At 43.8% G+C, this 144,179-nt stretch overlaps 1 protein-coding gene across 1 annotated transcript; it reads left to right on the forward strand.

The window, feature by feature from the left end:
* Positions 1-38,990: 38,990 nt before the first annotated feature.
* On the forward strand, positions 38,991-100,559 carry LOC144774053 (olfactory receptor 56A1-like). The gene is made up of 5 exons (XM_078659085.1): positions 38,991-39,125; positions 55,266-55,690; positions 80,911-81,119; positions 81,434-81,500; positions 99,569-100,559. Exons 1-5 carry the CDS (start codon positions 38,991-38,993, stop codon positions 100,557-100,559), a joined length of 1,827 nt encoding a protein of 608 aa, XP_078515211.1.
* The last annotated feature ends 43,620 nt before the right edge of the window (positions 100,560-144,179 follow it).

Below are 144,179 nucleotides of genomic sequence, written 5' to 3' on the forward strand. Positions count from 1 at the left end.
TGGGTGCACACCTGCATTCCTGGCTGCTGAGTAGACCCTCAGCACCTTTTGCAGCTCCTCCTCTATATCAAGGAATTTAAAAGAAAAATTGAAATCCCTGCAGAATTATCTGAGCAGGGTCACCGTGGGTATCTAACTTCTGCTTCTCAAAGTTCAATACTACAGATACAGCTGTCAGCTTCCAGGCTGGACATGACTGTTGCAAAAATTCAAAAAGATTCCAAATAGAAAGAAAAAAAAGTATATTGATACTTAAGGGTCTAAGATATGGAAGTACTATACACCACTCACAGTATGCAATGCACAAATGCAAAAATAAGTCCTATCATCCCGCTGATCACCAATGTTTGAAATGTAGCTTCTGGTTTGCAGAGATATGCACCCTGTCCAAGCAAAAACCACAATTCTAGTCAGGCTCACCCTCTGGGAGCTTGGCACAGAGTAGTCAGGCTAAACTAAGAGGCAATGCGTAAAGTGTTTGTGCACACCCACTGTAACACAGTGAAAACATCACAAAAATAGCCAAAATTAATCTGAGTAAAACAAGACCAAAGTGACAAAATCCAACATGCACAAGTAAAGATATGATGTTTGCAATATTAACTCAAGAATGCAGTGCTTAATAGTCAATAGCTCCACCTGGGTTATCGGTCGAGCTTGACTGTAACAAATCTAAAAGTTCAGTCTGACTGTGAAAGAGCAAGGGTCAAATAAAGGAGTCACTCAGACCTGCTGACAGTACCTTGGATGCATCAGAGCACGGGCACGATGTGCTGATCAAATTAGGGTCCAGGAAGGACCTGGCTTGGCAGTTTGGGCTGGACTGTTCCCTTAAGGAACAGGGTAAAGACTGATTTGCATATGACTGGGTCCAAACTGGGGAGTTGTGGTGAGCAAAAGAATGATGGATTAAACTCAGATCCTTGTGACTGGGGGTGAATGTTTGCATTGTCCAGCATTCCGTCCATCAATTGTTTCTTTTGCAAGTGTCTTCCTAAGTGGGAAGGGTATGTCGAGAGGTGGGTCCCATGCTCACTACACCACTGGATTCAAGATAGCCTGGCTGATGAAGGGTGATGCCCTGAAACCGGTCCCAGGATGTTGTTTACTGTCCAGGGAGGACCTGGCTGAGCAGTTTGAGCTGGACTGTTCACATAAGAAACAGGGTCAAGACTGATTTGCATATGGCTGGATCCAAACTGGGTTGGTGTGGGGAGCATAAGAATGATGGATTAAACCTCGATCCTTATGACTGGGGGTGAATGTTTGCAAGGTCCAGCATTCTGTCCATCAATTGTTTCTTTTGCGTATGTTGCTCTAAGGAGGAAGGGTATGCCTAGACATGGGTCCTGTGCTCACTACACCACTGGATTCAAGATAGCCTGGCTGACTAAGGGTGAAGCCAGCAAACCGATCCCAGGATGCTTGTTTCCGGGCCTTTGGAGGACCTGGCTTGGCAGCTCGGGTTGGTCGTTCCCATAAGGAACAGGGTCAAGACTGATTTGCATATAGCTGTGTCCAAACTGGGGTGGTGTGGTGAGCAAAACAATGATGGATTAAACCTAGATCCTTGTGACCGGGGGGTGAATGTTTGCATTGTCTAGCATTCTGTTCATCAATTGTTTCTTTTGCAGAGTCTTAAAGCTAGCATAAACGAAGTTCAGGATACAGCCAAAACTGAAGGTCAGAAGGCAGAAAGTGAGGGGAAAACATGCCAAAAGATGCCAGATCTCACTAAGATCTATTGATAAACTTAGAAGCATTTTTATCAAACTATCATCCAGCACTGAGTAGCAGCCAAAAATGATATGCTTAGTTGTGTGACAGTGAGGTGTGGAAATAAAATTGACAATTGTGCCCCATCATTTCCCTGTTTCTGCCTGACAGCCATTTTTCTCAGACAAACACCCATTTTGTGTGTGACATGCTCTCAGCAACTTGTCTGAAAACTGTCCTTCACATCCCCATTGAATCTTGCACAACCCCCTGCTCCTTGTGGTCGAGCCAATTCCAAGAAGCCTGCCTGTGTGCCTTCCCCCAGTTGTGCCAGAGACTCAGCCACATCTTGTCCATTGTTGGTAACTCAGCCTGTCACACCAACTGCCCTGTGACCACCCCCAACTGAAAGAGGAAGCACAAGGTTGTACACTGTGAACACACACATTTCTGTGGTTCTGCCAATTCTGGGAACCAGCAGATAGTTCCTGTTCTTAACTGTAAGACACCCTGCACCTGGTATCTTAGTTCATTGACCACCCTTTCCTGTGCGTCAGCCAATTCCCAGAACCAGCAGATAGTTCCTGTTTTAAGAATTAGTTACTGCAAGCCAGAGAGCAGATGGTCTCTGTTTTACACAAGATAGTTCCTCTTTTTGACTCTTGTGGTTCAGCCAATTCCCAGAACCAGCAAGATAGCTCTCTGTTTTACACAAGATAGTTCCTCTTTTTGACATGAAGCACGAGCACAAACCCCAAATGAGGAAGCCTCCCCCTTCCAACTGTCAGACTATTTCACATCGCAAGTCCCCTCACGAAGCCTAAGACACGCCCCCATTTCTTCACAATCTGCTCCTCTTGCTGATCTTTGTTCCTCTATCTGCCATGACCTGTTTGTTCCTCTATTTTGCCTCGTGACCAAGACTGTATAAATGTCCTGCTGTTGAAAATAAAGACACCCACTTCAAGAGAGGGACCTGAGAGATTGCTCCTGTGCCCGCTTGGTGCTGGGAGCGCTCCCCTTAACTCGAGTTATTGGTCTTCTCCTCCTTCATTTGAGCACCACGGACTCCTCGCTTTGCATTGACAAGAAATTATGATTTATTAAGCATAGAAATTCAGAAATGAGGTAATAAGTAAATTTAATTTACCACATTAATTGGCGCCCGGAACAGGGACATTCCCTTTCCCCCACGCGCCGGCGATATTGGACCCGGTACTGTCCCCTCCTGACCGTTGACGGACTTCAAAAGTGCACAACGCGGGGATTTCCCGCTAACTCCCTCGAGGCGAAGAGGGGGACCGACTGCGGCCCAGCATCCACACGAGGCGGTGAGGAAATAGCGGAACGTCCTGAACCAAAGCCCAACCTGCGAAGCAGACGAGTCCGAGGTTCTACAAATCCCACCTTGAAACTGCGCGCCGCGTTTTTCCAAAATCTTCAAGAGGCCTTCCAGTTATTTTTCGGTGAGTACTGCTGAAAAGTATAAAGACGAACCCACAGCTTTTGTGGGGGCGGTAAAGATACGCGTTTTGTTGGTTTCTCACCTATCTTTGGTGAGGACTACTAAAACTAGTATAAAAGACGGACTCACTACCTTGTGGGCACGGTAAAGATACATGTTTTTGTGGGTTTCTCACTTATTTTGTGAGGACTACTAAACTAGTATAAAAGACGGACTCACCTCTTTCGTGGGTACGGTAAAGATATTTGTTCTGTTTGTGTTTTTCTCACTTCTAAAATCTTTGAAAGTCTTGCCATCATGCCTATTTTCTCGAAAATACGTAAGATGGCAACCAAAAGGAGTATTCTTGAGAAGGAAATTCCCCTTCCTCCTCTGGATACTCCAGGACACTTCATGTATGCAAAACATGGTGTCTGTGCACTTATTTATTGTGATTTATGGGTGGATTATACTAAAGACCTAGAACACAGATATAGATGGCCTGAAAATGGTACTTTTGACATGGAATGTATTATAAAATTAGAGGAACAGTTATGGAAGAAAAAGAGAGTCTGCCAGTCACAGAGTAACTCAGTAGAGTTATGGAGAAAAGAAGCCCATAGGAGGCAACAGAAGGAATTGCATAAAGTTGAAAAGGGTAAGAGAATGTCAGAGCAGGCCAAGAAAGAACAGTTACAAGAAATAGGGAAAGAAGTAGTTAGTGAAAGGAATAAAAAGGAACAATCAGCCATTTCTACTGGTTGTTATCCTGTATTGCCATCTGCACCTGAAAACATTAACATCTCATCACACTCAATGACACTCATTTTAAACATGATCCAAGACTCGAAGATTTTCTGTCTGACTGCGCTGATAACATGTTCCTCCACAATAATTCAGTTTTTCTCAACACATTTATAGATTTTAGACAGAAATACCAGAAAAAGACTGAATATAAATCTTTCAATAATACGTGTGGATCAACTAATAGACTCCCTCAAACACGCCAGTTCCCCATGAGAGAGGTCCACCCCAGAGCTGACACAAATGGAGCGCTACAACGCGTCTTTATTTATGTACCCTTGACAAAACTTGAGTTACTAAGGATGAAAGAGATGGTTCCCTCCCACTCAAAGGATCCTGCTGGATTCTTTAAGGAATTAGGAGATGTATTAATGATGGGAACATATACTCTTTCTGATATCACAGCAATTCTGAAATTATTGTTGCCATCAGGTATATATGACAAACTAAGAGAAAAGGATTGGGAAGTAGCAGGTAAACACATTAGATGGACTGAACTTCAGAATGACGAAAATACTAGAGTAGCAGGTCAAGGTATAGGAGACAGACTAAAAGCACTTCCTGGCACTATTTTAAAGGTGCTACCACAGTTACTAACAGTGAAAAAGGAGGACTGGGATGCCATTTCCTCCTGCAAACAGAAACATGGTGAAGACATAGGAGATTATTACACCAGACTTGAAAAATGTTTTGCGGTAAATAGCGGCCTTACGCCGACAAGTGAAGCTTACCCGCATCTGTTTGTTTCCAAATTAGTAGATAACGCCTTGCCAGCCATTAAGGACAGAGTACTAAAAGTAGAAAGTACCTGGCAAGCACATACACCTCCACAGGTGTTACAAATGCTACAATATCACCAGAATCGCATTAGGGATGAAGAAGAAAATGATAAGAAACGCATGAAAGACACAAAGATGAAAGCATTAGTAGCCCAAACTGCACCCCAGCGTCAACAGACACCAAGTAGCCAGACAAATATAAAAAGCACTTGTAATTATTGCAAGAAGATGGGACACTTCGTTAAAGATTGCCCAGTCTTAAAGCACAATTTGGCTACTGGTAAGACCCAGCCACGCCCATATCAGCCAAAACAGAATGGTTCCCTAGACAGTTCAACACCTTCAGTTCCACTGACAACACAAATGGCCCAAATGAATATTATAGACAGCGCCTACACTGAATATTACCCAGATTTCTCATGATGTTGCCCAGAGAGAGAAGATGACAAACTGCCCCTAATCCCCATTCCAGTAGATCAGACAGGTCCATTTATAGAGGTCCGACTTCTTGGGGAGGATAGGAAATTTCTACTAGACACTGGGGCCAGTAAAACAACAATAAGCCATCAAGAGGTCCCAGAGGCTCCTCTCTCGGGTTCAAAAAGTATTTCTCTGGATTTCTCGGGACAACCTGTGACAAATGCCACGTCAAAACCACTGCCCTTGCAGGTTGGTCCCCTCACGACAACTACAGATCTTATATTGACAAAATCATGTCCAGAAAACTTGCTTGGTATAAAAACATTGAAAGAATTAGGAGCTGTCATTGTTTGCTCACCTACAGATGTCAGACTATTTCTGCGAGATTTCAAGGGCCACTACACAAGTAGAGAATTAGATGAGCGTTTGAAAGATTTGCCACACACCCTGTGGGCCACTGATTCCACCACAGTAGGATGTATGGAAATAACACCTCACAAGGTTACACTGAAAGAGGGAGCCCAACTACCACGCATAAGGCAATACAAAATTCCACCTCAGGCTGAACAAGCATTAATGTTGATTATTCAGGACCTAATACAGTCAGGTGTGATTAAGGAAACGACTTCTAACATTTGCAATTCCCCTGTTTTACCAGTCCATAAAAAGTGGAACCAGGAACACCACCTGTCTACAGACTAGTGGTGGATTTGAGAGAGCTAAATAAATGTGTCATTCCACAACACCCTGTGGTTCCAGACATCTCCACCCTACTCACAGCCATAGATGCGGAAGCAACGCATTTTTCAGTCATTGACTTGAAAAACGCATTCTTTAGCATACCTATTCACCCAGACAGTCAATACCTTTTTGGCTTCTCCTTACAAAGACGAAGTTTCCAATTCACAAGAGCTCCTCAAGGTTTCACAGAGAGTCCAAGCGTATATAGCCAAGCATTAAAAAGACAACTAGATACTGTTCAAATGCCCACGGATACAGCCATACTACAATATGTGGATGATATCCTCATTACGGCCAGATCTGACGCAGCATGTGCTGAAGCATCACTACTAGTACTAGAATTCCTAGCTGCAAATGGCCATAAAGTTTCCCCTGGTAAGCTCCAATTTTGTTTACAGCAAGTGGCATACTTAGGGCACTTGCTGTCAAAGGAGGGTAGGCAGCTTACACAGGAACACATCCAGCTCATACTACAAATACCACAACCAACAACACAGAAACAAGTTCGAGCCTTTGTTGGTCTCACCTCATATTGTAGACAGTGGATCCCACAATTTGCACTCATTTCCAAACCATTAGTGCAGCTGACAACACTCAAAGCTGGCGCTACTCCACAATTACCCTGGACAGATGAACACACGCAAGCCTTTCAGTCTCTTAAAAAAGCTATGTGTCAAGCCCCAGTGCTGGCAACACCTAATTACACCAAAGATTTTACATTATTTGTAACAGAAAACTCAGGTACAGCACTATCAGTTCTGACACAACTTCAAGCAGACAAACATAAACCATGTGGTTATTTTTCAAGCACATTAGATCCAGTAGCACAAGCATTGCGTGCATGTCTAAAATCAGTAGCAGCTACTGCACAAGCTATTAGACAAAGCGATTCTATTGTATTGGGACATCATCTGATAGTTCAGGTCCCACACGCTGTAGAACTTCTGTTAAACAGAACACAAACACAGCATCTGACAATAGCCAGACTCACCGGATATGAGATGACACTTTTTCAGCCACACATTGAGATTAGACGCTGCAACATTTTAAACCCAGCAACACTGTTGCCACTGACCGCTCCTACTGAAGAAATTCACGATTGTATTGACATAATTGATTTAGTGACCACACCAAGACCAGATTTACAAGATACTCCCCTTGCTAAGGCAGAAATGACACTCTTTGTTGATGGTTCATGTATGAGACTCCCCACAGGCGAATTAGCAGCAGCCTATGCCGTCACAAATGGTACAGACACTTTAGAAGCACACAAGATAGAGATACTGTCGGCACAGGCAGCAGAACTCATAGCCCTAACACGAGCATGTCACTTAGCAAAAGGAAAGTCAGTTAACATCTACACAGATTCACAATATGCCTTTGGAGTTGTACACAACTTCGGTACATTGTGGAGAGAGAGAGGATTTCTCACATCACATGGGTCCAGAATACAGCATGCTACACTCATCACTGCCCTCTTAGAGGCCAGTCAGTTACCAGAGAAAATCGCAGTGCTAAAATGTAAAGCGCACACAAAAGGAACAGATGAAATATCAAAAGGAAATGATTCTGCAGACAGTGCAGCCAAGTTAGCAGCAAACACAGAATTAAGTATACCACACCGCCAATATACAATACGAGACCCCTTTTCTGACATCCAAGATGTCCAAAGTCACGCCACACCACAGGAACTGCTAGAATGGAAGGAAAAAGGAGGGGTCCTTACAGATCAAGGCTGGATGACACCTGAAAGAGCAGTATGGTTTCTACCGGATGCCATGGTACAGGTTATGGTAAACACCATACATGGACCAGCGCATCTGGGAGAAAAAGTAATGTTAGACAGCATACAGAATATATGGCACAACAAACATTTGAGAACTGCAGCCAAACAAAAAGTTAAAACGTGCATGATTTGTAATCAGTTCAACCCAGGAAAAGGCACAAAGGTGGAACAGGGAGGATTCCAACCCCCTGACCATCCATTTGAAGTTCTCCAGATGGACTATATCCAGATGGAGAGATGTAGAGGTCACAAGTACGTACTAGTTGTAGTGTGTGCTCTGACCAGATGGACAGAAGACTATCCCGTCCCAGATTACACTGCAACGACAACTGCTAAACAATTAGTTAGAGAGTTTTTCCCGAGGTATGGGTTGCCCCGTGTCATCTACTCAGATAACGGCCAACCTTTTTTCCTCTGAACTCATGAAGCAAGTGTCTCTTCTGTTAGGGTACACTTGGAAATTTCACTGTGTAAGACATCCTCAGGCAGCAGGTCTAGTAGAAAGATACAACCAAACTTTGAAGACAAAATTGGCCAAGATATGCACTGACAAAGGCGTGGACTGGATGGTAGCCTTACCGGTTGCCCTCTTCTACATGCGTATGGTAGCCCATTCCAGAACTGGCTTATCTCCATATGTAGTGGTCTTTGGCAGACCACCAAATATGTGGGGTACGCCAAGGCCTAAAAGAATAACTGATGTTGACAGTACTATGCTGACTGACTACCTGGCTTCCTTGATGTCTGCACTCCAATCTTGTCGTTCTCAGGTTGCTGCCACCTTCCCTGACAAAACCAACCTGGAAGAACACGCCATCCGAGCCGGGGACTGGGTCCTCGTGAGGAACTTCGACCGGACCAGCCCCCTCCAGCCCAGGTGGAAGAAGCCAAGACTTGTACTACTAACAAGTCCAGTGACCCGGTGGCAGTGGGTCGTCTGGTCACACTTGGAGAGTCCATTGCTTCCCCCTGCTTCCCGCCACGCTGACTACGAGCGCTGGCGACTTCTTAGTGAAAATTGGAAATCTGTATTTTAATCTGCACTGTTATTAATCGTTTTCAAACTTATGCAGGTTCTCACCTTATTTTGTTTGCAGGGGTGAGTCGCTGATTGGGGCTGATTGCACTCTCGGGGGCTCCCAGTGGTAACGGGCGCCATTTTGGCTTGGGCAGTAATTTCCAGCATCGACCTGCCACTCCCCCGCAGCTCCGCCCCTATTTAGGAGCGCGTTTTCTGTTCTCTCCGTGTTTGTCCAGTGACCCGGTGGCAGTGGGTCGTCTGGTCACACTTGGAGAGTCCATTGCTTCCCCCTGCTTCCCGCCACGCTGACTACGAGCGCTGGCGACTTCTTAGTGAAAATTGGAAATCTGTATTTTAATCTGCACTGTTATTAATCGTTTTCAAACTTATGCAGGTTCTCACCTTATTTTGTTTGCAGGGGTGAGTCGCTGATTGGGGCTGATTGCACTCTCGGGGGCTCCCAGTGGTAACGGGCGCCATTTTGGCTTGGGCAGTAATTTCCAGCATCGACCTGCCACTCCCCCGCAGCTCCGCCCCTATTTAAATGGACACTAGGAGGCAGCGCAGCGGACGAGCGCAGCGGGCGCGACGGAGTCGTGCCAGAGTCCTGCCTGTCTGCGCCCGTCCGCGGCCGGCCGTGCCCAGGGGCCAGGTCTGCTGCTACTCTTATTACCTACTCCCCCGCTATACTGAGGCGCTTACACGCCTCCGCCAGCCCGCTCCCTCCCGATACCTGGACCCACATCACATCCCTTGGTCTTGCCAGTACCTCATCTCCCTGCCTCGGGTCCACACCAGTACCTGCGGCCCCTGCTCCCCTTGAGTCACCGGTACAGGTCCTCTATCTGAATACCCCATCTATGGTTAAGCACCAAGCTGACATCTTGCACTTACTTGTTACCGAGAGTCCTGATGTCCTATTGTTATCTGAGACCTGGCTCACTGAGGACTCACTTCCCGACATCCTAGCTTCACTCCCCCCAGACTACTTCCTGTTAAACACTAATCGCTCAGGAGGTCGGGTAGGGGGAGGGGTGGCGGCGGTCATACGCAAGGACTTGAAGATCATCACCTCTGCGATTATGACCCTGCCGGAAGTAGACACTCTGGTCCTCAGCCTCGGGACGGAGGCAGGGGCAGTCACCCTCGTGGTACTCTATCGCCCGCCCCACCCTATGCCGTCGTTCCCCTCAGCCTTCATTGACCAACTTACCAACATCACTACCTCCTCTCCCCGCACTGTCATCATTGGTGATTTTAATTACTGGTTCCAGCATGAGGATGCCGGCCCGCATGCTCTCGAACTGTTCGAGGGTCTTTCGAGCTTGGATTTCACCCAACTGGTCAGGTCTGCCACCCATGAGGGCGGCCATATCCTTGACCACATTTGGATCCATGGGGTCAAGTCCTCTCCCCCGTTAATTACACCCTGTGTGTGGTCAGATCACTCTATGATCGACACCACCATATCGGTGGCCGGCCAGATTAGGGCCCCCCTGCGGGTGGGCGGAATGGCTCGTAAGTGGAAGGCTGTGGACCCTCCCAAACTTGTGGCCCACCTATCTCACACTCACCCTGTGCTGCCCGACGACAACAATGTCGATAAGCTCTGCGGGTCGGTAGCCGACTGGCTCACGACAGCCAGCGACATCTTTGCCCCCTTAATCAAGTTTCCCCAATCCAGGCACAGTAACTCCCACAAATGGTTTACTCCTCACCTCAAATCTCTCCACTTGGAACTCCGTCAACTTGAGCGCAAGTGGAGGAGAAATTATCACCCCTTAAGTAGAGACGCCTATGTGGCTGCCCGGAACAGGTATAAACTTGCCATCCGCACCGCAAAAAAAACCTATGCATCTGGAAAAATTTTATCGGCCCGTGTCAGTCTAAAGAAATTTTTAAAATTCTTAATGAATTTACCTCAGACTCCAGGACGCTCCCCACCCAGGTTGCCACACAGGAAGCATGTAATGCCCTCAGCACCTATTTTTTAGAAAAAATTGTATTGATTAAGGACACCATCCCACCTACCCTTCCTGGCGCTGGTTCTGTTTCCCCCCCTCACAACCTCGCTTCTTTTACACAATTCCCTTCTTTAGACTCCACTTCTTTGGCAACTCTTGCCACCCGCGTTAAGTCCGGATCTCCTGACGACTGTTGTCCCCCGTCCATCCTCCGGGCTATCTGCCACTCTCTACCCGACTGCATCCTCCCTCTGCTGAATTCTTCTCTCTCTTCTGGTACGGTACCTGGCCCCTTCAAGGAAGCCGTTCTAGTGCCTCTCTTGAAGAAGCCAGGGGCGGATCCCGCCGTCCCAGCAAATTACCGTCCCATCTCTCTCTTACCCTTCTTTTCTAAAATCCTGGAGGCCCACGTTACCACCTGTCTCTCACAGTTCATCGAGAGTTCCAACTTCCTCGTGGCCAATCAGGCTGGCTTCAGGCCCGGCCACTCGACTGAGACTGTGATCTTGGCGGTGCTGGATGCCTTGAGAGACGGAGTGGACAAGGGTATCCCCCAGGCCCTGGTACTATTAGATCTGTCCGCCGCCTTCGACACGGTGGACCATAACATTCTTCTCCACCGTGTCGAGCAGGCTGGCATCCAGGGCCTGGCGCTGGCCTGGGTCAAGTCTTTCTTGACCGGCAGGTCTCAGACCCTTAGCCTTGGCACTTTCAGGGCCCCCAGGGAGTGCTCGCCCTGTGGGGTCCCCCAGGGTTCTTCGCTTTCCCCTCTCCTTTTCAATCTCTATCTTCGCCCCCTTCTTTTCTCTTTGAGGCAGTGGGACGTTACCGTGTTTAACTACGCGGACGACCTGCAACTCATCTTTCCTCTCAACTCCCCTTCTGCTATCCCCAATTTCCAGGAAGTTATGTCCCACATTCTCCAGTGGATGGGCCACAATCAGCTGAAGTTGAACCCCGGGAAGACGGAGCTCCTCCTTCCCGGTAGGAGCGCCACTTCCTGGGGGCCACAATTCTGGCCGGCGGAACTTGGTCCCTCTCCCACCCCTGTGGCCACGGTGAAGAGCTTAGGGGTCACCATTGACTCCGGCCTATCCCTTGGGCCACAGGTGGGGACGGTGGTCTCGTCCTGCATCTACCAGCTACGCAGGATCAGGAAAGTGGCATCTCTTTTCACCCCTGACGCCCTCCTACAGGTCATCATGGCCCTGGTCCTCTCCCGCTTAGATTTCTCTAATGCAATCTACCACGGTCTGCCTAAAACATCGGTGGCGAGACTGCAAGTGGTGCAAAATCAAGCGGCGAGACTGGCCCTGGGGATCCCGAAGTGGCAATCTGCCAGGCCCCTTCTTGTCAAACTCCATTGGCTCCCCGTTACCGCCAGGTCTGCCTTCAAGATCGGCTGTCTTGTTTTTAAATCGCGATCCGGGCTTTGTCCCGCGTTTGTGAAATCCCTGATTATACCTTATTGCCCGTCCCGGAATCTGAGATCCTCCCACCTTCATCTTCTCACTGTCCCTTCTTATAAACTCTGTAGATCTGGAGGCCGGAGATTTGCTTACCTGGCCCCCAAGCTTTGGAATTCTTTTCCCCCTACTCTTAAAGTTGCTAATTCTTTGATTCTTTTTCGTAAACTTCTGAAATCCTGGCTCTTCCCCAATCTGTTTAGTCTTTCTGTACTCTCCATGTCCCCCCAGCGCCAGGAAACCCATGGTGTCAGTGCGCTCTATAAGCACCCCTTACAATACAATACAATACAACAACACGGACAGCAGTGAAGGTCGAGGGCAGGAAGGGCTGGCTCCACGCAAGCCACTGCCGGAAACATTTTGGACAAAAAGACACTGTTGCTGATGGCCCTGCCAATCCCACTGACACTGTGACTGAACAATCTTTATTGCCTTTGGAACTAACCCCACAACAGGATTACAAATCAAAGTTAAGGTCTGCCATTCGGACTCTGGCTAATTAAGTCCATTGGGCGGCGGTCCAGTGGTGAAGCAGTTGGAGCATGGGAATGGATTTTAACACCTTGACTATGTGGGAGAAAGAAAAAATGAACTCTAGAAAAAGACATAATGGTCCTATTATATGTTTGACAGTATTATTTTTCCTCATGGCAGTTATGACGTGTCTTGGTTGGATTCTCCACACTGTTTTTCCTCCAACACAACACACCTCTCATACACCCAACAGCACTCAGGAACACACCTATCACGACCTACCCCCTCATGAACAAGCCCATAGACTAGCCTTGCGAAACAATACCTTCATACAGATGCTACACCACACTCAGCAGGCCAGTAATAGCACCAATTGTTGGATATGTGGCCGCATCCCACCTCATCAGAAAAAGGGAGGGATGCCTCTTTTTCCTTTCCCATTCTCTTATAATGGAACTTGTGAAGCCTGGTTTGCCCTAATAACAGCTGACGATACTACCCCCACCTCCTGCCCTGACAGAAATAATTCATGCAAGAATGGGTGGCCTTGGGGGGATTTAAACAAGGTACTCAATACTGCCTGTTACCCTAATAAGGAGGGAGATCCTCAGGCGACCGGTACAGTCCTAGAAAGTGAAGAATACAAGCAAGGGAACATGACCATGTCCTACAAGATGTTAAATACCAAATCTAAAAAGAATGCTGGTCCCCCTTCCATCTCGGTCTCACCAGTAAAAGGACACCTGTGCATCCAGAAAAATGGCTCTGTTCCATTAGGACACAGTGACTGTCATACCACTATAAGTTTTGAAGACAGAGGAAAGTCCTCATTCCTAGCATCTCGCCATACTTATTTTGTCTGTGGCCAAACGGCCTATGTGCAGCTGCCCTTGAACTGGGGGGGAACTTGCTATATAGCATTCCTGTTACCCCCTGTCTTTGTGGCCCCATCCACTTACCACCGAGACCTCCTAGTGCCCCATGTCAGACATAAAAGAACGATCGATACCTCCTTGGTTGACCAAACAGAAACCTCATGGGAACAGTATACAGATTTTAACAAAGGGTTCTTCTTCTTTGTTGGCCCTGTACAGAACAGCAAGCTTATACGCAGGTTGACAAGGACCTTAAAGGCTGTTGTAAACCAGACGGTGTCTGCCCTTGGGAGCTTAACCCAGGAGCAGTCTGCCATACGATTGGTTACTCTCCAAAATCGCCTTGTCCTTGACATCATCTTGGCTGACAGAGGTGGAGCCTGTAAAATTATAGGCTCTAGCTGCTGTATATTTATTCCTTATAATTCCCCATCTGTATACACGGCCATAACAAAATTACACAAGATAGCCGTAAGTTTACATCAAGAACCTGGCACTTGGACGTGGTCTGACTGGTTCTGGAAGATAATATCGTCCTGGAGATGGCAACTGCTGTCATCAGCAGGTATAATATTCCTGATAATAACTGGATGCTGCCTTTGCATCCAATGTGGCCCTGCCCTGTGCGGTCTATGCGCTGCAAACTGCATTCTAAACCTCTTGTCCAGCAGAGAGAAAGGGAAAGAATTATGCTACAAGAATGTATAGATGATCTCATGCAAATTGAGATATAATGTAGGTACACTCTGGGGCAAGGAGGGAATGTGGAAATAAAATTGACAATTGTGCCCCATCATTTCCCTGTTTCTGCATGACAGCCATTTTTCTCAGACAAACACCCATTTTGTGTGTAACATGCTCTCAGCAACTTGTCTGAAAACTGTCCTTCACATCCCCATTGAATCTTGCACAACCCCCTGCTCCTTATGGTCGAGCCAATTCCAAGAAGCCTGCCTGTGTGCCTTCCCCCAGTTGTGCCAGAGACTCAGCCACATCCTGTCCATTGTTGGTAACTCAGCCTGTCACACCAACTGCCCTGTGACCACCCCCAACTGAAAGAGGAAGCACAAGGTTGTACACTGTGAACACACACATTTCTGTGGTTCTGCCAATTCTGGGAACCAGCAGCAGATAGTTCCTGTTCTTAACTTTAAGACACCCTGCACCTGGCATCTTAGTTCATTGACTACCCTTTCCTGTGCTTCAGCCAATTCCCAGAACCAGCGGATAGTTCCTGTTTTAAGAATTAGTTACTGCAAGCCAGAGAGCAGATGGTCTCTGTTTTACACAAGATAGTTCCTCTTTTTGACTCTTGTGGTTCAGCCAATTCCCAGAACCAGCAAGATAGCTCTCTGTTTTACACAAGATAGTTCCTCTTTTTGACATGAAGCACGAGCACAAACCCCAAATGAGGAAGCCTCCCCCTTCCAACTGTCAGACTATTTCACATCGCAAGTCCCCTCACGAAACCTAAGACACGCCCCCATTTCTTCACAATCTGCTCCTCTTGCTGATCTTTGTTCCTCTATCTGCCATGACCTGTTTGTTCCTCTATTTTGCCTCGTGACCAAGACTGCATAAATGTCCTGCTGTTGAAAATAAAGACACTCACTTCAAGAGAGGGACTTGAGAGATTGCTCCTGTGCCCGCTTGGTGCTGGAAGCGCTCCCCTTAACTCGAGTTATTGGTCTCCTCCTCCTTCATTTGAGCACCACGGACTCCTCGCTTTGCATTGACAAGAAATTATGATTTATTAAGCATAGAAATTCAGAAATGAGGTAATAAGTACACCATATACCTACAAAGATATGGCACTCTACTCCCTTCTCCATAGCTCTTGTGCAGAATTTTGCTTCTGTATGCCACATACAGACGTTTATTCCATTGCGAAAGGGTGTGTGTGAGAGTCTATCATAGGCTTTTTACAGGAAGCGTTCCCTTCTAAAGCAAAAGCAAAATACCCCCTTTCTCACATTTTTAGTAAATAGGATTTTGCATAAAAAAAGGTGGGTGATTGCATGAGAATGCCCATGAAACACTGCTCTTATGCTAAGTACCTTACTTTTAGTCAATTAACTAATAAATAAACAGTTTGTGCTGGTTTGCGTCACTTTTACAATGCGAACCCAGCACAAAATATAAGTAAATCACCACCTAAGAGTCTTCTTAAACAAGTACAGCAAAGGAACTGTGAAACAAAACATGGACCTATTACAAAGGCTTGCTTATCACAGAAGATTTGTGACAGTACTTTCCATCATATATGGATGCTGTCTATGCACCACACTAAAATAGGAAATCTTGTAAGAAGATTGTACTTTGTAAAATATCCAGCTCTCAGAAACTGGATGATATGTAATTAAGAGGTACTCATTCAGAAGTTAGACCTGGTCTAGATGATATTCAGATTATATATTTCAGGCCCGAAGGGAGTGAGATGGTTGTGGAGAACAAAACACTGACATTTCTAAAGCTAGCACAGTATTAAAGAATTTCAAAAAGGACAACTGCAGAAATTCAAGACAACATATGTTGTAGACAAATCACAAGTAAAAAAAGAATTATATTTGTGAAAAAATAGAAGAGACTAATCTAGTACAGTGGTTTAAACTCGGTCTTTACTTGATAGCTAAGGATCAATTTGATTTGTGCCTGTCAGAGTTTCTGCAAATATTGTATTGACTAACTCGAAATCTATGATAGTATTGTCATACACACAGTACATTGCTTCCAAGTAATTGTTAGGATGGAGACCATGAAGTACCTCCTTCTGAACTGCTCCAAGGTCTGAAAGGTAAACTTGTGTAGTCGCCTCTGAATATTAAAGAGAATACTGACACTATGGGGGAAGATCGAGAGGAAGAAGCAGTAGTGTTTCTAGTAAAAGGAGTACCTGCTAAATAAAAATAGATTGGCAGGAACTTGTAAGCATTGCTAGAGGTACAAGAGCTTTGCAACACCTTAAAATGAAACATTTGTAGAGGAACATGTTACCTGTCTTAGAATAGGAAGTTCCACCTCATCTCCTTCTGCTCAGTTTGAAAAATGTGACCTATAGAAAGTAGAGGAAACACATGAACACGATAGCATTCATCCGCTATACCCAAGAGGCGTGATTGGTGATCCTTTAGAAATGTACCAAATGGAGCACAAAAAAGGAAAACTGGTAAATCTGTGTGAAAAAACCTTAAAAGCACAATGTTTCTGACAGGAGAAGGTGGTCATTATGATAAACACCCAGTACAGATTTCTGCTTCAGAATACAGATCCAGTAGATTTATATTCTGAAGATTTGCGCTTTAGGCAAAACATACCATACATTTTCCATATTTTGCTTGAAAGTGATTTGTCTGTGCTATCTTACGCTGTGGGCCGACCACGATGTAGCGCGGGCCTGCTACAGGGAGCAGGCTTGGCTCTCTGAGCAAGAGTACCTTAGTCCGGGTTGTGTCGATGTTGAGGATCCTGTCAACAATGAGAATGTGGATCGTAGACAAGGCAATGCGCTTGTGTCAATCAGTGCTGTGACTATGAGATGTCCTGGTCACGGAGCAGTGGCAATGCATAAGTTCAGATGAGTGGGTTGCTGTAATGTAAAGTTTCAGTGTCATCGTCAAAGCTGTTGTCAAAGGGAATGCGGAGACCCTACTGTGAGAAGAGCAGTGGTGGTTCCGAAGGAGAGGCAACATCTCCAATTCAACTAAAAGCAGCAGTGCATCAGTCTGATCCACACAAAAGGGGAAATGCGCTGGTTCTGATCTGCCCAGTAGTGGCGATGAGTTGGTGGTGACCCATGCATTGGTGGGAAAGCACCGGTCTGGTTCTCTGCAGCGGTGACAATGTGTCGGTTCTGTTAGATAGGGCACCTTAGGCCCACTTCCAGGGTCCAGGACTGTGGATAGAACCACTTGGCATGGCAGACTAATATATGGCACAATCCAGGATCAGAAGCAGGATATTATGAGACATAAGTTCAGGAGGCCAACCAACTAGCCCATAGAGTCACTCTGGATTCTTAGGACAAGTGATGAAGGTCCAGTCCTTATCACACAGGCATGGAGGGCAGCAGGTCAGCAAAGCAAGAAAGCAGTTCTTCCAGAGCAAGAGTCCAGCAGAGTGGCAGTACTTCAGCCGCAAAGCAGTGTTTCTTCTTGGCAGTGTATGCATAGGTCTAGGCCAGAATAAGTGTACTGAAGTGGTAGTGTCTGAGCAACAGTTCTTATATCCAGTGGTGCCTTTAAAGTGGAGGAGCCTTTAAAGAAGGGTCTTTGAATTGCTCAGAGGTCCTCCCTTACTGCCTTGGCTCCAGTAAATCGCTACGGGAGTATGCAGCCTTTTGTGTGTGGATAGGACACAGCCTATTCAAGTGTAACTGTGAGGCTGTGCCCATAGAAATCCTCCCTCCTATTCTGTCAGGATGGCCTATCAAGTCATATCGAAGCTCCCATTTTGCAAGGCCGTCTATAGGGAAAACACAAAGGCCAGCTGTCACCCAACCCAGCCATAAAATCAGAGATAGGCTGCAGGCACACAGGGCTGAGAGCAGGAAAAAGGCAACTTTCTAAAAGTGGATTTTCAAAATTGAAACAATAAATCTGACTTTGTCATAAAGAGGATTTATCATTACAATTCCATAGCTACTAAACATGTTAGATTTACCTCCTCTCAATTAGCAATTACACCTTATTAAACATAATAAGGAATCTCTAATGTTATCGTATGAGTGGGGATAGGGCTCACAGTAGTGAAAAACAAATTCACAATGTTTTCACTACCAGGACATGTAAAAACATAAAAGCACATATGCTATCTTTTAATTACCTAGTACTCTGCCCCATGAGCTACCTAGAACCTACCGTGAGGGTAACATATGTAATACAAGTGGAGTTTAGGGCTTGGCAAGGGATTTTAAATACCAGGTCGACATGGCAGTTTAACACTGCATTCAGGCTGGTTCTGGCAGGCCTGGGACACGTTTTGGAATGCTACCTAGATGGGTGGCACAACAAGTGCTGCAGGCCCATGGGTAGAATTAAAATTACAAGCTCTACAAAGAACATACAAGTAAATTAAATATGAAATTAGGTATAATGCAATCAAACCATGCTTAGGAGTGTGAGCACAAGCACTTTAGCACTTGTTAGCAGTGGTAAAAAGCACAGAGTCCTAAGGGCAATAAAAACAAATTCAGCAAAAAAATGGGAGACGGAAGGGAAAATGTTTGGGAGTGACCCTGCAGAAAGGACCATTTTCCAAACCAAGCAAAAGAGTTATTTTCGAGGGAAGAAAACTACCAGCATGAACTACATGAGAACCGCAAAACAAGAGTTAAAGTCTGTGGTTGCAGGTGATGCGCACCAACACAACATTATGAGGACAGGCACTTATTTTTACTCATCAGACATTGACGCAGAGCAAGAGTGGGGAAAATTACACATGGGCCTAAGAGTGATAAAGGGGGTAATCAGGTAAACAAAGAACTTGCAGGAGTGATAAAAGAGCAGGGATTGGCTGGTGGTGGATGAAAGAGGCCTGTGATGCACTCAAGACAATTCATTCATGGTATTTTGCATGCCAACATTCAACAGCGCTGGCACAGAGCATCCGAGCAATACATTGGGTCCGGCACTTTATTTTACAAATTAAACATTGGAGGACATTTTCCATAAGTGTAGAATCTGTGCCAAAAGGCTAATCTCTAGTTTTCCCTAAATGTCTTCACATGCATTTGATAGCATATGACAGCTCAGTCTGTAATAATGTGGAGGTGCTTTGAAATAGAAAGATTCACTGCCCCTGGACAGGGTTATGGAATATCAGGCAATTTAACAATTCTTTGAACCCTTTGGACTTTATTCCCTAATTGGTAGAAACTTATTACCAGCTAATAATTATAGCCTTAGTAGAGGTAATTGATTAAACATAAGCTTTCAGATCGATTCTTGAAAGACGAATTAAAGAATTACTATTGCCTTTATGCTGACCATTCATTAGCAAAGTAGCAAAGATCCCCTGTGGACGGTGTTGTAATAAGTGAAGTTTTTTCTGCCCATCACAACTTCCAGTCCCTGGTGTGAAATGCTCCCTCTTCTGCTAATTAGCTCTGCTCTGCATGTGATAAAAAGGCAGCGAGATTTTCAGTCCCTGCTGAAAATGTATCGATTTGGAGCTGATGAGCCGCAAGAAGCAACCTGGGTGGCGTCCAGACTCAGAGGCTGCAGGGTAAGAAGTTGGAACCTTGCCAAGCTCCCAGTCATCAGGTGTGGTCCTTAAAGCTCAGAGCTCTATTTATTGTCCCTGCTGCTTTTTGCGTTTAAAGCCAGCGGCAAATGCACTATATTTTGTCATGGGTATGCTTTATAGTTTGTTGAAAATCTAATAAGGTAACAAGGGCAAATGTTGTTGCGAAACTGGAATGTGCTAATATGTGTATCACTGCCCTTTAAATTGGGAATTAATTGAATAAATAAAAATAGGTAAACACTGTTAATTCTGTATCACCCTCCTCTAAAGTTAATAAAAACATGTTTGTTCACTGAGGAAAAATAGTTTCGAGTTCACAGTTCCATATCCTTTAATCATTCTCCAGGCTCGGAAGCTGGCGGGTGCCAGCACTTTACATTGGCTCTGCCACACTAGTTAGCGGCTGCCCAGCTCGCTGTAGACAATGCCAATGGACCGTGCGTGTATGGACCTCACCCAGACGATGCCTGCTTCTGCAGAACGCTCGACACTTCTCCTGTGTCTTGTAAATAATACAAACTATGACGTACCGGAAGTGATGTTCCCTTTCTTGGAAGGCTGAAAGGCTCAGTGTCAGATCCCCGACGATCAATAATCACTCTGGACACGATGGGGTATGTGAACAGATTCTTCTTTATTACAATTGCTTCTCAGTCTGCCATCACACATCTGTCCTCGTCCTCATCCTGCAGCCTAATGCCCCTTTCCTGTCCACCCACAGGAAGTGGTGTCCGGTGACCTGGTCACCGCCCTGTGACCCACAGGGTCCTAATGTCCGGCATCTCTGCCCTGGTCATCACACTCAGGTAATCCTGCACTATTCACACAGGCGAGCTCCGCCCCTCACGCAGGCTCAGCAGTGAGTTCCAAACTCACTGAGCTGTGGTAATGTGAGGGAGTTAATTCCTGTCATTAATTTAGGCTTAACATATTCTGAAATCCTGAACTGGTCTAAGCAGATGAAGTGTTTACAGACAGAGTGGGAATGGCCTCAAAAGCAGTAATCAGTATATTACTGCGGGTATTGCAAGGATCCACTCCCAAAGCCGTGCCGATATGCCATACCCAGCCTCCAGAAATAATGGGACAATAGATGAACAACGAGGTGTCATTGAAAAGGTCCGCAGTCTAGATAATCTGCAGCAGCCGTCATGGCGCAGAGAGAGAGCAGGCTCGCTGTGCATCTTTTAAGCGTCTGAAGTATCCTGAGCGACAGTACACTGACTGACTGTCTTCCACTAACGCTGTGCTTCTCAAGCTTGGCAAAGTCAGTAGGCCTGGCTTATCACTGCAAGCGTCCACTCGCTGATGGACGGAGGCTTCCTTCCATGCACTCGACCAATCATCCCTGCATGCAGTCACTCACTATTCATGCACCTAGCGGGTCTCCATGGGCCATCCACTCACACACCTTCCTGTCCTGTCACTGCCACACATGCTAATGCATTGATCCATGGAAACGCACTTTTAGTTGCAGGTGGACCTATTGGCTTTGCCAACGTTTTTGATCTGGGGATATACTTCTGTTTTGTGTAAAGGGAAACCCTACTTTAGGAGGTGAGTCGGGAGTGCTCCCGTCATCTCTGCGCTGTGGCTGACAGCGAGGGGCCCCTCTGTGTCCCAGAGGAGGAAGCTGGCAAAGTGAGTAGAAGTTCACATGGCACCTGGCATTCCTGGGCTCCTCTGAGCAGGGGGTCGTCTGGTGTCAGCAGGAAGCTGGGTAAGAGGGTGCAACAAGCAGACCAGGAGTCAAGATAGTTAAAAGGCAGGGAACACTTTGAGGCTTTGGAATGAGTGCCAGGCAGACTCATGGCCCTCAGACAGGAAGATCTATTGTGCATTTGAATCCAAGGCTGTCAGAAACTTTGTAACCTTCTACCTGGACAAGTAACAGAAAGCTGCAGTGACTTCTCCATGAACTTGTCATAATCTTAACATTCGAACAATATTGAGCAGTGAAAAGCCATTTTGAGTTGATATCACAAAAGTAATGTTGTCAATACGTAGATAACATTTATTGACAGTTTCCACCACAGGTGCACAAATGGTTCTACAACTTGATAAACAGCCCAGGGAACAGTTGTAGCTTATTAGACTGACAGGGGAGTCGGGTTTTCTCACTGGTCATCCTCTCATATTCAAGAATTGTCTCTACTGTGTGGCAAAATACTTGCCCAAAAGAAATTCACAAATCAGTAATTGATCAAGCTCAAAGCAGAATAGCAATAAAACTCAAACTTATGAACAGCAGCTCCAATTGATATAATCGTAGACTGACTTACCCAAAAAACTGAACTATCTGAAAAAGTGTGATGGGTATTCATCTTGAGCTTCTTAGGAAAGTGGAATAGAAGAAAAGCTAATGCAAAGAGGAGGGCATCCTGTTTTGCAAAAAAACAAAACGTATATAACAGATAAACACAACATTCAAAAGTAAATATGGCAGTGGCAGAGGAGAGGCACAGGGAGGGGCACTCCAGTCCACAACCACACCTGCAAAAGCACAAGTGAGAATTCACAAACTTCACACCCACCTTTATTTTAGTAGTACTAATGGCAAACAAGGATACAATCTACTCTAATACAGACTTGATGAAAGGCACACACACATGTACACTCACTTGAACTACAATGAAATCACACTTAAAACAATGGAGGCAGTAATAACACCACTGGCCTGATTACGAGATTGGAGGTGCAGGAGTGGGACTGCCATACCACCTCCCCGCTCCCACACTGGCAAACTTGTGTGCACACCACCCACCAGATTATTAGTCACGGTCAGGGGTTTATGTGGCATTTTAACGGTGGTGCCTATGAAATAGGCACCGCAATGGGAACGTCAAAGGTAGCACCTACACGGAATGGACTGGTGCAGTCCATGCTATGCAGGGACTGGGGCACATGCACACAGGGGGGGCATAATATGTGGCACCCTGCATGCACCCATGGCCCGGAGGCAAAAGGAATCCTGGTAGGACCCGCTTTGTTTCATCTCCACCATGGTTTTCATGGAGGAGGAACCGTGGCAGAGTGGAAACTCGTAATATGCTTGGCGGGACTGCGGCAGTCTTGGCAAGCATATTGCGACCCCTCGGATCCCCTGGCTGTTGCTGCTGTGCAATGGCGTTCCAACTTTCCAACTTGTAATGGGTGGTTTCTCCTGTTTTATCCACAGCAGTAAGTTGGCGATGCTGGTTTAAAAAAAACTTCAATATTACTCAATGTCATGACACACATGTGCCTCTATTTATAATGAATATACTATTTACAACCTGTCATTGGTGAATCACTGTGCCCCTCTTTTTACTTTCATGTATAGTTTTTCTGCATATAATAAATCTTATTATGTTGTCTTCTCATATTACCTATAAGATGCTAAGACAAGTTTTCTTTACATAGCCACCACCATAATGTGTCTCTTCAAACACTGTCTTGTGATAATATATATATTTTTTATTGTTTGTGGGGTCCCTGGTCTTCTCAAAATCACCACAGCTGGGGGTCAATTGTCTACGTCTGCCAAGCCCCAAGCTTTCTTTGACTTTTGATCCCAGTTAAAAGGCCCACTCTGTCATCTCTGCCATTAGACAGGGCCATAGATGACTGCTTATTTAGAGCAGATGGTTGTATTCCTTTGAGGCTCTCCTAACTGGAAGTTTTCCTGCCCTGGCCTCCCATGCAGGTTTACGGCCTATATCAGACAACTAGGAGGAATATGCACGAGGAAATGGCGCGCAATTTTAAAAATACAGGGATGTTCCGTAATCACAAAAATATGGCGCACCCTGTGTTTTCCCTAGTGTTGGCACAAAAGATAGCTTCCTAGCGCCAACACAGACACCATGAACCATAGTGCATGGGTGTCTGTGTTGCAGGGAATTATTTTTTTATGAGCAGGAAGGGACACAGGAATGATTGTTTATGTGCAGGAAGGGACACCTTCTTGCACGTAAACAATCTTTAGAGGTGATTTGCTCTTCCTATATGTACTGCAGAATGCAGCACACATAGAAATTGCAAAAATGAGGAGAAATAAAAGTATTTCTCCTCATTGCACTTTTGCATGGCTTTAGTTTTTGGCGCTGCCTCAGATCTACACATCCTTGTAAATATGGAGCAGCATCAAAAGGAATGGGTGTTGTGGTGAAAAGCACACAGCAACACCCTAGGCACGCCACTTTCATGCAGAAAACTGTGTGAAAAGGGTTCATATTTATAAAGCAACTTTAAGTTGTGCAAAGCGGCTAGTATGGTGCCCAAATTTCTCCCCCGGAACATCCCAGTGGCGCCAGTTCCTTGTAAATATGCCATAAAGCAAATATACAGAAGAGGTTGTGGCATATTCCTACCAAACCTGACCTTACAGTGGGAAGAGTAATTAAACATTTATAAGGTGCACAAAAAACTAAAGTTCAACACCTCCCAACTTTCAATGGAAAACATTTCCAATATAAATCAGTTAATGTGGTTCAGCACTCTTTTTTTGGGGAATACCATATTATTTCTTACTCATAGTCACTCAACACAGAACTCATTATATGCACAATTTCAAAAAATGATATTCTTCAATAAGTGAATTTTTAATAAAATTCTTTATTCTTTTTCAAATTCTTCCTCTTGTAGGATTAAGAGCCACAGTAGGCAACGCAATTAGTCCTGAGGGACAAAAAGCTCCCTGGGCCTTCGGAATGCTTGATTTTTATGTCGGCGTTCCAGCTAGACTCTAGTGAGTCTATCATGGACCCAACTGCTTAAACATACACATAGTTATAAACGTCAATTTCTTAAAAAATACTCAACAGATTTACACCAAATCACAAAAAGCACACTCTTTGGACCTAGATCTATCTGTGTGCCAAATTTGGTGAGATTCCTTTCAAAGGATTTGGGAGTACCGCTTCTTGAAATTCTATGGAAAATACATGGGGACTTTGTGTTGTGAGATCCTCTCGATTTTCTCAGCCCCGTTTAACGGATCCTCCTGGAACTATCCATTCACAAACTTGGCAGAAAAGAAGACCTTTTTGTAAAGTTTTGCGTAGATTTCTCAAACAATGCCAGAATTATTAGCAACACAAAAGCACATTTCCTATGGAAAGGCTGACCTAACTTTGAGGGGCAAATGCCAGAGAGCTGGAAGCACGCAAACATTCTCCCGCTCTTAAAGAAGCCTGCGGCTGACCCTTTGATAGCCAGTAATTATAGGCCAATATCATTACTGCCCTTTTTTTCAAAAGTTATGGAGAAATATGTAAATACAGTCACCACGGATTATGTGGAGGCTAATCATTTACTTCACCCGTGTCAGTCAGGCTTCAGAGCCAACTTTAGTACCGAAACATCTTTACTAGAGATCTCTGAAACTATTAAAGCAACTCTTGACAAAGGTGGCAACGCGGTGTTTGTACTGCTTGTCCTCTCCACGGCTTTTGATACCGTGCCCTATGACCGACTCGTGCGAAGACTCCAGGAGTGTGGCATAGGTGTCACGCTACTTCAATGGTACGCCTCTATTTTAAGTGGCCGGCAACAGACAATTTGGTCCCCTCCCTTTGCGGCGCCCATCCCCCCATGAAAGTAGGGGTTCCTCAGGGCTCGACTTTGAGCCCAACACTTTTCAACGTGTAAATGGCCCCCCTGGCACTCTTAGCTGAGGAATATGGTGCAAAGATAGTGTCCTATGCTGATGACACGCAACTGCTGTTCACCTGTGAGAAAGGCTCAGATTTTAATGGCAGTGAAATCAACTCGTGTCTGTCGAAGGTTTTCTCTTGGTTTAGATGTAACCAAAATGTAACTCTGATAAGTCGAAGATCATTTTCTTCGGCCCTAATCCCAGCGATGCTTGGCATAAGTGGTGGCCACAGGATATGTCCCCCCCCTGTAACTTCAATAGAGACCATGAAGAATCTAGGGGTAAAGTGGGCGCTGATCTGAAAGCTCAGATCCAAACGGTGGCTGGCACCTGGTTTGGACTGCTGAAATTGCTTAAGAATATTCTGCCCCTGCTGCCAGTTTCACATAGGAAGACGGTAGTCCAGGCCCAGCTTGCATCCAGGCTGAACTATGTCAATGCCCTTTACCTGGGTCTCCCTGAATACCTGCTAGACCGCTTGCAGGTGGTGCAGAATGCGGTGGCCAGAGCTATTCTCATGGTAGGTCCCAGGGTCCAAATGACCCCCCACTTGATACCCCTGTATTGGCTGCCGGTCCGGAAGAGGATCCACTTTAAAGCCCTAGTTTTGGCTTTAAAGGCCTTCCACAATTCAGGGACCCCCTACCTTAGAAAATGGATGCAGTTTTATGTCCCACAAAGTTCCTTGAGGTCCTCAGATCAGTTCCTGTTGACCATACCTAAGTTTGCCCGCTCTCGTATGGCTAGTCGTTCCTTCCAAGTGATGGCATTGCGTCTTTGAAACAGCCTCCCACTCTCTCTTAGACAGGTGCAGGACCTTCTTGTCTTTAGGAAGAAACTGAAGACATGGCTTTTCCATAAATAGCTCTTGGCCTACTGACTCTCATGTACTCTGCCTATCTTGTGGTCCTTTCAGCACAGGGACAATCCGCGGAGTAGCCGTGCACTTTACATTATAAGTACCTAATCACAATCACAATCACAACTACCCAGTTGCATCCACCACTAAATATACTTGCCTTGTGTGCAAAAGAATAATTGATGTGAGTGGTAAAGGTATATACATGGTAAGGGCATGCATGGTAAAGGTATATGTGTGGTAAAGACTGATAGGTAAAGGTATTTACCCCTTGATTTAGTGTCAGCATATTCACTCTTTGTGTATAACTTATGAAGCAAAGTCATTTTTTGTAGGGAACAGTGTTCTTTGCAAGGTGTACCCTACAAAGAGGATTCAGTAAATGTGCAGACAACATTTTTCATTTGGGATAGTTGGGGCCTTATTTATGAAGGCCTTGCGCCGCCGGTGCGTCACTTTTTCCCATTTTAAAAGTGGCGCATCGGCGGCGCAAGGCCTTCATAAATAAGGCCCTTAGTGTGCTGTGTACAGGTATTTGCCTTTTCTGCAGGGTCAACTTACGCCTTTTGCTGAACCCTATATTTTTGCTGAAGTAGAACTCTCTGCAAGTTACGTCTGCTAACCAGTGAGAAAGTGCCTGTGCTTCCCCTTTCAAAGTTGTGAAATTAACATATCTTTAATTGGCATATATAAGTTACGTATAAGCCCATAGTATACAGTAAAATACATCTGGGCCTGCAAGTTAAAAAATTAAATGTCACTAGTGTACTGCCGCACCCATTGCACCACCCACTACAGTGATGGTGCAAACATGACTGCAGTACTATTATTTGTAGCCTGCCTGTTGCATTTTTAACTGCAAATTCACCTGTCAAAATATCCCCATTTGACATGTCAAGACTATCTATTTAAAAATGTATAAGTCACGCATATGTAGGTCTTATTGCCAATAAGATAGACAGCATGGTATTTAGAAAAGGACATTGAGGAATTTAATATTAACATGACCTTACAGGGAAAAAAATGAAAATGCTATTTTCACAGTAGCAATGCGGGCTGTTCTATAGGAAAACACTGGTTTGCATTGTTACCTTTCTTTATGCCAATTTTGGTTAGGAAACAGATAGAAAATTAATTAAACAACATTTCCTTACAGTTATTAAAAATCCCAATCAATGGTGAAGTCAGATTTCTGATAAATATTAAGGAAAAGTACTTTTAGAAAGTTATCTTTTCCTAGTCTAAAGCCAATGGAGGCCCATTTGCATTTGCGTTTGCTGTTCGGTCACCCAGTAGTTAGGACTTGAATATGTGTGAATGGGTGTGAAGTGCCTCCAAGAATCATCCAAAAATAGGCAGACCTGAATGAGCAGAGATTACCTTAAATTGCACCTAGGTTCCACTCCACTGTGACAACTGTCTATCCTGGGCACATTGTACTTCTCGGTTCTATTCCTACTTCAAACTTAAAAAATACATACCTCCGGTTCCCTTTATTGGATCTTTGTTATTCAGGTGTTCTTTTGTATTTTCTTTCTAATTTGACTTTATTTTTCTCATTCAGTTTGAGATTTTTGTTAGGGTAGCATAATCATACAGAATTCCCCAAGAATTCTGTGTGATTATGCTTGAGTTACGTGAGAAGAGTAATTCTGTGTTTAGAGCTATTTCTAAGTGCAAAAATGCTCCACAAGGATGCATTGTGCACTAAAAAAAAGCTCTAAATGCAAACAGAGCACAAATAGCAAGCACGTGCAGCCACTCACATTTGCTAAATTTGCTTTTGGAGCAGGCTTTGTCCAAGTTTTTACCGGCATTAAGCGCATGTTTCTTAGAACAAAATGTACCCTTGAATCTAAAATAGATGCTAAAATTCATTTAGCATTAAAAAACAGTGCTAAATGTAGCAGAACATGAATAGCAAGTAGCCTCTGGTGTTCGCTAAATGAACTCTCGATGTAGGTTTTCCCCCAAATTATTCAATGAGGATTAATCACATAATTATCTGTAATTCTCCATCAAAGAGTAACACATAATTACCAAAATTACTCAAATTACTCCCATGTAATCAAAATTCTGCACAAGCCTAATTTTTTTTTGTTGCATCTCAACCATATTGGTATTGATACTGTGCACGCTGCCCTATGTTAAGCCCATCTACTTTCTGTTGAGGTCAGGTTAATTTGATGCACTGGAGGTTTCATCACGATAAGGGTTATCATTTTTGCCAGGATTGGATAGTCATCCACCCCAATTACATCTAGAAACTACTTTCATTTTGATAATCTTAGTTTTTTTTCAAACAGGGAGAAATGTAGGTTGAACCAAACTAGATGGGCAGTGGACAACATTTTCACTAGTAGAGTTAAATTGTCCATCATGTTTTCCAAACCCCTATTGATCAGTAGACTTATGTCGGTCACACATGAGGCTCTCCGGTGGAATGCTGTGGACGACCAGACTACTGATGAATGATGCAGTTGTGTCTTTCATCAGTTGCAGGTTTTCACATTCTTCTCAGTATACTTTATAACCAGAAAATCAAAAAAACTGTGACATCTCCAAAACAAATGTAGGGTTAGGCATATGTGAAGAGGGTTACCAGTATGTTATATACATATAGAAGGATTTTCTCTTCCATCTCTGCAGTAATTATGCTCCATGTTTCCCAGATTGTCAGAAAATATATGGCATGGGGTTCTAGCACCAGGAGAAATCGTAACAGGGTAACCCTGTCTTGAGTTCCTGGGAGTTCCACAATTTAATCCCACTCGAGGCTCACTATATAGCCACTTCACTTGTTATATACATCTCTTCCCAGCCTTTTGTTCCCCAAAATGTTAAATGGGTTTTTGTACTCCACCCGGTCAAAGGTCTTCTCTAGATCAAGAGTTGTGGGCAATTTCTTGTTATGGTTGCCTAACACCTGGCAAAGGACATCCAACAAGGTCCTTAGATATGTATCAGAGGATGGATTTGAGACCAAACCCACTTGTGAGGGCTTTTTGGAAATAGTAGATTGCTACTTTCATTCTGTTTGCCAGGAATTGTTACTAACATCCTCTTATCTATATGCAGCAGGGAGATGAAACTTTAGCTGGTGTCTTTGCACAGTTTTTGGATTAGGGAGATTTTAACTGTGTTGAATTCAGAAGGGAAGTCCTGATGCTCCCATTCTCCCTTCAACACTCTGCATAGCTAGGGGACCATTTCTGATTTATTAGATTTGTAAAATTTGATAAGAAGGCAATTTGTAGGTACCCTCCTGGAAACCATTTCATCAGAAGACTTTCCTATTGACTCTTCTATGAAGTTAACTTCCAACAACTGTCTCTGCTTTGACAAGAGTTTCCTAATGGGAATGCTATTTCGTCTTCTGATAAATCTGAATTGGTCTACATTGTATTGAGTGCTGTAAAAAGATGGGAATGCAGCAGTAATTGCTATTGGGTTTGTCATTGTCTGGCCTTATTCAAAAACATTTTCTGATGTCACATACTTGGCTTCAGTATGTCTTAATTGTAGCATTATATGATCATTTCAGCATTTTCTCCCTATTTGTATTGTTTCAGTTTTATCCTCTGTAGAGTGATTTCTACTTTGGGGGGGAAGAGAGCATTAATATAATATTTTACCTGTAGTCGCAGTTTTAATATGGGTCACTGAGGGGTTTCGTTGTTGACAAGAATAATGGGTCTTCTTATACTTGTCATTGTTGGGCTGCTTTAACCATTTTGTTGGCTACCTGTTCACTCCTCAAGCATGCCGTCCTGTCTGCCATAATGTCATGGATGAGGCATTCATACCCTCATTGTTATAAACGTTTCGTATTTTCTTTTTCAAGTTTTAATCTTGTAGTCTTGCACATCAGTTCTCAACAGCCACAGCCAACACATGTTTCGTCGCATAAGGGGTGTAGTCCCGTGACTTCATCAAGGCTAGATCTTCCAAATAAATTCTCTTTGATATGTGGTGATAATTCCTAACCACGATGGGTTTCTGGTCTGAGCAGCATGTCAAAACGTGTAACTAATTCAATGTAAAAGTTTCCTTTGAAAAGTAGTATCCAGGTTCCTCCTTTCACATCTTCCAATTCCTCATGCCGCTCGTGCCGACTACCGAATACGGCGTCAAGCTTGTCGTGGGACTAAACCCCTTATGCGACGAAACATGTGTTGGCTGTGGCTGTTGAGAACTGATGTGCAAGACTACAAGAATAAAACTTGAAATAAAAAAAGACGAAACGTTTATAATTTATATTGTGTGATAAAATATCAATGGTTTGTTCTTAGCTAAAATAGGGAAAACATTTTGAACGTTGACGTGTGCTGGGGAGGTAATTATATGTATTACAGAGCTTAGGCTTGGATCTGTGGAGTTTGGTGGTTTTCCATACCCCGCAGCACCGTCAAATAGACAGAACCCAGATTCAATTGTGTGAATCTACCCAGAGGCGCCTTACACCAATAATCAATACCACGCTTCGGAGCACATACCCTCATTGTTTTTTGGAAACATTGACACATGCCAACAAGGAACATAAATGCTCCTTGTTGGTGTTCATTCTCTAACATGAAGTATATATATCTAAAGAACAAGGTAGAATGAAAAGAATGTCTGTATTAATGTGCAGGCAGGCCATGGAATAATCAGAACACTGCTAGGTACAAATAACGCATTTGCAAATATGCACAGCAGCCCTACTCAAATCAGAAAGTAGACTACTTCAGGGTAACTGTGTAGTCCTAGCCTACAGATTGTAGCATTGCATCCTCCATGGATACAAACAGCAATCACAGCAATCAGCTATCTCATCCTAAGGTAAGTGATCATCCCAATAAGTCTAAAAATGGCTCTAAACCCAGGTTTCAGTCACTGTTCAGTGCAGTTTTGTTTTCCACCCTGTATGAACCCTGGACATCATGCTGAGGAAGTTCTACTTGTCCCTGACCATGGAATAAATAGAACCTACCACAATATTGAAGTTTTCTATTTTAATTCTAAAGAAAATAGAGTCTTCATCAGGTTCTGACTAGGCTCTCAATATTGTCACCGGAAGGGATTTTTAAATCAAGACCACCACCGTACCCTTTCTATAGGCAGCAGGTGAGTAGGGATCATGGTGTGTGTTGCAGAATCTGATAGTATGGTCCACTTTACTGACACTGTCCCTCCTAAATTTGGGACTCTCCTCTGAGGATAGAAGCATTTCTTGGATCAGGGATATGTCTTGTTTTCTGTTCCATAGGACAATAATTTATTTTCTATTTTTCTGTAATGAGTCAGGCTATTTACATTTATGGAGAAGATTGAACAGCTCTTACCTCACATGGCTGCAGGATCAAATGTGGTAGGAGTTGGTGGATTTAGATTGAAAGGGGGTGTAATCATCAGGAATGCCAGCTCCAAATAGCAAAATGTGTTAGTTGATGTGTCAGTGCCTGATATGGGCAGATATATGACCAATATTAGTCCAAGTGTATATAGTAAGTAAGTAAGTGGCACTGTGGTAATGGCAATGAGGCATCCAATCTCAAAAGGAAAAAACAGTAAGTGAGGGTGATGTGCCGTAATGCTTGTGCCTGGGTCAGCAGGAGTGATAACGTTTTGTATGTTGGAGGTAACTATGAATGCTAGAGAGAGAAGCTCTGCTGTGGGTAGGCTAAGTGGAGAGTAGGAATAATCAAGAGAGAGGCAAACAACTACTCCAAATGGCCAATAAACGGAAATACTCTCATGCAGTGAATGCTTTGTTAGCCAAGGCAGCAAACCCATCTGTGTTAAAGTAGTACGGATCAGTACAGAGAAGGAAGTTTTCTTGACCCATTGATGAAGTATGGTGATAATTTATTTCATGTTGCAGGACATGTAATATATTTTATCAGTGCTAGTGCTGGCCCTCCGAACCAGGGTCCATCTTGTGTAAGAAGGCTTTGTGGTCAATACAAGTGGGTGGATTTCCCACCTGTATTACCGCCCTCAATCATCAGTATGGGAAAGAGAGATCATTACACAAATTCCTGTACAATTTTCTATCAGTCTAATACAACTCATCTGCTAGCCACTAGCCTCAAATATATACATTTTTTAACTCCTTCAGAAGAATCGCAGAACAAGTTCATTTTACAATATACTAATGGTATTCTTTGCTCCCCTTAACATTGGAGACAGTCATAGAAATGTTAAGGTGTATGAGTCTTTGAGAGGGGCTATGGGTACTTGATGATCTTTATCCCATTCTCTTTTCTCCTCACGCCAGCTATGTGTGTCAGGGTGGTTGATGTGTGACGTGACCGGTGTAGGTGAGGTGAGGTGAGGTGAGGTGGGTGGTCTAAATCCATCACTGAGGTGTAGAGGGAGTCTAACAAATTTTCCAAGGACCATCATCATCATTAACTTAAAATTATCTGGGCTTCCTATCAGTCTTAATCAAGGTGCTCACCAGCTCAAGTTGTTCGAATGGAATGTCCCACTTTCTCAAGCATACTTGGAGAGAGAGAAATGTTGATTTTAATTGGAAAGTTTTGTGAGGTCAATATTTTGCACTCGCTAGGGGAAAAGGGAGTATGTGCCAGATGTATGACCTTTTTTTGCAGTCACAAATGGGGAATCATCCCGTTTGCTACCACAAAATTGGTCTGCCACATGTACAAACCCTTTTTTGTGAGTCAGTAACCTATTATTGACTCGCAAAATAGGGTTTGCGTTTGGAAGGGCCATGCCAAGGGCATCCTAAGGCATTGGTTCCATTTTCCTTTAGGGAAAATGGGGTACATATTTAAAAAAAAAAGCCTGCTTTGTTTAAAAAGCAGTCACACACATGGTGGTCTGCTGAACCCAGCAGGCAGGCCACCGGGGAGTGCTAGCCACTCCCAACTGGTTCGCAAATTACACCTGCCCCATGAATATAAATGAGGCATACAATTTGCGACCCCATTAGGAATTGCAAACAGTGTCTAAGACAAGTTGTAAATTACGTTTAGTGAGCCGCAAAAACAACACAATTTGCGACTCGCAAATTGTAACGGTCGTAGATTTTGTCTTATGTTTCTTTGCCAATAACACATCTTAGCAGGTTTACTGATGGTGCAAAACAATATGCTGTATTTTGTATTGTCTTGGTCCATCCCTTAAATTCCAGCTCCCTCGTTATCCTTGAAACCTTTTTGAACTTCACGGATGGACATTTTAGCGCAGTCATTCTGTGTAAGTAGTGAGTGAGCAGGGTAACCATGCCATCTGCCTCCATTTTTCCTCTTCTTATCTTCCAAAATCAGAGAATTTCTGATACAGATTTCTGTGGTCTTGTTCCAGTTTAGAGATTCCACTACATTCTGTTATATCTTTGCTAGTTTGTCTTCAGTCTAGTTGGGAATTAAATGCAACTGTATTGTCCTTATTAGAAATTACATCCATGCTTTTATTAGCATGGTATCCTCTACAGAACCATCAGAGGGCTTGATGGGTGTAATTTCTCTCATAATATTTTCCAGCATCACTTCTGACACCTTGGAAACAAGTGAATCTTTTTTCTGCTCATGCATTTTACCCACCCCTTCTTCAGACAAAAAGTAGATGCTTAGTTGTTCTTGGGCAACGCATGCAAGGAGTAGGCTTGTGCACAGTCAGAGCCACTACTAAAAGGTGGGCCACAACCAGCACTTAACTCTCTAAAGGCAGACACTTTGCTGTTTACATTTGATTCAACAGTAAATCCAGGCCTGTCGTGTATGTATCATTATCCGTTAAACAGCCCAACATACCTGGGCAGATGTCAGAGGCAAAGCAAGTATAATAGCACTAACAGGAAATGTCACCTGTCCTGGTATAGCTGTTTGTTTTTTCATCACTTGTTAACAAGAAGTAGTGTCTAAGTATATGTTGAACAGTTGAAAGGCATGGTAATAGATGCACAGCCCCAAAGGTGCATCCTGAATATCCAGTTTTAGTGAGGATAAAGAGGTGTAGCATCCAGCGTGCCTTATGTGCATCCATTGACTGCTGTAATGCCTGTGACCTCCACACTTTCCTCTTTCTGGATGTCATATTCCCATCGAGAGGTGCTTTCTTAACAGCCCTATCTTGAAACTGGATTTACTGGTGCAAATGATTGCCCTGCCTTGAGACCTTTTTCAGGTGCTTACAGTTAGCCACCTAAGCTTGTTCTCAAGGTATGAGGGCCTTCACAGCCCCAATGTCGCAGACCGTGGTGCAATCTTTTTCTGGCTCCCCCAATGCTTGCATAGTATGCACTTCTAAGGGAAGAAAGTGGCCACCACTCCGAAGACCATTTGGAGGCACTATTTTCAGCGAGAGACGTGTCACATCTCTTGATCTCATCAACAAACTTGTAAAGATGCAGTAAAAGACACAGTGAGGTAAGATTGTCACTCCTGCTTGTCTCAAGGATTCGTTTGAGTCCTGTGGTACTTCCCTGCACAGTTCCTAATCTTAAGACTGCATCAGCATGTTGAATAGCTTTTTGTCTCCCTGTTTGTCTTTTTTTGCACATAGAACTAGTGGGGACCAGCCTTGGGGAATCAGAGCCTGACTTCAGATTACTTTTCTTACTGACTGTGGCAGTACCTGGGTGATTCAGACTGTAGTTAGATGGGATTTTCACAGTGGCCTTTCCTTGAAAGCTTCCTTAATATATGATTATCTAATTACGCAGACATGTTATAGAGAGTAGGAGTTAAATGTATTGATAAATGTGTTTAAATTGGAAGAGAGATCTCACAAAATCAACCTCAGATTTGGTAGCGTTATCAAAGCCACATAAACATCTCAATGATAATAAATATAGTCACTATGGCCAGGGAGGTTTAAAAGGAGACCTATTGTAAGGAATATAGCTCCGAATATTCTGATCTGAGGTAACTCGCAATTATTGCATTTTTGGATGGCTTTTGGTGTTCCTGAGTCTAAACAATGTAAAATTGGAATCTGAAAGCCCTTAGATTTAGGAAAGAATAAATGTCTCCTTTCAGAATTGCTGGAAAGTAGATTATTAGTAGTGATAAGTAGTGACTTACCACTCCTAAGAGGGACACAAACATATTAAATGGACAGTCAAGGTCTCATCAGATTATGCCCCGGATCAGCCCTTGGTAGAGTGCAACAAGCAGGCAGCCATAACATAGGATACTGGTTTGTAAAGCTTTTAGAAAATCAATACATTAAATAAGTAAGATACAACACACAATAGAAATCCAACTCCAATTTACAAAAACAGGTTATATTTTTATGAACAAATAGACAGCAAAATGACAAAAATCCAATTTAGTAATTGTTAAAGAATAAGCACTTTCTAGTGCTTAAAAAACAATACTTCCAAATTGGGACATCTGGTTGCGCTTGCTCAGGATAAAGTCAACGTTTGAGGTCAATCGGGATGGATCCCTGATCGAATACAGTAAGCAGGTGACATACATCAACATTTTTCCCATGCACTTAGTTGTTTTTCCGAAGTTTTTTCCACTTGACGTCAAGCAGGGCTCCTATTCAAACTAGATTCACATCAATATAATTTGCTTGATTTTCTGCATGGCCCTGGTGAACTCCTAGAAGTCTTATGCCCCAAAGCTTTCTGTAGGGAGAACCTGAAGTCCAGGCCGGGTCATGGTTAAAGATTGCCAGCTTGACTCTTAATGTCAATTTGGTCACCTTATGGAGCATTTTTCCGAAAAGTTCCCAAACTTCTGAATTTTCTTCCAGAAGGTTTACTTGAAGGTTCAAATTATCCACAACACCAATCCAGTATGGCTAGATTTTCTGGGAATGTCCTTGGGATGTTGGGACTACAATGACACCTATCCAAATCCTTAAAAGTCCGCTGGACGCACCAGGATGGGAATGTTTTGGTGGAGATCATGCAGGTGGGCTCGGTTAACCTGTAGCTTGCAGGCAGTCCACTCCCTAATCCTTCTTGAAGCCAGGTAAAGTCGTTAGGGCTGTAGTTCCATAATGTGCAGCAGGTTCAGTCCTTCAGGGTGTGGAATTTTGGGGTGCAGATCAGGCTTTCAGCAGGGAAGTCTTTCTTCTCCTTGTAGTTTCAGGCAGCAAATCTGAGTTGCTTGGCAACTCTTCCATATTCATGCAGTGTATCTGGCCATCAAGCGGTGGGCATCCCTGACCAATGGGAAGCAGGGTGCCATCCAGGTGCATGACCACGTCCTCCAAATTGTGGCATATACTTGAACCAGAAAGCACCATTCTTCCAAAATCCAAAATTGGAAAAGCCTCTCCTTAGAGGTTAGATAAGGCTAAGCCAACCCACTGGCGTAGCTAAGGTTACCTAACACACCCTTCCAGTCTTCTCTCTAATATAATTACAGGGGCTCCTGTATAACTGGGGTGGCAAAATGTGGAGGTGAGCCCGTGCTGGCCTAAATTGTCATTCTGTGTTTGAAGACCACGTTGGCCACTCCACCCCGCATGCTGCCTGTAGATTCTTGACTGCAGTTCTCCTCCCATGGGAAATCCTTTGTCTCTCTAGCAGGCATCTTCACACCTCATTAAGATATCTTGGGTCAGCCTGACAGAGGATAGCAAATCCTGATCTGTTTCTGCCTATGAAGCTCGCAGACACACACAACACTAGCGCCGGGACACCTTTTAGGTAGCTGTGCACTTTACAAATATATATTTTATTGTATTGTATGGAGAGCGCAGCTGGCAGGCTGGGTTTTGTCTTACAGAAAAGAAAGCTTAAGAACTTATTTTCTGTGATAGTTATCATAAATCAGTTGACAATTGTGCACAGCTCATGTGGTAGACATTTTCCATTTTGTTTTTGGGTGCAGACAAGTGCATTTAGTTGGACTACCTAAAACAAAATGGCCACTGTGGTCTGAAATGAATAATGGTTGATGATTCCTCCATCATTAATTTCGAAATAAGTTATTCGATACTTTAATGCCCATAAAATGATTGCAGTTCAGGAACTGAAATCAAAAACATTAAACATTTCTATACATTGGACCCACTTAAAAAGACACCAAATCTGTGTTTTCTGCTTTGTAAATCTTATGTTTATTGAATTTGCTCACTAAATGGCAACTCCTGTAGCAATAGGAGTAAATTACAGGGCAGCAGTTATACAACATCTCCAGTTCCTTGATAAGGGAGATGTATTAATATTTGTGGTCAATGCACATGCTATATACAACTCATATTTGTAACTCCTAGGTTTGATTCTGTAGATGCCGCTAAAGGGCATTTTCACACATGTACACATGCAGTTGAACCCTCAGAACGTAGGTCAAATCTGTACTTCGAAATTCCTTTGACCTATGAAGAACACCAAACTTGGTTTGGTGGTCACTTATTCCACAGATCTCAGAATGTCAGACTAAGTCCTCTCAGTAATGAATGAGCCAACTGGCCCAGGATTGGCAGGGTACCCATCTCTGCCTAATCCACAGAAATTACAGTATGCAGTGTTTATAATATTATTAAATCAAATAGCATTTCTGTATAGACAACTCAAACAGTATGTACTGCAAAATATAGAAAGCAGAGCAGTTCCCGTTGTACCTGCACCATAGGGCCATGTTGCCAAACAGCTATTCATCCCACAGACTGTAAATGTTGTCAAGGGCAAAGTGCCAGTGAAACAAGATGAAATTGCCTTCTGGATTGCTTGCAAGTCCATTTATTTAGAAGGGTTCTATACTCATACAACACTCCAAGACAAGCCCAGAATCCTAACTATGGGTCTTCCCCTTCGAATTGTGCAACCTGTAGAGGAGTGCAACTACTATGGAGGTTAGCATGTATTTAGACTGCTATGCACAGAACTCCCTCATTAGTCATTCTTCCAGATATATTAAGACAATTACAAAATGAACAAAAAGGTCTGACTTTAGTCATGAAATTAATGATGAATTTTGAAACAGTTTCTTTAATTATTCTGAGTAACTTCTGCAGAGAAGCAGCAGCTCTGGTATTTCCCAACACTTGCAGCAATTCCTGTATAATAACTTGAATGAGAGTTAAAAGCAATTATTTCTGGAACATACACATCTGTGGACCTTAAAACTCCAGGATCATGAGCCATCAAACCAGATCTCAGAACAAAAGGTAAAAATGAGGGTTCAAGTAAAGAAAAAACGAAATCTAAAATGAATAAAGAGCAAAGGATGAAACAGAGAACAGAGTCTGAATCTCCATCAATATGGTATGGGTGGTTACAATTTGAGGGAACATGATAAAATTAAAAAGCTGACTCAGTATCATTATTCTGATAGTTCTTCCCATTTTTCGAGGACTTTGATAGTAGAAGGGCTCAAATGAGTGAACAGTTTGAGCAATGCAGAATAGAAGAATATAGCAAGCAGAATAGAAGATCAGGACATGATGCTCAATTTAGTTTTAAAAAGGAAGAAAACATTTCCAACACCTAGACGCAGTTAACAAAGAAGAAAGCAGCTAGACTATCTAGGAAACATGATGAAAAATTGGATTGTTGATTGACTGAGGTGTGAGTTCTGGTCAAGCAACAGTCAATGTCTGATGCAGGGTGAACCACAAAAAGTCACTAAATTAACCTGTGCCTAAATCTGGGTAGCTTGGCACAAACAGAAGTCAAGGCTTAAATTATAGGCAATGCGTAAAGTATTTGCAGAACACAAACAGTAATGAAGTGAAAACACAACAGGGAAACATCCTACCCCAATTTAGATAAATAGGTAAATTGTAATACATTTTTGACACCAAAATGACAAACATTCAATCAGTAGTGCTGGAGCTATGAATGATTGAAGACTTTAGTGAGAATAGCTCTGAAGACCAGCAAAAGAACAACTATGAACGTCTGGTCAAGCTGTTCCCAGTAAAGTCACAAGTTCAGGCTGATGGCGAAGGAGAGCAAATTAGCTCCAGTATCCAGGTTAGCTTATAAAACACGCAAAGGCACATGCAAAATTATATATGCAGCAATTTTAGTAGTAATAATATAGTCTTCGAAAGATGATTTTTCTTAAATCTTGCTCTATGTGAGGGCTTTATTGCATTCCCAAGAGATCTTCAAAATAGCCAACACACGTTTAGTTGTAATCATGACTTTCAAGGGGCAGAATATCACAGTTTCCAATGTAAGGACAGCAATGTATTCAAGTATTACAAACCACATGGGTAAACTGGTGGATTGCGCTACTTGAATAAATTGCTGCCTTTACATTGGAAAATTGTGATATAGAGGCCTGACAAAGTCGGGATGAAGACAAAATGTGTGATAGCTATTGTGAAGAACCCTTGGTAATGCAATGTAGTCTTTGCAAAGAGCCAGATTGAAGAACAACTATCTTTCAAAGACTATATTATTAGGACTAAAATTGCTGCATATATAATTTTTGCTAGTGCCTTTGGGGGTTTTATAAGCTATTATGGAACCTTGAGAGGGGCTCCAATTTGCAAATATTGGGTGAATGTTCCTTCCTTGCATGTACAGCATTTAGTTAGCATATGCCTCATAGAATCTTTGGTACTACTCATGTGAGCACCTGGTGTACCTCTTTTGCACCCCCTTTTTTCAGCAGCACAGTTTCCAGGTTAGGCCTGCTAAATGTTTACCTTCTCTAATCAATGCCAAGTGTCCCATTTGCAGTAGAAAAGTAGCAGGGAGAGCATCATGGGAGGCTGCCTTTGTAGAGTGAAGAGCAGACCAGTTGTCACAGACAGGCATTGCTAGAGCGTTGTGTTGGCGTGTAAAGCAAGTGATCAATGCTGTAGCATGAAGGGTCTGGCTGACAGAGCTTCACATTGAATTGTGGTGTGAGCAGTGACGTTTTAGTGTTAACTGGTCCATTTGTAGTCGCAAAGAGCACAAAAGCTTATATACAGCTCTCTAAGCCACACCAAGGATCCAAGACCTGGTAACTCTTGACAGTCAGAAACTCACTTCAGCTGAGCACAGGTGCTGGTGCTTGATGTTTGTGAGTTGTGATGTCCTCGATGTCAGATTAGGAGGCGAGAAGACTAGCTCTTAGTGTCTCTCTGATAGCCTTGGGATTAAGATGAAGTTGCAGGTCCAGTTCTCCTTCTGCAGCCAAGAGAGCTGCAGGTTAGAAAGGAAGCAGTTCATCAAGGCAGCATAAGGTTCAGAAGTCCAGAAGAGTTTCAGTCCTTTTAGCAGCACAGTGATCCTGCCTCTTGGCAGAGTATCCACAGGTCCAGAAGTGTGCTGAAGTGTTGGTGTCTGAGATCCCCTTTTTAAACCCATATGCCTTGGTTCTGGAAGGTGGGAGAAGTTCCAGACAGTAGGTTTGAAGTGCATTGAACTTCCTGCCTTACCTGGCTCCCATCTGGCCAGGTAAAGCAGAGCAGAGCACAGGCTATTCAGTTGCAAGTGGGGCTGTGCTGAGCTTCACACTCCCCTATCCTGCCAGCAAATGGTCCATTCAGCACATATAATCCCTCTACTGTGTGACTGTCTGGGAGGAATTCAAATTGTCTGTCAGATACACCCACTTATGTGACCCAAGCCAGACTACAGGCACAAAGGGCTAAGTGCAGACAAATGTTAACTTTCTAAAAAGACAAACACACCATAGACAATTTTCTTTAACAAATTACAATAGTCAAGACATCATGAAATTGCAATTTTCATGAATTCAATACAAAAAACATTAACCATTTGCACCTTAGACATACACATACAACTAATAAACATATAGTTATCCAATTTTGTAGACCAAACATATTTTATCAACAGGGATATATATATATATATTTTTTTTTTCAATCTTTTGTTTATTGGTTTTAATTACAGCCATACATACATGATTGGACGACATGTGCAAGATAATAAACATATTAACTGAGCAGACATTGATTTTCATTGCACCTCAGACAGTACTCTCCCGTTCTGCATGTCTATGCATCTCCATTTCAACAGTAGGCGAAACACATGGATCCCCTCTATATTTATTCCATTGTGACCACTTCCTATCCATTTCTTGGGTCATCCCCTAGCCTTAAAAACCTCAGTTTCTGCCAGCATGCATCTATCCATTTCTTTTACCCATATGGTAACGAGCAGTGGAATCGCTCTGCCCAACCTTTCGCCAGCTCCGTTTCACCAATGTGTACCCCAGTGTTGTGAATTGCTGTTCGACTTCCGTGAGGTCAGTTGCCTCCCATGTGTTCAACAGACTTAGTTGTGGCTTCAATACTGTTTCCTTTCTCAAGCCCCCCTGCATGTGTTCTGAGGCTTCCTCCCATAGGGCACATATCTTTGGGCAGCTCCACAGCGTATGATAAAATGTGGCCTGTTGTCCGAATCCCCTCAGACAAAGATCATCAGGTCTTAATCCTATTTTCACCATCACTTTCCCTGTGATGTATGATCAGTGGAGTATCTTAAGCTGTATCAGCTTGAATCTAAGAGGGATGGCCGCTTCTCGAAGGTACATAAGAGCCGTTTGCCAATCCTCGTCGACCATTGGACCTAAGTCGTCCTGCCACCGCTCTCTGAGCAACGGGGATATTTTTTGAGTGTCTGGACAATGTATTATTCAAGGACAAATTTCCTCAAATACTGTAATTGAAATTTATACAAATTCCTCCGTATCTCGAAATGCCAACGCATTTCAGGACCTAGCTGCTGGTACTGAGCCTCTTATGAGGGCTTCATATAAATGTTCAGGATATTCTAAAAAACAAATAAATAAATGATGCAAAAACAGCATCAACCCACCAAGCCGTTTTACCATATATAATACTGACTATGCATGTTGTCTACCTGATTTCCAACATAGAGCAGCCGCTCTAGGCTTTATTTTCAGAATTAGGTTTTAAATATTCAGGAGCGCCATGCTGCCTGTGCCCATGTGTAATTCTGAAAAAATTTCGAAAACAACCAAGGAATAGTCACATTAGCTCTATTTATAAATATTCAACAAGGTAGCAAAAACTGGTTTAAGAATGTACCTTCTGCTATCCTTGAGGTAGGCCTCACAGGAGTGATCAATTAATGTAGGAATTTCTCACTACCAGGATGTGTAACACTTAAAAATACATGCCCACATTTTTTGTTACATAGCACCCTGCCCAAAGGGCTACTTAGGGCCTAGTTGTTAACCTTCACTCACATGAAATCCAAGTTGTTCAACTTGAGAGATGAGACGCTAATTCTCTTCCGCCCCTAAAAACCTATACTAGCCCAACTGGATGTACAAGAATAGATTCCCTGGGGAAGGGGGGAAAAATGGGACAAAATAATAAACAAAAAAGAAACACTCCTCTGGTTACGGCAAACGTTGATTAGACGTCACTCCTTTCTAACTTAAAAACCTTCAGCAAGTCTTACTTCTGGGAGTTGACAAATACATCTAAAACATAAGCTAATATGTTATCACACTTCTCTTATAAAAACCATGTCTTGTCTTTTTCTCTATATGTTTATAACATTAGTTAAGAAGATACCTTTGTATAAAACGTGATTCTGATTCACCATAAGGAGTTTTTATGACAAAATGTTATTATCCTTATCAAAGTAAAAACAAAAGAGACACAGGGCGAATCCTCATTACTCAGTATGCGGATGGGCTATGTTCTTAGTACAAACCTCAACACTAGTTTAGGGTGAGTTGTATGTAATAAAAGGAAAGTTTAAAGCCAGGCAAGAGAGATTTAATGTCAAGTTGACATGGCAGTTTAAAACAGCATTCAGGCTGCTATGGCAGGCCTGGGGCATGTTTTAAATTGCTACTTAAGTGGTCGACACAATAAGTGCTGCCGGCTCACATGTACCATTTAATTTACAGGCCCTAGGTATATCGTTTTAACTCTATAAGGGTCCTCAAAGTAAATTAAATATGACAAATGGGTAGAAGCCAACTTAGCCATGCTTTAGGGGAGTGAGCACAGCACTTTAGCATAGGGGTAAAGTGTGCAGAGTCCTAAGTCCAACAAAATCAAGTTAAAAAAAATGGAATAGAGGCAAAAGGTTTGGGGGAAACCACCCTAAGACTGACAGGTCTAACAAACATGCTGTGCACACTATTGGAAACTTCTGTGGAATGGGCCATGGGCCACAGCACTTCTGGACAGTGATGAAGAAGTAGCTATACTTCACCAGCTTCACTAAGGGCCATATGAATAATGTAGTGGCGGAGTGAGGAGTTAGCGTTTCTGGCTTAACGCCTCTCTGTGCCACTTCTGAAATACAAGGCTGTACCATATTTACAAGAATGTAGTACAGCCTTCCATTTCCTCCTGCGACGCTGCTAAGTTTAGCAACTTAGTGCCAACGCAGGTACCCTTGCACCATAGTGCAAGGGTGTCTGCATGCAGGGGAGGATTGTTTATTTGTAGGAAGGTGCCGCTTCCTGCATATAAAAAAACATAAAATGCCATTCTATCAGTTTCATGTGTGCTGTTTCATGCAGCACACATGAAAGTAACAAAATTGAATTTTTTTAAAAGATTGTTTATTTACAAGAAGGGACACCTTTCTGTACATAAACAAGCCATGGCAATTTGCTTTTTCCTTCAGTGCTGCACAAGGCAGCACATTTGGAAAAAGCAAAAACAAGGATAAATAATGTATTGATCCTTGTTTTGCCAACTTAACAACAGCATTTTCCTGGTATTAATTTTGGCACTGCCTCCTATGTGTGCTACCCTTGTACATAGAGGGCAACCCACTGCCCACCCATTTCATGCTAACATAGAGGACCTTATTTACACTTTAAATGGCTTAAAGCTGCCTTGTATATAAGGTGCAGCCCCCATCGCCACCACACGTTGGTAACTGTGACATCTGTCCCTAAGAGTTTCTGGTGGTGAATCCAGTTCCAGAATACCTACAGGTTGCAACCCTAGATAGATGTTTAATTCCTCCAGACAGGGTTTATGATGTAAAAATACAGTATAAGGTGGCATATGATCCTTATGGCATCATAGTTGCAGAAGACAAACTGCGTCCAGACTTAATGAGGGATGCACCTTGAGGTGAGGAAGTAACAAAAGTAGTATTTTCCTCTTCAGTTCCTAAACAAATCTGGGAAATATATGCAAGGGAGTGGGCTCTGAAACAGGCTCCACCCTTCTTCAGAAATAAAGTAGGGTGGTATAAAAAGTCTATTTCACATCTAACTCCTTTACAGAGTGAACCCCAAATAAAGGCTCAATATCCACTGAATCCAGACAAAAGGCATGATAAAAAATATTTTAGTGACGTCACAATATCAGTGTATTATAGTGCCTTGTAGTTCATCAATGAATACCCCGCTCTTCCCAGTTTCAAAACCTGACAGATCCTATGATAAAGTGTTAGATTATAGGAATTAATGCACATATACACACCTATGTTGTACAAAATGTTCAAAGTACAGGATAATAATAACCTGGTGTGGGAAAAATATAACATAACTCTGGGCCATGGGCAGTTCACTCTCCTCAGGGCAATTTCTATTCTTAGATGAGACCTAAATTTTGATGCAAGGTGGGCATATGGCTGTGCAATAATAACTTCAAATTGTAGGTTTACCACCCCTTCCCTGGTTACCCCAAGAATATAGTTAAGGGAAGTGTACATATCATGTGGTAGGCACCCAACATGCACATCAGCAGTAAAAGGTGGGGTGACAGATACCGAAATCAAAAAGGTGATTGGACAGATACTGTTGATTATACTATTTGGGTGGTATACACAAGAAGGTGGCTATCGCACATATAACTGTATAGATATGTTTATCAAATGGTATAAAGCAAAGAATAATTGTAAAGCTATGCATCTAAAGGACTGAAAATCGATGAAGAATAACATATATATTGTCTACTTCAGTGTTCAGTCCCTGATGATGTTGAGCTTCTTTTTAATAGTTTGCAAGGGACTGCATGTGTTTGAATGATTGTGTTTGACAATTGTATCTTTTAGGGAGGGAGGGGTTGGCATGTATTAGTTTGTAAATGATGTACCACTGTATATTTGTTATTTTATGATATAATGGCAAAGTATGTAAATGTCTGTATTCAAAGAATAGATTCACATTGGATGTGAAAAATGTGACTGTGATTGGATAAATATATATTTCTTTGAGGTTTTTATTGTGTTCTTTTGGCTCTGCATTAGTGGCTGGATTGGTTATCTTTTTTTACTCATAGAACATGAAAGAAATAAGTACTTGGCTGGTTTCTTCTGTAGTGTGCCTGGTTCTCCTGTCCCACACTTCATATCATTGGTTTCAGGGGCCCTTTGCTGTCCTACTTATAATCAGGGATACTGTGTTTGCTCGGGCAATATGAATGTATTACTCACATTTCTCTCAGAAAGAAAATGGATTAATAGAGAGTGCCAATGGTATTATTAAACAAGCCTTAACCGCTCGGATGTTAAGTACAGCGCTGAATTTACTACATAATCTAAAAGGGGTCCAGAGAAATTTATATAATTTTCCTAGAAGAATATTAGATGGCCATACCCTATAGTAAGAAACCAAAATGTTTTTATTTTATATTTCTGTGTTATTCTATCCCCCTAAAAAGGCAAAGTAGAATTAGTGAAAAACTCCAGAAAAACGGCAAACCTTGCCCTTATATAAACACTAAAATACCAATACTGGTTGGCATTTATTAAAAAAAATTCTATAGGTTACAACCATGTATTTTTTAATTTCACTCACAGTTTGAAGCACATATTAGTTGTAGCACTGTTGCACATACCATCAACCCGCTCCGCTGTAATTCAGGCGTTGTAGCACGCTGGGGAGGCATTCGGCCACCCCAGCGGGGACCCTATGATGAAGCATTTCACCAACTAGTGGTGAGTGAGGGTCCTTTTATAAGAGAAAGTTTCCTTTCTCTTTTTGTGTTCATATAAGGGCAAGGTTCGCCCTTTTACTGGAGTTTTTCACTAATTCTACTTTGCCTTTTTAGGGGGATAGGATAACACAGAAATATAAAATAAAATTTTTAGGGTTTCTTACTTTTTCACCTAGTCACTCTTCAGTTGTTTCAAAAATTTATGATAGGGGTACAGGAATGACTTTCCATACCCTTACTCTCTAGTTGATTTTTTGCATACCCTATAGTACTCAAAATATCTATGTGTATACCTGATACTGGGAAGGGAGCATAAGAACAGATGTTTAGCCTGGGTCACCAGTTAACTGTTTAGTAGAGCATCCAGGAGGTCAGAGATACGCTGTCTCATTTGAAGCATTCTGATCCGGCAGTCAGGAAAGAAAATGTCTTTAAAGCTGCTGATGGGTGCATACCCAAAGTAGGTGATCTAGTTCAATAACAGATCTCCAATAAACAAGTATTTGAGACCACTCATTTCAGTTTTCTGGGGATAGAAAGTACACAAACTGTCATTTTGCTTCCCTTTCCTGTTTAAAAAAAAAACTGAAATGTGTCTATTAATAACATTATATAGCATTATGTGGCCGATTTGTTGAGCAGACCACCTGTGAGACAAAGAATCCTTCACAGTAGAGACTAACAACCTTTTCCCAATCTAGAGCATCTATCTCTGAAAGATTCCAATGATTTTGATAGCTTGAGTCACAATCCTGGGACAATCAAGTCCACTGTATATTCAGCTTTACACCAAGTACCAGATTCTATGGAGGAACTTGAGTGCATTTTGGCAATTTAAATAGTCCCAACTACCGCTGTGGTTTAATATGAACCCCAACTGAACAAATACTGATGAAAATGATGCTATGTTATTTTCTTTTTGTTTTTCTATTTTGTGAAGAGCTAACTCTGATGGCCCAATAAACTTCTGTTCATATTTCCCTCTTATATGCCTGTTCCCTTGTATTCAGGTCCTACTGTAATTACCCATTAAACCGTTGTACTATTTTCATCAATATACATAATTTTGGCAAGTATGCTTCAATTATTATATGTTTGCATCAATCAATCAGGGGTTTATAAAGCAGACTACTCACCGTGAGGGTCCCAAGGTGCTGAGGGGGTACAGGTCCGGATCAGTGGAAGAGCCAGGTCTTGAGGTTCTTCCTGAAGATGTGCAGAGTGTGGGGGCGTCTCACGTTGGCTGGGAGCTTGTTCCAGGTATTTGCTGAGACATAGGAGAAGGCTCTTCATGTGCTTGTTTAATGGGGTTCTGAGGACGAGTCTTGCTGTGGTGTTCGGATGGTTTGGAGCTTGTGTAGCAGGGTTTTGTTGATTCCGGCATAGAGGGCTTTACCCTAGTCCAGTCTGCTAGTTCCGAGAGCGTGGGTGAAGGTCTCTCTGCATTCGTGGGGGATCCACTGATGGTATTGTGGAGGATGCTTAGGGAGTTGAAGCAGGTCGAGGCAACAGCGTTGATATGGCGTGTCATAGTGATGGAGGAGTCTAGGATGATGCAGAGATTCCGGGAGTGGTCCGTCGGGTGAGTGGGTTTCCGAGGGCAGGGGGCCACAAGGAGTTGTCCCACGCCATGGGGGAGGGACCAAGGATGAGGACCTTGGTCTTCTCCATTATCAGTTTTAGGCAGCTGTATGTTAAGGTCCTTACCATGACCTTTACAGCTATTTTTGAGCAGTCCGACATATATACTGTGATTGACCTTTGTTGACTTCATTTTTGGTGATTGGCATTTTTTCACTTGTTTGGTCCTCTGCTTTAAGTATATTATATATCTCTTCACTGCTCTCTGTAATGGTTTTTCCTTTTCATAACACTATAAGAAAATCACTCTGACTTTGAAATAGATGTTACACACTCAACAGTCACTCAGCACAATTGATTGCTCCTTTCTTATTGTTGGTTTGATGACAGGTATCTAATACCATTATAGTCTTGCTTCTTGATCGCAACAGGATTGTGTTTCCTTCTAATGTGGCTCATTATGCTGTCTGCTGTTTTCTTATTACAGAATGGACATTTTGGGGCAGATTTACAAGCCCCTTGTGCCGCGGTGCATCACATTGCGTGACGCACCGGTGCCGCAACCTGCTGAGTGACATTTACAAGCACAGGTAAAGTGACTTAACCTGTGCTTGTAAAAACTGCCCCTGTTCATGCAACACTTTGCGTGTTAGGAGCATGACATGGGTGTTGCTGTGAGTGTTCCCATGCAACACCTATGTCCACTGATTCATTTCCAGATTTACGAGAATTCGTAAATCTTGAAATGCGTCAGAATGCAACACCACCCTAGTGGTGGCGTAGCTCGGTACAACAAGAAGAATTATTCTAATTTCTCCATTTTTTTTCCTCTTTCAATGCGTGCTGCTTTCGACAGCACACATTGGAAGAGGAAATCAACTCAATTTATTGTTTTCTTGCAGGAAGGTGCTCCTTCCTGCACATAAATAATCTTCCCACAACGCAGGCATCCTTGCATCATGGTGTAAGGGTGCCAGCGCCGGCGCATGGCAGCAGGTTGTGCGCCAGTGCAGGGGGAAGCACAGAGATGCCACATATTGTTGAAAATATGTTGCATTCCTGTGCTTTGAAACTAACACAGTGCGGCGGAGAAAAACGACTTGCAGCACCGCGCTGTGTTCGTTTCTTGTAGATCTGCCCCTAAGTTATTGAGAAAACTGTGCTTCGAGAACTGCAACTGCAACTGCATTGTTCTTCTCACAGTGTGTGACAGAATTGTTATGCTGAGAACTTAACCACATTTCCTATGCTGGATAGCATGGTTTAAGAGAAATGATTTATAAAATAGCGGAACTTACAGAGTTACTGCAGATCCTCTATGTTTTAAAACTGAAATGGATAACATAATAATACCTGTTTCCATTTCAGATAAATTGAACATTCAAATGGTAAAAAATGTATGATGTTAGATCTACAAGCTTACACAGCCCTCAACAAGGAGAATCCTTATTTAAACGCTAATAATTATAAATAAATGTATTACTATCATCACTTTGGCCATCATTACATACTCAGAACTAACAACTAGCTATCCCCAAGAGATATACAATTACACATAGTGAGAACATTGCCAAGCACAGTCTTAAAATAGTCACCCACATTTCCTGAAGACATTTCCTTATTTCAACAGTGCTGACAGGTCAGTGCCTTCAACTTTTTATTATTCAGCAGAGTTCCAAAGAACCTTAATACTAATAACAAACGTATTTACTCACAAGAATGAATTTAAAATCTTGCTTACAAGCATATGAGTAATAGAAGAAAATATTGATAAACAAAGGATTGGAGGAACCAAATGTTGGCATATTCAAGATAAAGAAGCCCTAGTCATAGCATGCATATAACCCATAGAAATACTCTTTTGTGAATAAAACAATCCAGCAGACAACTTATTTGGGATTTGGGTTTGCAAGGGACTTAACAATAAACTCTATTTCAAATTGGCAGGTAAGAGTAAACATTCCATATGGTATTTTTAATGACATGATACAGAATGGTATATAAATAAAGAGAGGGGCGCCAGGAGCCAGTTAAGGTCCAGTGCCCTTGCTCCAAGTGCTAGACGTGAAGTCAAAATGGGGGACATTGTTCCTGAGGAGTGGTGCCAAGCAAAAAAGGAAAATTTACTTTTGCCCCGTAGGTAGTGTGTCTGCTGAGTGTGTTTTCAGTGCTTCTGGTGCAGTTGTCACAGTGAGAAGGAGCAGTCCCTTGCCCCAAAATGTGGAGATAAAAACCAAGATCAGATCAGGTAAATGGCATGCATTGCACACTGAGTGATTGCTGTTTGTGGGAGTGTTTTCAGATAATTCATGTGGTGTCAGGAAGTGACACTGGGTGCTTGTTTAACTAAAACTATTAAGCCTAATTATGTTTGTGATGACTTACAATGTTGACGGCCTAACGACGGGAGATATTTTTTTTCCTGAAGGTGATTTTTTCCTTTCCATTTTACACTTAAGCAAGATTTGTTTGCCAGGTCGCCAATGCTTTTTTTTTGCTTCACTTTCCTCAAAGACGTGACCATTCATTTAGGTAATAAACACAAATCTAGCCTACACAAACATTGACTCAATGTTTCTCTCTTTGTTCATCAACAGCATTTTACTACATGTGATCGATCGCATTTGAGTCAGGACCTAGTCGGTTCGGAGCTAGATACTTTACTAGGAGTTAGGAGGATGATGGAAGGACTCAGTGCATGATGACTACTTCAACAAGTACCACCAGAAGAAGGAAGTTATCAAACTCACTGAAACCAACCAATTGGGGAGAGGAGTTGGCCTAACGGCTAGGGCGGTCAACCTCAAATCTGGGGAACAGGGTTTGAGTCTCAGCAATGACACTGAACATCCTGTGATTCTGGACAAAACACTCTATCTCCTCGTGCCTAACAAAAAGAAATGCATCCTCATGTAATGCAACTGGTGCTATGTAAAGCGCTTTGATACCCGATTCGGGTCAAGTTCATGCTATATAAAACTCCGTCCAAATAAAAATTGGGTGATGACTTTAAAGAGGCCTACAAATCTGTGGAGTGGTGGTGAGGTGAGAGGGGTGCATTGATTTTACTTGATTTGAAAAATGTAATTTTGCTGGGTGTGTGTGTGTGCTAGCTGACTGAAACTTGATACTATGTGGTGGTTGGGTGGGGGCCTGTTGTTGTAGGTGACTGGAGACAGACAAGTGGCCATGATCATCACATTATGCATGTGCTGTTAGGCTACATATTAATACCATTATTATTGTGATAATGAAATGAATTTATGATCATGACAGTTGTGAGTTTGATCAGCTCAATATAAGCTGCCACTTGTGTAAGATTGTTTGTTGTTGTAAAATTGCTTTCAACTTCATTGATCGCAAATGAGTCATAAAATGAAGGATTAAAATAGGTCTATTTTTGCTCTCTTGTGCTGCTCTGAGTCTTCTTGCTGTACTCTTTATGAAGTTTACCTTCATAAATAACACTCACGCTCACCTTACCGGACTGCATCATCCAGGCAACCAAGATTGAGGGACAATCCAAGAAGAATGCAGATGCACCTCCCAATTTGGCAATACAGTATAATGTTTTCTTTTAATGATCAGATTTTTTAACTGTGTGTTGTTCGCTTCACTCCTACATAATTTGTAATGTATTTGCTATTTTTCAACCCTAGGTGGCAGAACATTTACATATATATTAATGTAACTTGGGTCTTCTTGGGGCAGACGGACTGTTCAGTTTGCATTGCATTTAATTTACCTTACCTATACTCATTCCTTCATTTCCTTTTTCTCCCATAACAGATTTATTATGGCTGGCTGCTGATTGCCCAGATGAATATTGTCTGTGTGTATTTTTTGTCTTTGTCATTTGTCACACCTTTCTCAAAATCCACTTTCTCATCAATTCATCAAACCCCAAACACTCTTTTCCACAGGCTGTGTAATTTAATGAGATGTGACTTAATAATTTACACCATTATTTGATCACACGCTTGGTGGGGCAGATGCAGTGAAAGCAATGCTAACTTAGTGTTGGCTCTTCAGTTTTACTTTTATTCCTGAAGCAATAGTCTACACAGGCCCTATTTACCCACCCATGCTTATTAAAAGTGATCAATATTATAGTTATAGAAGAATATCATTCTTCAGTATCATCATTCAGGCCTTGTGTGTTGCGTTAAATGCTTAACCAATAACCATGTTCACTTCAGACTTTAAGTCCTCAAAATGAATCACAATTCGTGTGTAACTTTTGATTACTCAAAATAGTAGCTTACCATTGCCCTGAAGAAATTTGTCTTGTTTCCCGTTTGTTATTCAGCATCAGGTATTCTTTGTTGAGTAATAGTCTGGTTTCCTATGTGTTTGTAAAACTAAGATATAATATAATTTAACACACCCCTTCTGGTTAAAATGCTACAGTTGGAGTTCACCTAGGTGTGAGTGGGACCTGACTTCTGAATACTGTACTTTTGTTAGTGCGCTAGCCTGCCACTACTACCACCAATATGGCACCTTGGTTAACCCTGCAGCCCTCGCTCCTATTCGGTAAGAGAACTTTGATTCATTGTTTTACTATTTTGTTGTAGGCAAGGCAATGGCAACCCCTCATTAGTGGTCAATATAGTTGCAGACTGCAAAGACTAGGAGAGTAGTAGGGCATGGGTACCATATATGCATAGCACATACCTGATTGTCGTTACACACTATGAGCACAGTTGTTTAAATAATTTGCACTAAAATACAGCAGTGAAATATAAAACACTCCCAAAAACCTATATTTGAGGAATAAATGAACTTAAATATTCCGTTATATACCTAAGCAAAAACCCTACCTCTTTTAGCCACCTCCAACAACTGATCAACCCGTCTCCCCAAGCAAATGAAATCTCACAATTGACTTTGGCACAGGTGGCATTCACCATTGGCAGAGCAAAAACCAAGCTCTGACAACATAGCATAGCACTGCATGATGTGACAACATGCAGAAACCAGCTCTGATTTACTGCATTGTCCGCAATACCTCTTACTCATTCTATAGTTCTTCTGTGTTTTTATCTGGCTTTTTACATTTTATTTTCCTGGGATGGTTTATGGATACCTTTCTTTGGGGTGAGCATATTATTGATACTTTTGATTGTATGTGTCATATCCAAGGTTTACATAGGACTATACCAAATCAGTCCTCCCTATATTGATATGTTGTTATGTTATACTCTCTTGTATAGCGCTCAAATCACCCTTAGGCATCTCGGCGCTTACTCAGAACCTACCCGAGGAAAGGAACAGAGAGAAGGGAGCCTTCAGTACAAGAAAGCCTTTAGGTGTTTCCTGAAGATTTGATATCATGGGATTTCTCGCAAGGAGACAGGGAGGCTATTCCAGTATTTAGGGCCCAGGTAGGAAAAGGCCATACCTCCCGATTTTTGGAGTCTGATACGGGGTACATGTAATAGTGACTGCGAGCTTGATCTCAGTGATCGACTCGGAATGTATTTTACCAGCTTATTTTGCAAATATTTTGGGCCCTGATCCTGAAGGTCATTAAAAGTCAGACAAGAGACTTTGAAGAAGGATCTTTGCTTTATAGGCAGCCAGTGCAACTTTCTCAGCAGAGGCAGCGAAGGCGATCTTGCCGGCATGTTCAGAACCAACCTGGCCGCCGTGTTTTGGATCACCTGTAATTTTTTAATGGATGTTGTCCCGGCTTCTGCTAATAGGGCGTTACCGTAATCCAAATGGCTAATGACCATAGTTTGAGTCAGGGTTCTGCGATGTTCTAACGGAATAAAAGGGAAGATCTTCCTCAGCAGTCTTAGCCTGTAGTAACGTGACCCAGAGACAACGGCTACATGATCTTGCATAGACAGAGAATTGTTAATCTTGATACCAAGGTTATTAACACACTCTTTAGGTGTGGGAGGGGGACCCAGTTGTGAAGGCCACCACTCCTTGGACCAGGCTGCTGAAGCCTTACCCAGCAGCATGACTTCCGTCTTCCCAGGATTCAACTGGAGGGAGTTGTTAGTCATCCAGTTAGAAATTTCTAGAATACCTATGGAGAAAGGTAGTCTGTCCACCTCCCGGTCTGGGCCAATCTTAAACAGCAGCTGGGTATCGTCGGCATACGAAATCGTTTCAAACCCCAGAGCTTCCACTACCTTAGCCAAAGGAGCCATATAGATGTTAAAAAGGGTAGGGCTAAGGCAGGAGCCCTGGGGAACGCCCTTGTCCAATGAGGTTTTCTCTGCCTGATAGGGGCCCATGATGACCGTTTGGGATCTATCTGGGTTTCTGCTGTGTTTAACTTACCCCTGCTTTTAAACGCGCTGTCTTCAGCTAATGCCCCGCTCCCCTCACTGCATGTAAAAAGGGCACCTCTGTGCCTCCAAAGCACCACTATTTTGGTGGGTCCGGGTCCGGGTCTCCATTTCGGGCGCCATCTTGGTTTGGGGCTTGGGATTCGGCGGCCGCCGCCATCTTTGAGCGGACTCGCGCGCCAAGGGCTTGCAGGTGAGCCTATTTAAGGCGGTCCTTCGTGTGGCTGGGGTCCCTACCACCTACCACACTGCTGTAAGCGCGCTGGACTAGCGCTGTGTAATTTTTTAACTCTACCTCGTTTTGTATTTGGGTTTCTGCTGTGTTTAACTTACCCCTGTTTTTAAACGCGCTGTCTTCAGCTTATGCCCCGCTCCCCTCACTGCATGTAAAAAGGGCACCTCTGTGCCTCCAAAGCACCACTATTTTGGTGGGTCCGGGTCCGGGTCTCCATTTCGGGCGCCATCTTGGTTTGGGGCTTGGGATTCGGCGGCGGCCGCCATCTTTGAGCGGACTCGCGCGCCAAGGGCTTGCAGGTGAGCCTATTTAAAGTCGCTCCCCTACGCGCAGCGGTACGCGCAGGTGGACGCCCTCGCTTAGCCTGAGTCGTGCCGGAGTCCTGCCCGTCTGCGCCCGTCAGCGTCCCGTAGGCATCGGGGCGGCGGTGGACTGCGGCCCGGCCGGTTGAGGAGGGAGGATGCTTACTTACACCTCGGCGATGTTGCGTGCCATGCGGACATTCTCATGCTCTTGCCGCTCGGTCTTCCTCGGGCGCTTTAATGGTAAACGGCGCTGCCCGGCCTGTGGCTGGTCGCCCATGTGGACCCCGGCCATCGTGCATAGACCTCTAGAGGCTCAGGTTAAACATCTTTGCTTGTTGCTGAACACGAGGTCGCTGGGCTGTCACGCTCTGCATTTATTTGATCTTCTTGTGAGGGAAAACCCTTTGTGTCTTCTCCTTACCGAAACTTGGCTAGGAGAAGCGTCGAACCCGGATATTTTCTCTGCTATTCCTTCGGCCTATAACATCTACCGGCAGGACAGAGAGAAGGGCAGGGGCGGCGGAGTGGCGGTGGTGGTGAGGAAGAATGCCGTCTGTACGGTTCTCCCTCCGAACCCCATTGGGAGCTCGGAATCCATTGCCTTCACGCTTAGACTGTCCCCGACCCAAGCACTTAAGGTGCTGTTGGTTTATAGGGCGCCCGGCCCTATGGGTTCCTTCCTGGAGGATCTGCAGATAGCCACCTCTGAGTTGGCGCTGACCACTCAGCATTGTATAGTGGCGGGCGACTTCAACTTCCATCTTGATGTGACAGGCGACCCGGACACGATTAAACTGTTGGATATAACATCTCCACTGGGTCTCGTCCCATAGGTGTCTGGTCCCACCCACGAGAGAGGGCACACCCTTGATCAAGTGTTCTCATCAGTTCCGATTGCTGATGTAGAAACCTTGCCTGTGCTCTGGACGGACCACAGGCTGATCAAGTTCTCTGTGTCGGAGAATGGGCGGCCGGACAACATTGCTCCCGTGCTACCCAGACCAGCATCGAGAGCGCTGCATAGAGTGACAGCTGATATGCTAGAGCAAGCGCTCGTGGAACACCCCTGTCAGCTCTCGGGGGTTCTGGAAAAAGACACGGAGGCCTTGCAGTCGTGGCTGATCGAAAGGCTGGACGATCTTGCCCCGCAAGTAGTCCCTCGGTCTACGGTAGCACGGCAATCTGCGCCGTGGTTTACAGAGGCGCTGAGGGTGGCTCGCAGCCACTGTAAGGTTGCTGAGCGGGCCTGGCGCCTTCAGTATAATGGGGAGGCCAAACTTGCCTACAGGGCAGCTATTAAGGCCTATCATCGGGACATCTTTGGGGCCAAGAAAGAATACCTTGCTAGGAGGATTGAGGCGGCGGCGAACTCCTGTAAGGAGATCTTCACTGTGGTGAAGGAGTTCACGTCCCCCAGCTCCCAGACACCCCCGCTAGTATCATCGGAGGCGTGGGCTTGTGATCTTGCCAGCTTTTTCACCAACAAGATCAAGGCGATTCAAGCCTCTTTCTCGGAGAGCGTCGTGGATAGTGATTGCGGCCCCGGTGCGGGATGTGAGCTACCGCCCACGCCTGTCGCTGTCTTGGCAGACTTCCCTGCTGTCACGAGCGAGGCGTCGCGGGTGCTGCTTGCCAGCCTTAAATCGGGTTCGCCACTTGACCCCTGCCCCGCCAAATTTTTGGCTGAGATGGCGGCGGTGGTGAATCCTCTGGTTAATCCTATCCTCAGCGCCTCCTTGAGGGAGGGGAGGGTGCCTTGTACCTGGAAGAGGGCGATGGTCATCCCCCTCTTGAAAAAGCCAGGTCTTGATGCTGAGGTCTTGGCCAATTACAGGCCAATTTCACTCCTGCCGGCGTTGGCTAAGATCACCGAGAAACATGTTCATGGCGTCTTGTCGAGCTTTTTAGAAACTAACCATCTGCTCCATCCTTCCCAATCCGGATTCCGTCCTAATTTTAGCACGGAAACGCCGCTGTTGGAGGTCTCGGAGATCATCAGGGAGACTTTGGATGTTGGTGGCAAGGCCATGCTAGTCATGTTGGATCTGTCGGCGGCCTTCGACACCGTCCCTCATGCGGCGCTCCTCGCCAGGCTTCATGACATCGGCATTAGGGGGACGGTGTTCAAATGGTTACATCTTTTTTGGAAGGCCGCCGCCAGACGATCTGGGTCTCGCAGCGCTCCGCCGAGATGCCGCCTCTGGGGGTCGGGGTTCCACAGGGCTCTGTGTTGAGCCCATCATTGTTTAACATCTTTATGTCCCCTTTGGCGGCGGCGGTGGAGGCGTACGGGGCCCAGATTGTGTCCTACGCCGATGATACGCAACTCCTCTTCACATGTGGCAAAGATCAGCCATTTGATGGAGAGGTTATTCGGGCCTGTTTGGCCATGGTATTCGATTGGTTCCAGCGCAACAACCTGAAGGCCAACTCCAGCAAATCGGAGGTTCTTTTTTTTGGATGTGCCACTGACCCTGAGTGGCGGCAATGGTGGCCGGTTGAAATGAGCCCTCCGGCACAGTCATATTTGGTTGCCAAAAATCTCGGGGTTAAACTTGACAATAAGTTGTCATTGAGAGCCCACGTACTTGGTCTGGTGGGCGCCTGCTTCGGTATTCTGAAGATGCTCCGCAAGTTTCTTCCACTGCTTTCTGCGGAGCATAGGCGGATTACCGTGCAGGCGCTCATTGGGTCCAGGCTGGATTATGCCAATGCCCTCTTCCTTGGCCTTCCAGACTACCTGGTCCAGCGTTTACAGGTGGCGCAAAATTCTGCTGCCCGTGCAATTTTTGGCCTGCATAGGCGATCGCGAGCTTCGGGGCTGCTACAGAAGCTCCATTGGCTGCCTATCCGTAAGCGGATTATGTTCAAATCCCTTACGTTGATGCACAAGGCACTGTTTGGCTCCGGGGTCGGGTATTTACGGCGCAGGCTGACCTTTTACCGCGCTGCTCGCCTACTGCGTTCTGCGGCTCTCTTTACTGCCGTGGTTCCTCGCGTGCGGAAGGCCCACACTGGGGGCCACTCCTTTGGTTTTAGGGCACCTCAATTGTGGAAATCCCTACCACTGGCGCTACGCAGTACTCCTAATCTGCTTCAATTTAGGAAGAGCTTGAAGACATGGCTTTTTAATGTTTAGTTGCTCTTTGGGTGGGTTTTTCTTTTCTGTATTGTTTCGTGTTATGTTATTACACACTGAGTTGTTTGTGGAAAGCGCCGGGACACTCTGTCGGAGTAGCCGTGCGCTATATAAATACATTTTAACATAACATAACATAACAAGAGGTTCTGTAGCCATTTGAGGGCCAGACCCTGGATACTGATGGCTCTTAACCTCTCCGCCAGCCTAGCATGTGAGATGGTATCAAAGGCCGCGGAGAGGTGAAAAGAATCAAGATTGCCGATCCTCCAGCATCCATCGTCATCCGTAGGGAGTCAGTTACTGCTAAAAGCGCAGTTTCCGTACTGAAACCCTTACGGAAACCGGACTGCGGGCATCCAAAATGCAATTTGATTCAAGATAGCTGTTCAGTTGTTGATTAATCAAACTTTCCAGTATTTTGCCCAGTACAGGGAGCAGCGAGATAGGTCGGTAATTGCTCAACTCTAAAGGATTAGCCAACGTTTTTTTTAAGATAGGGTGAACAAATGCTTCCTTCCAAGGGGCCAGAATTACGCCCTCTGTGATTGATAAGTTAAAATTTTCAGAATGGTGGGAGCCAATTTATGGGTCAGAAGTGCCATGACTTTTGGGGGGCAGGGATCTGCCGGGGAGCCCGACTTTGCAAACTCTAGGGCTTTATGAGTTTCAGCCAAGGTAATTGGTCTGAAGCCTTCCAAGGCGCAGTCCATCCGTGTAGGTGGACTACCTGCATTAGGGAGAGTAGAAGCAGAGTGAGCAAACTTAGAATAAATAGTTTCAATTTTCTCCCGGAAAAACCTGGCCAGTGATTCACATAGAGTTTGAGACTCTGTGGAAGGTTGCTTACACGCATCAGGGGATGCAAAGTCATTCACAATATCAAATAGTGCTTTAGAGGAATTTGTAGCACTTTCGATTTGGTTCTCTATGAACACACATCTCGCTGCCCTTAAATTGCGATGGTAATTTGTCAGAGAAGATTTGAAAAGTGTCTTTGACTGGGGGGATTTACTTCGTCACCAACTTCTCTCCAGTCTTTTGCAGGCAGATTTTTCCTGCCTTATTCGGAGGTATACCATTGGGCTGAGCGACGACTCAAGAGGAGTCTGGACTTCTTTTTTCCCAGAATAATTGTGTCCAAGCTTCTCCCCAGTTCTGCCGTAAAGGTCGACAGGGCTTTAGAAACCTCCCCTTCCTCTAAGACCGGAAGTGACGAGAAAACTTCCTCAAATGCCTGGGGGGTTAGTTTATTCCATGTTCGCTGAAACCGTTGGTCTTTCCCAGCAGACCGTCCCGTAGGTGTCTGTAGACCAGGTGGGCTCATAAATTTGATCATGGAGTGATCCGACCACGTAAGGGGCCATGCCGCATCATACACAAATGAGTCAATGTTAGTAAATAATAAATCAAGAGTGTGCCCCCCGTTGAGGGTAGGTCCTTGGACTTTTTGGGAGAGCCCCAGATGTTCTATGTCAGTGACAAGCTTGTTCACTTCGGGAGAGGAGTGTAACTCGCCATGAAAATTCAAATCACCCAGTAATAAAAATTTGCTAGAAGCCAGGACATGAGTAGCTATCAGATCCACAAGCCTATCTGTGAAGTGCACTTTAGGGCCCGGTGGTCGGTATACTAAGGTAGCTGACCAACTTTCCGATGGTGAAAATATAACTTTGAAAAGGCCCAACTCCAAATTTTTATCTGAGTACGTTTTAGTCCACGCAACTTTAAGGTGCTTTTTAAAGGCGATGGTAATGCCCCCCCAATTTTCCCCACCCAGTCCAGCTGGATAAGCCTGTAGTTGTCGGGAATAGCCATGTTTATTATCGGCAATTTGGCGGGGTTCAGCCACGTTTCCGTCAGGAAACAGATCTCCGGGGCATGAGAGTGGATCAGGTCCCAGATTTCAAATGGGTGTCTGGCTATAGACTTAACGTTACAGAGAATGTAGGAGAGGCCCTCCGACGACGGGGTCCTAAATGAACGGGTTAGGGGAACATGACAAATAAGTTGGTTTCCTTGATAGGAGCAGCTCCTGCAGGCTACCAGACCTTCCAAGGAGACAGGGAATTTGTGTGGACAAACTAGCATAGCACCCTGTGTAACAGAGACTGACTTCATTATATTCCGCAGCTTGGTAGGCGAGTAAACAATTTTACTCAGGGGGTTTATCCCTGGCTGTGAACGAGCAGCAGTCGTGGCCTCTGGGCTCGTCAGGGCTCGGACGGGCGCAGACGGGCTTACATTTGGCGCACCTTCGGCACGCCAAAGGCGCGCCTGCTGCCCGCGTCCGCTGCACGGAGGCATGCCCGTTTTCCTTTAAGCAGCCGCAGGGCACGTCAGAGGGCTAAACCGCACCCCCAGCGTCCTGCATACGAGGTGGGCGTGGAGTTAGCCGGCGGCGCCTCTGAGCATGTGACGACTCCGCGCCTAATCGGCGGAGCCGGTTCGAAGATTCCTGCTATCAGGTAGGTTTTAATTAAAATGAGTACGAAATGAACACAAATGTCGAAATGTAAAAAAGCAAACAAATAGGGGTTTAAAATCAACAGCAAACAGAGGGTCCTAGCTCCCGGCTTTCAGCCTCAGGAGAGTAGGGCGCCGGTGCGAATACTACTTCCTTTAAGCAGCCGCAGGGGAGTACACTCACTTTCGGTCCTAGAGATACTCTGGGATTCAGTTTGGACCAACAGGGTGTGAAACATGTTGACCTGATTTATGAAACTACTACAGTTCATTGCATTATGCACACCAGATAATTGTGCATCCTAACTCCGTGAGCACTATCCCGACACCGTTTTTTAACGTTACCAAAGAAACCTTGAATACAATTTAGTAAGAGAATAAATGATGCAACGTCTGTGCTAATTAACCAATTTGAAAATATATTAAAGACCATGGATTTCAGAAATGCAATAACTTGGGTTAAGTGAGACAAGCAAAGACAATCCATCTATCTACCACATACACGTGTTTTGGGTAAGTACTGAAATCTGATTTAAGTACACGCAAGTTATAATTATCTTTTTCATTGGTTAGCCTGCTGTGCAAACACTTATGAGATCGCTACTGGAAAATGCGCATTAAAGTCCATTTTATAGGATGGGTGACTAGGAGAAGTATAATCAAATTATAATACATTGAACCCTGAAATCCTTCGATGAAAACCTCAGTGCTAAAATTCTTATTTTACATGGAAGCATGTAATCTGTGTATAAAATTCTGTCTCTAATTTTTGATTACAGTCGAGTTGCAACGGCTGCTCAAATGTAATACGTTATTACAGTAAAGCTGTGCACGTCTACATTTCTGTTGCCAGAGCCAGTAGCCAAGGGTAAAGGCAGGTTGCAAAACAGCTGTAGTTTAAACAACAGGAAACAAGAACTGTCTGTTTGCACTTCCAATCTGTTTCTATAAAGAGAACATGAGAAGCAGAAAAAAATATTTATGGCAACCTATCTCTTTGTTACATGTTTTAGAATCACTACAGGAAAGGTATGATTTTTTGGCTTTTACCACACATTCTAAGCTATAGCACTTTTTAATTTGACTACCAAAAAACTGTTCAAACATCTGAAAAGAATTACCTGTTTATTTGTTGTTAAATAGGTGCTACAGATTCAACATTTATTTTTCATGTCTGCAGACTTACTCTCTCTTCTATGGGAGCATAAAGCAAATGATTTAAGGAGTATGTGGAAAGGGTGATGTTTATTGTCTCTTATATTTGAAGAAGAAAAAGTTAAGCAGTTTGAAGGATACCATCTATTATAGGTCTTAAAATGAATGTCCAAGTCACCTCAGAGTTCCCTGGCCTTATGAAGGAACTTGGCCTTTTTACTCATTCCTCAACATTGTCATGTAACTAGTTTGCGTTTTGCAACATAATTTTAATATATATCAGTTATACTTTGTTTTATATATCATTGTCACCACTGAAATTATGCAACAGAGGTGAACCAAATTATGTGGCAAGGATGAATAAACTGTGTGGCAAAAAAAAGGCAAATCAAGCAACACAGTGCAAACATTTTGTTATAGTATTACTTCATTATTGTCATTTCTAAACATGGTAACACAGATTTCACCTTATTAATACCAATCTAAGACCCAACTACCTCAATAACCAACTCAAACGTTCGTGAAGGGTCACAGTGGCGTCACTAGGGGGGTGCGGGCGGGTGCTGACCGCACCGGGTGTCACCCCATCTGGGGGGTGACACCAATTTACACTGTCACTGACGAGTCCTTTTTTTGTGTGCAAGAAGCGCGTCACCACGGCACCCCTGCCCGCCGTAGCTACGGGCACCATCCGCCATCTGCATTCTGCACGTGCACGGAATGGATGGGTCACAGAAGCAAAGAGTCAAGGGTTTGGATTTGCAAACCAGTGACGAAAGTCGAAACTAAACCGAAGCCAAACCAAACCCAGTTATGCATATACCAGGCAGGCAGGCAGGCAATGGCATCGTTGACTTGCAGTTTGGTTTCACTGACACTTGCCCAGCAGTTTGGGTCCCAGGGCCAGAGGGAGTAAGACAGCGAGAGAGGGAGACAGAGGGAGCTAGAGGGAGTAAGATAGAGAGAGGGAGCTAGAGGAGGTAAGACAGAGAGAGGGAGCTAGAGGAGGTAAGACAGAGAGAGGGAGCTAGAGGGAGTAAGACAGAGAGAGAAGGAGTAAGACAGCGAGAGAAGGAGCTAGACAGAGAGAGGGAGCTAGAGGGAATAAGACAGCGAGAGAGGGAGACAGAGGGAGCTAGAGGGAGTAAGATAGAGAGGGAGCTAGAGGAGGTAAGACAGAGAGAGGGAGCTAGAGGAGGTAAGACAGAGAGAGGGAGCTAGAGGGAGTAAGACAGAGAGAGAAGGAGTAAGACAGCGAGAGAAGGAGCTAGACAGAGAGAGGGAGCTAGAGGGAGTAAGATAGAGAGAGGGAGCTAGAGCGAGCAAGACAGAGAGACAGGGAGCTAGAGGGAGTAAGAGAGAGAGAGAGAGAGGGAGCTAAAGGGAGTAAGACAGAGAGAGAGGGAGCTAGACGGAGCAAGACAGAGAGAGAGAGGGAGCTAGAGGGAGTAAGACAGAGAGAGAGGGAGACGGAGGGAGCTAGAGGGAGTAAGATAGAGAGAGGGAGCTAGAGGAGGTAAGACAGAGAGAGGGAGCTAGAGGAGGTAAGACAGAGAGAGGGAGCTAGAGGGAGTAAGACAGAGAGAGAAGGAGTAAGACAGCGAGAGGAGGAGCTAGACAGAGAGAGGGAGCTAGAGGGAGTAAGATAGAGAGAGGGAGCTAGAGCGAGCAAGACAGACAGACAGGGAGCTAGAGGGAGTAAGAGAGAGAGAGAGAGGGAGCTAAAGGGAGTAAGACAGAGAGAGAGGGAGCTAGACGGAGCAAGACAGAGAGAGAGAGGGAGCTAGAGGGAGTAAGACAGAGAGAGAGGGAGACAGAGGGAGCTAGAGGGAGTAAGATAGAGAGAGGGAGCTAGAGGAGGTAAGACAGAGAGAGGGAGCTAGAGGAGGTAAGACAGAGAGAGGGAGCTAGAGGGAGTAAGACAGAGAGAGAAGGAGTAAGACAGCGAGAGAAGGAGCTAGACAGAGAGAGGGAGCTAGAGGGAGTAAAATAGAGAGAGGGAGCTAGAGGGAGTAAGACAGAGAGAGAAGGAGTAAGACAGCGAGAGAAGGAGCTAGACAGAGAGAGGGAGCTAGAGGGAGTAAGATAGAGAGAGGGAGCTAGAGCGAGCAAGACAGAGAGACAGGGAGCAAGAGGGAGTAAGAGAGAGAGAGAGAGGGAGCTAAAGGGAGTAAGACAGAGAGAGAGGGAGCTAGACGGAGCAAGACAGAGAGAGAGGGAGCTAGAGGGAGTAAGACAGAGAGAGAGGGAGACAGAGGGAGCTAGAGGGAGTAAGATAGAGAGAGGGAGCTAGAGGAGGTAAGACAGAGAGAGGGAGCTAGAGGAGGTAAGACAGAGAGAGGGAGCTAGAGGGAGTAAGACAGAGAGAGAAGGAGTAAGACAGCGAGAGAAGGAGCTAGACAGAGAGAGGGAGCTAGAGGGAGTAAGATAGAGAGAGGGAGCTAGAGCGAGCAAGACAGAGAGACAGGGAGCTAGAGGGAGTAAGAGAGAGAGAGAGAGGGAGCTAAAGGGAGTAAGACAGAGAGAGAGGGAGCTAGAAGGAGCAAGACAGAGAGAGAGAGGGAGCTAGAGGGAGTAAGACAGAGAGAGAGGGAGACAGAGGGAGCTAGAGGGAGTAAGATAGAGAGAGGGAGCTAGAGGAGGTAAGACAGAGAGAGGGAGCTAGAGGAGGTAAGACAGAGAGAGGGAGCTAGAGGGAGTAAGACAGAGAGAGAAGGAGTAAGACAGCGAGAGAAGGAGCTAGACAGATAGAGGGAGCTAGAGAGAGTAAGATAGAGAGAGGGAGCTAGAGCGAGCAAGACAGAGAGACAGGGAGCTAGAGGGAGTAAGAGAGAGAGGGAGAGGGAGCTAAAGGGAGTAAGACAGAGAGAGAGGGAGCTAGACAGAGCAAGACAGAGAGAGAGGTGGAGCTAGAGGGAGTAAGACAGAGAGAGTGGGAGCTAGGGAGTAAGACAGAGAGGGAGACAGAGGGAGCTAGAGGGAGTAAGACAGGAAGAGAGGGAGCTAGACAGAGAGATGGAGCTAGAGGGATTAAGATAGAGAGAGAGGGAGCTAGAGCGAGCAAGACAGAGAGACAGGGAGCTAGAGGGAGTAAGAGAGAGAGAGAGAGGGAGCTAAAGGGAGTAAGACAGAGAGAGAGGGAGCTAGACGGAGCAAGACAGAGAGAGAGAGAGGGAGCTAGAGGGAGTAAGACAGAGAGAGAGGGAGACAGAGGGAGCTAGAGGGAGTAAAATAGAGAGAGGGAGCTAGAGGAGGTAAGACAGAGAGAGGGAGCTAGAGGAGGTAAGACAGCGAGAGGGAGCTAGAGGGAGTAAGACAGAGAGAGTAGGGGTAAGACAGCGAGAGAAGGAGCTAGACAGAGAGAGGGAGCTAGAGGGAGTAAGATAGAGAGAGGGAGCTAGAGCGAGCAAGACAGAGAGACAGGGAGCTAGAGGGAGTAAGAGAGAGAGAGAGAGAGGGAGCTAAAGGGAGTAAGACAGAGAGAGAGGGAGCTAGACAGAGCAAGACAGAGAGAGAGAGGGAGCTAGAGGGAGTAAGACAGAGAGAGAGGGAGACAGAGGGAGCTAGAGGGAGTAAGATAGAGAGAGGGAGCTAGAGGAGGTAAGACAGAGAGAGGGAGCTAGAAGAGGTAAGACAGAGAGAGGGAGCTAGAGGGAGTAAGACAGAGAGAGAAGGAGTAAGACAGCGAGAGAAGGAGCTAGACAGAGAGAGGGAGCTAGAGGGAGTAAGATAGAGAGAGGGAGCTAGAGCGAGCAAGACAGAGAGACAGGAAGCTAGAGGGAGTAAGAGAGAGAGGGAGAGGGAGCTAAAGGGAGTAAGACAGAGAGAGAGGGAGCTAGACGGAGCAAGACAGAGAGAGAGAGGGAGCTAGAGGGAGTAAGACAGAGAGAGTGGGAGCTAGGGAGTAAGACAGAGAGGGAGACAGAGGGAGCTAGAGGGAGTAAGACAGGAAGAGAGGGAGCTAGACAGAGAGATGGAGCTAGAGGGATTAAGATAGAGAGAGAGGGAGCTAGAGGGAGCAAGACAGGGAGAGGGAGCTAGAGGGAGTAAGAGAGAGGGAGCTAGAGGGAGTAAGACACAGAGAGAGGGAGCTAGAGGGAGTAAGAGAGAGGGAGCTAGAGGGAGTAAGACAGAGAGAGAGGGAGCTAGAGGGAGTAAGACAGAGAGAGTGGGAGCTATGGAGTAAGACAGAGAGGGAGACAGAGGGAGCTAGAGGGAGTAAGACAGGAAGAGAGGGAGCTAGACAGAGAGATGGAGCTAGAGGGATTAAGATAGAGAGAGAGGGAGCTAGAGGGAGCAAGACAGAGAGAGGGAGCTAGAGGGAGTAAGAGAGAGGGAGCTAGAGGGAGTAAGACACAGAGAGAGGGAGCTAGAGGGAGTAAAAGAGAGGGAGCTAGAGGGAGTAAGACAGAGAGAGAGGGGGCTAGAGGGAGTAAGACAGAGAGAGAGGGAGCTAGAGGGGGCAAGACAGAGAGGGAGCTAGAGGGAGTAAGAGAGAGGGAGCTAGAGGGAGTAAGAGAGAGAGAGAGGGAGCTAAAGGGAGTAAGACAGAGAGAGAGGGAGCTAGACGGAGCAAGACAGAGAGAGAGAGGGAGCTAGAGGGAGTAAGACAGAGAGACAGGGAGCTAGAGGGAGTAAGACAGAGAGACAGGGAGCTAGAGGGAGTAAGAGAGAGAGAGAGGGGGAGCTAAAGGGAGTAAGACAGAGAGAGAGGGAGCTAGACGGAGCAAGACAGAGAGAGAGAGGGAGCTAGAGGGAGTAAGACAGAGAGAAAGAGAGCTAGGGAGTAAGACAGAGAGGGAGACAGAGGGAGCTAGAGGGAGTAAGACAGGAAGAGAGGGAGCTAGACAGAGAGATGGAGCTAGAGGGATTAAGATAGAGAGAGAGGGAGCTAGAGGGAGCAAGACAGGGAGAGGGAGCTAGAGGGAGTAAGAGAGAGGGAGCTAGAGGGAGTAAGACACAGAGAGAGGGAGCTAGAGGGAGTAAGAGAGAGGGAGCTAGAGGGAGTAAGACAGAGAGAGAGGGAGCTAGAGGGAGTAAGACAGAGAGAGAGGGAGCTAGAGGGAGCAAGAGAGAGGGAGCTAGAGGGAGTAAGAGAGAGGGAGCTAGAGGGAGTAAGACAGAGAGAGAGGGAGCTAGAGGGAGTAAGTCAGAGAGAGAGGGAGCTAGAGGGAGTAAGACAGAGAGGGGGACAGAGGGAGCTAGAGGGAGTAAGACAGGATGAGAGGGAGCTAGACAGAGAGAGGGAGCTAGAGGGATTAAGATAGAGAAAGGGAGCTAGAGGGAGCAAGACAGGGAGAGGTAGCTAGAGGGGGTAAGAGAGAGAGAGAGAGAGGGAGCTAGAAGGAGCTCGACAGAGAGAGGGAGACAGAGGGAGTAAGACAGAGAGAGAGGGAGACAGAGGGAATAAGACAGAGAGAGGGAGCTAGAGGGAATAAGACAGAGAGAGGGAGCTAGAGGGAGTAAGACAGAGAGAGAGGGAGCTAGAGGGAGTAAGACAGAGAGAGGGAGACAGAGGGGGCTAGAGGGAGCAAGACAGAGAGAGGGAGCTAGACAGAGAGAGGGAGCTAGAGGGAGTAAGAGAAAGAGAGGGAACTAGAAGGAGCAACACAGAGTGAGAGGGAGCTAGAGGAAGTAAGACAGAGAGAGAGCTAGAGGGAGCAAGACAGAGAGAGAGGGGGCTAGAGGGAGTAAGAGAGAGAGAGGGAGCTAGAGGGAGTAAGAGAGAGGGGGCTAGAGGGAGTAAGACAGAGAGAGAGGAAGCTAGAGGGAGTAAGACAGAGGGAGCTAGAGGGAGCAAGACAGAGAGAGAGAGGGAGCTAGAGGGAGTAACACAAGAGAGAGAGGGAGCTAGAGGGAGTAAGACAGAGAGAGAGGGAGCTAGAGGAAGTAAGAGAGAGAGAGGGAGCTAGAGGGAGTAAGAGAGAGAGCGGGAGCTAGAGGGAGTACGACAGAGAGAGGGAGCTAGAGGGAGTAAGACAGAGAGAGGGAGCTAGAGGGAGTAAGACAGAGAGAGAGGGAGCTAGAGGGAGTAAGACAGAGACAGAGGGAGCTAGAAGGAGTAAGAGAGGGAGCTAGAGGGAGCAAGACAGAGAGGGAGCTAGAGGGAGTAAGACAGAGGGAGAGGGAGCTAGAGGGAGTAAGACAGAGAGAGAGAGAGAGAGAGGGAGGTAGAAGGAGTAAGAGAGGGAGAGAGGGAGCTAGAGGGAGCAAGACAGAGAGGGAGCTAGAGGGAGTAAGACAGGGAGAGGGAGCTAGAGGGGGTAAGACAGAGAGAGAGGGAGACAGAGGGAGCTAGAGGGAGTAAGACAGAGAGAGGGAGCTAGAGAGAGCTAGACAGAGAGAGGGAGCTAGAGGGAGCTAGACAGAGAGAGGGAGCTAGAGGGAGTAAGACAGTACCTAGCGCCGTACATTTTGACAGAGGTGGTCCATGCGGTAAGTCGTGAGGGGGTGACACCATGAGTTACCCGCACCGGGTGACACCAACCCCAGTGACGCCACTGAAGGGTCATCAAGTGTGCAGGAATAGATATTGCAATGTTTTAGAAACGTTTACTCCTTTTGCACAACAAACAGTTGTGTTTAGTTAAATTCTGCCCGTAGTTGGTTTGGTTAAAAACAGGTGCCTATATATTTAATACCACCTGTATTCTTAATAATTATGTTTGGAATGAAGCCATCGCTTCATGGTTTCACCAACGGGAAGTACGATCTGTGGTCACACTCTCTTCAAGGCTGTACTTTGCTATTATACCTATTCTACCGCTGCTCAGGAACCACATCAAGATAAATATATTTGCACCTTTATAAGTACCTACGAACTGTGTAGTTCTGAATGTTGGGACTAGTATACAATTGTAGGAGGGGAACTAGGTATCAGACACTTAATACACTAGGTCCTGAAGAATAGCCAAGAGGGGTAGGCTAAAAAGATGTTTACCATTAGGTATTCGGGACATTAAATCCATGAAACTTAATCTTTTCCTCTGTTTTTACCCATACAGACTAGGGGACAAAATAAAGGAGTCATTTTCCACCATCCGTTCCTTCACTCCTTCCCTGCAGAATCAACTTTCTGTCACAGTCAAAAACTTAGTGCTCCCACGTAGTTTGTCCAGTCGCAGCATGCCCTGTTCCGCAACAGAACGGGAAGGACCCTATGATGAAGCATGCCACCAAGGGGTAACCCTGGTGGGTGGGGGTTTTACAGAAAACATTTTGTTTTCCCTTGTGAAGGAACAAGAACTTCCCCAAAGTAAGGTTGGTCCTCTTTTATTCTGTGTATTACTGTCCTTGGAGCGTGGCCCCATTGCTTTTCCTCTAACTACCCCCCTTTTTTTATATACATATTTTTGTTGTGACATTACAAGTCGCCTGTAATAGGAAAATGGCACAGCTTCTCAGTTGTAGTGAATTATTACAGTTGGGTTGTGATGTGACAATACATGCTGCCAGAGCCAGCAGCTTGGTCGCCCCACTCACTGCTGCCGCTCCTGCCTGCCTTTGCCGCCTCCTGCCTGCAGATTCCTTCACTCGCTGCCCGCTGCTCCTGGGAATTTCCCGCTGCCCGCTGCTTCTTGGAATTTCCCGCCGCTGCCTCCCTGCGGCCCCGCCCCCCTGTGATTCCATTCGCCGCCCCGCTCCCGCCATCCAGCTGCTCCTCCCTCCCGGCTCCTTACTTATGACGCCCCCAGAGTGACCGCGCAGCGGATGCGCGCAGCGGGAGTGCCAATTGAGCGCCGAAGGTGCGCCAAAGGTAAGCCCGTCTGCGCCCGTCTGCGCCTGGCCCGCGCCCAGCGCCAGGACCCCTGGCCCTCCCCGCCGAGGCAAGACGACCCGACTGACCTACGACGCCACCACTCTCAATGCACTCAATGCCGGCCGGACCCACGCCTGCTACCGAGCCACCCCGAGACACACCCACGGACCCTTCACCTGCTGCACCTGCAAGTTCACCTGCCTCCGAACCTGCCCCGCACCTGCCAAGACAAACACCAGCAGCAACCACCTCAAGTGCATACTGATCAACACCCGCTCCCTCCACAGACACGCCGTGGAAATCTGGAACCTCCTCGACGCTACATCACCGGACGTCGCCTTCCTCACGGAAACCTGGATGAACGCCTCCTCTGCACCCGACATCGCCATCGCCATCCCAGACGGGTACAAGATCATCAGGAGGGACCGCATCAACCAGACCGGAGGTGGCATCGCCATCGTCCACAGGAACCCCATGCGCATCACGACCGACGCCAACCACTCCTTCGCCGCAGCCGAACATCTCCACTTCCAGATTCACACCGACCCTAAGACGACCCTCAGAGGCACCCTCGTCTACAGACCCCCGGGACCACGCACACAATTCAGCAAAGACATCACAGACTTCATCAGCCCGCACGCCCTCCCCTCCACTGACTACATCCTCCTCGGGGACCTCAACTTCCACCTGGAGAACATCAAGGACCGCAACACCACCGCCCTGCTGGAAAACGTCGCCAACCTCGGACTCAAGCAACTGGTCAACACCCCACCCACTACGCCGGCCACACGCTTGATCCCATCTTCTCTTCCAGCAAGTACATCACCTTCAGCCACGCCACCGGACTCCACTGGACCGACCACAGCTGCGTCCACTTCAGCTTCAAAAGATCCACGACCCACCACCACCCGCAACAGGTACCTCACAGGAATTGGAGCAAGATCACCGCAGAGCAGCTCACCACCTCCCTCAGCCAGAGCCCACCCGCCAACACAACGGACCCCAACGAAGCAGCCCGCAACTTGTCACAGTGGCTGACCGCCTGCACCGACGACCTTGCACCACTAAAGAACCCTCCCAGCAGACCCAGAAGCAAGAAGGCATCCTGGTTAACCGACGACCTCAAGGACTCCAAGAAGACCTGCTGCACCCTCGAGAAAGCCTGGCTCCTCGACCGGACCACCGACAACATGACCGCCCTTAAACACGCTACCCGCAAGCACCACCAGCTCATCCGCACCACCAAGAAGAAATCCCTGAAGGAACGACTGGACAACAACGCCCACGACAGCAAAGAGCTCTTCACTATCGTCAAGGAGTTCTCCAACCCCAGCACCGGCACCTAAGACATCACTCCGTCACAAGACCTCTGCGACTCCCTCGCCTCGTTCTTCCACCGCAAGATCGCCGACATCCACAACAGCTTCGGCGCCCCACCCACGCACCCAACCGTCGAACCAACGCCCCCCACCGCCACCCTTCGCACCTGGACCACGGTGACCACCGAAGACACAGCCCGCACGATGAACACCATCCACTCCGGATCACCGACCGACCCCTGCCCACACCACGTCTTCAACAAGGCCGACTCCACCATCGCACCCCAACTCCGGAACATCATCAACGCCTCCTTCAACACCGCCACCTTCCCGGAGAGCTGGAAGCACGCCGAGATCAGCGCCCTCCTGAAGAAACCTACAGCGGACCCCACCGATCTCAAAAACTTCCGCCCCATCTCGCTCCTCCCTTTTCCTGCTAAAGTCATCGAGAAGATCGTCAACAGACAGCTGACCGCCTTCCTCGAGACGAACGGATCCCTCGACCCCTCGCAGTCCGGCTTCAGAGCCAACCACAGCACCGAGACCACCCTCATCGCAGCCACCGACGACATCCGGACCCTGCTCGACAAGGGGGAAACAGTGGCCCTCATCCTCCTGGACCTCTCCGCTGCGTTCGACACGGTCTGCCACCGCACCCTAGTCCAGCGCCTCAGCAACATCGGTATCCAAGAGAAGGCCCTGGAGTGGATCATCTCGTTCCTCGCCGGAAGAACACAAAGAGTCCGCCTCCCCCCATTTCGCTCCGAGGCCACCAAAGTCATCTGCGGCGTCCCGCAAGGATCTTCACTCAGCCCCACCCTCTTCAACATCTACATGAAACCTCTCGCAGCCATCGCACGCCAGCACAACCTCAACATCATCTCTTACGCCGACGACACCCAGCTGATCCTCTCCCTCACCAGAGACCCTGACACCGCCAGAACCTGCCTACACGAAGGGATAAAAGACGTCGCCGAGTGGATGAAGGACAGCCGCCTGAAACTGAACTCGGACAAGACGGAAGTCTTCATCCTGGGATCTTCGCCCTCCGCCTGGGACGACTCCTGGTGGCCCCCAGCCCTGGGCACCGCACCCAAGCCAATCGACCACGCACGCAACCTGGGCTTCATCCTGGACCCCTCCCTCTCGATGACCAGACAAGTCAACGCCGTCTCCTCATCGTGCTTCAACACCCTGCGTATGCTTCGCAAGATCTTCCGCTGGATCCCGACCGAGACCAGGAAGACTGTCACCCAGGCACTCGTCACCAGCCGACTGGACTACGGAAACGCCCTCTACGCCGGAACCACAGCCAAGCTACAGAAAAGACTCCAGCGCATCCTGAACGCCTCCGCCCGACTCATCCTGGATGTCCCCCGACGCAGCCACATCTCCAGCCACCTGAGGAACCTGTCGACAAGAGGATCACGTTCCGGCTCCTCACCCACGCACACAAGTCTCTCCACGACCTGGGCCCCAAGTACCTCAACGACCGCCTGACCTTCTACACGACCACCCAACAGCTACGGTCCACCAGCCTCGCCCTCGCAGCCGTACCACGCATCCGAAGAGCCACCGCCGGAGGAAGATCCTTCTCTTACCTGGCTGCCAAGACTTGGAACTCCCTCCCCATCCACCTTCGGCTGACCCAGGACCATCTCGCCTTCAGGAAACAACTCAGGACCTGGCTGTTCGAGCAGTAGCATACCCCTCCCCCCAAGCGCCTTGAGACCCTCCCGAGTGAGTAGTGCGCTATACAAATGGCATGATTGATTGATTGATTGATTGTGTATACGATAGAAATAGGACGGTTTTCTAAACAAACCAAACTAGAACTATCTTTTCAGCTCTTCTGATCATCGTCAGATGGAGGGCATTTATGACAGTGTGTTACATTTTTACACTGCTATAGTCCATAAGATAAAACCAGGACTCTCTCTGCATCTTAACACACCTTCTGAGCTATGACTGTTTAAAAGAATGGCATAATTTAAAATGCTTAAAATGTGTATTTGTACAAAATTACTAACTTCATATTGACTTGTTTAATTTCACACTACAAATTCCTCATTTATTCTACAGAACTAAAATCACACTTTATGTCATAAAGTAGCAAGAGACGAGAATTGCACATTTTTGGTAGAAGGGTGATGTGTGACTATGTATTTTAAGGAATAAAACACTCACTACCATACATTGAGAAGATATTGCAAATCACCTTTGAGTTTCATGACTTGATAAAGGAGTTCCTCTCGGGCTTGCAGCATACTTGGGATGTATGACATGGGGTACGTTATCTCGTATCTAATTTAAAATAGGTCAGTTTGTAATGACTTATGTGATGGTAAAATTCATAGCCTAGGTGGATGTTACATTATTTTCAATTGTGGATGTCTGCTGGGTTGTGAACACTGCTCTTTGGCACAATCGTATCTTCCAGATTTATTTCCAGAGAGTTTGAAATGGAGCCTGGACAAAATGTCTGTAATTTTTCCTAACACTTGCATTGCGAAAAATTCCAGAAATTAAACAATTACACTATATTGCATAATTATGTGCCATTTGCAGCAAACATTTAGGGTGAGTACAAGTGAAGAGTGTGAACGGCCAGGACGTAAGTGGTGCTGTGTGTGACATCCTTTCTCGGATCTAAAATACACACGTTGTCAAGGGGACACTCCTCCACTTGGGCGGAGGAGCATCGCCCCACTGCTTTCTCGCAGCGCGAGAAGCAGAAACATAAAATGGTAATAACTTCCTGTTATTACCATATTTTGTTTTGTTGCAGGCGGGCTGGTGGGTGGGGCTGCTCTATGAGCAGTGGAGGAGAGGGGTGCCCACTCCTAAGTGTCCAATGACTCTTTGGTCGGCCCTCTGGGGCCACCCAAAGTAGTCATGCACACTCGCAGGAGCCAAGCCGCTGACAAACTATTGAATCGTATGGGCATATTTAAGAGGTACATGCATGAACCAAAGCCCCAAGTCATATTTATAAAAGCCACTTTGAGTGGCTTTGAAAGGCTTCACAAATATGGAGTAATGCAATGCAGTGCAAATCACTGTGTTGCTTTACTCTGCACAAGTGTTGCATTTCATGCGTGTTGCGGTGGGTGTTCCCATGCAACTCCCATGGTTTTTGATACTTTCCCGGAGTTTGAAGGAGTTGTAAGCATGGGAATGCATCAAATTCTTATACATACCCTGGTTAGGCATAACGAGGAAAAATATGTTTATTTCTCCTCATTTGTTTCTCTATCTGCAGCTACATAGAAAGAGGAAACACATTTGTGGATTTTGGTGGGCAGGTGGATGCCCCTTTCTGCGAAAGACATCCCTGTCTGTAACAGGGGCACCTTTGCACCATGGTGCAAAGGTGCTTGCAATGGCACTAGGCTCCTAAAACTGTGCCAGTGCAGGGGGAAAGGACAAAAATGCACCATGTTGGATAAACGCAGTGCATTCCTGCCTGTTCCCTGTGGCGCAGCTGACCTATTCCACCATTTCGATAAATATGCCTCTTAGTGTTTAGAAGTAAAAATGTGAACTAAATGAAAAATGAATTCAAAACTGAGGGGTATATTACCAACAACTAGCGATAATTTTTGTCTCTAACTTGTTTAGAGACAAACATTATCGCCGCACATCAGCGATTTTTATCGCAGATAAACCTTGCTATTAGCAAGGTTTATCGCAAATGCGATAAAAAACGGCCGCAATGCATGAATATCGCTGAAAAGTCAGCAATATTCATGCATTATCGAGCAAATGCTCTTAGCCATGTTATCCACCTCCCATTGGATAACATGGTGAAGAACTGCTCAGGGCAGGTGTTAGCTTTTGGAGATATTCGCGCTTAGCGCGAATATCTCCAAAAGTTGGTAATAGGAGATAGCGATGTTAGCGACTGTTTCCAGTCGCTAACATCTTGGCACACCCACTTTGCATGTCATTAGTGATAAATATCACTGACATGCAAAGCGGGGCCCAAGATGGTCGCTATCTCCTATTAGCTGTCACTAACTGGTGTTAGCGACAGCTTGGTAATAGGGAGATAATTTTATCTCCGCTTTCTTGGCTTTTAAAGCCAAAAAAGCGGAGATAAACCCCTTGATAATATACCCCTTACTGCTTTACGGAAATAGTATGAACTGCAACCCCAGTAATATAATTGTGTTGCTGCTCAGACTTTAGTACAAAAAGCAGAACATTAACAATACATAAAATAAGGTGCTGCTAAGACTGTACAATAGTAGGAGGCAGGTAAAACCAGAGATGCATGCATGCAACAAAATAACAGTGACCAAGTGCAGGGGTAGTAGCATGATAGATTAGGGAATAGTATGTCACATACTGCATGCTCCCCTTTAGATATTGTGAACCGTGAAGTGTGCTGAGTGAACAGAGGCGTTTGTGCATCTTTTTCCTAACACACAATGCTAAAGAGGAATCAAAAGCTGAGGGTGCTTTGTTCAGACAGTCAATGATGTCCGACAGGGTCACCCTCCTCCCATGTCCATGTACCTGAATGCAGTCATCCTGAACAGGATGGTCCTAGTGTTGAAGCACCTGATGTGGTGTATGGATCAGCTTACAGGTACAGAGATATTTGAAGGCATTGGCAAAGGGGCAATTGCCCAGGGCTCGCCCCTTCCAAGGCCCTGTGAGAAAAGAAGCTTTCACTCCAGTTCACCTCTTTCGAGTTCACCTCTGTCTTCTTCTCTGTCTCAGCTTTTCTTCCTCTTTCCTGCTCACTTCTACATCTGACACTGTCTTTTTCTACTCAGTGTCCTCTGAAGGACAAGAGTTTTCAACTGCTTTTGTGTGAATATGTTTATGAAAGTTGAACTGTCATTCTGTATTGTTTGGCACCATTTGTAGATGACAATGAGTAATGCAAGTCATGGTTGTTCCAAACAGGGTTCCCAAAATCCATCTTGCCCAGGGCCCCCAAAATCCTTAAGATGACATTACTTAGGCAGAGTGGTTGCTCTCTTTGAGATATGTTTGCTGAGCAGAGCCCATCCTGGCAGTCCAAACAGCAGTGAGTACAGACTCGAGGTAGCATATCACAACGGGAGAGCAATGGAAGTGCTAATTTAAGACACAGGTTCTGCTACCATTTTGTGCTTACTGGTAATAGTTGAATAGGTAGCGCAGAGACATGTTATCACCTTAACAAGTGGTAATATTTGCATTTTTGGGAACGTTAAAGGCATTTGCTGCTTTTTCATTGCAATGTAGCAGGATTTGTTGACATGTCTAAAGTAAACACAACTTAATGCAATAACTGACAGAAAACAACTTAGAGACACAATTAAAACACAACAGGATACAACATAACAAAATAGACAAGATAGAACACAACCTAACATTGCAATAATGCAGCACAAACAAAATGCATTGCAAAAAAGCACAGGACAAAACACTACCAAAAAAACAATGTTACGCCCCAAATAGGCAGTAACATTATTGTCACTCATTAATAATTCCAGAAACCTGCTCTAATTATATGGTGGGAAATGGTGATGGTAGCATTCATTTAAACTACTGGCTACATGTTTTGGATCCGATTCACATCGTATACATGCGAACACAATGGATAATGTGGAACAGACAATGTAGGTTTAAAGAGGCCTGAGCAGCCACCAGGAGAGGGTAAACAACCTTTACAACACAACTTTTACCACACAGTGCCTTTACAACGCAACTTTTACAACGCAAACCATTACAACGCATTGCGCTGGGGGGCGCTCTAGGATAGGGAATAGGTTTAATGTACTATCCAACACCTTCCCTACTATCCACGGGGACTGGAGTTGGAATAGTAAATTAAACAATTCACTATCCAGCGCCTAAAAGCACTATGCGTTGTAAAGGTATGCATTGTAAAACTTGCGATGTAAAGGTAGGCGTTGTAAAAGTATGCGTTGTAACGTCATACATCCCCAGGAGAGGCCTGCATTGTATTGACTTTTTTTTTTTAATTCATAAAGAGAGCATGGGCTCATGGGTCAAGGAGTTTTGGATACGACTCTGCACACTTAAATTGATTCCTCATTTGCAGTTTGTTGCTAAGTCTTTTGGTAAAACAGTTTGGAGAAATTATTGGTTGCAAAAGCAGTTACCACCCGATCCTTTCTGCATAGGTTCTCATTTGCAACAGTCATTATTGAACCTATGTCCAAGATCAAAACATCCTTGGGGTGTAGATAACACTGCACACCATCCACCATTACCCTTTCAATGTTTAACATGCCATACATGTTTGACAACCCTATTATCAGACATTTTCTTTGCCAACATCAAAAAGGAGTTCACTATTTGCACAAATGATGGGGAAGAAAAAAAAAGATGTTGGTAGGATAGCATATCTAATTGCACTGTTTATCAAACAGCGTACAGCTACAAGTAAACTAAACAGTGACAGCCGGTTAGTGCTACTTAGAGGGGGCAGGGGTCTACACACACATGCCCACTCACACCCATTCATTCACATGCAGATGGACACACACCCCTTCAGAACACTCACTCACAAATACACATACATTTGTACATGCATGCACCAAACAGTCAATAAAAATACAACACTGCTGCAGCTCTCAGAGAGGGATGCCTCGGAGGTGCCGGTAGGGGAGGCAGCAGTCCCTACCTCGTCACAGAGAAAGATGAAGATGTGGTCAGAGAGACGGCTGACCCCACCCACTCTGTGGTGAGCTGTCAGTGATAGGCACTCAGCCCGTGGGCACTAGAGGGCTTAAAACTACAGTGCCAAGGTACAAGGCTATCACTGATGAGGGGGAGGGCCAAGGGGAACCTTTTGGAGCTGTGACATCTTCAGCCCAGCAAAGTTCAGCTCAGGGAGCCAGGAGCCTGTGCATTTAGCCACTGCTAAAACTGAATCAATTAAACACGTGCATGTAACAGCAGCAAGATGTCAAAATGTTTGCAAATTGTTAAAATATTTCATGTAGTTTTAAAGTCCCGGTTTTATCCTGTGAAAGAACCAGCTATTGAAATATTTCTCAGACTCAGTCGTGGCTACTATCTCACAGAATACCCTCTTCTTTTGTAGCACTTGCTTTCTCACTTTTGTACAAACATTCTCAGAATCCCTCAGCCAAAATGGCTCTTGTCTTTTTTCTGCAGCAGGTACCTAGTTGTTCATTCCAGCCACTCCTTCACAGTGATGAGGTATTACATTTGTTTCCCCGCCCAGTGGACACACACACAAAGACACGCCTCATTTGGGATGTGTACTTCAAAGCAAGAGCTATGACATCTTCCCTTCTGTTTCTTAACAGTTACTGGCCCTTTCCTAGATGGCTAATCCTGGTCAATGCACACTCTTAACAGTAAAACTGCCTTTCTTCCTCCAGCAGTCAGGCCATTGTTATCAAGTGTTTCGTTCAATAAGGGACTGAGGTGGATGTGTCTTCAGTTTATTTAGCTAATATTCAAGAGGCACTGGCACCTATGTTTTCCAGGTGACACTGTAGGACATTTTACTACAAGCCAGTGTGCAGTGGCGTAACAAAAGTTGAGGGGGGGGGCCTGCAAGGTACATGGAAGGGCCCCCTCCAGATTGAATCTGGAGTGCTCAATCCTGAGTACTGTGCTAAGGGGGCCCCTGCAGCTCGACCCCATCCTCTCCTCCACAGGGTCCTATGTTATGCCATACATTAAGGCAAGCGTGGTAGCATATATAATCTGTCAATATTGTTTTTATATCTGGGCTGAGTAGATGGCCGTTCTGCTTTTTAAATCCTTGTGCGACTTTGTAGGTGTATTTTTTGTATCACTTTTTGATTTGCACAATTGGTGTTGAAGGGGACTCGTTTTCCTTTTTATCTTTTTTATGTCGTCATTCATCCTTGGAGCTTTTGTTGTGTAGAGAAAGTGTTGTTCATCCAAGCATATAATCTTTCTATTGTGGTTATTTTTTCACTGTTTAAGCAAGTTGTAAGGTGGATAGTAGGTTCTTTCTTGTCAATTTATTCAATTTTCCTTTTGATTGGGATGTTTTGGGGGTTTGTTCATAGCTCTTTTGGTATCTATAAGCAAAATTAATGATATGATGGTTAATCCAAGGAATGAGGATATATATTTATTGTTAACTAACTCTAGGTTGTTGAAGACCACATCAAGAGTGTGTCCTACATTATATGTAAGTACTGAGATGAGCTGGGGGAGTTTGTGAGCTGAATTACCTGTTGTCGTGCTATTCTTTTAGGCATTTTTTAATCTACCCAAAAATATGTTGAATTCTCCATGGAATTAGAAGTTTGAATAATTTATGGATACGTCTGATATGGTGTTTATGAATGTGTCCATGAATGAACTGTTGGTGGGGCCCTATACAATAGGAAAATGTACAGAAAAGATATGTATAGTATTAAATTATATTATAAGTGACTCACAGTTTGAAAGCCATAAATCTTCAATGTTGCAATTGATCTTTGAATATCATTTTTAATCCTCCTCTGGTTTTGCCTTATGAATTCTGGTAATAGGCAAAATCTGGTGGGATTGCCTCATGGAGCACTGGTGCAATGGCATTGTCTCCCTGTGTTTCAATAATGAAAACATATCTAAGACAGATTCACTTATTGTAAAAACCCGGTATTTGTAAAGCGTAAACTAATCACCTGAAATGGTCTCAAAGTGCTGGGGGTCGTTTGGGAGATTAAGGGGCCTATTACCAACAAGTAGCGATAATTATTGCTAAATAGGCTTAGCGACGATTTTTTTTATCGCTGCCTATCGCTGGATATGTTAGCGGAGAAAACATGCTATTAGCAACGTTTTTCTCCATTGTGCTAAAATATCCAGCGATAGCGGCGAAATGCGTGAATATCGCTGAGAATACAGCAATATTCATGCATTAGCGACAAAATGCTCTTAGCCATGTTATCCACCTCCCAATGGATAACATGGCTAAGAACTGGTCTGAGCAGGCGTTGGTTTTTGGCGATAGCGGGAATATTTCCATTGCTACGCCTGCCTTGCTAATAGGCGATAGCGACGTTAGCGACTGCTTTCAGTCGCTAACAGGTTGGGTACGCCCACTTTGCATGTCATTAGCGATAAATATTGCTGACATGCAAAGCGGGCCCATACCGCTCGCTATCGCCTAAAAGCTGTCACTAACATCAGTTAGCGACAGCTTGCTAATAGAGCGATAGAATTTTTGCCTCTTAGCAGCCAAAAACGGCCGCTAAACCGGCGATAACTGCCTATCGCCACCCTTGGTAATATGCCCCTGAGTGAGCTACTGCCCAGAGTCATATGGTGCTGAGCAGATCTGCCTCCGGCACCGGGCAGTCTCTTTTTTCCGGGTTATGAGTGCGCCCCTATGAACCGATTCGTTCTAATTGGTTACTGTCACAAGCCCAAGCAAGTGATTCCCTTAAATCGGACCTTTCACGTAGTACCCGATTCATTGGTGTCATGCATCAGCTGTCGTTTAAAGGCCCCATTCCTTAAGTAAGCCGCTCAGATTTCACCCATTATGATAAAATAATTGACACAATGTGCAGTTCTTGCGCTAAGTGCAGAATGCCGTCACCGTGACCAAACCATCACATACCCTCCCCCTTATTATTAACCTCCTAAAATCCTAGATATAAACGTGCATGAAACACATGTATGAGACAGTGTAAGATATCGGCAAGGACAGAGATGACAGCAAAATTCCTGGCAAAATGCAACATTTAAAAAAGGAACAAATTAAAGGTCCAGGTATAAAGCCAAAAAAACTGCTGCCAACATTTTACAATTTAAGCCACCAAAACGACCAGCATTGAAGGAACATCTTACTTGACATTATTTGAGTCTACAAGAAACATAAAACGTACAAACTTATAAATATAATTGTAAAACACGAGACAGCGTGTGATAGTGCACGACACCCAAAATGATAGAAGCAGACATGACAACGTGAGAATAGTAGAGCCATTTATAAATATATATATATAAGCAATGGAGCGATTTCTTTTGACTAAAATTCAATGTCCTAAATAAAAGGCCCTTGTGGAAATACGTGTACATGTAGTCACGGCGACAAGGCATGAATGTTCAGGCCCGCATCATTTTGCATTTTGTTGTTAGCTATCCTTTGCATTGTGTATGTATTTACCATGTATCGCATTGCATTGTGTTCTTCTGTCCGCCATTGTATTGCATGATGCAGTCTTTCCTGTTATTTAAAGGCCCATTTCCGTGAGATTCCATTCAGGAAACAGACATGTTCCTACAAAACACGCTGTCCAGCAGTGACAGTCAGAATGTAAAGGGGCGACCACTCGGTCCCCCCGAACGTATGGTGGAGTACCCCGATCCCCCCGGGAAACCGTTTTGGGCGGGAGGCGCGGCTTGGCTGGTATGCCCGTAGTGGCGTAGCCGGGGCGCGCCTTTTTACCGCCCAAGAAGGGTTGTCCTAGACACCTACACCGTTCGAACCGCCCCGTAGGCGTGTTGGGGAAGGCCCACGCCCTCCCGAAGAAGGATAAAAGGAGCATCTTGCCAAGGAAGCATCCTCTTGTTCCTTTGCTTGGAAGCTGCACCTCCTCGTTGCTCGTGAGCCCGAGACGGAACAAGGAGCCAATTTTGAGAACTTGTAATTTTTTGTGTTTCTCTTTCAGTGAGTCCGAAGCTTTGGATCCAGGACCTCGTGTGAATACCCGCGATACGATGCCTGGCAAGAGGGTCGGAAAGAAAGTTGGGACTGAACAACTGCTTCGCACGCTGGTGAAAGATATGGCGGACATGAAGAAGCAGATGGCGGCAATGAATGGTAGACCGAAGAAGACCATCGGGCCAGCATTGCCGGGAATAGTCCCTGCCGGGAGAGGTAAAAGGGTCAGGAGTAGGGCGGCAGGTGGGGAGGCCCCGGTTCTTGAGTCACCACCGGCGAGCCCGGTCGGTCCAGTGGGGGCCCCAGTTCCGATCCCGAACGCGGGACAGCCGATCCCTGTGGTAGTTACGCCCATGAGTGAGGGGGATATGCCTCCCGAACTGGCCGCTCAGTTGGCGGCATGGTTGGGCAAAAACAACGAGAGTGCTCTGACACCAAGAGACACGGCGGCAGAGGCCAAGTTGATAATGAAGCAGTTGCGGCAATCGAGAGATGCTGCGAAGGCACCTTGTCCTCTTGTTTCCCCGCAGGTTCCCTCGGAAAAACCGGCACCGGTCGTTGGAACAACAGCTGCAACAGATACGGCTCGTGGTTCTGGTAAGCAGCCATTGCCGATAGCAGGGGAGGGATCGTTACCCTCTAGGAGGGAAAAAATTGTTCAGCATATCCCGATGGATGTGAAAGAGAGGATTTGGGCCGATAAATATGTGAACATGTTTTCGTTGTTGACCGATCACTATGAGATAGAACACGTTAAAAATCAGAAGGAGTTGTTGCATCCGAGTGTATGGCGTGCAAAAATGGCGGGTTTCAGGGTGGAGGAAACAATCGCTAATTGGGCCAGGGCATTCGGTATGTTTACTGCAATCATGGGGGAACGTAGGCCTGAAGTATTATCAGAATTGGCCTGTTATCAGACACGTATTATGGAATTTTTTGAAGCATATGAAGGTAATCAATGGATGGGTTATGATAACAAATTTCGTAAGGCCAAGGAGCACGACTCATCCCTGACGTGGGATTGTTTCGACTCCATTTCCTGGCAGAAGCAAGTTATGCCGAACACGGCGAGGTCGTCTTCTTTTGGCGGGAATGGCGCAGAGCCTCCCCGCCAGTACTTGGCGGCGCCCTTTCGGGCAGGCGCCAATGGGGATCAGCACAACAAGAATAATGGGAACTCAGGTAAAAAAGGGGTGTGTTGGAGCTTTAACAGAGGCAAGTGCACTAGGCCACAAGGAACATGCAAGTTCAGGCATGAGTGTGCAGGGTGTGGACAGTCCTCACACCCCGAGAGTTCGTGCAGAGCAAAGAATGGTGAGACGGGAGGTAGAGGGGGGGCCAAACAGGTCTAACATCGCCCAAGGGGCACAGTTACCTACTCCTGTTGACATCATGGCATTGATCCCTTGGCTGAACCGATACCCAGACCATGTCTCCGCTGGGGTGTTGCGAGACGGTTTCTCATATGGTTTCCGCATCCCGGCGGGGGGTTTACGGGGGGAAGCACAGTGTAAGAATCAACTATCTGTGCAACGAAACGCGACGGTGGTGCAGGCAAAAATTGCAAAAGAGGTGACCCGAGGTCGGGTTGCGGGGCCGTATGTGCACCCGCCTGTTGTTAATTTTGTATGTTCACCGTTGGGAGTAGTCCCCAAGAAGGACCCAGGTGAGTTTCGGTTGATCCATAATTTATCTGCTCCTAGGGGTCTTTCGGTGAACTATGCGATTGACCCGGGACTGTGTTCGGTGCGATACGCATCCTTTGATGAGGCCGTCGCCATGTTGAATCGCCTAGGGCCCGGAGCGCTGATGGCTAAATCAGATATTGAGTCAGCGTTCCGGTTGCTCCCGGTACACCCACAGGATCAGCGCCTCTTAGGTTTTGGGTTCCAAGGACGTTATTACATGGATAAATGTATGCCGATGGGTTGCTCCATTTCTTGTGCATATTTTGAGAAGTTCAGTACCTTTTTGCAATGGGCGTTCACTAGAGCCACGGGCCTCACACAGGTAATGCACTACCTTGATGATTTTCTGTTTCTGGGGGCAGCCGGGGGCACGGAATGTGAACAGGCTTTGAGGGAATTCTGTAATCTCATGAAAAGTTTTGGTGTGCCATTGGCACCGGGCAAGACAGTGGGGCCATCTACGTCTCTCGAGTTTCTTGGAATTGAGCTTGATTCAGTAGAGGGGTGCTTCCGTCTGCCCAGGGAGAAGGTAATGAAGTTTAAGGCCGCACTGGAAGTATGCATTGGCGAGAGAAAAGTAACTCTCCATCAGCTGCAACAGGTTGTGGGTCAGCTTAACTTTGCCCTCAGAGTAATACCGATGGCCCGCCCCTTTTCCCGTTCTATCGCACAAGCCATGGTGGGTCTCAAGGAAGGACACCACTGCACAAGACTGTCAGCCGAGGTTCGCCAGGACATGCGCATATGGTTGGCATTTCTGGTGGATTTCAACGGTCGTGTCGTGTGGAACAAGCCAGCAGTTTCCTCCGAGGAGCTGGGGTTGTGGACTGACTCGGCAGGGAGTGTGGGTTTTGGCGCCATATTTGGTGAGAAATGGTCGGCACAAACATGGCCGGCGTGGTGGCACGATAGTGGGCTCACAGGTAACATCGGGTTCCTCGAGCTGTTCCCCATTCTGGTGGCCTTGAAAACATGGCCAGAGGGGTTGCATGATCGTGCTGTGGTGTTCTGGTCTGATAATATGACTGTTGTTGAATGTATCAATAATCAGGCAGCACGCTGCAAATGGATTTTGAGATTGCTGAAAGAAATTGTCCTGCTATGTATGAGATTAAATGTCCACTTTAGGGCAAGACACGTGCCGGGGGTACTGAACCAGGCAGCTGATGCACTCTCTCGTTCCCATATGCAGGCCTTCAGGGGTTTTCTGCCCTCAGCGGACTTGGTGGCGGCACCATTTCCCGAAGCTCTCTGGTCTCTCGGTGCCCCGGATTACAAAACCTCGTGGGAGAGAGTTTAGCACCCAGGACAAGGAAGGCATATGAAGGAGCGTTCCGTTCATATTGGTCATTTTTGGGTTCAACGGGGGGGAGCATTGGGGACAGGAGGAGTCTGTTCTACAATTTCTGGTAGCACTACATCAGGCAGGCCGATCACTGGCAACAGCCAACAGGCACAGGGCCGCCATTGCCTTCATGGCACAGGCGCATGGCATCCAGGACCCCACATCGTCCTTTCTCGTGAAAAGAGCGTTGCGTGGGTGGCAACGCCTTGAGGGTCGGAGAGTGGATGGAAGGCACCCGATAGATCTGGCTAGGTTGTCCCTGTTAATGTCCGTACTCCCTGCGACTTGTTCATCTCAATCAGAGACGGTGCTGTTCCGGGCCGCTTTTGCATTAGCATTCCATGGGGCTATGCGGGTGAGCGAGCTGGTAGCAAGGAATAAGTGGGATACGGGGGGAGGTCTGTGTCGAGACCACATTCAGATCAACGGTGACACAATGGTGGTCACAATAGCCAGTTCCAAGACCGATCAGGAAGCCATCGGGGACAGTGTGGTAGTCCAGCGGATCCCGGAGTCTCCCATGTGCCCGGTAAAATGCATGGAGGAGTATTTAGCGCAGAGGGCGGCATCATGGGGGGGGAGTTTGTTGAGACACACCGATGCCACCCCACTGACGAGGTTTCAGTTTTAGCGGGTGTTATCAATGGCAATCGCGTCAGCGGGCTTGGACCCGAGCGATTTTGGGACCCATTCCTTCCGGATAGGGGCTGCTACGGAGGCTACAGCCAGGGGTCTGAGTGTTGAAAAAGTGAAACAATTGGGGCGTTGGTCCTCGAATTGCTATAAGAGGTATGTGCGGTTGCACATGTTGTGAAGCCTATGTCATGCACTCACGCTTCTTGTTTTCTGTTTGATTTTCAGTTGCACGAGCAGGCCTTGCGGGGCGGTCAGTGCTGTTGACCCGACACCTGGGGACCAGCGGTCAAAGTTCACCGGCTGAAGAAAGAGTGGTGTGGGTCGTTGGCCACTCATACGTGAGGCGCGCCGCGGATGTATTCAAAGCAGGTGACATGATTCACGTTGCGGGGGAATACGGGTACAGGGTGACCTTCCACGGAAGGGGCGGGCTCTGTATTGACCAGTTTCAAGGTTTTATGGAGGGTTTGTTAGGGCGGACAAGGTCACCGCCGTCTGTAATCATAGTACATCTTGGGGGCAATGATTTGGTGACCATTGGTCGACGAGTACTTCTTGAGTTAATCTTGGCCTCGGTAAGCTGGTTGGCAAGGAGGGTTCCGGGGTGCACGATCGCATGGTCACACATGATTCCTCGGAAGGTGTGGCTGGGGGCCCTCTCTCTGTCAGCTTTGAATCACTCGGTAAAGAAGGTTAATAGCAAATTAGGTAGACTGTTTCGCACAGGAAAATTGCATTGTGTACCACATGGATGTATTCGGGGGGATCATATGTATCTGGAGGATGGGGTCCATTTGTCCCGGGAAGGAAATGTCTTACTCATAGGGGACTTCCTAGCTTGGTTAAAAAGTTTGAGTAGCCATGACCTATAGTAGGAGTTTTTGGGGGGTCCGGATAGCCGGTCAACTATCCGGCCTGTGGCGGTAAGGTCATGATCGGTGAGCAGTAATTGGAAGATCCCTAGAGGTGGGGCGCCACCCATTATGGATGGGAGCGCCCGGGGTGAGGCGGCCATTGGCCCCTCACACGGGGAGGCGGTACCCTCTAAGGATGGGGACGCCGAAAGGGAAGGCGGTCATTGGCCCCTCCCTGGGGAGGAGGGGCTACGGGCCCCTCCTGGGAATTTCCCGGGGCCAGGACATCCGCGACGGCGGATGTGGTAAGCAGTGTGGGGTGGGAGGGGGGTCTACGCTACCTTCTAGACACCTCACACGAGTCCTCGGACGACCACCAAGATGGCGCCGAGTAAATATGGGGCCCCCGTTAAGACAAGGGAAATTGGAAGTTGGCACAGAGGTACAGTCCTCTGTGCACCCGCCCCTCACAAGTGAGGGGGGAGTTATGGTATTAGGGATCTGACACCAGTTACGACCTTGCCGTTGGCCCGTAATGCTAGGATGTACAATTTGATTTTGAGAAAATGCATCGTAATGTGTAAATGAAATTGTACATGATATGAAACTGTTAATTTAATGTTTTAATTTTTGTTTCATATTTTAATAAATACGGCCGGTGAGGGTAACTCCCTTACCGCCTTCCAAAAGCTCAAGAATCGTTTCCGTCTTCCCATTCTTGTGGATTGTGTTGGGAGGGGGTGACGGGTATCCCGCCCATATGGAAAGGGGCGACCACTCGGTCCCCCCGAACGTATGGTGGAGTACCCCGATCCCCCCGGGAAACCGTTTTGGGCGGGAGGCGTGGCTTGGCTGGTATGCCCGTAGTGGCGTAGCCGGGGCGCGCCTTTTTCCCGCCCAAGAAGGGTTGTCCTAGACACCTACACCGTTCGAACCGCCCCGTAGGCGTGTTGGGGAAGGCCCACGCCCTCCCGAAGAAGGATAAAAGGAGCATCTTGCCAAGGAAGCATCCTCTTGTTCCTTTGCTTGGAAGCTGCACCTCCTCGTTGCTCGTGAGCCCGAGGCGGAACAAGGAGCCAATTTTGACCCACCCACCAGCCCCTGATGACAGCGATTTGTATTGCAATAAAGTCAATTGACATGGATATTATCTCTTCTCAGGTTGTTTCGAAAAAGTTGGGATGGTCGTGATATGACAATAAAATGGTTGTTCTTTTCTGGCAAGGTATCACAGCTAAGTGTAAAAACTGTTATGGCATAATTGGAGGTTGATGTTTTAAAATGCCCAGTATAACTGTTATTATCTTTAGTTTAAAAACTGTCGTGTTTATTTTCTGGTCGGGCGGTAAGGTCATGATCGGTGAGCAGTAATTGGAAGATCCCTAGAGGTGGGGCGCCACCCATTATGGATGGGAGCGCCCGGGGTGAGGCGGCCATTGGCCCCTCACACGGGGAGGCGGTACCCTCTAAGGATGGGGACGCCGAAAGGGAAGGCGGTCATCGGCCCCTCCCTGGGGAGGAGGGGCTACGGGCCCCTCCTGGGAATTTCTCGGGGCCAGGACATCCGCGACGGCGGATGTGGTAAGCAGTGTGGGGTGGGAGGGGGGTCTACGCTACCTTCTAGACACCTCACACGAGTCCTCGGACGACCACCAAGATGGCGCCGAGTAAATATGGGGCCCCCGTTAAGACAAGGGAAATTGGAAGTTGGCACAGAGGTACAGTCCTCTGTGCACCCGCCCCTCACAAGTGAAGGGGGAGTTATGGTATTAGGGATCTGACACCGGTTACGACCTTGCCGTTGGCCCGTAATGCTAGGATGTACAATTTGATTTTGAGAAAATGCATCGTAATGTGTAAATGAAATTGTACATGATATGAAACTGTTAATTTTAATTTTTGTTTCATATTTTAATAAATACGGCCGGTGAGGGTAACTCCCTCACCGCCTTCCAAAAGCTCAAGAATCGTTTCCGTCTTCCCATTCTTGGGGATTGTGTTGGGAGGGGGTGACGGGTATCCCGCCCATACAGATAATACTCTGCCAGTATCTCTAGACCCTTGACAAGAGAACATATCATGCCTGATCACTCACTGGTATGCCGCAACTCTCAAGTTGCGGCAGGCTAATCAGCATACTCCCGGTGCCATTAGACAAGGAACAGCAACCACGCAAACTTGCGAAGGTCTGATCTGGGCAGCAGGGCTGTGCTAATCTAATAAACTGTCTCGACTCTTTGCCAAACTCACTGCATCCGTGAGGGGCCCCCCTGCAGTTCAGGTCCGCCCCCGCATTGCGGGGGCTGCTGGGGCCTGTGTTACACTCCTACCAGTGTGAGAACAATGTGGCTGGACTTAAATATTTTTGCAAAATATATGGGTGTGATAACTAGGTATTGCAGCAAGCAATCAACATTTAGCTTCTCTGTCACCTATATACTTACAGCCACCTTTACCACGGCCTTACTGGAAAGCAAAAGAGTAGGTGACAACAATGTGCAATACATGCTTTAGGTAGGGTCGCCACATGGCAGGTTTTCTACTGGCGCCACTGATATTTTGATGTCCCAGCCGGTCCATAAATAGGCAAAATCACCTGAGGCTGCTATAGTTTACCAATATATGTACATATTTCAACCAGAAAATATAAATAGAAAGATTTTTTAAGTGTGTTCCCGGGCTGCAGTAATGATTCCAGACAAATAATTAATGGCAGAAAAGTCATCTTATAAATGAAATCATAAGATTTTAATTAAAGTCATATTTGGTATCATGTTCAGGCCTTTGCAGACTCTTAACCCCTTCGGTGCTGCGGACGGGCCCCAGCCGTCCCACGTGACGGTGGGCGTGTCCGGAAGACGGCCAGGGGCCGCCTGAACCCCACCCACTGATTAATTCGCCCGCACCGCTGTAGAAATCGCGCTGCGGTCAATGGGTTAAAACAACTACAAATGACCAGTATTATTCTCTTGGAAAAGTGGCAACCCTAGCTGTAGGGGGAGCTCTCGTGCTGTGGCAATGTTTAGCAGTGTCACATTGCACAGAGTTTTAATGTGTGTAAACCCAGACAAGAAAAAACAGGAGGCCCTGACAAATATTATGTCTTTCTTTACAGGTCTATGGGGACAGATTTATGAAAAACTCACACAACCCAAAGCAGCAAGACATCTTGCTGCACTGCGTTGCATGACAGAGAGAGAGCAGGAACGTGTCATATCTATTAAGATACAATGCAATGCTGCTCTCTGCCTGCACTGGAACACTGAGTGCACCCTAACGCCAAAGAAGTCCCCATTGAGCCATGGTGCAAGGGTGTCTGTGTTACAGCCAGGATTATTTTTGTGCACCTAGCGGCATCTTCCTGCACAAAAACAATCCTCTGAGGTATTTTCCTCTTTCTATGTGTGTGTGTTACAGAATGCAGCACACATAGAAAACGTTAAAACAAGGGGAAATAAACATATTTCTCCTTGATACTCCTCATCTGGCAAGGTGTACTTGGGTTAACTCCTCCCATGCTCGTGACGGAACCGTTCCGTCACGAGCCTCAGGTGGGCTGTGCTGGAGACGGAACGGTTCCATCACGGCCCGCTCGCCGCGCCTGCGCGGCGCGAATTCCGCGCCTGCGCTGAAGTTTCTATTAGGCGGGCGGGGCCGTGACGGAACCGTTCTGTCATAAGCACAGCTCACCCGCGAGCCGTGATGGAGCGGTACCATCATGAGCACGGGACTGCCTAGCAGCCCCGCCTCCCCCTTAGCGCTGTGGCGGAATAGGTAGTGCTTGGGAGACTTCGGAAAGCTCGAGAAGGCGGACTTAGCTGGAAAGCCCAGTTGATGGTAGTACAACATGGCCATGGGGGTGTCTCCACCTTTTGCCCTGTATTCCAGTGAACACATGAAGGTTTAATTTAGAAAATAGGTAGCCTAGCGCCTCCTCAACCACCAATCTGAGAATGTTATCATCAGTCGAGTGTAGGGAGGAGCAATGAGTTACTTGTAGCCGGTCACAGCAGCGAGTATGGAATATCACTATCTGTGCAACTTGCCAGTTCCCACCATGCCCTGCAAGTCATGACAACATTGTCAACATTATCTCTCGAGGCGAGAGACATCTGACATATACTAGCGAAAGTTTTGGCAGGGCATTTCAATGTGTGGTCTATATGTGCATGCTTAAGTTGTGAAATTAAAGGCAGCCGGTGTTTTATACAGTGCGCTAGTGCAACCAAGTAGTACATATAGCGACCCAGGACCAATACTAAAATATAAAAATGCTGGCATTATAATCATTCTAGTCAGAGAGATGCATCCAAACATGATTATCGGCAGGCGTAGCCACAACTCTACTTGAGACTTAAAGGAATCCAAAGCCACACCAAAATTATGTCTTATCAATTCAGGTAATTCCCATATAAAACATGCTACAGCAGCCAACAGGGGTGACAGAGAGCAGCTCAGTCTCCATCATTTGCCAGTCTCTATCAGACCAGCGTGCTGTATTTATTTTGGTTAAGCATGGGCGAATATTGCGGATCTGCGGTCTGCGAATTCGCGCGAAATCGCAAAAAAATCCACGAATTCGCTGAATTTCCCGCGAACTCGCAGATTTTTTTGCAATTTGCACTCTATTCAACTGGAGTACTTTCTACCGGCTTATCAGTAAGTGCTACCTCGTTGGGTAAATGTATAGTGCTTTTCCTACACTGCAGCTGCGTAAAGGGCCAGAAGATTTGTCTCCACTGACCATATGCCTGTAACTTTGCCACTGCGCCAAAAGGCGCCGAGGTTCCTTGAGTGAGCTGTCCATCATAGTTGGGAAAGGGCGGGAATTCGTTTGATACTGCTAGTGTGTGGTGCGGGGCCAAACGGGCGGGGCTTCTATGCATGTCAACATGCCTCTTGTTTATAAAGGGTCAGAGAGCGCGAAGGGCAGCAGGTGAGGAGAAAGCAGCCTCCTGGTCACAGGAACTACACGGGGATTGCGCTCGAGAAACTCATTGATTCAAAGACCTCCCTCGAGTATTACAGCTAATTTTCGACAGCAGACATGAGATTAAAGCACACTTGCCCAGCCTCGACCATGCTCACTAATGTTTTGGGCTGATTAAAACGTTACTGAATTTGAGCTTCAACTCGGGCACCTGCTTTATTTATATCTGTAAGTGCTTCCTGTTGAGGTTTAATTTTTGTGACAGGAGCCTCGTGCCAGAATGAATCCTGCTGTGCATAGTTATCCATGAAGATGCCACCATTTTGTGCAATACCTCTACTCAACTGGAGTACTTTCTACTGGCTAATCAGTAAGTGCTACCTCGTTGGGTAAATGTATAGTGCTTTTACTACACTACAGCTACGTGAAGGGCCAGAAGATTTGCCTCCAGTGACCGTGTGTGCCTCAAACTTTGGTCCCTTGAGTGAGCTGGCCATCAAAAAAAAAAAGAAAATCCGCCCGCGAACGAATATGCGAATTTTGCGGCAATTTTGCGAGATTTGCGGATTGCGAAATTGCCGAAAATCTGCAAATTTCGCGAGCGGAACGGATTTTTGGCCCATGCTTAATTTTGATTTAGGCAAATAGGTTTGTGTGTGTGAACGTAATACTTTTTAGGTAATATGCAATAAACCCCATGCGTCATAAAACATTGTGCATATATGGCCCTTTCAAAGCTTTAAATGCCTTTTCAGCTTCTAAAAATAAGGCAGTTGCTGAGGGTTGCATGATGCAACAACGAGGCCATCTTTCATAAATGCCTTTATGATGACACTGGAACCATGACAGCGTCACTACAAAGAAAATCATAGGAATGAATTTTTTTACCACAAGTATGCTTTTACCACATATGCCTTTTCCACAAACATGTAAATGTTTTACAGGTAAGCATAAACCCTTAAAAGGAAAAGATGTAGATATTTGTATATTTATATGTGTAATGGGTTTATACTTATAAAATTCTCACATTTTCGTTGTAAATGTATGCATGGTAAAGGCATATGTGTGGTAGAAAAACAGGTTTGTTTAACCCACCCTAAAACCTAAAAATGCCCTTGCCACCCACAAACCCACACCCACCATACACCATTAAAATACCCTTGCCACCCTAAACCCTAAACATTCCCTTGCCACCCAAAATCCCATACCCACCCTAAAATTACCCTTACCACCCATAATCCCACACCCACCCTAAACCCTAAAATACCCTTACCACCCAAAAACTACAAGTAGTATAACTCAGTTGCAGTGCACCTAGTATACTAATTTAACTTTTGGAGTAGGTTAGTGTATATGTTTAACATCCATAAACTCTTAAAACACTTCCACTGACGTGATTATGTCATCAGTGATGTCATTTGAGATGGCATAGTGATGTCATCAGTGATGTTATTTGAGATGTCATCAGTGATGTCACTGACCATGTCATGAGGTGGTGTAATATGTGAGGTCATAACCAATGCATTGCGGGACGTAAGTTATAGTTATAGCTCAGGTAACTATAACTGTGGAGTTTCACTAGTTTTGTACCAGTGAAATCTGAGCCTAACTATAACGTTTCTGAAACCTTTGGTTTTTCAGTAAATTTCTGAGTTTTTTTAAATTCTATTTTCTAACTACAATGTCCCTGTAAAATTTATTTGTTTAAGTGAATTGTTGTGTTTTTTTAACTAGTAGTCACGTTTGCAGAATTATGGAGGAAGGGACGGGACTCTGACCAGCTCACAGGAATGTTGTATGTGACATACTGTAGGTAACAAGGGGCATATTTGGCCCCCAAGGTCCCTCAACATCCAATTTGGACTTCATTGCACTAGGAGGCACATTCCTATCTCCTGGGGCTCTGCCTTTTTAATAGTTTTTTTTACTTTTAGGGCAGATGGGCCACACAGTCCCCAGAGACCATGCCCTGGGACTTAGCCTTTCACAAATAGTGAAGGATAGCTGTGCAGCCTTTCTCCATGGGCCAATTTTGGCCCCAGGGACCTCATCCCCCAGGGCCTGGCCAAGTCTGCTGGGTGCAGTGAAGTAAGCCTTCTCCTTCATCACCACTTCACTGCACCTTTTTTGTATTCAGCCCTACACTCAGGTTTTCTCGTTTGTACCACAGGTGCCCATTGTTGCATTTTTTCTTGGTGGTTTTTCCACCTGTTGGCCTGTGCATGGCCTCCTTTTAAGTGTCTTTTCATTGGTAAGTTGTACTCATTTAGGTCATGGCTACACCATAGGCCCAGAAATCACCACTACGTTCACTCGCTGTTTTACTTCACTTCAGTAATTTTCTAGGCTATGCCCCTTTTTCCAGCGTTTTACACCAGCCGTTACCACCACGTCCCGACCTGTTTAATGCAGTTTTTATTATTCTAAGGTCTTGTCACCTAGCACATCTGTTTGTTTCCACCTTTTATTATTTGCATACCCCTGATCCATCACCTGCAGCTGGCACTAGTTGTTTGTAAGAATTTAAATCTGTTGATCTCCTTACTATTTTCTTTCTCCCACTTTTCCCCTCTTTCCTCTATTGTTTTTCTGGCAATTCTTTCTCAGGCATATAACACAATGTCCTGATGATGATCCAAGTATTGTTCTCATGAATCAAAATGTCGTAGACTCTCTGTAAACCTCAAACACAATTCAATTTGTTATTTATGTGTAACGTGTTGCTGTTCATTTTGCTTGTTTTATTATTTTCTGTATACCACACAAGCTTCTCTTCTGCTTGAGCCTTTGCTTTGTTTTCGTGTTATATGTATTGCGTTGGACACAGGATTGTGTCCCACTACATTTTGTGTCTCAAGTTGAAATATTATTACAATAACCCTGTCCAGCTGGACAGCCTTAATATAGCACCGATTCATAGTCTATATTCATTCCTTTTTGCATGTATTCTCCTTATCGGGGACAAGTGTGTTTGCAACTTATCCATACCCGAGGTACCTAACCATAACAATTGGGTTCCCTTGTTTCTAAAAACACATTAGTGCCCTCTCAGCATGAGCCCTAGTCGGGCTGCTTGCGATATACCAAATATATTCTAGTTCACAACTTTATGAACTACGGAGCTGATAACGAGTTTGGCGGCTCATAGACCTCTATGCAGACGGTGGTGTGGTGACTGCAGTGAGCTCGGGAATCCGACCACCCTATCACAAGTTTGGTCGTTTGGCTGTGTGAAGACCGCTGCTGCATGCTTCTGTTCCACTGACACCATCAGCAGTCTCACCGTGTGGCAGTTATGGAGCAGCCCAATTAAGGCTGTGTGAGGCTTGGACCGCTTGGGAGACTACTCACCCAATTACAAGTTGCTTCACAGCTGGCGGTAGCATGGCTGTCCAACAACGGAATCTCAGACGGCAGTAAGGGAGGGATATATTGATGAAACTCACCTCTACTCACCTCTGCATGTCCTGTGCTAAGATGGAGCCCATCCTACCCATCCTGCCACTGCTCTACATTCACATCCACATCCAGTACAGATACTGTTGTGGACAAATTGGCAGTAAGCCACACAACTACCTGTTGCAATTGGTCCCTCTGCAAACTGATGCCTCACCATGGACCAGGCAATGGAGTTGGGGTCCCCAATGATTTCACACGTAGACAGTGTCACTGGCCGGGATTGTTTCATAACAACCATCCTAAACAAATCTATAGCATGCCCTCCCAGACCAACACATACGTACTGAACACCATACATAAAAGGACATGTGTCAGTATTTTATCTAAGTGATAGTGATGTCTATTTTTTTTTAAACTCTTTTTATTGAATATGAAACATAAACAAAAAACAAGGCAATAAAAAAACAATACAGCTGGATACGCGTTCAGAGGGGGAGGAAAGTGCATCACCATGTAACACAAATCATTACTGCAAAAGGAGGGGGGGGGCAGGCGGGAAAACAAAATCACAGTGCATTGAAACTCAGACAACACTAGGATTGTCGGGTCAGGGGGTCAGAGGGACATCCAGACTATCAGTGAGGGGAGGCGTACAGATATCACCTCGGTACGAGTTCCACTGGCCCCAGATCGTGCCCCACTTCCTCGGTCTACCGCGTGCCACATACACCGTTTTCTCTCTAAACATACACCAATCCATGCTCTCCTTCCAAGCTGAAACCGTGGGCGGTCTCAGGGAGCCCCATAATTGTGCTATATCTCTCTTGGCGACCATATTCCCGAGGGTCACCCATCGAGTCTGCGCCACGTTATAATCAGTCGGTTCCCATACATTCAGCAAAGAACGCCTAGCTTCGGGTAGCAACGTAACCCCCGTGACCTCATTCATAACTGTATGCACTCAAGTCCAGAACACCACCACTTCCAGGCACTCCCAAATTATGTGCAGGAAAGTACCAAGCAGGCCACATGCACGCTTACACAACCCATCCACGGAATAACCCATCCGAACCAGACGAGGGCCAGTTACGTAGATCCGATGCAGGATCTTTAGCTGCACGAGTCGGAGACAGGCCGGTATCGCGACCTCCTTGGGAGAGGATATCGCGGACTGCCAGTCCTCATCATCCAACTCAAGACCATCACTGGTCCAAAGCTCTCTAAGGTGCACAAATAGGTCAACACAATCATTTATCAATTTCTTATATATCAGAGAAATGGTGCTGTCCGGAACATACCCGTCAAGCACCCGATCTTCGAGAGGGGACGATTCTGGAATGACAACATTTGCAGGAAAAACAGAACCCAACGCATGGCGGATCTGTACGTAACAGTAAAACTCCTTATCACTCAGTTCATAGTCTACCTTCAACTCCTCGAAGGTCTTAATCAGTGATGTCTATTTTTATATGTGTACCAAAACACCACTTCCTCCATAAAATCACGCTTATCAATCTCTGTCACATATAGCACTTGACCTTTCTCACTTCTCTGCCATGGCAATACTTATCTTCACTAGTCATGCAGCTCATCATTTATCAAGACTTGAGAAAGCCACATTGAAGTGACTACAACTAGATAGAGGCCTTGAGATTCCAACTCCAACCAAGATTGCTGTGAATAAGACAAGATCACAATCCACAAATCCCTTCTCCCATCGTGGCTTCAAAGTAACATCATTATGGATGTGTGCTCAAATTCAAACACACCTTCTCAGCTACATATCTGTAGTCAGCTGTCACACGTAAACTACATCAAAGCCAATGTTACTCAATGGGATCACATAGAAGCACTCCGAGAAACATTCCAAAGGCACAGTAGACTCACTCTCTGTAGAATATCTAGGCCTTTATGAGGGGGAACACTCAAAGTCTTCGGCAGTGGTGCACACTATATTTTGCACATGTCAGACTAACTTTGTGAGCACTGGACCTGGCAACTGAAGCACATCAGGGACAAACAATAGCATTATCAAATGACAGGCATGTTTTGGCCAATGGGGAGGGGTAACTTATGAAAGCAAAGACAGCACTTACAGCATGTGGCATAGATCTAGATGAAGTAGCTCTACTGTACACTGCAAAATGATCAAGTATATGCAGAACCACACAAAGGGATGACAAGTTGACACCCTCCACATGTGGAAACACAAATTTCTGACTATAACACATCAAACACATACCCAACAAACATCATAGGAAGATGGACAAGCTCAATTATGTTAACATTAAGGCCAACATGTAATACTTTCCACATAACATGTCACCCAATACAATATCTGCACGATCTGGTTGTCAACCCACATAGACATACATCCCACATTTACACTTGTCCTGTCTGACTCCACCACTGGTTCCAAGGGCACATCATATTAACCACTTTAACTCAATCACCAATCAGATATCAAACAAATACAACTGTTTTTACACATTGATAACTATACATCGAATAGTCTGAAAATATTATGGCAGGACAAATGTCTTCCAAACTGGAAATAGTTTAAACAAACTGATGAAATCATTCATCAAAAAAATAGGCCTATGGCCAGTCCCTAGGATTGGAAATGTGCCACAGCACAATGCTGTTCCAAAACACTTGCCCAATATGGCAGTGCCAGGAAACCGCCTCACAAAGGGGCATCTACTGGGTAGTTCAGGCTCCTCAAATATGTGAATTAGGAGGGCTAGGGTCGTTATTGGAAGGGTTGTATCAACTATGGGAGAGGGGCAGTGGCTGTGGCAGAGAACAGGGCAAGGGTAAAATGAGGGATTTCCATGGGAGCCTGGAAGGGGTGGGCCTTGAGAGGTAGAGGGAGTATATCTCTCTGTCATGGGTGTGCCTGTTGTTGGTGCTGGTTTCTGTAGGTCAGACGTTTGTTGTATCTGGGCTGTGTCGGTTGATGCTGGCATTGTGGGTATGCGTGTGGTGGTGCTGGTGATGGTGGTGAGGGTCTGTTCAGTCGCTGCATGGTCTGTTCAGTGGCTGCACTACCAGCCACCTATACTTCTTTATCTGTTAATAGAAGTACACACATTTTTAAGAGACCTGCATGGCTTTGCATGGCCTCATAATTATGTAGTAAGACCCAAGTGTTTCCACTCTAGTTGTTGAAACCGGTCTTCAACTGCATGAGACACACATGCTTACAATCAATTCTAATAGAAGACAGGTTGCCCGATCATCTCCTATTTACCTTGCGTTTATGGATCTTTCATCTGCCTTTGATCTAGTGAATAGATCTAAACTTTGGGCAATCCTCTTGAACTATGGATTGGATGAGGCTCTTGTTAACTTTCTGGCCTACCTCCATACTGATCTCAATGCACAAGTTAGGATTGGGATGGGTGGAGAAGTATCTGGACCTATCAACATTGGTAGGGGGTAAGACAGGGGTGCGTTTTAGCACCCCTGCTGTTTATTATTTATATTAATGGTTTAGCCAAAACCTTAAAACAAGTGACTAGTGATGTACCAATAATCCAGGGGCAACTAGTACCAGTTTTATTAGACGCGGACAACACGGTCCTTATGGGCCGAACACCAAATGCCCTCCGCCTACTTGTTAAAAGTTTTGTCCAATACATGGAGGGCTTAGATCTGCGTGTACATTTTAAAAAATCTTTTATTATGCCATGTGGGCCCGGGAAACAAAAGCTCAACACCATACATGTAGGGACAGATAAATTAGAATCTGTAACCACATTTCCATATTTAGGGTTTGCTTTCGCTGCGAACGGCTCATGGAGTGGGCATTTGGCCCACGCCATGGGCAAGTTCTCGAAAGCCAACAATTCCATTTTGAGCTTGCCTCGCCCAAAAAGAATAGGTGCCACCAGAGCTATTTTAAAAAATTTTAAATTACAGTGCTTACCTGTGGCTACATATGGGGCTGAGGTCTGGGGATTGGGAAAAAGCCCAAGCACCCAGTGAGAAGAAAGCCGATTTTGCAGGAAAATACTGGGCGCCCCAATCTCATCTTCAGAATTTATCTATCATGAGGAATTAAACCTCCCATATGTATGTGACTTTATTAGAACTAGATCAGCTCTATTCTGGATCAGGATCTGGAGAAACAACTCAGCTACTCTAACGCAAAATATTATAAAAGACTGTCTCAAATGTGACAATGGCTTGGCGATCCCCTGGCTTGCGGGTGTTTTAAAAACATTGAGTGCCGTGATTAAAGGAGATCTTTTCTCCGACCCAAGCAGGATTGAGCCCAAAGACAAAATTGAGGTCAAACAAGCACTGTATGCACTTTATAATTCTGAACGAATGGAAAGGGAAATCCTCAAATCAACTTTTGTGAGCTACATGGGGAATGAATTATGTAGGAGACCACTTCCGCCCTACCTTACTTTACCCATGACCAATTGAGAGAGATCATTGTTGTTTCGCCTAAGGGCGGGCTCAGTGAAATTCTTACTGGGCTTTCCCTTGGGCTACCAACATACAACACAATATAATCCATGACCGTGTGACGGTATTAGCAAACAGAATGATTTGCACTTTCTATTCTTCTGTAAATTTTATTCAAAATACATCAAATGGTTTTTAACTCCTTATTTTAGAAAACAAAGACCCCTTTCATTGGGGGAGTCTTATATAATGCTGCTCTCCATGGACACAGATGAATTAATCTTCCGCACTAGCACTTTTTTGAGACTTATAAAACGTGTACGTAAAATGATGGAAAATCCCTGAAAATAGTCTTTGAGAGTTGTATTAGATTTTTAACAATTATGAATATTGTAATTTTGATCTGTTATGTAATTGAATTGTTTTAATGTGGTACTTTTATGAATTTTATGAAATTCGAATAAAGGTCTTTTGAACTTGAACTTGACTGGAGACCCAACACAATCAGGACTTCTGAGGTTGCTGGTGTGATTACCTCTTCCAGTGTGCTGATATACAGGAGTTCATAAGAACGGCATAGCCCTCTATTTTTCTATAAGACAGCATTGGTGCAATTTAACAGCTCACTTGTCAGATCACTAACATGGGTCAACTGACACTGTATTTTGACTCGAGTAGTCCTCAGTTATACCCTCAGTGGGTACGTTGTCTCACTGATCAACACCAATCTACTATTTTACCCACACTTTCCCATACGCTTATAAAAAGTCCTCCGGTAAAAAGCCCCCATTGAGGGTGCCCATCGGGTGTTGCAGCGCCGGCCTGACAAGGAACAAAACCCCAATGATGAAGCGTGACCCCTATCTAGGTGTGTGGGGGCATTTGTTCCTAAAGATTAATGCCCCCTGCAGACTCTGTGGAACTTAACTGACCTAAGCAGACAAATCTGTACTAACTAGGAACTGCATACCCCGGTGATCAAGAAGGTGATTAGATGCACTGGCATTCAAGGATCCCTACATGTCAAAGTTTAGATTTAAGTCTGTACCTCTATTTTAGGAGCAATATAAATCTGTGGTGCATTACTTAAGGGTTTTTGATAATAGGTGGAGAAAGGGTTGTGCAATGTAATCATCGGAAATTCATGTCCTTTTCAAGCATTGAGCCTTCTTCTGTATCTGCTCTGTGCCTGTTCAAATCTGCTCTATTGGAAGGGGATATGCACCAGGTGATTTTAGCATATACTTCTGGATTTGAGGATCAACTGGAATGTAAAAGTACCCCAACTTTAAACGTGGTTTTGATGACTACATATCTGGAGTGTATTATGCATGTTTCTTTTGCATTTTTTTTCAACTTGACTGTACTAATGGTTTCCCTTTTCTAAATTTCAGGAGTGAATCACAATACGTTTGCTCAACAGAGATGATGGTTTTCAATTTTACTTCAATAGAGGGAACAGACTTTATCCTGGTTGGTCTTCCAGGGTTCATATTCTGGCAACACTGGCTCTCCATTCCTCTGGCACTTCTTCTTCTCCTTGCTGTTCTGGCCAATGTAACGCTCCTGGCCACAATCTACAGGGAGGAAAGTCTTCATGAGCCCATGTACTATTTCCTCGCTGCTCTGTCTCTGACTGATCTTATCCTGAGCTTGGTCACTACACCAAAAATCCTTGCCATCTTTTGGTTTAATGATAGAAGCATCAGTCCCACAGCATGTTTTTCTCAGATGTATTTTGTTCATTGTTTTCTTGGGCTAGAGTCTGGTATTTTCCTGGCTATGGCCTTCGATCGCTACATTGCCATCTGTTACCCACTGCGGTATGCTTCGATTATCACAGACAGATTTATCATGAAAGTTATGGCGGTGACATTTGTGAGACCTGCGTGCCTAGCCATACCTCTGCCAATATTTGCTGCCCAACTTCATTACTGCTCAAGTCATGTAGTGGAACACAGTTTTTGTGCAAATGTGGCTGTGGCAAAACTTGCCTGTAGTAATATAAGGCTCAATAGCATTTACCAGCTAGTTATTGCTGGGTCTGTGCTGGGTGTTGATCTGATCCTGATCTGTCTGTCGTACTGCCTGATCATCTACGCAGTATCAAAGCTTCACTCGCTAGGTGCAGCATCGAAAGCTTTCAGCACATGCACATCCCATGTTATACTTATTTTGTTTTTCTATTCTACCTTGATGGTGCTAGCTGTTACAAACAAATCAGAAGACCATGTGTCCCCTGACTTTGCTATACTGCTTAATGTTCTGCATTTGATTGTGCCACCTGCCTTAAACCCCTTAGTTTATGGTGTGAGGACAAAAGAGATTAACCATGGCATCAGGAAGATGTACAGTAATACCTTGTGTTACAGTACATTGGAATAGAAGACATTTAGCGTCTGGGAAACATTACATTGAAAAGGATCAGAGACCTATGATGAAGTTGTGATCACAAATCAGATAATTTTTCACTATAATGCAGCTCAACACATTTTCACAGCTATGCAAGGGCTAAAGAGGCTTTTGCTCTCAATAACTGAATATGTTGTAGTAACATTCTCATTTCATAATGACAGTACAATGAGATTGTTTCCATGATTTTATTTTAGACCGAGATCCATTGCTGGTAAATTAAGGTGAAGGTGGTCATCAATTAGGGCTCTCTGTGGTCATATATCAGAACATAAAACATTGGTATGGACTTCCTAGGGGTTCTTGCTCCAATATTCTAATATGCAAACATTTAACATCTTGCTTTTCAAAACTCTGGTGAAATATTGGTCTGTACAATAGCAGAAAGAATTAGAAAAAATGAACCTTCCTCATCATCTTCCCCTTCTCTACACAAGTGATATGAAGAGATAACTGTAGTAATAATTCACTACTCCAAATGAGGATTTCAAGTAAGTACTTTTATTCAGTCTAGTTCAAACAGGTGCTCCCGGCTTGGCGGCATAATCTTTCTCACAACATTCTAACCCGCACTCCCGAAGGGCGCGCGGACCATACCAAGTGGGCAGAAAGAGGAGGGGGGAAACGGGGAATAGGAAATGAGTAAGGTTACAACACACCTTCCTCCCTAAGGAAAATAGAGGAAGGAGAAACATAAGAACTTCAAGCAAAGGGTGCGGGGAAGATAGGGAGAGGGGGGAGAGAGAGAGAAAGAGAGAGAGAGAGAGAGAGAGAGAGAGAAAGAGATATAAACAGCACAGCAACAATGGGGTCGGGGACAGTGGACACCATACCAAAGTCTAAATAGGAAAACACGTAAGACTTCACTATTGACTGAGGTACATAAGATATGAACAGTTTGATTTTAATTGACGTGACTGGAGATATACCTATTTGATCCCTTGGCATACCCAGTTAGGATTTCATGAGTAGCTCATGTCCAAATTTTTTTCTGAAAGAAGCAGAATAATGCTCTTTAAATTTCAGGTTGCAGCAGGTAAAGTTATAAGATTAAATCAACCAACGCATAAACAACTGTAACTGTCTGGTGCAACAAGGGTGTGCCCAGTTATGATGTGGGCTGTACTATTCAATGGATGCACGGGTATGTGTTTTAGGCATCCTGACATGGGTAGAACACAGGTTTATGTATCACATCCTTTTCACCCTTGAAATCAACCAACGCAAAAACACTTGTAACTGTCTGGTGCAACGTGGATGTGCACAGCTATGATGTGGGCAGTACAATTCAATGGATGCCCGAGTATGTGCTTTAGGCATCCTGACATGGGTAAATCACAGGTTTATGTATCACATCCTTTTCACCCTTGGCTCCCCTATGTCTGAACTTGCCACACAGTCTATTTCTCCCTTGGATTCCGAACTCCTCATGCTAGTATTACCATCACCTTCCGGAAGATTGATACTGGCTGTAATGTTCTTTTCCTTAGGCTGTAGCTTAGGCCAGGACACACCCCGAAGACTTCCTCTGACGCAATAAGCCTCTCTTTCCGTGTCTTTATCCATGCCTGGACTAGGCCTTCTTCTGCCCTCATTACCTTGGCCATACCCAGTATCACAACCTATATCGAATTTCGTTTCCAACAGCCCCAGATCATTTGCATGAGCCTTTTCAGCCATAAGTGTGTCCTCCTTTTCCCTCTTGGGCTTACCATAAAAGAACTTATTTGTGTTTTCAGGACCATTACACTTCGGCTTCCTCCAATGATCATTGAATGGACCCATCTTCCCTGTTATGACTTTTAATGGAGATTCTTTTAGTTTTTTCTGCGTTTTCTCACTCTCACTCTCCATCTTACCACAATCGAACCCTTGAAAGTATAATTCTTTGTTCTCTCCCTTCGACTCAATATAACTTGAACCCCTCTCTCTTTCCAGATCAAAATTGTCCACATTCTCCTCTGACATCTGGGTCCTGAACTCAGCCAACGTATTTCTTTGCCGCATCTCATTGCAATTGAACTGGTTACTCTTATACATCTCCCATCCTCGCTCTTTGGCTGTGGCATTTAAACACTCCACCTCCTTTTCAAATTCTCCATCTTTCACAATTTTTAGTTTCCTACTGTCCTTTCTCTCTAGTTTCTTACGTATTTCTCTTTCCTCCACCTGACTTTGATAAGTGTTTTGTTTCTTGTTATGTTCGTCCATAATGGCTCCTTTATCCCATTCTTTATTGCTTGCAGCTCTTTCAAATACTGTCAAACCCTTAGATGGCTGCATGCGAACATTAACAATTTCACACCTAGTTACTTGCATGCTTTGAATCCGTGCCTGCTCATTCATCCTCAACTTCTTTTGATCTCTCCACCCTAGCATGGTGAGACCCCATTCAGTTATGTATATAGTACTCCTTGTATTGTTTTCCTTATAAACTAAATCCATGACTTTGTAGCCAATAACCTGTATATCCTTCCCTGCATACGTTTTTAGGGCTATATTGGCCTCTTTCAATTCATTACCATATTTTTTTGCAAATTTTCTGTTCCAATCACTGTTGCTTACCACACTATATCCTGAACCAGAGTCTGTGATTATTTCTGTCTCAATTCCGCCTATAAAAATGGTACATCTCTGGATTATCATACTGGCATTAACTTCCTCTTTGCCATCCATTCTTTCCTTGAACACTTCATCCCTTTGTACCTTTCCACATGCGGCTTGTATATAATGTTCATCCAACACATTCAAGATGTTCTCATAAATATTCCTATCAGTTCCTTTCATGAATAACTTCTCCATATTGTGATACATTTTCCTTCCTCCCGTACCTAAGCTGTGAAGTAATATTTCCGCCTTTACTTCAGGTGAAAGAGATGCTTCCTCTTCCTCAACGACGGACAGATAGTTTTCAAAATACACTTTCCACTCCCTCCAATCTGCAATGTTATTATTAACCTCCTCCATGAACGGCACAGGTGGAGGGAGATTATACATTCGGTCCCGCTCCATGTTTAGTGTATTGCAATACACAAGGATTCACACAGGAAGATGCAACCACCTACAGAATGACAGCGCAAGGGTACCCAAACTGGAATGTTAGGAACACCGACCTTAAAAATTAAATTGTTGCCCAATTGTACCCCTCATGGATATTAAATGCTTAAGTTTGGTAGGTATGAGGATTCGGGCGAGGCTTCAAGAATATACTACTAGGGTATCCCTTAAGAAAAATGACAAGGAAAAAATTAAATCCAGACTGGTTTGCTGGTGTGGGATAGTATGGTTAACGACACCGGAGTACAGTAGGGTAAATAAAGCTATAGCGTACTCTTTAAAAGAATATCGCCTCTAAACCCCATCCCTCTTCCTCTGTGAAGTATGGTATTTACAGTGCTGTTTATACTGAGTAGGCTTTGACCATCAGACTTTAGTCTTGAGGGAATTTCTCCGTGTGGAGCGTTCCGAATGGCGCAGTTAAATGAAAACTGTCTCCCTTAAACAACAATATTAACACTTTCCCTCCTCTGAAATTACAGATCGAAACATGACCTTAAAATGAACAAATGCACAGGGTGAAGATCCTATCACTTTGAGTACCTCCCCTCGCCTAATTAGTCAGAACTTCCTGATCCCTATACTCCGAACTGAACTGACACCTAGCGTGAATGGAACAAGGTCCCTCAGGTGGCAGTAAATTAGGTCGCCTGCTTACAATACGTGCTGAGAGAATGGATGATTTTACAAATTGGGAAAATATCCTTTACCTCTCTCAGGTCCTCCTCACATTCAATTTAAGAGCGCACCTCTGACCGCATTGCCATTTCACTGCACATCCACTTGGGTGAAACTTTTATCCCTCGTATCATATAATATTTCAGTTCAGAGGGATATATAAATGACTCACTGGGGTCTCCCTTATACAGAGTCGTCGAGATAATACTTCAAATACTTCCAAGATAGATTGTCCCACGGTTAGGTTTACCACTTAGATGGCTTTGACAGCTCCTTACAACCGCTCCTGCTACTTATCAGCACTCAGGCTGCTTGAAACAGGCCAAACTTGTCACTAAATTGTAGATTTGTTGAACACAGATGCTAACAGGTCCTGTCATCTACTTAACAAGCGCCAAAGAATGACGATGCTCCTCAGCACAGCTCCGACAGTTGAGCTCGATTCCTCGCTTATGTCAGCAGCAATCTCTCCTCCACACGCGCTGCCCCTCAACGTCTTCACACACTTTAATGGCAGGTCCGTGCACCTCTTCAGGATCCCTCACAAAATAACGCGTTGTGCCCGGCAGCCTCAGATCAACATGCCTCTGCTTAATTACAGATCCGTGCACCTCTTCATAACCACACTCCAAATCACGCGTTGTGCCCGGCAGCCTCAGATCAACCTGCCGCTGTTTAATTACGGATCCGTGCACCTCTTCAGGACCACTCACCAAATTACTCGTTGTGCCCGGCAGCCTCAGATCAACAGGCCGCTGCTTAATTACAGATCCGTGCACCTCTTCCGGACCTTTCACAAAATAACGCGTTGTGCCCGGCAGCTTCCGCTCAGCATGCGGCTGCTTCGTCGTACGTCCCTTTCCCCACCACAGGTCACACCACGGGACAGTAATCACCGGCTACACCAACGCCTGTGACTTCAAACGAGGAGGCAAGGTTCCTCTCCTCCACTCAGCACCAGCTCACCGACTCCAAGGCTAAAACCACTTCCGGCGTTCCAGAAGCGAAAGCCTAACGTCCCGCAAGGAAGCTCTTCTGTTGATACAGTCTGGTGCCGGAATATCCTCAATTCACGCGATCCGCTATCTCCGCACAAGCATCAAGTTCATTGCGGGGAGGGAAAGCACCTCACTGACCCCGGCTCAGCTCCCGGTCCTCGTCGCCAAAATGTAGTAATAATTCACTACTCCAAATGAGGATTTCAAGTAAGTACTTTTATTCAGTCTAGTTCAAACAGGTGCTCCCGGCTTGGCGGCATAATCTCTCTCACAACATTCTAACCCGCACTCCCGAAGGGCGCGCGGACCATACCAAGTGGGCAGAAAGAGGAGGGGGGAAACGGGGAATAGGAAATGAGTAAGGTTACAACAATAACATTTTATAAAAGGTCTGTAATAAACTATTGCTGACAGTGGCTTCTCACACCTTCTAGTGGCTCTCTTTTTACCTAGCAGGGCTGTCTGCTGCTGCAGGGGCACCACTCCTGCACCCCCATGATAAATGTCCTATTTTTAGTCATAGTTCTCTCATTTACTTAGTTATACAACGTCCCCCTCAGAAAATTATTCATTCTTCAAAACATGTCATTCATGACACCTGACAAGATATCAAAAGTGCCAAATTCTTCTGAGACAATTTCTTTCAATGAATTTGTTTATAGCAGAAACATTTATCTTGCACAAATATAGCTATAAATATAATATGTGGCACATAATTATGAGGTTCTACTAGTGACATAATTTTTTTAATGGTAGTATCAAAAACAGGACACATACATACTATAGCACCTTAAATTGAAAACAATCATCCAAGAGAAATGCATTAAAACCTTATAGCAGCATGTTTGTTTTATCAAAGTTATAGCAGCCTAGATATGGTACAAATACAAATTTAATACAGAGTTCCTACCAAGCAACCCTCCTATTACAAGCACTTTCAAGAGGTTGAGTTATATGGGGCTGAGCTACACCAGATGCTACTAATGATCTTCTTCATTTTAATAACTCTTTATGGTATGCATGTTCAAAATATTTAATACAATTTATTTGACTACATCATTGAACCTGGAGCGGTTTCTCAATTGAATTTCACCATTGCAATTCAGAGAATGTGCCACAGACAATGCGATGAATATGAACCTGCGCAGTGGCAGCCGCTAGCAGGGAAAGGTGGTGGGGCAGTGAGAGGGACAAAAATGCACCTGCAGCCTGCTGCCTCATTACCTACATGCCTCTTCAGCTCCTGACAATGCACAAACAAGTTACCAGACTCCCCTGCACCAATCCAGATGCTGCTCTCATGTTGGTATTACCCAGCATGAAAGACGAACTGGGATTGGGCAGAAAGGGCTGGTTTCACGTTCCAGCAGGGACTAAGAGCTTATGCTCCTGAGCCCTGAGGATATCTCCTAGCAACAGCCTGGAGATATCCAAGGCTGCATGTCGGTTTGGCCGTCTTAAGATGGCTGGCCATATGCACTTGCAGTGCACTGTGCCCAGCAATCCTACTGCAGCTGTCCCTCAGAGGATGGACTTGCCCTCAATACCTGGCTGTGGCTCCAGAGTAAAATACAATGATAATAAAGCAGTTTTATTAATTGCTTTACTATAATTTTATTTTACATACGGCTGTTGATTTCAGCAGTGGGACGACGCACCTCTGCCTTAATAGACGAGCCGCCTCTGAACCCATGTTTAGGTAATGAAAACAATGAAGAACTGGAGACTATCACTTCTTAGACTATCACTTCTTAAAATGAAACAGTAAAAGGCTCTAATACAAATCTTGTTCATAAGTAAGCTCGGCTAGATTGTTAATTGATTGCAGAATTTGCGTAGAGCAGCCCAAATACCGATGAGAGGAAACCAATCCCCTTCTCCCTCTAAATGACATCTTAAAACAGCGATTACTGACCGAGGGGAAAACCTATTCATTTGTTTAGGGCTTTAATAGAGCAGCCAACCAGAGAAAAACCCAATTCACCTTAAACTCTAAATAGCTTATGGCTAAATTGGCTGAAATCTTCACACTACTTAGAAGTAATCCTGAACGCAGTCTCTTTTTCTATTTTTTAACATTGTTTACAAGGAGATCAAAATGACAACCATCTTGAGTCTGTCTATACCAGCGTCTGATATCTCTCAGTTTATGTGTTATAAATCAAAAGTCCTTGAGCCAGGTGTATAAACAGGATAGGTTTATTAAGTCAAGTTCCAGATTATGTTCTTCAGATGGAAATGTAAAACCCCACCAGGAGTGACCTCCTTGTCACTCAGCCTGCTTGCCATCAACTGCCACCTCACACACACAGGCCAGGCACCCAACATTCCACGATGTCACCAAGCATTCCAGCAGTCACACCATCTGAGCCACAGGGAAATCCCAGCCAGGGAAAAGAGACATAGATCAATTATAACATTACGTTTAAAAACAACAATTTCAAAATAGTAAAAGCATGACCAGCAATGGATGGCAAATATGACTGTAATAAACTGAACAAAAAGGAAGTAGAGTTCAAATTAATTTGAAAAAACCGTGTCACCAACTAACGGGTCTTGGCAAACCAGTCAAGATCTGACATCAGAAGTTTGTTAAAACTCTACCTTCTCCTTATGGAGGGGTCCTGCTCCCATGCAAAATTAAGAGAAATTACTGCATGGTCAGAAAACTATTTTTTATCATTTGAGACTCTAAGCTTTACAGAAACTGAGAGATAAACAAAAGTCTAGTCAGGATGTTGCACTGGCTTTGAAACAGGTATATTGTCTGAATATCAAAAATTGAAATTGCCACAGATCAATGAAACGTAAATCAGACTTAATGGTGGCAAGAAATCCTGCTGTTTTAGGCTTAGATACTCTTCTATAGGGATTCTCATTCTAGAGTGGAGAGCAAATGGATACAATTGCTCCATTGTCTCAATTTGGGCAGGAATAGGACCATAGTAATTCATACAAAATGCACACAGTAATCCCAACCCGGGCACTGACCAAAAAGTCATCTCCCTATAGGTTCCTTAACAGCGTTATCAATGCCCACCTTCAAAGTGTCTCTAAATAAAATAGCCATCTCCCTTCAGGTGACATTAGCAGAGGCAAACTGAGCCTGTGAAATCAACCTAGGTATAGAAAGTCGAGAAATTGTATGATTCATATTTTTCAAATTCTTTTTTGTGAAAACATGACACATGGCAGCACAAAATGTGCACCTGATATTCGCTGCTTTCATATCACAAGATACAACTCTGACTACCCCTTGGTGAGCCTCTCTGCCAACATAGAACCATGCCGTTGTTAAAATTGAGAAGAAATCTAAACCAATAAGATACTACCATTTTTCTCTGTGCACCACCCTTGTGCATTCCACTATGTCCTTGCCATCTTCACTCCTATTCTCACACTCTGCTCACCTACCTCAATAGCTTCCCCCAAAGTGGTGCCTGCCCCCGACTAATGTAAGTTAGAAACTCACACATTGACAATGGGTGCCATGGAATTGCACCCACTCAGTTGCCACACAGGGAGGGAGCAGCAGCGCTGCCAAAGAGATAGGTAAAATGCACATAAAAGAGAGCGAACCGAAGTAAAGTAAACTTTTTTTTAAGTAAATGCAATAGAATAGAAATAGATATGTATTTAAATATTTGTATTATGCCAGATTTGCTTTCCAATTAAAGATCTTTTCCTGGATTCCCCGTGTGGCCTCTTCCTTCTGCTTGCTGGAGGTTTCATGTGGATATTATCGCGCCATCCAGAGACGCGTAAAGGGGCCCTGTTCTATGAAGCTGGCTGGTGTCATTAATGGTGTCTGTGCAAGCAGTTGTTCATCGCCCAAGGTCTTGGATTGCTCGAGCCCACCTCCTGAGTATGGGTCAAGCAAGGGACGCTGCCAGCTGGCAGCTCGTGAATTCACAAGGAATTTTGGTTTATTAAATCAGCTCACAACCCAGCGGACTTCTGCCTGGGGGAATAGAACGTATGCGGGGACCCAGAGAGGTCTGAGGATTGAATTCACACTGAATACAGCGCACCCTGCTCTGCAGCACACCGAAGCCACATGGATTTTACATCACCAAGTTTCCCCACGCATCACCCGCCCAGAGATGATGTATTCTGGGAGTTGTAGGACTTATTGAACTACATCAGGTGACCAATCACATGGCAGGGGAGGTGTGCCTTTCCAATCAAGGGAGGACTTCAGAAACATTCAAAAGTGGTGGCACGAGGCCGATTCAGTGTAGCAGCGGCATCTGAGGAAGACATTAAAGTCAAAATACATTATGCCAGATTTGATTTCCAATTAAATGTCTTCTCTTGGATTCCCCGTGTGGCATCTTCCTTCTGCTTGCTGGAGGTTTCGTGTGGATATTATCGCGTCATCCAGAGACGCGTTAAGGGGTCTGTTCTATCAAGCTGACTGGTGTCATTACTGGTGTCTGTGCAAGCAGTTGTTGATCACCCAAGGTATTGGATAGCTCCAGCCCACCTCTCGAGTACGGGTCAAGCAAGGGACGCTGCCAGCTGGCAGCTCGTGACTTCACAAGGCATTTTGGTTTATTAAATCAGCTCACAACCCGGCGGACTGGAGGCTGAGGAGTTAGAACATATGCAGGGACCCAGAGAGGTCTGAGGATTGAATTCACACTGGATACAGCGCACCCTGCTCTGCAGCACACCGAAGCCAAATGGATTTTACATCACCAAGTTTCCCCACGCATCACCCGCCCAGAGATGATGTATTCTGGGAGTTGTGGGACTTATTGAACTACATCAGGTGAGCAATCACATGGCAGGGGAGGTGTGCCTTTCCAATCAAGGGAGGACTGCATAAACATTCAAAAGTGGTGGCGTGAGACCGAATCAGTGTAGCAGCGGCATCTGAGGAAGACATTAAAGTCAAAATGCATTATGCCAGATTTGCTTTCCAATTAAAGATCTTCTCCTGGATTCTCCATGTGGCCTCTTCACACTGCTTACTGGATATATATATGTATATATTCACTGAAAAAACCATAGGTTATAGACCATATATAGTTAGGAATTAGCATTTACAAAACCTTATTTTACTCACACAAAACCATTGAAATTCGCATATATAGTTAGTTGTACTAACTATATATCGCGCACCCGCAATCCACTGCTGATCATGTCACATATTACATCATTCATGACATGGTCAGTGACATCACTGATGACATCACTGATGACATCTCAAATGACATCACTGATGGCATCACTGATGACATCTCAAATGACATCACTGATGACATCACTGATGACTACATCCAGTGACTGTATAATTCTGTAAAGTTAAAATATGTCTTACAAATTGAATAATGAGTGGATTTATAAGTGTCTGGATGAAGGATTTAGTAGTTGCATGACTGACTGTATGAGTGAGTGATTAAATGTGTCTTACTGAGTGCATGGGTTAGTGACTAAACTGTCTTAATTTGTGCATCATTGTGTCTGTTGTTCTGTAATCTGCTGCATGTGTTGATCATTAGCTATATGAGTAACTATATGGGTTATTGATTGGTTGCCCAAGTATTTGTATGGGAGACTGGGTGTGTGTGTGGGTGGCTGGGAGGTGTATGAGAATGTGCATAGATGTGTGAGCAGTTGATTCACTAGATGTATGGGTTCAAAAGTGCATGTGGAAACATCTGTATGGGTGGTTGACTGTGTGCATGAGTGTATTGGTGAGTGAATGGATATCTCAGTGCTACATGTCAAAGTAAGTACATATGTAAAACACAGTACATGTGAGAGTTGACATATATAAATAAATGTGCATAACAGCCAGTGAATGTGTGAGTGGCTGTATGGATCATTGTGAACTTGTATCCAGGATTGTATAAGAGAGTAAATATGTGTTAGTATATGTTTGAATAAGTAAGGTGTGTATAACTGTATATTTGAGAAAATGGAGGTGTGATTGATTCTTTGCATGACTGACTAGGTGTGTGTGTAACTTCATGGATGAGTGACAGTCTGTGAGTGTCTGTTTACACTGAGTGTATCTAAGGTTATATTAGAGTCTGAAGAGGTTCATCGTATTATCACGTGAATGATGTCATCAGTGATGTGCTCAGTAATGTCAAACGATATGTCATCAGTGATGTCATCAGTGATGTCATTTGAGATGTCATCAGTGATGTCATCAGTGATGTCATTTGAGATGTCATCAGTGATGTCATCAGTGATGTCACTGACCATGTCATGAATGATATAATATGTGACATGATCAGCAGTGGATTGCGGGTGCGCGATATATAGTTAGTACAACTAACTATATATGCGAATTTCAATGGTTTTGTGTGAGTAATATAAGGTTTTGTAAATGCTAATTCCTAACTATATATGGTCTATAACCTATGGTTTTTTCAGTGAATTTTCAAGGTTTTGTAAATGCTAATTCCTAACTATATATGGTCTATAACCTATGGTTTTTTCAGTGAATTTCAATGGTTTTTTAATAGCAAATATCAAAAGCTTTAAAATGTATTCTTCTTTAATTCGAAAAATATATTTTATATGTTTTTAATACAATTTTTTTATGTATTTTTTTTTATTATTTTTTTTTGTTTCGCTCCCGGTCCGCGAACCGGTTAGCTTCCCGTTAGCTCAATTTCGTGCCGCGATCCGGTCAACGTTCCGTTTGCGCAACTGCCGCGTTAGAAAACAACATCGTGACGCGTCGCGTAAGCGCGACGTATGGCGTTCTCGCGTAATGCGTCTTATGACGCGTCGCGTTAGCGCACCCGGAAGTGCTCCGGAGCGCGAACCGAGGCGCGAAGCTCATCTCCCCGGAAGCGATTCGGGGCGCGGCGCACAGCGCGTAACGTAAGCGTAACAGGTCATGTGACTTGTTAATAAAACTTTCTATTGGTTCATTTCACTTTTGGTTTCCTAATGATGTAAGGCTAGGTCATGTGACCTAAAAATAACACTTTTCATTGGTTTAGAACTATTTTTTTTCCAAAATGATGAAAGCCCCCACCTTTTTTCTCACTCTGACTTTCAAGTTTGTGAGAGGAAGACCTATTTTCCTTACTAAGAAATGGCTTCAGTAGTAGCTGCAGCTGGTGCACCCCCACCACCACCACCACCTCCTAGGAAGAGAGGACCACCTCCTCAGGTTATCCTTCAGCAAGAGGAGGAAGAAGAGGAAGAAGAGGAAGAGGAGCAAGGGACAAGGCAGTTTTTGCCTGAGGAGCCAAGGAGGTCCCATGTAAAAGAAAATGTCATTTGGCAATTTTACAAATTTCCCCGGGGCCAAAAGAAAGTAAATGCCCGCTATGTTACTTGTCTTATCTGCAAAAAAGATTTGTCCAGAGGGACTGATAAGAAATACAGCTATGGCAATTTCACCATGCATCGCCACATGGAGAGGTGGCACCCTATTAATTATAGTGCTGCGCAGGTACGTGACCTGCAGGATAATCCCCCTCCTGTGGCCAGAACATCAAATGAAGAAACAGTGACGGGACCAGAGATGAGGGAGACGGTCTCAAATATCCAGCTGAACTTTGGGAATGTGAAACAAGTGTGCGTTTATTGCGGCCAATTGATTTGCTACAGGGAGAGTAGCATAAATGTAATCAACGTAGCTATTGACAATCATAATTGTCCAAAACGCCCCAGAAAATAAATTATCTTTTTTTTGTTGCTCCTGTTGAGCTCTTTATAATGAATCATTTTCGTTTTCCCCCCCAAAAAAACAAAAAAAATATCAAACCGTTCAAAAAATACAAAAAAAGTAAAAAAATGTTCACAAAAATAATTTAAAAAAAAGTTCTTTTCAGAACTACCTCCCCTTTATAAAAAATTGCTAGAATGTTTAGCACTCTGGCAACCTCTATTTCTTTTGATTCGCTTCCTGGTACGCGAACCGGAAGCGAACCAGAAAAAAAAAGAAAAAAAAAAAAGAAGAGTAAGTATAAGGGAAGGAAACAGAGAGTAATGTTAAAAGAAAGACAGCTAGAGGGAGTAACACAGAGATACTGTTTAATAGATCGATTTACGGAAGAAAAGATGGAAGAGGGTATAATTGTGAAAAACAAAATAGATAAGGAAGTGAAAGAAAAAAAGGAGAGTAGAAGAATAATAAACAAGAGTTTCTTAGAGAATGTGAGTGAATGTTGAAATTAAGAAGAAAAACAGTAAAGGATGTGGAATGAGAGGTAGGGATAGAACCGGACTAAAAGAACAACCCTGAGGGAAAGTGTTAAGAAAACAGTGAGGGAAAGTAAATAGGAATAAAACAAGATGTATGACAGTGACTAAGGTTAAAACATGTGGAATAACAGAGAGAAAAAACAGAAAGCAGAAAAGAAGAAGTGACAGAAAAAGAATGACTGAAACAGCAAAGAAATGTAAATAACATAGTGTGCTTGAACTACAGGGAGAAAGCATAATGAACAAGTAGTGAAAGAGTGATGAGTCAGAGATAGTGAGAGTAATAGAGACGGAGGGAGTGAACAGGAGTGAGGAACTATGAGAACAGAGGGACTGAGAAAAGGAGTGGAAGGAGTAGAGTAAGTAAGTAATAGAAAAAGGAATGAGGGAAGTAGCAAAGGCAGAACACTGAGGGTTAAAGAAATGAAGCAGTGGAACTAATAGAAGTTAAATGTGATAGAAATGTAACGAAAAGAGTACAAAACACTTACCTTATAATTGTCGTTAACTTAGTCACTTGTTATTTTTATACTTTCAATCTGTGAAAGAAACAACAAAAATTTGAAAAATATTAAAACATGTATTTAAAAATTAGAAAAGACAAGGGAAAAGATTGACAATCATCCAATTTTACAAAGAAATAAAGTTAGAGATAAACATGCAGGAAAAAAAGAGAAAGAAACGGTGATAGACAGTCAGAGACAAAAACAAATTGTAATAGAGTAAATTACTAAGAGAAAAAAAAGGAAGATACTTTCAATGACAGAAAAGAAGGATAGAAGAGAAAACTAAATTGAAGTTGTGTAAGCTACTAAAAGAAAGTGAGTAAGGTAAACTATATAAGGAAAGGGTGAATAATGAAAAGAGAGTGAGGGAGAGAGGAGACAGAGGAAGTGAAGGAAAGAGTGTCAGATATAGACTGAGTGAGGCAACAAAGAAAGATAAATGAGTGAGGGTGAGTTATACTAACTGATTGCACCAAAAAAGGAGAACCCAAAAATATTTAATTTAGAAAACAAAGGGAGGAAAGATGGAAAAGACAAGCGAATCAGAAGGTCTAAAAGCTGGAAAATGGTGCAAGGGAGAAAAGAAAAAAGCAGAGTTGGATTAGGGAAACAAAGAAAAGCTCCATCGTTTTGACAAATATGTTACATACAATAAATGACTTCTCGCTCTCTACCGCACTTCTCCTCAAGTCCAAATCGTGTAAGAGCCATTTATAACTCTTGTAATTCTTCTAAGCAAATCCCGTCATTTTCTTTTTCCGCAACTTTCAGAAAGAAAACGTTCAAGATCACTTTCACAATCCTGTACTAGTAATATCTCACCCTTCTTGCTCACTCATATTCCACATTTCCTATGACACTGATACTGCTTAATATGAGGCAGACTTACACTACCTCTATGACTATTACAATTATTTAATTCTCTTGATCACTGTTAATCACAAAGCAATTTAAAACAGTACATAACATTATATCAACTCCTACAATCATTATAGGCCAGTTACCTACCCTAAATTCTCTCTTGTGAAAACACAAAGTAAGAATATTTTAAGTCAAAAGGCAACATTGTTTCATAGTCAAATGAGAATCATTTCCGAAACACCAGCTTCTTTTACATTTTAAATAAGCTGTGTAATAAGCGGATGTTGTCAAAGGACCATCATGTCATATAATAGCTGCAGTTACAAATGTTCTTCCTAAAATCAATGACTGTGTAGCCACAACATTTGTAATTAAAGTTGAAAACTTACTTTCATCAGGTTTATATAGTTGGAATTTTAAAATGACATTATAACCATTGCAGACTTACATTACCTCTATTCCATGTTTTGATTGGCTGCTTGAATTAGCTTATTAAAAGAAACTGTTTTTCTGAACTCATTCAAAGTGCAGTTATTATTCCATGACGTCAAGTGTTATGGTAAGAACACCGTTTGCTTTGGGAATACTCTGTTGTCCTTTAACTAATCCGTGCCTACCACTTTCTGTAATAAAACCTTCTTATTTTTCAGGAACTACTTAAAACTCAAAAATAACTTTTCACTCTGTACTACACTTATCCTCAAGGCCAAATAGTGTAGGAGCCATTAGAACCTCTTGAAATTCCTCAGAGCAAATCCCGAGATTCTTTCCCCAAAATTTTGGTTGTAAAACCACCAGGTAAGAATTTTTAAGGTCAAAAGGCAATTTTTTTTGGAAAGTTAAAACAGAATCATTGCAGAATGACCAGCCGTTTCTAGACTTCAAATAAGCTGTGTAATGTCCTGATGTTGTTGAAGGACCGTCATGATATATAATTGCTGCAGTTACAAAAGTCCTTCCTGATATTGACAACTGTGAAGCCACAACATTTTTAATTAAAGTTGTCAATTTTGTTCCATCAGGCCTACATCGGTGGAACATTAAAATGACCTACTGGCCATATGTTCATATAAATAATGTGGACAGCATTGCAGACTTACATTGGCTACACTCCATGTTGTGATCGGCTGCTTTTACTAGCTTATTAAAGGACACTGATTTACTGTCTGGCAAAGTTAAATATATAAATCTTTCTGAGTCTACACTAGTAGTACTTGATACCCTACAGTTCCCACAGTCATGCTGCCATTGATAAGAAAGGCCAAACAGATGATCTACATCTACACCTTCATCTTGCAATACATCAAGCATATGTATTAAAAACTCCTGACAATCTTGCTGAATATTTTGAGAGAATTGCGTTTGACCTGAACATTTGTCTAACAGATTTCGAATTTCAGACACACTTTCTATTTTTGTTCTATCAGTGCTACATTTCTGTAACACAGAGTTCAGTAAACAGCAAAAACTTTGATCCGAATTGATCACAATCTGTTCTTTTAAAGTTTCTAGAGAAAAGACAACATTAACCACTACATTAGCATAGCAGTTGACACCAGAACTATTTTCAAATTGAAAACCAACAACATCTTCAACAGAATCCATTTTCTTTCTGCTTATAATTTCGGGTTCATCGACTTTTCGTCTTTTTGCTACAACCTCCCTACTATTGGTCACATTTCTTTGTTTCCGGCCTAACACGCGTTTCTCAAACAAAGGATATTGAGGCAAATGTGGCGCATACTCTCTTCTTAACCTATTGTATTCCTTAACACAATCTAGATCCGCACAAATGTTTGTGACATCACACTCAATCAAGTATAATCCCGAAAAAGTTCTGACTCGTGACAATGCCACATATGCCATTCCCTCCTTGAACACAGAACTGCCAATATTCACCAATGCACTGTCTACACTTAAACCTTGCGATTTATGGATTGTCACCGCATATGCCAAGCAAACAGGAAACTGCTTACGGCGAACATATAAGTCTTTTACAAGCAAAAACCTAGCAGAGCAACGACCAATTAGCTGTACTTCCTCAATGCCATCAAATTTAATTTTTAAAAATTCAATTCCATCTCTATTTCTGTATTTCTCAAAATCAACAACATTACCCATTGATCCATTTACCAGACCTCTTTCAACATGTAAATTCCTTCTCAAAATGATACGGCAATTTAAGCACACATTCAGAGTCTTTTCAAAATCAGCAGTTTTAGATATAGTCTTCTCTAATGAATCCAATTTTGATTTCAAATTCTCAGACAAAATAATTGTTGCTCCCATATGCTCTATTCTGTCAATAGCTTCCAGTTTCACAATCTCTTGGTTTTCTAAATTCAACATTTTGTTGTTGAAGATGGCACATTCTGCAAGAGTTGGCATCAAACATATTCCAGATTTCTTCTCAGTAATTTTCCGAAAAATATTCTCTGGCACAACGTCTTCTTCTGGATACAAAATTGACAGTAATCGTGCATGTAAAGCTTCTTTCCCATGCTCGGTCACTTTTCAAATTCTAACATTTTGCAGAATATTCTTATAATCTTCATCCTTCGCTTGACGCATATTTTCACGCAGTTCAGCATAATTGAAGTTTAACCATATGTTAACGTTGCCAATGCTCCCTAGGCACTTCCTGGTATCTTCATGTATAAGTAGTTTAAACACTGGTTGTCCTTTCACTAGTGTCAGCTGCAGAAGATCACCGAAAACAATGATGTGTTTGCCACCAAATAACACATCATACTCTGTTTTAAGAACTTCTTGCATTCTCAAATGCACAAAGGCAAGCATGACATTGGAAACCATGCTTACTTCGTCAATGATAAGAAGTTTCATTTTCCTCAAGACTCTTGAAACTTCACAACAAGCATCTCCGGATAAATTGTGGTATTGTAATTTGTTATCATGCTCCACTGGCAGCATCAGTAGACGATGCAAAGTAATACCTTTAATGTTATGTGCTGCCAGTCCAGTTGGAGCGGTGACAACACAAGACAGCGATGACTCAGTCCTTTTCTGCAAATAACATGAAATTGCTTTAATGAGGAAACTTTTTCCTGTTCCTGCTTCTCCACTCACGTACAGTCGGACAGGCTTCAACGACGTACATGAGCACTCTTTCTTCTCATGACTTAATCCATGATCAATTTGGTTGGTAACTTCGTCATATATTTTCCTCTGCTCAACGTTGAGTTGTCTTTCCAAATCTTCTAAGTTAACCTCATCTTCCTGAGCATGTGCCATGGCTCTTTCCACTTCAATCATGGCAGTCGCAGCTTCATTTTCGATAACTGGTCCTCCTAGTGGATCCTGACTCAATGAAACAGAACTCTGACTGTCCTGAGAACTGTCTCTAGCAATCTCGGCTGCAATTGTTGCTTCCTGCTCGATTTCCGCATTCAACATTTCTAGATATTTTGGAAAAACAGGACATTCTATGGTCTCCTTGGCTGCATTGAAAGAGTCTTCGTAACAGAGGAAATCTCCAAGCAGTTCCTCTTCTGCACGCCAAGGCTTGAAAAGTTGCAAAAGAGCTAAATAGAAAAACTCTTTTCTTTCAGGAGATTCGCCACTCAATTTTCGATGATTTACCAGTAGGCATTTTCTTTGCTTGACCAGACATCCCTCACTTCCAATTACAGCATACACTCCTTTATCAATATCTTCTTTGATGTTCCTCTTGAATATGTAATTTTGTAGAACCTCATACAGACAAACATTCTCGAGGTGACTGCTTCTATTTGGATAATATGTATCCAACATGTTGGTCTTCAAAATATCTGTACTGTTTGGCTCCTTTTCCGCCAAATACTCAATTTCCCGTACAGGTTTCAGAACGCGATTACGTGTTGCAGCAAGACCAAGACTCGCCCAAATGATACTCCTAGATTTGGCATAGAGACTTGCTGAAGATAACCGGTCAGAACATTCGTAAGCTCCGGTTTCTCGATGCGACAACATCTTCAGACTGAAACTGTACAACTTCTTACTGAGGCTCTTTTCATGGGAAATGTCCTCCCACATATCTTTCAATTCTGTCTTTTCTTTTTGTGTGATGTAAGATGTCACATATCGAGCCACAGCCATACAGTTATCAGCCACAAACTGTATATCCATGTTAGCATTCCACATGGACAAAATCACTGGGTTGTAGTCGTTGATGTACTTGGACTCTTCGTTTCTTTTCAAAATGTATGTATTTTTGGGTGATTTCCTCGTCACATTATGTCGCAGCGAAGACATCAAACTGTTCACTCTTCCTTTAGAAATCACCGGTCGTGGAAAGCTGAAACGACATTTTGTGTAGAACTTGTCCTTGTTTCTGAATTTACGACGACAGTACTTTCCACAACGATGGCTTTGAAACCGTAAAACTTGTTCTCTTAGGCTTTTGTCTTCGGAACAGCACATGTAGCATACTGTTCCATGAAACTCATCACTAAGTCATCCGGATGTGTTCCAAATTTGGGTGCATCTTTGATCCATAGCAGCATATGTATATGAGGAGCACCTCTCGCTTGATACTCCTTTCTCCAGAAGAAACCCAACACCTCTCCAAGAGGTGGATTTTTCTTGTTCATGATGAAAGACATCATAGCTTCAAATCTATGATTGAAGTACCTGCATACATTCACTGGATCCAAAGAGCACAGTTCTCCGGGTGTCTTGAATTCGATATTTTCAATGTTTCCATTTGCCTCTCGTAGAAATTCAAGTAAGTCTTCCCAGCCATACTCGGCACAGCTGAGAGTGAGGAACCTTGTGGGAGTTCCTAAGTTCCTCAGCATACATTTTAAATCTCCATGTCGACGGTACCAGTACTCATTAGTACCACTCTGACATGCCATGAGATTAATCAGGTGAGAATACAAAATACTGTCTTGCACATAAAGTCCCTTGCTGAGATATTTTGCATGTGTACACCACTTTTCAAGATGTGGTTCACTGCATATGACAGTCCAGACAGATCGCTTTCAAACAGTAGATGAAACAAATAGGGAATGCATTGACGAAACCTAGGATCTTCTGCATACAATCGTAAAGTCCGGTATTCAGAAGCAGGAATTTGATCAGGTCGCTCATCATATCTTCCTCCTTGACCTGTTGGAAATAGCTGTGGGAAACACCGAGCTTCCAAACTTTCCTCCCAAACACTAATGGGACTCCCTTTGGCTTGTTTCATTTGAAACAACTCAATAGCATTCCCCAGCACTTCCTTGGAATGCAAAGGATGAACACTATAATGTTCATATATTTCTTCATTTTTAGAGGCTTCTACTTTCTCAATTTGTCCAGCACACAAATCGCTGTCCTCTTCTTCACTTACTTCCTCTTCTGCAACATATACATTCTTGTAGTACTTATTGTTTTTCATCAAATACAATGTTGCCTTTTTGACTTTCCTAACATCCACTAAATCTTGCCAGATGTTCTTACTCTTTGTCGGAACCCCATTAACTAAGATAACCAGAGGTTCCTCTTCCACTTTCTCTACTCCAATTGTATTAATGTTTTTCTTCAAATCTAGAGGCAAATAAACAACTTTTTTTACTTTAATCCTCTCTGTAAATCTGATGGAGGCAATTTTCCTGTCTTTGGCTCCATTCGTACAATAGCCTGAAAGGGATGGACACTTTGAATCAAAATAGATTCATAAGTATTTAAATCCTTCAATTCAGAAGGAATGTCAACCAATTGCAGATTATTATGAACCGCTCTAGCAGGCATCTGGTTTTGATTTAATTTGTTACAACAATAAGTACACACACGTTGATCCGATCCCAAATCAAAACAATTCTCTACCATCAAGTATGTTGCGAAATCCTTCCATTCACTATTATTTTCCCTTTCACTTTTTGCATATAAATCCACTAACTTAGTCTGATTCTTATAATAAGTGCCTCGACAACACACACAAGTGAAATTAGGCCTCTCACTTGATTTCACCTGAAACGTGGCAATTTCCTTCTGAAAATTATCTGTACTGGAAACCTGTACACTCTCTTCCACATTACCTTCTTCTTCTGGGTCAATTTCAACATTCTTCTCTTTACTTGCAAAGTAACAAAACTCAATTTCTTCTTCAGAACCATGCAAAAGAGCAGTGCATAATTGTTTAAGCATAATTGCTGGACTCTTAGCATAATACAACATTCTAACTAATTTCCTCACTTTATTATGATGCACTGCTAGCATCCTGAAATGATGAAAACACTCTGGCATACTCTCCTGGAAAGACAAGCCAGTGAATGACCATGCAAACCTGTCACTTCTCTCACTCTGCAAGGATCTAATTCTTGCAACAACTTCATTTTCTGTTTTAAACTTTTTTTATTAATGTCCGTACAAAATCACAAAGCAAATTGAAGGAATCCTGTCGCACACTGCAAATACTACTACACTTCCAGGTGTACACTGGTCCCTTAGGACGTCTTCCTAAAACCTCATTACCTAACACCTCTTCTGCCTCTCTTGACACAAGTTTTTCTTTTTCAACCGGACAACCATCTTTCACTTCATATGCTCGACCACTGGTGTCAACTGCATGCACCAAATCATTATCCTGGAAATAACTCTCCTCATTAAAAAATGCCTCACAACTTGAACTATGCATCCATTCTCCTGAAAAAACTTCACATAAATTACTACGATTAACTGTTCTCTTCCTTCTACTATTTGTTTTGAATTCATAAATTGCCTTGTTTAGTGTCCTAATTCTATTGATTATCAAAATAAATAACTTTCGCTTAATTTCGAATGCCTGGTCAATAATTTTCTCAATGTTTCTCTTTCTCTTATAAAAAGCCACTTTCTGTTGACCTTTCTTAATATTTTTTAACAAATTGCCAATTATCCTGTTGCGGAACATTCGTCTACGAATGTCCCTAAACTGATTTTTCCTTCTACTACCATGCACAGAGTTATCTACTTCTCTAGCAGTAACATTTTTGAGTGGCCTTTCCTTTCCGTTTAAATTGGCTCTCTTTTTCTGGACTAAAACATGTTCTGTACTGATATTTTTTTTTCTGGAAATGTTTCTTAGGAAAGATTTTGTTCTCTTACCCGCAGCTTTATTGGTGACTTGACAAGTTTTTATTGTAGAGGACTGCTGCAAGCATGTAGTAAGCTGCTGTGTTTGACGTTTTGTAGCCTATCTCCTTCTTTGCCTAGTAGGCATGATTTAATTTTGAAATGATCTGCAGTTGAATCTGTGGTAAAATATAATAAAAAATGTTATTAACCACTATTACCAAACAGTAAATCAATAACAGTTGTCAAAAAATTAACACACTAGTTGTCAATTCTACATACAATAATTTTTAGTGCATTGACAAATTTAAAATTCACAAATAGTAGCAAAGAAATGGAATGCTTCTACATTTGACCTGTGCTCTTTTATATGTGAATCTGAACTAATTTTAATAGCATACTTCACTATTTTATTTATTTTATTTATTTTATTTTATTAAAGACACTTCACAAAAGCTGTTTTTGAAGCGTAAGCGCGACATGTCTACTGCAATGCACAGGGGCAAGCCACACATTGTATGGTGCATCACTCCTTATAAACAACAAAAGGTACCAGAGGGTCTCAAAAAAAGCGCCCAGAAGTATAAAGAAGTTACCCAAGGCACCCGCACCTCTAAATTTATACGGCACAGGAGGCTCTCAAAGGATGAGGAAATTACCCATCAGTCACCATACGGATCCGCCCTTCATCATTTGGGATTTTATCCGGACCACCCGTCTGAGAAAATCAGTGCCACAATCAGAGGTCAACCCGGTGGAAAGGGGTCCCTCAGAAAGTGTAGACACTAACAGTGTGGTCTACCACTCGATGTTAATGAGTGGACTAAGAAAATGGGACTGAGGTGTGCAGTGCAAGAAAAAGTGAGTGAGAAAGAAAACCAAGACAAAATGTGTATTAAAATTGGTTTAGAAAAAGCACAAGATAATATTTATTCTATGTGTGCCTTAAATACCAAGATTAAAAATATGTGCGACCTTAAGCAGTCTAATTATGTAGACTGCCTGAGGTAAGGGTGGTCGACATGTTTCTGCAATATAGGGACTATTACGTCCTTGCATTCATCAGGACCAGAACTAAACAATTAGAGCTACTGCACAACGTGAACTAATAATAAGTGAAGTGAAAAGAGTGACACAAGGAAATGTAAAACAAGTGCTCGCAGTCACCTGAATAATCCGAGTGCCCTTACAGTCTGTGTCGATCACTGTGGAAAGAAAAGAGGTAGGGGGTTTGGGTATAACTATCAATATCTCATGGACTATGAAGTAAGTCCATAATCTATGGATCAATCTTAAAATCACACTCAAGAAGTTGATCTAAACGCTCTTAATGTTAATAGAGCCAAATGTTATTCATTTGGAAAGAGACTTCAAATGCCAAATGTCGTAAGTCCTTACCTTGATCTGTAAGGTAGACTAGCCTCACCCCACCTGGCAGCGGCTCAGGGGAAGATGAAGCACCGCTCTAAAAAAACATGTGAAACACATGTTAATCACAGTATGCACACAACAAAACAGAACACTTCTCACTATCGATAGCCGGTTGTAAATGGGGCTTGCATCTATAGTAAATGACGCCATTCCCCGGAGTAACGGAGAAAAGGCTCCGCCACATCCAAAGAACTCGTGCCTAGATGCAGCAGCATAGCGGGAAATGGAGGGGCTCGTCTTACCTATCCGTCGGTACTCCGAGGCCGGCGTCCTGGCCGACTGGGGAGGTACCGGACGGCAGGCGCGAGGCTGTTTATAAAACGCGCTGCCGTTGGTCACATAGTCACGTGGGTCGATTTAGCGCACATTGTCATTGGTTCTGGTGATATCAACAATGCTAGGTGCGCACTCATTGGCTACCTAACCAAAGACCAAGAATGGTCATAGGTCGATTATCGGGCTTGTAGTAAAAGAGAAACCACGTGGAGAACGAAGGTAAACATAAACAAGCACGTCACGAGCGAGGTCAAATGTGGGAAAAATGTTTGGGAAGATAAACAAATAAATCCCGTATCACTATTGCTGGCACTATTCAAAAATTATGGTCAGGACCACCGTAATCGATGTACACAAGCAAATTGCACTGGAAAGGTAAGAATAACTGCACAGTGCGTTGTCACATAGGTGTCAGCAAAGTAGGTGGACAGATGTAGAACCCTCAAGGAGGTGTAACTCAGACCAGCTTATGTATTGTCAAGTCCAGCTATAATGACTTTGAATTAGATGTTATACTGAGGAACATCGGTTTAAGGTATCATCTGAGAGTAACTCATACTGTATAATGGACAAAACATTTGAGGTATGGTATCAGGCCAGTGTGTTTATATGAAGGGGGACGGATATATGTATCCAACTGCTAGTAATGGTATATCAGTGGCAGTAGATACAAACAGTAGCACGGTATTTAATGACCTGTTGATATCGAGAGAAAAATTAGAGAGAAAAATTACAGTGTGGACCACGGGATATCATCGTTAAGACCCTCTTTATGTGTCTTAAGTTTTAGTACCCATCTTTGTTCTTTTTTCATAAGGTACTTAGACACATCTGCTGTATGTGTAGGAATGAAAGGTTGTTCCAAAACAGTCCACTGAAATTCGGTGGCTAGATGTTTAGCCTCCAGAAAGTGAGCAGTTAGTTGTGTGGCCTGTCTGGCACAGCGAATGGTGCTCTTATGTTCTGATATCCGTATGCGGACCTTCCGTGTGGTCATGCCCACATACTTATGGCCACAGGGGCAGGTAATTAGATAGATCACATGATCACTGTTGCAGTTAGTAAATTTAATCTGCTTCCAGGGTCTTGACGTGCCGATATCGATCTCCAATGATTTTGTAGTCTGAGCACACACCTGACAATTACCACAGGGGTGGTGTCCCTGAACAGGAGGGAGATTCCACAGTGAACCTATGGCTCTTGGTAGATCTTCACGTGGTCTGGTGTGCACCAGTTTATCTCTAAGATTCGGGCCCCTCTTAAACGAGACCAGGGGGCGAGGAAGGGTTAAACGTCCCGAATTCAGTATTGGCCAGTGCTTTTTGACCATACTCTGAATACTGTTGGAGAGATTGCCAAAGGTATGAACAAAGGTGAGGCGATCCAGAGTAGCCTTCATTTGAACAAAATCATGTACTGAATGACGTGAATCCTTTCATCGATAACCTTATGACCTGGAAAAGGTATATCGATGACGTCTTTGTTGTGTGGAGAGGGTCGAGCGATAGTTGTTTGGAATTTTTGGGTTGGCTGAACAGCAGAAATAACCACCTCAAGTTTACCATCGAAATTGGTCAACATGAATTGGCTTTTCTTGATCTTTTAATTACTGCTAGACCAGAGGGCCTACAAACTGAGCTCTACAGGAAGCCCACGGCAAGGAACTCCTTGCTACTTTTCGACAGCAACCACCCGAAAGCACTGAAGGAGAGCCTCCCCTTCAGCCAGTTTTTACGGGTTCACAGGAACTGCTCAACAAAGGCAGCTTGTAAGAAACATTCCAATGTATTGAGCACGCAGCTTGTTGCCCGCAAATACCCCCCAAGACTTGTGCAAAGGTCCATGAAAAGGGCAATGAACAATAATCGTGAAGCTCTGCTGGAACCGAGGCCTCCTAAGGCTACTCTGGATCGCCTCACCTTTGTTCATACCTTTGGCAATCTCTCCAACAGTATTCAGAGTATGGTCAAAAAGCACTGGCCAATACTGAATTCGGGACGTTTAACCCTTCCTCGCCCCCTGGTCTCGTTTAAGAGGGGCCCGAATCTTAGAGATAAACTGGTGCACACCAGACCACGTGAAGATCTACCAAGAGCCATAGGTTCACTGTGGAATCTCCCTCCTGTTCAGGGACACCACCCCTGTGGTAATTGTCAGGTGTGTGCTCAGACTACAAAATCATTGGAGATCGATATTGGCACGTCAAGACCCTGGAAGCAGATTAAATTTACTAACTGCAACAGTGATCATGTGATCTATCTAATTACCTGCCCCTGTGGCCATAAGTATGTGGGCATGACCACACGGAAGGTCCGCATACGGATATCAGAACATAAGAGCACCATTCGCTGTGCCAGACAGGCCACACAACTAACTGCTCACTTTCTGGAGGCTAAACATCTAGCCACCGAATTTCAGTGGACTGTTTTGGAACAACCTTTCATTCCTACATATACAGCAGATGTGTCTAAGTACCTTATGAAAAAAGAACAAAGATGGGTACTAAAACTTAAGACACATAAAGAGGGTCTTAACGATGATATCCCGTGGTCCACACTGTAATTTTTCTCTCTAATTTTTCTCTCGATATCAACAGGTCATTAAATACCGTGCTACTGTTTGTATCTACTGCCACTGATATACCATTACTAGCAGTTGGATACATATATCCGTCCCCCTTCATATAAACACACTGGCCTGATACCATACCTCAAATGTTTTGTCCATTATACAGTATGAGTTACTCTCAGATGATACCTTAAACCGATGTTCCTCAGTATAACATCTAATTCAAAGTCATTATAGCTGAACTTGACAATACATAAGCTGGTCTGAGTTACACCTCCTTGAGGGTTCTACATCTGTCCACCTACTTTGCTGACACCTATGTGACAATGCACTGTGCAGTTATTCTTACCTTTCCAGTGCAATTTGCTTGTGTACATCAATTACGGTGGTCCTGACCATAATTTTTGAATAGTGCCAGCAATAGTGATACGGGATTTATTTGTTTATCTTCCCAAACATTTTTCCCACATTTGACCTCGCTCGTGACGTGCTTGTTTATGTTTACCTTCGTTCCCCACGTGGTTTCTCTTTTACTACAAGCCCGATAATCGACCAATGACCATTCTTGGTCTTTGGTTAGGTAGCCAATGAGTGCGCACCTAGCATTGTTGATATCACCAGAACCAATGACAATGTGCGCTAAATCGACCCACGTGACTATGTGACCAACGGCAGCGCGTTTTATAAACAGCCTCGCGCCTGCCGTCCGGTACCTCCCCAGTCGGCCAGGACGCCGGCCTCGGAGTACCGACGGATAGGTAAGACGAGCCCCTCCATTTCCCGCTATGCTGCTGCATCTAGGCACGAGTTCTTTGGATGTGGCGGAGCCTTTTCTCCGTTACTCCGGGGAATGGCGTCATTTACTATAGATGCAAGCCCCATTTACAACCGGCTATCGATAGTGAGAAGTGTTCTGTTTTGTTGTGTGCATACTGTGATTAACATGTGTTTCACATGTTTTTTTAGAGCGGTGCTTCATCTTCCCCTGAGCCGCTGCCAGGTGGGGTGAGGCTAGTCTACCTTACAGATCAAGGTAAGGACTTACGACATTTGGCATTTGAAGTCTCTTTCCAAATGAATAACATTTGGCTCTATTAACATTAAGAGCGTTTAGATCAACTTCTTGAGTGTGATTTTAAGATTGGTCCATAGATTATGGACTTACTTCATAGTCCATGAGATATTGATAGTTATACCCAAACCCCCTACCTCTTTTCTTTCCACAGTGATCGACACAGACTGTAAGGGCACTCGGATTATTCAGGTGACTGCGAGCACTTGTTTTACATTTCCTTGTGTCACTCTTTTGACTTCACTTATTATTAGTTCACGTTGTGCAGTAGCTCTAATTGTTTAGTTCTGGTCCTGATGAATGCAAGGACGTAATAGTCCCTATATTGCAGAAACATGTCGACCACCCTTACCTCAGGCAGTCTACATAATTAGACTGCTTAAGGTCGCACATATTTTTAATCTTGGTATTTAAGGCACACATAGAATAAATATTATCTTGTGCTTTTTCTAAACCAATTTTAATACACATTTTGTCTTGGTTTTCTTTCTCACTCACTTTTTCTTGCACTGCACACCTCAGTCCCATTTTATTAGTCCACTCATTAACATCGAGTGGTAGACCACACTGTTAGTGTCTACACTTTCTGAGGGACCCCTTTCCACCGGGTTGACCTCTGATTGTGGCACTGATTTTCTCAGACGGGTGGTCCGGATAAAATCCCAAATGATGAAGGGCGGATCCGTATGGTGACTGATGGGTAATTTCCTCATCCTTTGAGAGCCTCCTGTGCCGTAACAATTTAGAGGTGCGGGTGCCTTGGGTAACTTCTTTATACTTCTGGGCGCTTTTTTTGAGACCCTCTGGTACCTTTTGTTGTTTATAGGTTCTTTGGGGATTGTATCCAGAGCTTGGTCTTTAAATCTCCCCTAGGTCCTCCCCCACCGTAGTGTTTTTGTTGCATCACTCCTTATGCCTGTTTTCAAACAGGCTTAAGGATTTGATTCAGCAATGCCATAAAGCTGACTCAGTGAAATCTTCTAAATTTCACTGTGTTAGTTTTACAGGGCTTTCATGCAAATGAACGCCCACCCTGCAACAAAACGCCCACATGAAACCTGACGCAGGTTTCATGTGGGGCAAGATTTTACAGCGTGACACATCTGCCTAGATGCATCAAGTTGTAAATATGTCGCAACATAGCGCATCTTTTGCTCCGCCGCCGCGTAAAAAAAGTGACGCAACGGAGGCGCAAAATAGGCGCACGGCCATCATAAATCTGCCCCTAACATTTTAAATGATTGTTTCAGGATGCCGATAAGGTGTGGCCTATCCAGAGGTTTGTTTGAAGTGAGGCCTACTCAGAGTTACAGATTAAATTTAGGCTTGTTGAAGAGTACAGAGGAGATAATACATGTGCAGGCCTACCAACGAAGTGAGTCATGTCCACTTCACTCTTGAACAAAGGCCAGACCTCCTCTGTCTCCCTGGACAGGCCTAAACCTCATCTGCACAATGTGATTCGTAATGTTAGGAAACACAGGTGATATAATTGAAAAACGTGCAAATATTTTTGCTCATTTAACAATCACATCACCTGTATTTCCTCAGCTTAGGTATCTCAGGTGATGTAATTGAAAAACGTGCATTTTTTTTCCTCATTTCACAATCACATCACCTGTGTTTCCTTTGCTTAGGTATCTCATTGTGCAGATGTAGTCTAGCATATGAAAGAGTACGCAGAAGGTGAGCACTGTATACAACAACTTTGATACTTACAGAAGCCTCAGCTTCTCCATGCCCCCTACACAGCACATATATACAGTTTAAACTGACGGTATCTTGTTGCAGATGAAGTGAGGCCAATCTTGCAACATGGTGCATCTTTTGCATCACTGCTGTGTCACAAAAGTGACGCAACAGTGGCGCAAAAGAGGCGCACGGCCATCATAAATCTGCCCCTAACATTTTAAATGATTGATTCAAGATGACGATAAGGTGTGGCCTATCCAGAGGTTTGTTTGAGGTGAGGCCTACTCAGGGTTGCAGATGAAATTTAGGCTTATTAAAGAGTACAGAGGAGATAATACATGTGCAGGCCTACCAATGAAGTGAGTAATGTCCACTGCACTCTTGAACAAAGGCCAGACCTCCTCTATATCCCTGGACAGGCCTAAACCTCATCTGCACAATGTGATTCGTAATGTTAGGAAACACAGGTGATGTAATTGAAAAACGTGCAAATATTTATGCTCAATTCACAATCACATCACCTGTGTTTCCTCAGCTTAGGTATCTCATTGTGCAGATGTAGTCTAGCATATCCAAGAGTACGCAGAAGATGAGGACTGTATGCAACAGAGCAATGTACATTACTCACCTCCCTTGACACTTACAGAAGCCTCAGTTTCTCCATGCCTCCTACACAGTTCTAAATGTATATCATTATCATCATAGTGACTATGAAACTCTTGCAGAACATATTGTGAAACCTTAATGACTTCAAGAAACGTGTTTTTAAACCGGCAAACAAGGAAAATTATTCTCACATGTTCATGGTGGAAAGTGAAATATTTATTTAAAGAAGCAGACACCAATATGACCTTCTCATAAATGTGAAAAGCATTTCTTTTTTTAGAAAAAAACGATTTTCTGGTCATAATTTGAAAACACAACACAGGTCCTATGTAGAAGCACACCCTGTCAGTACTTAAATTTGCCAAGCACACATGGGGGCGTATTTACAAGGACCTTGCGCCACGGGGAAATGTCTTAAATTAAAATGGGAAAAATAACATCAAAGTGACTCAAAGTCCTTCTAAAACAGCCTCAAGCAGCCTATGAAACTCTAGCAGTACATATCAAGAAACCTAATTGATTTCAAAAAACGTTTTTAAACACATCAAGTAAATCACTTATTTACCCACATTCATGGGGAAGTGACTTAAAATGCCCTAACACACATGAAAGCGTATTTTTAAGGCCCTTCCACCACTTTTGCGTCACTTTTAACATGGCTATGAAACTCAAAGAAACTAAATCTATTTGTAAAATACTTGACACAAAGCAACATTTTAAATACACAACTTTCTTCATAAATTTATCCCTAAAGCATACTATTCTCTATCTAAATTAAATGAATCTTTTCTCACCTTAGCAAATACTTTTTGAGTTTCAAAACAGTCTCAGACACACACCAATTTTTCTTTAGCAGAGCAAAGGGTATGCACTCCAGAGGCTGCAACCAACAATGGCACAGAAATGCTGTAATTCATCACACATATCTCTCATGTCACCCAATCAAAACTCTTCCCTCACTTTTTTCAAATCAACACCCTTCCCCCCTCTGCCCTTTCTGCCTTTTTTCCATAGCAACCACCTCCTGAAAGACCTCTCATGTTTACAAGTTCACACAACAATGTTTCAATTGAACTCTGAACTCTCAGTACACCTGTGTATCCAGTGCAATTTTTCATAAAATGATTTTTTCTTGACCATTCAAATTACATCTTTCAAAGAACTCATCCATGCACCCTAACTTTCTGTTTTCAGCAATCAAAATCCACCAATCACTGCTACTGATTCATTAGCACAGAAACTCCACAGTTTTTTTCATTACAAACTCCTACTGTTTCAACTGCCATTTCATACCCACACTTCATCTGACTGCAGCATAACCTCCTCTCACCATGTTTTCTGTCTGGATTGTTGGACATAGTTACATCCACTGGGCTCAAAGGTATGCTGATAACAGAAATTACACAACCTCAATTTACAAAATGTGGAAATCAACTGGATTGGCCACAGAGGATTGAGATGTCACCAATTGATACCATTGGTGAAAACCTTTTTGCATTTGCCACACACTGACCTGTTAATTGTGCACTGTGGAGGAAATGACTTGGGCACTTTGACTGGCGTAGGTCTGGAAATGCTTTTAAAGGACACCTTTGAGCAATTGATGGCACTTTTTCCTCAAACTGCCTTGGTATATTCAAATATATGCCAAAGACAGAAATGGAGGTGGTCCAACCAATTTTGTTCACAAATTGAGAAATCGAGGAAGCATGTAAATAGGTCTGTTTCAGCTTACATGAGAGACCATGGAATGGGCTCCATCTACAACAATAACTTGCGTTACTACATGCAAGATATCTACAGAGGAGATGGAGTTCACTTCTCAGATGAGGGGAACAGAGTTTTCATCCTGAATTTAAGACTATGTATTGGTACCTACTTATAAGTACCTAGAACTTACACAGAACCCAAAAGCTCTTTTCAGAGCTACCTTAACTATGATTTCTCTTTATAAATTTCAAATGTACCTTTTTTCACTAATTTTCACTTTTGTTCGCTTCCCGGTTCGCTACCCGGTTCGCGTACCGGCAGCTAACCTCTAATTCTATTTTTTTTTCGACATATATGAGCCTCTTCAGCCACCCGTAGAAAACCTAGGGGGTCAGGATACGTCTCCCGTGCCCCCTTATACCCTTTTCCAACATTCTTTATCCTCCATCTTGTGTCTAAATTCATCCGAAACACAAGATGGCGGACTCCCGTTTTATTTTTTGCCCCGCGGGGCACTTTAATATCCCCCTCATCAATCCTAGGGGGTCAGGAGGGGTCTACCTTGCCCCCTTTCCTTAATTTCCCCCTTTGTTTTTCACCACATCTTGTCTCTCGATCCTACCGAGAGACAAGATGGCGGCCGCTCCGGACTGTTTAGAATGTTGACAGACTCCGGAGAGCCAATCAGCTTCGCTTCGCGAAGTTCCGTTACGCGTCAGGTACGCGCACCGGGGCGCTAACCGGAGCGCTGTTACAGATATATATATTTTTTTGAACGTTAATTTATCAAAATCCACTGGAGCACATATATTGAGACCTAGCAAAGGCACATCGGGCAAACCATATCTACAATTTTGCCAAGTTTCATGTAAATCCATTCAGCCGTTCGAGCTAAAAGTGAGTCCAACCGCCCTATGGAAAAATGAATGGGAAAAACGCGTTTTGGGACCCCCCTTTTTTCTCGGCCCCCCCCTGACGAAACCCCCCCATATTTTCAGGGGCTGCTCAGAAACAAAATGTGCCATTTTCCTGAAAATTTCAGCCAATTCCGTCCTCAAAAGCCAAAGTTATTAGACATAGAATTTTCAGAAATCCAATAGAGAAAAAATCCTAACTATATTTACCTACTGGCTATCGCCAGTAGGTAATATGTAAACTCTATCCTCCCTAGTTAATCCAATCATTCTGTAGAGTCTTAAAAAAGTTGTGCGCAGCTTCAACTTTTTTTGTGTGGGGTTTTATATAGCGCAAACTAGACCTGGAGGTATCAGAGTGCTTTACATGAAAAACAGTTACGTTACAGACACATTCATTTCTGTTAGGCACCGGGAGATGAATTGATTTGCTCAGAATCATAGAACCACTACTTTATACCAGAATCAGAAAAAATGTACCAGTACTGTCCGGGGTACTTAGAAGTAGCGTTACGGAACTGGCTAGGAACTCAATTGGCCCTCATGATGGTGAAATCTGCAGTATAATTAGGCAACCTCCCCTGTTTTTAGGATCACTATCAGAGCATTGTGGTCACTGTCCTGTCTTTGCTGGACGTAGAAGTCAGAGACCTTTTCCCAGAGTCTTGTTTCCACCAAGATTTAATCGAGTAAAGAGGCCTGCTCTAGTCTATTAAATGTGAGCTGGCTAAACCAATAACATTCAAAAGAAAAACATTGAACAATTACTACAAATACAACCCTGAATAATAATCGAGGGGTGTAAATAAATATGTTGGAAAACAACTAAAGCTACTACACAACTACCTGAGAGAGGAGACCCTTACAATGCCTTACAGAAGCACCTTCAACTCTCACTAAGGAGGGTGCACATTTAGTTTAACGGTGTTCCAATATACTAATAAATAGAAAGCTAAAGACAAACACCTACATTTAAATGTAATATATCTTGTGAAAAAATCACTATTTTGTGCATGATCATCCTCATTTTTTTACTGATTGTATTGGTTTTTAAACTTTGCACATTGGGGCACTCCTCTTCAGTTTATAGATTATGTGCTCGGTCTCTTAAAAATGGTAGAATTGGCTAATTCCCAAATCACATGTTTAAGTTCCCATTAAGACCATAGTAGATGGTAGAGGAAACTACATCAGTGGCATGGAAACTTAAATTTCACTTGTGGACTGCAAATGTATTATGCCATTCACTAGACTGACAAAGCAAATATGGTGACTGGCCTACCTGTGTAGCCTGACTGCTGAAGCGTTTAAACCTGTGGGAACACATTAAAAAAATTACCCATTTGTCAGAAAAGCACTCTAATTTTTTGTTTTTAATTCTAATTTTAAATATCTAATCAGCCATCCCTAATAAGGCCTTAAAGCACACAATGTATGGTGTCTATTATTTAAAGGTAGAACATGCAAGAAGTTAGTTTAGGCATGTATCTAGAGTGACTAGTCCTAATAAAAAAAAAACGAAAGCTCAAATAAAATAACAAGACTGATATCTTTAGTTTGGGACATGCCAACAGAATGATTCAATCACTATTTTAAGGCTTAATTTAAAAAAAAAAAAGATTCACTGTTCAAGAAAACATTTTTTAAATAGATATTTTGGATAACAAATTCCTTATAAAAGAATTGTATTTCTGAACCACCAGTACGTAGTTATCATTAGTTTGCCACCAGCTGGCTCTTCTCGGTGCCTCACCTTATTAAGGTGTCAGACCGGCTCCCAGGGCAGACACAAAGGGATAGTGCTTTTAACATGGAGGCCTTGGTGTGAGGTATGTGACTTCTCAAAGCTGAGGAAGGGAAGCTGGGGGAGGATGCAGGTGCTTCATATTCTTGTCAGGGTGAGATATGCCCATTTATAGTTAATTTGTAAGGTTTTTAAGGTAGACCTGGGGAAGATAAACTATTTTTCCTCATACCACCTGTAGACAGTGTGACACCAGCCAAGTGGGAGGTGAGACCTGCAACTTGGGATAGTTTGCCATAAGTTAAACATGTTGTGCTGCAACAGTGGAATGTGTTACCCCCGCTAACATTTTTTATCATTGGATAGCGAACATATCGGTGTCATCCCAAGCCCTGTGGCTAGTAAATCCTACAACATTTGCATCTCACCTACTGAATACTTTCTTGATCTATAGAAGAACAGAAAATGAGTAGGCCTGCACTCTGAGAACTCTGTGGAAGACCAGAGGGGATGGACCTGCTTCCACTTATGCCGTGTGGCTACATGGACACACCAAACCACAAAAAGCCTTTTTGCTGCAGTGCCCACCTAATCAGCATGTACTGGACCTGGGCTCATACCTGCTATTGGTATCTCCTGTTCTGTTCCTGATATCCCGAGAGCCTTAGAAGTGGAGAAGAGGAGCAGCTCCAGAAAGTCTTAAAAGTATACGATTTTTGTGCTAGCCTAGTATTATATATATAGTATGTGTCAGATGCAGCCATTTTGTCTTTTTCTTAAATGTCTCTTTTCTTGCTGGCCATGCAGCAATAGTAAGTTTGCCTTTCTTCTTCATGCCTCCTTCCTTGTTGGCCCATGCCGTGTGGTGAGCAATCATCATTTTGTTGAGCCAGTGGATATTTCTGATTATTAATATTTTTTTCTATTTTCTAGAAGTATTAATATAAGAACAGTTTCATGCACATTTTGTTATTTTATCTCTCTTTTCCGAACATACATTTCATGGTGCTTGTGGCTGATTGTAGTAGTCTTTATTACACACTTGTTTTGATTATTTGTTTCATATTTGCCTACCTCCTCCTGCTTCCACAGGTAGTCCCATGGGCCATGGTCGGGCGCCGGCTAATATTTATTTAACTTTTTTGATATTTGTCTGCCTTGCAGTCCCTCCCATAGCACCCCGAGGAACACCAGTTGCAATTTTATTATTGCTCCCAAGATATGCCCCCCAGCTCCCACAGCGGTTCCATGGGCTGAATTGACACCATCTATTATTTAATTAATGTATTCAGTTTTGCATTTGCCACTCCCTGTCTCCAACAGTGATTCCAAAAAACAGATATTACCTATTTGTTAAGTTGTCACATCAGCCGTGAAGGACACCAAGGCACACATTGTCAAAGCTCTAATCTACACAGATTTGGCACTCATCTCCTCTCTTCCTAGCAGCAGCAAAAACAGGCTGTAAGCGCCACACACACACACATTTTTGCACCATAGTGCAAGGGCTCCTGCATGAGTCCTGCATAGATTTTATATTAGAATGGTACCACTGTCTACTATTGTAAATAGATAGGGCCAGATTTAAAAGCCCTTTGTGACACTTTTGCGCTGCCATTGCGTCACTTTTGTGACGCAGCAACGGTGTAAAAAATTAGGCCAATTTACAACGTGCTGAATCTAGGGAGATGAGTCATGATGTAAAGCCCAGCGACACATTATACCTATGTCAGGTATAATGTATACAGGGTGGATGTCCCCTAGCAGATGACAAAATAAAAATAGCTTTTCCAACAGGTATGGTGATCACTAAGTTAGGTGTCATAGGCTATATAGCATGGTTCTTTGTGCTTCAAATGTTAGGCATGCACTATGAAATTTCAATTAATTAGATACAGTTGTTCAAATCCATATTAAAATTAATAGGGTAATGTTAGGTTTATCAGGATAAGAGAACTGTTTATATCCATAGTTAAATATCTGAAAATGTAATCTGATACTTCAAAGATAAATCTGCTTAAGTTGTTTGTTTTTATTTCATTACAGATATCAATATCTGATTAACTTCAGACAGTTACAATGCCATCAAAACGTGAGAGAATAAGAAACAGCAGCACCACCATTAACTCCTTAACACTGAGAAACAAAAGGAGCAAAATGCGGGAAAAGTGGTGAAGAAGAAAAGACCTGCTGGAAAGAGCACAACGAAATTTGTTAAAATGTTATGAGCTGAATTGGAAAGAGTGGAAAATCATGTAAATAAAAAAAGATGCACTAAGGAAGAACAAAAAGTGGATAAAAAAAGACAAACAGATTTTAACTAGAAGGCAGAAACAGTTTAAGGAAATCAGAGTTAGAATGTTTCATTGTATAGTAATTTTTACTCTTACAAGAACTATGAAGAAGTGTAGGAGAAGAGGAGAAGCAGTACGGAAAAAGGATAAGTCATAAGGCCGTTGCTATGAAAAGGAAGCTATTTATTTTTATTCTCCAGAGAATGAAGACACTGGACCAAATATTGTTGTGTGTAGAAGACGTAGTAACAAGAAAAGACTTGTTAATAGAAGTAGCTTTTTCAAAGTATTTTGTGGTGAGTAGACACATACTTCAAGTACTGATCCTTCCTTTAATGAAAAATACTACTTGCAAGGGAATGCATTAGTTCATGCAGTTGATGAATCAGTACAATGCTATGAGGTAAAGAATGGTACTTATAAGACGTGATGGTAGCTTGAAATGTAGAGGAAGTGATAGTAGAAGGAGTACAGGGAAGATGTAGACAGACACCTACAGTAAAACGGAATTGTAGTAGTGTTTGCTGTATTCAACATCAATCAATTGATCTATTGAGAAATGTCCTACGTAAGTTTCCAAAGAGAAAACTGTGGCTTTACAAGGATTATATCCATGCAAACTAAGAAAGTATACCAAATTACAAGAACATTCACTAGCATTTCTATCAAATAAAGTGTGCCCAAGCACTTTTATCATTTCAGAATGTTAGGTGTACACCACTCAAAAATGCAAATTTTAATTAGGATGCTTTACTAAGTCAAAACTCTTGAACTATGTTCAGGAGAAATTTGCATGGCACAGTGGTAGAAATAGAAAAGATTTCTAATGATGTGCAGTTTTGTTTCTTTGGTCCTGAAGAATACTGTAAGGAAAATGTGGATTTGGTATTTGGAAGTCCAGTGGAACACAAGAGAGTTTTTATTTTTTATCATGTTGAAGAGCAGATTAGAAAGTTTAACTATACTTCTTCAGAGAAACCAAACGTTGTTTCCATTTGTTGCCAACTCATTATAAGAGTCAAACTTGGACTGTTGATTTGTATTTAAAAGTGAAAAAGAGACTAATGATAAGTGTCGAGAATTTTATGTTTACTTATTTGTAGAGGGAAAGTTTGACATGCCCACACAACAAGCAATATGTAATTATTATTACAGTAATTCAGAAGAAAACAAAATGCATTCTAGAGCAGAGCATAACACGTCAGAAATAGTACCTATTCAACAAGTACTTTAAGATGTGAATGTTTATGAATCTATACATATACAATGTATACATCCAGTACAAGCTGTATTTCATATGTAACTAAAGACAGGTAGGTAACCACCAACTGAGCTTCAGAAAGGTCTTAAACGTAGAGTTATGTACTTGCCATTAGATTTGAAACAGAATGCTGACATTTTAGGGATGCAAAGATAAGAGGTTCCCAGAGATTCTTCATGGTACTATATGGTGTCTAATATTAGTTTCCAATAACTATATAGGTAGAGAAAAAATAGAAAAATAAATGGAATAAACATTTATGATGCAATTGAATAAGAAGACAGTCATACTGAAAAATACCTACAGAGCTCCTACTAGTATATTGCCTGTCTGAAACTGCTAACAGAAAAGATGCCAGTACGCACTCCCTCCCAAAATAGAAATGGGAAACTGAACATAATGTACATGCACATCACTTTTACTCATGATATAAGAGAAAACTTCAAGGGCAACAAACTTATTGCACTATGACAATTGCTAACGAAATCCTATAAATAAGACAGACTACCTTACGAAATTACAAAGGGATGTTAGGACATCGGGAAAATACAGATAGTTGGAAAGCATTGAGTAGGAGTAAAAAGAGCAGACGCGCAGACGCTCACAAGGAAATACCAGAATACTAACAGTTCGTAAGAACGCTGATACAGTTAACCCCTTCACCAATTCCCATACCAAACCATGAAGATCCGGCAGTATTCTCTCATCCGTGACTGAAAATCATCTCTGTTGACCCGTGAAAAAGTCACCCCAAATAGACTCTTATAAATCGCAAATTGCAAAAAAAATTGCAATTAATTGATAATTAAATTCAAATACAAACTGAAACCTATAACAAGTGGTTACACTAAATTACAATGACCAGCCTAATGAAATTAATAATGCCTCTAAATTACGACCCTGCTGTCATCTCTATCACATTTGCAAGCCAAATAAACAACTGCCTACCACAAAAACCTGCTACACAGAGGGAGAATGCAGCAAGAAGTAAAACTATATATAAAGGTGGACCAAGAAAAAATATATATGTGTATATTGAAGAGACAGAGTCTCGAACCTCTGGCACTTATTGCAAAGACTAGATGGAAAGTTGCGCTGTGCTATTGTGCGGACTCGTTTACTCTGACCGTATAGATTAATTAACGAGCAATAAACAAAGATCTCAGATAAATGTCGTTGTTATAGGGTACACAACCAAAAAGTAAATAAAAGAAAAGTGTAAAGTAGAAATAAAATGAATAATGAATTTGTGAGAGCAGGAGTCTCAAAAGTCCGACCTCTAATGTAAAGGCTATAAGGAAATATATTGCAGGGTATTTTGGGAGGCAAGATGGCAGCCGCTAGGTTAGAGGTGTGAGTTGCTCTCTCCTCTACTCCCGACTTGGAGAAAGGAAAGGAATGGCAGTGGTGCAGAAAAGAAAGGAATGGCAGTACACATTTACCCATCGGTAATCGCGATTTTGACTTCTACTTTAAAAACAGGCTGTTCTATGCCTAATGCAAACAATTCTTCTTCGCTGGATTATTTCACCTTTACTCTTACCAACTGCATGATTTACGGCAATTCATCTCTGCCGGTTGCCAATAAACATTTTCTCCGCATCCCCAGCATTGGGCTCAGTGACTGATTACAGCTGATGCAGCTGTTCCTCCTGCATTGCTCCCGGCAGTTCCCCCGACCGACCGACGGAGATGGAGCCGAAGAAATTGCAGTCGCTGGCTCAGCGCGGGGTGCTTCAAAAACCGGAACCGGAAATTCGAACTTGAGAATGTCGATATGGGAAGATCTATCGAATTATCAATCAAGATTCTTTTTAATGGCTCACTTCAAAGTCAACACTATGGGGCCGATTATGATGGCGGACGGACCTGAGTCCATCCGCCACCATAGAGTAGGAGGGAACCTCCGCATGGCCTGCGGAGTTCCCTCCTGTGCAATTAGGATGTGACCGCCACCCTGGCGGTCACATCCTCTATTTTTACCATTGCGGCGGGTGCGGCTTCAAGCTGCATCCGCCACAATGGTAAACATGCATACATTGCATTTGTATGCAGAAAGCGGCAGGCACCGTGCGGTGCCTGCCGATTTCTGCATACAAATGCAGGGGGTACCATAGGTACCCCCCATGTGCACCCCCCACCCCCCTTCACCCAGGGGGCCCACAACGGGTCCCTGCAGTAAAGTTACACATACTTTTCCACTGCAGAAAATCCGCCGCGGAAAAGCTTTTTTCACAGCCCATCCTAATATGGCTGACGGTGTCTGAGAGACACCGTCACCATATTAGAGCTTTTCCGCCGCGGTTGTAAGCCAACCGCGGCGGAAAAGCTGCGGACGGAAACCAGGACCCACCAGCCATCCTAATGTGGCGGTGGGTCTTTGGTGGGTCCGCATTGGATTTTCCGCATCCTCCGGGCCGGCAGTGGCTTCCGCCGGCCCGGAGGATGCGGAAAATCCTCCATCGTAATAGGCCCCTAAATGTCAATTTTTGACCTTTATTATTCCCCTATCAAAATAGCGAAATGGAAAGCAGGCAATGGAGACAGATGTAACCGATGTGATGAGATTGGTGCTGATTCTACCCATATCGGAATTAGATCTACAGCCGCAGAAGCCTTCTTGTTTATTTGCATGTCAGTCTTTCACTTTTGTATTACTTCTCGGTGGATTGATACTGAGCCCCCAGTCTTTCATCAATGGCAATCTAAATTGCTCTCTATATCAATTAGAAATGGCAATGTATAAACTTAAAGGGACAAAAAATAGGAAACAAGAACAAAAAATATGGGATCCCATATCTAAATGGATTTAATATGACTCGTTTATTTTATGTGATGTCATTTGCTCTCTAGGAAGCATTATATATCATGTGATGTTTTTCTGTTACTTTGATCTTTCTTTTTTTTCCTTTTTGCAACTCTGTTATGTATCTTGCTCACTGTTCGACTGATTGTTGAAATAAAAGCTAAATAAAGAGAAAATAAAAAAGGAAATATATTGCATGTTATTCAAGAAGACTTATTAGTTATGGGAAGTATAAAGTAGACCATGAATCACAAAGAGGAAAAAAATATAAGAAGAAAAAAGTAAAAGAAGAATGTAAAAACAAAAGAGAAACAGGAGTTTCAAACCTATGTCTAATAATATAAAGACCACACTGACAGCTCAGGTGAGCGAGTCCAAAAGACCTTTCAATACAGAAATCAGTCACATAAGTTGCATGGCGGTATTTTCTGCTCAAATCATCTACAGGCAAAGACACTTGCACTAGAGTATATAATGTGTCCTGGTTAAGGCTGACCAGTACAGTTTAAATTTGTTAATGCAATAGGTGTCCCTAATGCTGACTCTTTTCTCTCTGTCTCCTCCTCACCTATCAGTCTTGACTGAGTCAATGCAAATAAATCCTATGTCCTGAAGATCTTCTATCTTATGTTCCAAATTTAAGTGTACAGTCACAGGGTATTTAGAGTCTCGGGGGCATATTACCAACCACTAGCGATTATTATCACTAAGTTGGCCTAGCGGGAATTTTTCTATCGCCGCCCTTCACCTGTTTATATCGCTTAGATACCTTGCTATTAGCAAGGTTTATCTCTAAAACGATAAAAAACAGGCGAAATGCGTGAATATCGCTGTAAATACAGCGATATTCACACATTATCGTGACAATGCTCTTAGCCATGTTATCCACCTTGCATTGGATAACATGGCTAAGAACTGCTCTGGGCAGGCGTTAGCTTTTGGAGATATTCGAGCTTAGCGCGAATATTTCCAAAACTAAGCCATTGTTGGTAATAGGAGATAGCGATATTAGCGACTGTTTTCAGTCGCTAACATCTTGGCACGTCCACTTTGCATGTCATTAGCGATAAATATCGCTGACATGCAAAGTGGGCCCCCAGATGCTCTCTATCACCTATTAGCTGTCGCTAACTGGTATTAGCGACAGCTTGGTAATTGGGCGATAAAATATTCGCAGCTTTAGCGGGAAAAAGTCCCGCTAATGCGGCGATAATGGCGCTTGGTAATATGCCCCTCTATTCTTAATAGCCCTAATATGTTCCTTCCATATTTGAGCATACGTAAAGTTGAGCCAACATATTGCTTTTTACAGACACAATACATAAAATACACACAGTGTGTCATGTTACAGTTTATAAAGGAATTAACTTTAAGCAATTTTTCTTCCACAAAATCATAAATAAAGATTGTGTTGTTGATCACATATTTACAGTAAATACATTTGGAACATTTGTACCATCCCACTGGAAAATAACTCAACCAATGTGTTGCTAAAAATTTTTGCAAACGGTGTTAACTGCTAACGGTGTCACTTGAGCTAAGAATATTGCGTAAGGTAGACACCTTTCTATATGTAATAAGGGGTTTGGCAGGAAGTATCTTATGAAGATCTTATCACAATGTAAAATAATCAAATGTTTCAAAAGGCGATTATAAATCTCCTTATCGCCATCGATGTATGTAGTGATGAAACTTACATCCTGATTAGCTTCCTGAGAATTTTTTTTTTTATTTTGGATTTGAGAAGATCTGTTCTACAAATCCTAATTGCTCTTAGTCTAGCTTTATGCATTATATCCCCACAATTGACTTTTGTTGGACTGTGTTTTTTCCCAGTACAAGACCTAATATCAGAATATTCCCTGAGACGAAAACAGGGAAATGAGATTTAGCCACGGGCATTGTCTCTATTTTTTCCTTTTTCTGTGAACCTAATATTGCTATGGAGACTCGGCTACTTAGCTGACAATTTGTTGATATTATTCCGTATTGCCTGTTTTATGATGTCCAAACATTCTGAAAAGAGAGAGGCTCTTGCTAGTACCTCATTCTAAATTGTACATGCTAGCAGTCCCAGACCAGAGGGGAGAACCAATGTCAAATGTCTTAAGGAACTCTTCATTAAATTAGAAAGGCTACATAAGAAAGAATGTTCTAAATGGTAGGATGCCATGTCACTGAATAAAAATTTGGGGGTCAATTGAATTACATGAGAGAAAAAAACAGAAATTCATATGTGATGAGAGGGATTATATGTTGGGACGTATCTTTACAGATGCTAAGAAATTTCATACTAGATGTAGCTAGACAGCCCCTAGCAATAGACCTATGGCTGATGACAACCCTAATGTCAGTAGTGTTCCTAGTTTAGCTATTAGTGGTAGAGAGAATGAAAGTGACAATCCCTCAACATAACGATCTAAAACCACTGCATCTTGCTCTCCTTTTTTATTAGAAATGAAGAGAATCAGAATGTGGCAGATGCAACCACCTGTCAGGAATATAGAAAACCCAAAGCGTGGAAAAGAACCAAAGAAGTTCAGGGGAGAGGTCGAGATCAAGTCGTAGAAGAATCAAATGCAGATGGAGTTAGGACCAGATCACAGAGAATCAAGGACAGTGTGAAACAGTAAACTTAGTAACTAATTTGTTGAATAGGGTTCTCACATGTCATGAAATAGATGTTTTGAACAAAGGTCCAAGTTTTGCCCCTAGACACAGACCTAATAAACTCACGACCAAGGTGGATCTCATAAAATTCATATGAAAAGTGCACTTTTTTTTTTCAAGCAAACCCTTTGCAGGAAACTTCTTTCTATTGGTGAGGATATCAGCTCCATGTCAATTCAAGAGCTATTGGATAAGCAATGATTAGTGAGTCGTACTGAAGATTATCGTTGTGATATTGAAGATTGGATTTGGGAATCAATATGAACTGTACTGTGAATAGTGGTATTAGAGATACATCCTGATTTACCCCTGTATTACAGAAAGATAATGTTATTGATTTATTTCAAGCAATTGTATTGCAATACATAGAATAAATAAACATGTGTTTTTTGGGGATAACTTGAATACAAATAAAGAGAAGCATTAAATGGCTTGCTATCTAGAAACTCGACAACCTGCAAAGGGGGGCAATGTCTTAGTCATGAATTTTTTTGATAACTGTGGTGAAGCTGTGATGCAGCTTAATGGCAAGAATAACTACAAAAGGGTAGATCTAAAAAAATTGGAAGTATCAATTTTGACATTAAACAATAAAATTAAATGCTACAAAGATGAAGGACTGTTAGAAATTGGTTAATACAACTTTATCAGAACTTCTTTTCCCATCACTCCTAATATTTACTTTCTGCAAAATCCAAAAGGTGGCAGAGTACCACCTGGTACACATATTATTGCTGGAATTGGGTCTCATACTGAAAATCTTTCCAAATTTGTAGATATTGTTATCGCCCCTTTTGTTAGTACTCTTCCATCATTCATTCAGGACTCTCAAGGTTTTCTCAGACAGTCCACTGATATCTCATGGGATCCAGAGTACATTCTCTGTACAATGGATGCTAACAGTTTGTATACAAATTCTAGTCACAAACTGGGTCTAAGAGCTTTGTAATCATGTTTTTTCCGCAAAATCAGCCAGTTACTATTCTTCTTCTTGCATGATTTTGGACTTTTCTGAATTTGTTCTCAATAATAAAGTTTTTTACTACCAAGATGTACTCTACCACCAACTAAAGGGAACTGCCATGGGCTCCAGGTTTGCTCCCTCTTATGCTAACCTGTTCATGAGTTTATATGAATGGGAGCATGCCTGTAGTGGTTCATGGGGTAGCACTGAAAAGCTGATTTTTTGGGGGTTGTTATATAGACTACATTTTTCTAATTTGCCATAGA

The sequence above is a fragment of the Lissotriton helveticus genome, chromosome 8, assembly GCF_964261635.1.
Source record: "Lissotriton helveticus chromosome 8, aLisHel1.1, whole genome shotgun sequence".
Taxonomy (NCBI): domain Eukaryota; kingdom Metazoa; phylum Chordata; class Amphibia; order Caudata; family Salamandridae; genus Lissotriton; species Lissotriton helveticus.

Bases quoted from the DNA above. Each gene is read 5' to 3' on its own strand.
- LOC144774053 (XM_078659085.1), top strand. From the start codon at position 38,991: ATGATTGAAGACTTTAGTGAGAATAGCTCTGAAGACCAGCAAAAGAAC. The intron at 39,126-55,265 runs GTTAGCTTATAA...CTCGTCCCATAG, and splicing joins AAATTAGCTCCAGTATCCAG to GTGTCTGGTCCCACCCACGA. The intron at 81,501-99,568 runs GTAAGCAGCCAT...TCTAAATTTCAG, and splicing joins AGATACGGCTCGTGGTTCTG to GAGTGAATCACAATACGTTT.